This window comes from Lepisosteus oculatus, chromosome 14 (assembly GCF_040954835.1).
Source record: "Lepisosteus oculatus isolate fLepOcu1 chromosome 14, fLepOcu1.hap2, whole genome shotgun sequence".
In the NCBI taxonomy this organism is placed as follows: Eukaryota; Metazoa; Chordata; class Actinopteri; order Semionotiformes; family Lepisosteidae; genus Lepisosteus; species Lepisosteus oculatus.
This window is the reverse complement of record NC_090709.1, coordinates 58,728,202-58,835,619: the sequence shown is the minus strand read 5'-3', so window position 1 is coordinate 58,835,619 and position 107,418 is coordinate 58,728,202. Positions and strand designations below refer to the sequence as shown.

General features: G+C 47.5%; 1 protein-coding gene, 27 non-coding genes and 1 pseudogene across 28 annotated transcripts; 25 read left to right on the top strand and 4 right to left on the bottom strand.

Moving 5' to 3' along the window:
• Nucleotides 1–7,203: 7,203 nt before the first annotated feature.
• trnaf-gaa (transfer RNA phenylalanine (anticodon GAA)) lies at nucleotides 7,204–7,276 on the top strand. The gene has a single exon. It is a non-coding gene; the product is annotated as a tRNA-Phe (tRNA).
• A 109-nt stretch (nucleotides 7,277–7,385) lies between these two features.
• trnav-aac (transfer RNA valine (anticodon AAC)) lies at nucleotides 7,386–7,458 on the top strand. The gene has a single exon. It is a non-coding gene; the product is annotated as a tRNA-Val (tRNA).
• Nucleotides 7,459–10,133: 2,675 nt separating this feature from the next.
• LOC138242969 (zona pellucida sperm-binding protein 3-like) lies at nucleotides 10,134–12,625 on the bottom strand. The gene is made up of 9 exons (XM_069198444.1): nucleotides 11,974–12,625; nucleotides 11,757–11,872; nucleotides 11,578–11,684; nucleotides 11,302–11,476; nucleotides 11,107–11,224; nucleotides 10,809–10,909; nucleotides 10,655–10,728; nucleotides 10,301–10,483; nucleotides 10,134–10,225 (listed from the first exon to the last, which is right to left on the bottom strand). Exons 1-9 carry the CDS (start codon nucleotides 12,529–12,531, stop codon nucleotides 10,218–10,220), a joined length of 1,440 nt encoding a protein of 479 aa, XP_069054545.1. The 5' UTR covers nucleotides 12,532–12,625; the 3' UTR covers nucleotides 10,134–10,217.
• Nucleotides 12,626–20,096: 7,471 nt separating this feature from the next.
• On the bottom strand, nucleotides 20,097–20,154 carry LOC138243752 (U7 small nuclear RNA). Its single transcript, XR_011192370.1, has one exon. It is a non-coding gene; the product is annotated as a U7 small nuclear RNA (small nuclear RNA).
• Nucleotides 20,155–24,607: 4,453 nt separating this feature from the next.
• trnat-agu (transfer RNA threonine (anticodon AGU)) lies at nucleotides 24,608–24,681 on the top strand. The gene has a single exon. It is a non-coding gene; the product is annotated as a tRNA-Thr (tRNA).
• Nucleotides 24,682–45,204: 20,523 nt separating this feature from the next.
• On the top strand, nucleotides 45,205–45,276 carry trnap-agg (transfer RNA proline (anticodon AGG)). The gene has a single exon. It is a non-coding gene; the product is annotated as a tRNA-Pro (tRNA).
• A 758-nt stretch (nucleotides 45,277–46,034) lies between these two features.
• Nucleotides 46,035–46,107, bottom strand: trnaa-agc (transfer RNA alanine (anticodon AGC)). Its single transcript has one exon. It is a non-coding gene; the product is annotated as a tRNA-Ala (tRNA).
• A 1,286-nt stretch (nucleotides 46,108–47,393) lies between these two features.
• On the top strand, nucleotides 47,394–47,465 carry trnap-agg (transfer RNA proline (anticodon AGG)). The gene has a single exon. It is a non-coding gene; the product is annotated as a tRNA-Pro (tRNA).
• A 2,117-nt stretch (nucleotides 47,466–49,582) lies between these two features.
• On the top strand, nucleotides 49,583–49,654 carry trnap-agg (transfer RNA proline (anticodon AGG)). Its single transcript has one exon. It is a non-coding gene; the product is annotated as a tRNA-Pro (tRNA).
• Nucleotides 49,655–51,771: 2,117 nt separating this feature from the next.
• Nucleotides 51,772–51,843, top strand: trnap-agg (transfer RNA proline (anticodon AGG)). The gene has a single exon. It is a non-coding gene; the product is annotated as a tRNA-Pro (tRNA).
• A 2,109-nt stretch (nucleotides 51,844–53,952) lies between these two features.
• Nucleotides 53,953–54,024, top strand: trnap-agg (transfer RNA proline (anticodon AGG)). Its single transcript has one exon. It is a non-coding gene; the product is annotated as a tRNA-Pro (tRNA).
• Nucleotides 54,025–56,141: 2,117 nt separating this feature from the next.
• trnap-agg (transfer RNA proline (anticodon AGG)) lies at nucleotides 56,142–56,213 on the top strand. The gene has a single exon. It is a non-coding gene; the product is annotated as a tRNA-Pro (tRNA).
• A 2,117-nt stretch (nucleotides 56,214–58,330) lies between these two features.
• trnap-agg (transfer RNA proline (anticodon AGG)) lies at nucleotides 58,331–58,402 on the top strand. Its single transcript has one exon. It is a non-coding gene; the product is annotated as a tRNA-Pro (tRNA).
• A 2,109-nt stretch (nucleotides 58,403–60,511) lies between these two features.
• Nucleotides 60,512–60,583, top strand: trnap-agg (transfer RNA proline (anticodon AGG)). The gene has a single exon. It is a non-coding gene; the product is annotated as a tRNA-Pro (tRNA).
• Nucleotides 60,584–62,700: 2,117 nt separating this feature from the next.
• On the top strand, nucleotides 62,701–62,772 carry trnap-agg (transfer RNA proline (anticodon AGG)). Its single transcript has one exon. It is a non-coding gene; the product is annotated as a tRNA-Pro (tRNA).
• Nucleotides 62,773–64,889: 2,117 nt separating this feature from the next.
• On the top strand, nucleotides 64,890–64,961 carry trnap-agg (transfer RNA proline (anticodon AGG)). The gene has a single exon. It is a non-coding gene; the product is annotated as a tRNA-Pro (tRNA).
• Nucleotides 64,962–67,078: 2,117 nt separating this feature from the next.
• On the top strand, nucleotides 67,079–67,150 carry trnap-agg (transfer RNA proline (anticodon AGG)). Its single transcript has one exon. It is a non-coding gene; the product is annotated as a tRNA-Pro (tRNA).
• Nucleotides 67,151–69,267: 2,117 nt separating this feature from the next.
• On the top strand, nucleotides 69,268–69,339 carry trnap-agg (transfer RNA proline (anticodon AGG)). Its single transcript has one exon. It is a non-coding gene; the product is annotated as a tRNA-Pro (tRNA).
• Nucleotides 69,340–71,456: 2,117 nt separating this feature from the next.
• trnap-agg (transfer RNA proline (anticodon AGG)) lies at nucleotides 71,457–71,528 on the top strand. Its single transcript has one exon. It is a non-coding gene; the product is annotated as a tRNA-Pro (tRNA).
• Nucleotides 71,529–73,645: 2,117 nt separating this feature from the next.
• trnap-agg (transfer RNA proline (anticodon AGG)) lies at nucleotides 73,646–73,717 on the top strand. The gene has a single exon. It is a non-coding gene; the product is annotated as a tRNA-Pro (tRNA).
• A 2,109-nt stretch (nucleotides 73,718–75,826) lies between these two features.
• trnap-agg (transfer RNA proline (anticodon AGG)) lies at nucleotides 75,827–75,898 on the top strand. The gene has a single exon. It is a non-coding gene; the product is annotated as a tRNA-Pro (tRNA).
• Nucleotides 75,899–78,015: 2,117 nt separating this feature from the next.
• trnap-agg (transfer RNA proline (anticodon AGG)) lies at nucleotides 78,016–78,087 on the top strand. Its single transcript has one exon. It is a non-coding gene; the product is annotated as a tRNA-Pro (tRNA).
• A 2,125-nt stretch (nucleotides 78,088–80,212) lies between these two features.
• On the top strand, nucleotides 80,213–80,284 carry trnap-agg (transfer RNA proline (anticodon AGG)). The gene has a single exon. It is a non-coding gene; the product is annotated as a tRNA-Pro (tRNA).
• A 2,117-nt stretch (nucleotides 80,285–82,401) lies between these two features.
• trnap-agg (transfer RNA proline (anticodon AGG)) lies at nucleotides 82,402–82,473 on the top strand. Its single transcript has one exon. It is a non-coding gene; the product is annotated as a tRNA-Pro (tRNA).
• Nucleotides 82,474–84,590: 2,117 nt separating this feature from the next.
• trnap-agg (transfer RNA proline (anticodon AGG)) lies at nucleotides 84,591–84,662 on the top strand. Its single transcript has one exon. It is a non-coding gene; the product is annotated as a tRNA-Pro (tRNA).
• Nucleotides 84,663–86,762: 2,100 nt separating this feature from the next.
• On the top strand, nucleotides 86,763–86,834 carry trnap-agg (transfer RNA proline (anticodon AGG)). The gene has a single exon. It is a non-coding gene; the product is annotated as a tRNA-Pro (tRNA).
• A 2,117-nt stretch (nucleotides 86,835–88,951) lies between these two features.
• Nucleotides 88,952–89,023, top strand: trnap-agg (transfer RNA proline (anticodon AGG)). Its single transcript has one exon. It is a non-coding gene; the product is annotated as a tRNA-Pro (tRNA).
• A 2,117-nt stretch (nucleotides 89,024–91,140) lies between these two features.
• trnap-agg (transfer RNA proline (anticodon AGG)) lies at nucleotides 91,141–91,212 on the top strand. The gene has a single exon. It is a non-coding gene; the product is annotated as a tRNA-Pro (tRNA).
• Nucleotides 91,213–97,387: 6,175 nt separating this feature from the next.
• LOC138219091 (5S ribosomal RNA) lies at nucleotides 97,388–97,496 on the bottom strand (annotated as a pseudogene).
• Nucleotides 97,497–107,418: the final 9,922 nt, after the last annotated feature.

Below are 107,418 nucleotides of genomic sequence, written 5' to 3'. Positions count from 1 at the left end.
AAGCCCTTAGATGAAGTAGAAGTAACGGCGTGTGGTTCGGCTGACGCTGCAGTTGCCCAAGGTCACCTCTGATGGCCGACAGCTGAAGCCGAACAGGAGCCGACTGACCCTCACGTACATCCTGCTGGAGTCGCACCACACGGCCACTCCTCGGGTGCCCCCGATGGCCGGGCGAGCCGGCTGCCGCCCTCGCTGGGGAGGAAACAGGACGCTCTTGATGTAGGCGGGTAAGGGGCGGCTGCCGGCTTCGGGCTTCATCTTCTCCTTGTCGAAGTAGGGCGAGTACGCGTCTCTGGACACGGGAAGGCGGCGAAAGTCGGGAGCCAAGGACTGCGAGTCGTTCTCGCTTGCAGACAGGTCTTCGGAGGGCGCATCTGCCAGGTTCAAGTCCTCCATCTGGGCTGCGTCTTCAGGAGCCGGGAGGTCGGCCTGGAGCGCCAATTCCCGAGAGTCCCAGCCAGCCGGCCCGGCGGAGATCAGTGTGGGGAGCCCGGCCCCTGCGCACAGGCACAGCACAAAGAGAAACGAGCGCATCGCCAAATTAACGTCCCGCTCAATTGCTACAGGAGTAAAATAAGTAAACCACCAAACTGTGGTTCTTGAAGCAAGAAAGCATAAAATGTGAATGCTGTGACTAGGTTTTTATACTGGCAGGACCTGCTACCGCACACCTGGTCACACTACCGCTCAATCAACACCGGGGTAAAGTTAGCTCGAAGTTCGAAAACGATTTTGGCACGCCTGTAGCGCTTTCACGAAACCTCTTAGAGTTGCGAGAATGCTTGTTTTGTGTATAAAATACATTGTGGATGATTTCTCAGCCTTTACTTTTTCGTTTTTATGACATTTTTTTGACCAAGCACGAATATGCTTTTGTCCATATCTCCGCAATGGAAGCACAGAACGCCTTCAAACCAAAAGCATTTTAAAGACCACGACTTGCGGATATTTCCACAGCCTTTACATCAAACTATCGGTGAGCTAATTATCTTTTTTTAAACCTCCGGTTTTTCATCGATGCGTAATTACGCACGAACTGGAACCCGGGGGACCGCTGTGTGCACACGTTCACAAAGCGAGAAATACTGTTCAATACGGCTTCGTGCGAAAAACCCGTATATGACCATAGGAAGCAGAACAGCGCGGTCTCCAATTACCCAGACTGTAAGCACGGGAATAAAGCTTTGTTTGATTTCTGAAACCCTTCCTTTACGTCCTGTTTTCATTCAGGTAAGGGTCAACTATATTCACAATACTACTGACAGCAGGAAGATAAAAATATTCTTTACTCAGCAGCTTATTAAAAACAGCTCCCATGATGTTCATACCGACTTTTTACACAGAACACTGACACAGCTTTGTGTTCTGAATCTCTTTTTCTCTTGCTTTTATTTAATGTGGCACAATGCACTGGGATAGGGGTATTCTGTTCACAAACCAATAGCATTTAAACCACAGCACCCACAATGCTGCAGGTAAGTGTTTTGCACACTAAGCAGGTCATCTGACTATTCCCAGCTTTGTTTTGGGTTATGGAACCTTTATTTTTTTATGATTTTTTGAAGATAACACTACAGGTGGGATGGGTGGGTTGTCTTCATGGCTCAATAGCATTTCAAATACAGCACCCACACTGCTGAAACCAAGTGTTTTACACACCAGACAGGCCCCCGGACCTCGTACAACCTTCCTGTGGCTGTGGCTCCTTTCTTTATTTTGTAATGAGTTTCTGAAGATAACACTACAGGTAATACACTGGGACGGGTGGGTCGTCTTCATGGCTCAATAGCATTTCAAATACAGCACCCACACTGCTGAAACCAAGTGTTTTACACACCAGACAGGCCCCCGAACCTCATACAACCTTACTGTGGCTGTGGCCCCTTTCTTTAATTTTTTATGATTTTCTGAAGATTACACTACAGGTAATACACTGGGACGGGTGGGTCGTCTTCATGGCTCAATAGCATTTCAAATACAGCACCCACACTGCTGAAACCAAGTGTTTTTCACACCAGACAGGCCCCCAAACCTCATACAACCTTCCTGTGGCTGTGGCTCCTTTCTTTATTTTGTAATGAGTTTCTGAAGATAACACTACAGGTAATACACTGGGACGGGTGGGTCGTCTTCATGGCTCAATAGCATTTCAAATACAGCACCCACACTGCTGAAACCAAGTGTTTTTCACACCAGACAGGCCCCCAAACCTCATACAACCTTCCTGTGGCTGTGGCTCCTTTCTTTATTTTGTAATGAGTTTCTGAAGATAACACTACAGGTAATACACTGGGACGGGTGGGTCGTCTTCATGGCTCAATAGCATTTCAAATACAGCACCCACACTGCTGTAACCAAGTGTTTTACACACCACACAGGTCCCCTAACCTTATACAACCTTTCTGTGGTTGTGGCCCCTTTATTTATTTTTTTAATAAGAATTTTAGTTTTTCAATATGGCACCATTAGACAGGTGTTAGGAATCCCTGGTGAGAAGATACACGGATCCTGTGCAGACGCAGGCACGGGTGATAGATGAGGCAGGCTAACAAACCAGAACGAGAGGCAAGGTCGTAGTCAAAAGGCGAAAGGCAAGTCGTAATCCAGGAAGTTCACCGGTAGCAGACAGTCCGAGTCGAGAGGCGAGGTGCAAAGTCGAAAAGGCAGAAGGGGAATCCAAAAACCAGAATAAACGAGGTACGGGGAAAAACGCCAGGTAGAGCTCTCAAGGAGTAGACTCAATACCGAGCAGTGGGAAGCAGGTGAAGATGATTAAAATAGCAGTGCGCACCGCAATGAGTGTGCGCAGGTGGTTTAACTCGTGCGGCGGCGTTTGTTAATAATCACCCGCTGCTGGGTCTGATTAGCTCGCTTACGCTTTGTTCTTGACTGCCTGGTTGTCGTGACAACAGGCGGTACATGGGGATTGGGGGGTGCTATTCATGAGTCAATAGCTCTTCAAGCACAACAGCCACAGTGCTGCAACCAGGTGTTTTACACCAGACATTTCCCCTAACCTTATACAACCTCGCTTTGAGTTGTGGAACATTTCTTTATTTTTTAATGTTTTTTTTTACTGTAATCAAGTGTTGTGCTCACTAGGCAGGCCTCCTGACCTTTCACAGTCATGCTTTGTTGTGTGCAACTTTAATTATCTTTTTAGGATTTTTTGAACATGGCAACTTCCACCGAGACGGGTGGGGGGTGTGGGGGTGCTCTTCAATAGCTTTTTCATCTATACACACAAACGGATGTAACCAAGACACTCAGAACCTGTCACGCAGGGGCTGACTGCTGAGGATAGGGATCCAATGCGGTGCCCTTGGTAGGGTTGGCGCAAGACGCAGGCGTAGTCGGAGTAAACAGGCAGGGGCCCTAGTCCGGGAAGGCGTAGTACAGGCGTAGGCACAGAATCGACAGGCGAAGACGTAGACGAGGGACTGGCAGGGGTCGGAGTCCGGGAAGGCGTAGAAGTTGCGTCGGTAGGCAGAGGCGTAAATGAAGAGACAGGCTGGGGTCAGGATCCGAGAAAGCGTAAAACAGGCGAAGGTACAAAATCGAGTGGCTAAAGCAGTTGTCGGAAAAGCGGGGTCGAGGTCCAGGGGAGAAGTCTTAGTAAGGCAAAGGCGTAGTTAGTAGGTAAGCTCCGGGAGAGAATCTCAATCGTGAGCAATGACCGGGGGACAGATGAGGGTTTAAGTAGAGGACTGATTGACATGTGCACGTTTGGTATGGGGAGAGCTCGAGGGAATGCGGGAGCACTTGCCTGCGTGAGGGAGATTCATGACAGAACCAACAGAATCAACCTGAACTCATAGAAAAACAAGAATGCCCCCGAGACACCTGAATCCCCCTCCTGGACCACTCTGGTATCAACACCCCCAAACCCATCCATACCAGCTAACAAGATTCAGAATCGGTGCAACCCTCCAACCTGGACCAAGAGCAGGATGGGACAAGAACCTGCACCACACTACGTACACAGGTTTGTATTTTTGGCTGAAGATGAAAATGTCTAACATAGATTGTTTTGGTTCTAGCAAACAATAAAAATAGTTGTTAAAATCCAAACACACATAATGAGATCACTCTCTGTCAGTATGTGTAACATTCTGGGTCTGGGCTCCTCTGTATTTGGGCTAAAGAGAGTTCAACAACATTTATTAAATGCACTGACATCATAATCTGACAAGATCCATTGTTTAGGGGAGACTTGACCACCCACTGTCCCCCTGGTATCGTGAAGCTCATTGTCCTTTAGCTTTCCAAAACCAGAATCACTTGGGACTCCGGGGGGATCGGTGTATGCAAAATATGAATTCCTTATGCAAGAAATTGTATATGGTCAATATAGCGATCATATCTTATCAGCAGATGGTAATCTCCAAGGAACAAGTAATAGGTTTATTCCACGCTGAAAAATGATCAAATGATTGATGAACCCAAGTGATTTGAAAGAAATGTTAAACAACTCAAAGCGAGGTTGTATAAGGTTAGGGGAGCTGTCTGGTGTGTAAAACACCTGGTTGCAGCACTGTGGCTGTTGTGCTTGAAGAGCTATTGACTCGTGAAGAGCACGATGTACTATCCCCATGTACCGCCTGTCTAATGGTGCCATATTGAAAAACTCATAAATAAATAAAGAAAGGGGCCACAACCACAGCAAGGTTGTACGAGGTCCGGGGGCCTGTCTGGTGTGTAAAACACGTGGTTTCAGCAGTGTGGGTGCTGTATTTGAAATGCTATTGAGCCATGAAGTCGACCCGCCTATGGCACTATATTACCTGTAGTGTTATCTTCAGAAACTCATTACAAAATAAAGAAAGGAGCCACAGCCACAGCAAGGTTGTACAAGGTTCGGGGGCCTGTCTGGTGTGTAAAACACTTGGTTTCAGCAGTGTGGGTGCTGTATTTGAAATGCTATTGAGCCATGAAGAAGACCCACCTACCCCAGTGTGTTACCTGTAGTGTTATCTTCAGAAAATCATACAAAAAGAAAGGTTCCATAACCCAAAACAAAGCTGGGAATAGTCAGATGACCTGCTTAGTGTGCAAAACACTTACCTGCAGCATTGTGGGTGCTGTGGTTTAAATGCTATTGGTTTGTGAACAGAATACCCCTATCCCAGTGCATTGTGCCACATTAAATAAAAGCATGAGAAAAAGAGATTCAGAATGCAAAGCTGTGCCAGTGTTCTGTGTAAAAAATCGGTTTGAACATCATGGGAGCTGTTTTTAATAAGCTGCTGAGTAAAGAATATTTTAATCTTCCTGCTGTCAGTAGTATTTTCAATATAGTTGACCCTTACCTGAATGAAAACAGGGCGTAAAGGAAGGGTTTCAGAAATCAAACAAAGCTTTATTCCCGTGCTTACAGTCTGGGTAGTTGGAGACTGCGCTGTTCTGCTTCCTATGGTCATATACGGGTTTTTCGCATGAAGCCGTATTGAACATTATTTCTCGCGTTGTGAACGTGTGCACACAGCGGTCCCCCGGGTTCCAGTTCGTGCGTAATTACGCATCGATGAAAAACCGGAGGTTTAAAAAAAGATAATAAGCTCACTGATAGTTTGATGTAAAGGCTGTGGAAATATCCAGAAGTCGTGGTCTTTAAAATGCTTTTGGTTTGAAGGCGTTCTGTGCTTCCATTGCGGAGATATGGACAAAAGAATATTCGTGCTTGGTCAAAAAAATTCATAAAACCGAAAAAGTAAAGGCTGAGAAATCATCCATAATGTATTTTATACACAAAGCAAGTGTTTTTGTAACTCTAAGAGATTTCGTGAAAGCGCTACGGGCGTGCCAAAATCGTTTTCGAACTTCAAGCTAACTGTACTCCGGTACGACCAACTCGGAATGACTTGCCTTTGACGCTTATCAAAGCGTTCTTTGTGCATCGAACAGACCCACTCACCTCTTAGTGTGGCGGGATCTGCACAGTGCATGTCGCAGCGCTTCCTGCTTTCACTTCAATGTGCTTCCTGATGTCGAGTCGTGTGCCGTGCGGAGGCTCTGAAAGCGAGAGCAATGAAAAGGTGCACGACGCTGTGAAAGAAAACAGAGAAGTGAAAGGCAGTCCTTTCTCTAAGGAGGTAAAAGAAAAGCTACTCCCCGTCAGGGAATCGAACCCCGGTCTCCCGCGTGACAGACGGGGATACTTGCCACTATACTAACGAGGAAGACATTGCTCTCTCCGACCCCCGTCATCGTGTCCCGACCCAGCGTGCTGGAAGGCGACGCGTGCTGTGATCCCTTTACGGAGCAGAAATGAAAACCGAGGAGCCGAGAGATCATTTCAGCATTTCGCGTCTGAACGGAAAACACAAACGACCAACTCGGAATGACTTGCCTTTGACGCTTTTCAAAGCGTTCTTTGTGCACGACGACTGCGCCACCTAGCAGATACAAATGGGTTGTACAACTTTGAACTAGCAAATGGAAGAGGGCTAAGCCCCCTCTCTTTTAGCCCAGGTTCGATCTGTCTCCCAGAATCACCAGGGCGCACGCACACACACACCCGTGCCGTTGAAGTGCTCTGCTTCATTTCTAAGGGCAACTCAACATTCACTCCTACCCCGAGTGCAGAAAAGACAGCATCCACAGCAACAACAGCTCAGGTCTCTGCACAGGAGCTAAGCTGCCCTCATCTCCTCTGCTCTGCGGCTCCTGCGGAGTGGAGTCCTGCCTGGAGCCGTGTTTGCAGCCGGCGGCTCCCCGCTCCCTGGTTGTGCGTCGTGTCCAAGAGCTCCTGGGAGGAAGAGAGAGCCCTCCCACTCGGGGGCTTTTCCACGGTCTGTGTGAGGAGGGGCGGGTGTGTCCAGTAGCTTATCGAGCGGAAGCCTGGGGCGGCGGAGAGCTGTGATCGTGCAGACCTTGAGGTGTCACCTCTTTGTCTGCTTTCCCGCCCCCCCTCCGCCCAAGCTCTGCTCCAAAGTAGCCCGGCAACCCCTCACACCTGCACATGTCACAACCTAAGGTGCGGTCATGAGACACCCATGGCGTGTCGTTCTGTTCTTGCTAATTGTTTCCTGCCCGTCGCAGGCAGGAGTCCATGCGAGGAAGATGCGCTGGACAGAGCTCAGAGCGCGCAGCTGGGTGGCTTTCCTTCTGAGTGACATTCCTGCAACACTCTCCCGCTACTCTTGGTGCGCTCATGCCACAACACAGGAAGGCTGGAGCAGGTGGCTGGGGGCTTTGCGCACCGCCGAAATAGCTCAGTTGGGAGAGTGTTAGACTGAAGATCTAAAGGTCCCTGGTTCGATCCCGGGTTTCGGCATTTTGTTTCATCGCGCCCTTTGTTCCTCTCTCCAGCGCCCCTTGCCTAAAGTGACGCGTCCCTTTCTCAGCCCGAAACGCAAGCGAGACACCAGCAGCGGTCCCTGCAGGTTTCCGTAGTGTAGTGGCTATCACGTTCGCCTAACACGTGAAAGGTCCCCGGTTCGAGACCGGGTGGAAACAGCCTCGTTTTGCACGCTCCTGTACTTCACAGAGGTCTTCAGCGACCGGTCATTTGTTCCCAATGTATTTCCGGTGCTTTCGTGCACTCTTGTACCAAACGCACGTTCCTTCTGTACGCGGAGCCGATCATTTGCAATTGGGCTGTGCCGGCAAACCAGGACGAGCTCTGTCGGCTCAAAAGCAGCGCAGGACCTGCAAGAACAACAGAAAGATTAGCATCCAGCGGGGGCCTCTTAGTGAGCCCAAGAGCTCATCAAGAATCGGCTCCAGCAACAGGGCTGGGCGCATTGTTCCATTCTCCGCCCACTCTCGGTGTAAACAAGTCCCTCCTGGTCTCTGCTTGAAATGCACTTTCCTGCGTTTGCTTTGGTGTAACTGGCTTCCCCTGCATGGGCGAATGTGAAGAAGATCCTTAGTAAGTCATTGAAGAAAACCGAGAAGAGGTCGGAGTGGCCTCTGTAGTTCATGAACGATCAGTCAGGCAGTACTCCTCTGTAAAGCGCCGTTCGTTCACATCGATTGGCTTTTTTTTGCCTTCATTCGTGCGAGTAGAAAAGCAGACGCCCCTAATCTGCCGTGATCCGAATTCGAACCGGGGTTGTTGCGGCCACAACGCAAAGTACTGACCACTATACGATCACAGCGAGTTACCGAGACACACGCGGCAGGGCGGAAAGGGCTGTGCTCTCTTCGTGTGACATAATTCGGAAAAGTCCTGACGTTGCATTTCAACTGATCCCCAGTATACATCGACCCTTCGACACTCTGAGTGACAACTCTCTTGCGTGTTTTCTCATATTTATGTAGTTTGCTTGGTGGCGCAGTCGTCGTGCACAAAGAAGGCTTTGAAAAGCGTCAAAAGCAAGTCATTCCAAGTTGGTCGTTTGTGTTTTCCGTTCAGACGCGAAATGCTGAAATAATCTCTCGGCTCCTCGGTTGTCATTTCTGCTACATAGAGGAATCACAGCACGCGTGTTAAAAGAAGACTGTGATATTCGGTGCGTCTTGGATTAGACGAGATTAAAGAGTGAGTAGTTTTGTTTTTCTGTGATGTAATGGGACCAATGAAGAATGTGGCATTCAGACTAATGTGGAGTATTTGTTTCCTTAGGGAAATTGCCACTACCATATACTGGGGCATTAGGACCCATATGGACCGCAGGGTGAGCGCCCAGCGACAGAAACCAGACGGTACAGTGTGTCGGGCTCGGCCGCGAGCAGGACAATGACTTCACTGAAATGTTTAACTGATAAAACCCAAATGAACCAAACCTGTATAAATTAGTGGTGGAAAGGAGTCTTTTTATATAGCAAAAGGTCTCTGATCCTTTGGTAAGAATGATGGGTATATAACCCATTGTCCTCAATATTAGAAATGAATCCTTGAGCACTGCTGTTGTACCAACGGTCCATAAAAGCCTAACATTACCCTTTCTTGCATAAATTGTAGAACATGCCGTCACATTTCAGTTGCACCTCAGTAGCAGTTTGATCTATTATCACCCTACTCCCCACCTCAGAACCTTCGCTCTTCTTATTCTGGTCTCCTAACTATCCCCCACGCCCATCTACACTGTATGAGTGACAAGGCCTTCTCCTGTTATGCCCTCAAGCTCTGGAACTCTCTCCCCAAGGATACCAGAGTCACCTTCCCTAAACTCCTTCAAATTCAGACTCAACACCTTGTTCTGTAGAAGAGCCTTTACTGAACTGGTTCCATTCTTTACCCCTCTGCTTCTACTTTCCTTAGTACCACCATCCATGGTCTCCTCTGTCTATTGGAATTGTTTTATACTGTGTATTCTTATTGTAATTATTTCAAGTGCTTTGCGAAGCCACCTTTGGAACCATTATATAAAATAGTTTATCCTAAATCCTTGAAACTTTAATAGGGCATTGCAGTAGGGCTAAAAATTAAGTGTTAGTGGGCCAGCAGGATTTGTGCAAATTATAGGTAGTCACAACGGGAGACTAGGATTCACTTGAAATTCATGACATGGGACACCGAAACAGTGGAGAGGCTTTGTGTAGTAAGCATTCAGTCTCAATCTACACAGTCTGTGCTGCTGGTAGAGGTGGTTGTGAACACTTGTCTTCCGGATCAAGTACTGGGATCTCCAGTTTCAATCCTAATACTTCCCGCCACTGTCCAATACTGTGAAACCAACACCCATAAGACAAGACCTTCAAGAGTCTAACTGTACCTTTATTCACTGATGTTTGGGCACCAGAATTGTTCCTCTGCTAAGGAAGGGAAGGCCTACTTTACACCAAGCCCCTGTTGACAATTCCTTCCTTGTGTTTCTTTTAGTCAGTTTGTGCAGCCTAGAATAGGACATCAGATCTCACTCTTACTGGGCACTACAGTAGCAACTCACACTCCATAAGCACTACCCCTCTAGGAAACAGGAGGACTACCAGTATATTGAACACCTCTGTCTCTCCCCCAGTAAAAAAGTCACAATGACATGTCCAAGGAATAGTGCAGCTATCTTCCCCCAGTACAACGCTTTATTACTCCAGCCATTTTCAGTCCTCATTGGCAGCAATACGGGAAGCATTCTTGAAAGGGGAACCCCCACAAATACTTCCATTGATTAATGGGTCTCACTTCCCTTGAATTCCTCCACCCCATTCAAACCTATAAACCATAAAGAAACAAGGGCAGGCAGAAGGGTCTTTCACAGCTTTATTGAGATGTTGCCATTACAAGGCAAGTGGAGGCAGGAGAGTCACAAGGGCCAGGCTGGAGCCTTCATTCAGGCACCTGGGGAGGAAGGAGAACAATCCAGCTACACTGCAGGACACCACCCCTACAGGAGCTCCTCCTGCCAGACCCTACCTGTCCACTGGCCAACATCTCCAAAGTCATCTGCTCCCGCCACATCCTCACTGGTGCTCTCAGCATCTTCACTGGAGCTCCGAGGGTCTCCTTCCTCATCCTCAGTCCAGTCAGCTCCCACATCCAGAGGAGCTTCTACTGGTGCCACAGCCACCCGACTACTGGTCACCAGGCTCCTGGTACCTGTGGACAAGCAGCACCCAGGAGTGAGGGATCTGCTATACCCAGAGACCCACAGTGATGCTACTCATCTAAACAGTCCCTTTGTCCAGCACGGGATCATTCCTCAGTTGTCCAAGCATGGTTGTCTCTTGGGCAGAGATGCATCCACAAGGGATAGAGAGCCAGACCCACCTTCATTCCAACTGCCAGCACACCTGGACTCACAGCAGGCACAGACCTCATGGTCACCATACAGCTCCTCCCACCTGGAGGAGAGGAGGAGGACAGGTGAGGCCCAAACCTGGCATGTCCCAGAGCACCCTCAGCAGGCTCCTTGCAGAAGTACCTCTTAGCCTCCCTGTTGTAGGTGCAGGACTTGGTCCCTGGTGTTGCTTTAGCAGGAGCCACAGCCATGACACAGTGCATGTACAGCTCAGTCACTTCATGCTGCAAGAGGGAAGGTCACAGCATTAAGGGATCAAGGCCAATAGAGGACAGAGAAGGACCTTCTGCCATCAGTGAAGGCAAGCTGGCAGCTCTAGGCACTACAGCTGCCACAGTCTGGTTCACATCTAGATCATGGATGGAAAAGCAGACAATGGATCAGTAGAGCAAGAAGGCTGAGCAGCCTTTGAGAGCAGTACCTTCCTGGACAGCTTCTTCTGGAAGAGGAAGGCATCAATTGTGAAGCGGAGCACATCCTTCTGCTTGGAGGGGACAAACCTGGACAGGCAGCCATCTGCCTTGCTGTCCACCATGCACCTGGGGACAAGGACAAGGATGAACCCCTGCAGGCTCTCGGGGCTCCTGCCCACCTCCCCTCCCAGAAGGGGCCGTACCCCAAGTTGTCGATCACGGGGAAACGGGGCTGGGAGTGCTGGTCTGGTTTCTCCGTTACGTAACACGAGTGGATGTACAGCCTCTGCTCTGCTGTGGCAAAGTAGGCAGTGGCCTGGAAGTACATGGGCTGACCCAGGAAGTACTCATCCTTAGGAGAGAGCCGGACCCAGCGGGCTGGAAAGAAAGAAAGAGAGAGAGAGAGAGAGAGAGGCAGCATTACACCTGCACACAGCACCCCCTGCAGGCAGGAGGAGCCACTCACTCAAGGAGCTTACAGTTGGTGGTGAGCAGCACAAAGCTGTGTTTGTTCTTCAGGTCCTTGAAGAAGGTCCTTCTCCTGGCCCACGTGGGGACATAGCCAACCTTGTAGGAGTAGTGGAACCTGCAGGACAGAGGGGATGAGGGGCATCTGGACACTTTCCTAGCGGCTTCTCAGCAGCAGAGCCCTGCCTACCTGTTGTAGGAGCACTTGACCGGCACAGAGAAGGGAATGAAGCGATGCACAGGTGCACTGGAGGAGGGCGGGGCATAGCGGAGAGTGTTGGAGTACACCAGGCGGCCCTGGACAACCTGCAGGGTCACAGAGGAAGGGATATTCCCAGGAAAGGCAACCCCGACACTGGCCCTACAGCTCACGTCGATACACTGCCTGTAGATGAAGACCCCCTTACCGATCGCTCGGTGCCGCACTCGTGAAGCCCGTAGATGAAGTAGAAGTAACTGCGTGTGGTTCGGCTGACGCTGCAGTTGCCCAAGGTCACCTCCGATGGCCGACAGCTGAAGCCGAACAGGAGCCGACTGACCCTCACGTACATCCTGCTGGAGTCGCACCACACGGCCACTCCTCGGGTGCCCCCGATGGCCGGGCGAGCCGGCTGCCGCCCTCGCTGGGGAGGAAACAGGACGCTCTTGATATAGGCGGGTAAGGGGCGGCTGCCGGCTTCGGGCTTCATCTTCTCCTTGTCGAAGTAGGGCGAGTACGCGTCTCTGGACACGGGAAGGCGGCGAAAGTCGGGAGCCAAGGACTGCGAGTCGTTCTCGCTTGCAGACAGGTCTTCGGAGGGCGCATCTGCCAGGTTCAAGTCCTCCAACTGGGCTGCGTCTTCAGGAGCCGGGAGGTCGGCCTGGAGCGCCAATTCCCGAGAGTCCCAGCCAGCCGGCCCGGCGGAGACCAGTGCGGAGAGCCCGGCCCCTGCGCACAGGCACAGCACAAAAAGAAAAGAGCGCATCACCAAATTAACGTCCCGCTAAATTGCTACAGGAGTAAAATAAATAAACCACCAAACTGTGTTGAAGCAAGAGAGCATAAAGTATGAACGCGGTGACTAGGTTTTTATACTGGCAGGACCTGCTACCACACCTGGTCACACTACCGCTCAATCAACACAATCAATTACATACAGAGACCCGGATTGTTCTCAGCGTCTAATTAAAACCTGCTTCCAGTCTGAGGCGGGACTCCGTGAAGCAGCCTGCACACTTTCCCGTGTGTATCTGAGCTCAGCGGAAGAGTTCCACGTAATTTCGACAGAATTAAATCACCCACAGGTGTAAAATTTGCTCAGATTAATTTATTGTTCAATTAGTTTCTAATTTACGAGGACAGTGTGTTAAACTCGCTGTCAGACAGAGTACGGAACATGCGACAAGTCCGTCCACACTTTCTTTTATCGAGGGGGCTGATCTATCAACACGTACCGCAATGAAAATAATTTTACTATTTTTCATGTGTAATTGCATGTCATATTAAAATATGTAATACAAGCATTTCTTTGTTTTCCAGTAAAGAAATACTGATCAGCTTTTGACATGATCTGATAATAATTTGTCTGATTTTCCAGAGATTGCTTTTGCTTCGCAGCACTGAGAACCTACGGAAGCCCGTTTCCGCCAGGGAGTAAAAAAAAAACGCACTATGGTATCTCTGAATTGTAACTTAGAATCATAGAATTGCGACCTAAAAACTCAGAATTTTGAGTTTATCTCTCACATTTGCGACTTCGAAATAGCCCATATTTCATTGTCTATCCTTTTGTTATTGTAACGGATTCGGGGTCTTGCTAGCTAGAACCCGAATCCGTTACAATAACAAAAGGACAGACAATGAAATATGGGCTATTTCGAAGTTGCAAATGTGAAATATAAAGTCGGAGTTGTGAGTTACTAAGTCGGAATTCTGCGATACCATAGCGCGTTTTTTTGTAACTCCCTGGCGGAAACGGGCTTTCATACATTTCAATTAGTCTGATCAGTGTAGAACAAGTTAATGTAGAATTATTACTTTGTCTCTTGTTCGTATATAAATGAATGTCTCTGACAACTTAATGTTAGTTTTTAATTTAGTTTTACGATGTAGGTCAAACGTTGACATATGCACGAGTATAGGAAATGTCTCCCTCCTGATTCAGCTCATGCTCCATAGGAGAGAAGTGATTCCTCCTGCTTCTCGTACAACTATATCAGAACAGAAGCCCGTGTCACCCAGCTCTGATTCAAGAGCGACTCATATCTTTAGCCCCTTTTTTTATTCGTGATCCTAATTTTCTTTAGTTATGATAAATATTGAACTTTTTCTAAATAAAACGACAAAAATCAAACATGCAGGCAGACATTTTAAAAAGTATAAGGAGTTGACAGGGTGCCCCTTTGGAATAGTTGTCAGAAAATGTGAGAAAAGGAAACTTACATTACAAGCTCTCACACACAGCATTAGAGATTGGAATCTGATTGGAAAAAAAAAACTACCCGTCTCCCCAGCATTTAACGGTGCTGTTGTTTTTATTTTACATATTGTTAGCATTTTAATTAATTGTTAAAAGATTGATACACAAATCGCTAAATAAGAAAACGTAAAAACCCACCAAGGAAAAAAAAATCCTCAGTTATCGTAAATAAGAAATACCAAATTATCTCCTAATTACGAGATAGTAACTGTATCATATGTGTGTATGAACAACCTATTACATTTGCAATGGCAGTACCTACAGGCTATCGAAAGGTTTGCTGGCACTGTGGGTTTAGTGTTCCTGACAATGTGCACGCTGAGAAATGCGCACGGACTGACTTTCTTATCGCAATGAAAATGTTACTGCTTGTACCTCATGTAAACACAGTTTTAACCATTAGCACACTCATATATATCCTGAATCAAGAACGAATGTGACCTGGAATCCATTGTACCGCTTCAAACTGAAAGTCAGATATTTAGTCTCAAAACTACGTAACTCAGGATTTTTTTTTTTCCCTTGATGGCAGCATTGGCTTCTGTTATTTAGATTCAACCACTGAAGAGGTTGGTTTTGTGTTTTTAGCTATTGAACATAACTGGTAAGTTTAAGTCAATTCTTGTTACCCTTTCCGCTCGAAAGAGCTGTATTAATTCCGGCGCACCTGTCTCCACAGGAAAGTTATTGCTGCCCTCAAACCAATGTACTGCAGCTTGTGGCCACATGTTCCTGCTGTCAGCCTGTGTTACCATGTTAGACATATTACTGCTCCAGTACAGTAGTAAAAGAGGAAACGAATGCAAACACTGTTTAGGAAAAACACACACGTCTCAGGCCTTAACCATGACAAGGATGGGATTTGAACCTAGACGAGCAGAGCACAATGGATTAGCAATACAAAAAGTGACTCTTGTTTAATTTTCTTTTCGCTTGCTCGATTTGTAGTACGCTCCTCAATCCTTACAACCGATAAACAAAACGGCTTCATGTGCCCCATCGTTCTGCTGCAGGTACGGTTTGTACCGTGTATTAGGCGAACCCGAATAAAATATTTCAAATATGTGAAGAATTTCATGAAACCTGAAAAAAGAAGATCACAGCCAATGTCAGCAATTCGGAGCCTGTAGCAGCTTCAACAGAGTGTATTGTGACACTCTAACCACGTTGTTGCTATTACTGCTACTTCTGCTGCCGTTGCTTTAAACTCTACTCAGCGGGCAAGTAAAGTTGTACAAGAAATAGACTACTTTGAGCCGTCCAAATTCCATTATGTGAATTTAAGCTTTTTGTTTATTAATAACAGCATTAGTAATACAATGCGTGCTCAGAAACCTTACTTATTAGCTCATGAAGCAATAGTGTTTCGACAATTTGAGGTCTTCAAAAAGTAAACGCTGAAGTTTTTATACTTCCTTGTGAGCAGATCACCTTTGATATAGAAAAGGAAAACTTACTCCCCTGTTGCTTTTATTGCAATATCTGAATCGAGACCCAAGCGCTAAGAAAGCTGAATAACGCAAAAGTCATAAACCCGATTTTTATGTAGATACACATGTTCTAATGCACCCTTCATTACAAGACAGTCTATTTCTCGAAAGCGTGTTATGTAAAAAAGAGAAAAACGAAAATATATGGATGACAATATTTAAAAGCTGAAGATTTTACTTTTGAGAAAATGTCATTTTATGTATCTAGACGCTTTTTAACCACTGCTTTTAGAACTTTGCTGTGCTTCCTGAATCATTTTCAGTGTTATAAACTGGGCGTGGAAGTAGCGATCACTTTGTAGAGCAGTTGATAGACTGGAGCTGTTCAGACTACTCTTATTATTCCTCAAATGCTTCCATCATTTTTCTTTCAGGCTAGGACGCGAGTGTGTACATGTGTTTGGTTTTCGTTTCACTAATTCTCATTGAAGATTTGTGAATTAACAAGGAAAGAATCAGTTGCCTCGGAAAGCAGAAGGTTTGGTTCTCAACGATCTTGAAGACACGCCCATGTAGAGCAGCGTGTGATGATTCGTACTATAAAAGACCAAGTGCTCAAAGTGACGTCTGCGTTTGCCGTTGAAACTTTTAATCTCGGGCGCACTTTTAGAAAGCAAAGATAGAGCAGTTGTGTTGAATCACACTATGATCGCTGTCAGCAGAGTGGCGCAGCGGAAGCGTGCTGGGCCCATAACCCAGAGGTCGATGGATCGAAACCATCCTCTGCTATGTATTTTTTTATGCACGATTGATAAGCACACCTTCAGTTTAATGAAGTGCATTAAAACTGATTTTTCTCTCGTGTGTATGCAAGCTTCACACTTACGGTACTCTTTCATCTTTACCAATAGCAGAGACCCAAATGTATCTTTGGTTGTTCTGCGATCCTTGATAGTTTCCTCAAATCCTTCAAATGAACATCCATATCAAACCAATTGTGTTTATATATATGACAATTAAGGTACATATTAAAAATATCAACGCACATTTGTATAATGCTCATTTAATAATAATTGTCAAAGATTGTCAAGTTCTCCAACAAATGAACAAATGATCCACAAATGATGATTAATCTCTTCTTGAATATAATCTCAAAAAAGAACCATTAAGGTTTACTAAGATCAAAGCTTAATCAGTGTATTTAGTTTAGCTTGCATCATAGTAATTGAGCAATAAAGTCTGTCCTAATTAAAGAGTACCCAAAGTTTGAAAGTACAACATAGAATAAGAGTACCTTTAATTGCTCTAAAAAGATTTGTGTCTCCCAGGCACCTCTTTTGTCTTTGATCTTTCTGGTTTGTGCCAGCGAAGTTGAATTCCATCATCAGTTAATTTGTCTTAAGTCTGAAAATCAAATTATGACTGAGCTTAGACATTTCTCAAGCGAGTTTTCACTCAACGTTTATTTACTCAAATATTTAGTATCAAATGTACTACTGTAATCCTTAGATTTTAAAAGACAATTTAGCAGTTTTACACCTTGCAAATTCAGTGGTTAACAAGGTATCTTTAAGCTAAATTTTGTGGATATTTTAACTTGATCAAAGTAAAAATGTAATGTAAAAACATTTAAAAAATCTATAAGCAATACCTTAACAACACTGTGAACACACTTTCTTTGAAATCATTGTTGCCTACTCTCCAAAGTTGGTTTATCTGGAAATAATATTATATTAGAAATAATATTAGAAGCTATTTTTACTACTGGATCTTCACTAATCAACTAATCAGACATACCCATTACACATTTTCACATTTTAACTCCACTTTTCTGCAGTATTTGCTAAGTCCTAGAATACAAAGTGGCAATATTTCAAAGTTCAAAAGTTGTAGTAATTTCTTAGAACATGAAGCTTTTTATAAAACACTTTATTTTGGCATTAAAAAATTAGCAAGATTATACATTATAAACTAAAAATAAGAATGTATGCCAGAGATGGATCCTATTAATCAGATGTAAGCTGTCATATAATGACCTATCTGTAACCTATAATACTAGTAGTGAATATTTTCTACACCACAGAGAGAATATAATATCATACCAGTAGGTTTTGATTGTCCATGTTGTCAAGGACTCACTTGTGTGTACAGGACTCTTCCATTGTGCTCAGCCTCTTGATGTGGAATTGGGAGTTCACCAGTTCTGTACACTTTCCCACATGCCTCAGTTCATCTCTGATCTCTATCAGGAGACCCAATCCCCGAAACTCTGAAATCATTCACATTTTGTATCAGCATTTGTAAGGAATTAGTTCAGGATTTTTTTTACACTATTGTTATATTAGCATCACTGTAGTGTTGCTAATGTGCTACATGCAATTTATAATCCTAAAAATGTAAAATTCCCACATTTGTAGTTGATTTTGCGTGATCTTCACCTTCACACTATTTTATATGCCATTTATTGCTTATTAACGTACTATTTTTAATCAAAATAATATTAAGACCTGTATGTATTCAAATAGTATTATCATTATTTATACTTACGCATCAAAAGACGATTGCTGAGAAAAACATGACAGTATTTAACCTAAATGGCAAACAACAAATATCAGCAATGCATTGTGGTATATAACCAGAAAAGATGCTGTGTTAGATATGTTTTCAATTTCAATTATATATGCATTTATTAATGTTGTCAATATTATTACGGTTGCAATTTAACCATGGTGAGAATCCCTGCCTGTCATACAGGAGAGTGGGGTTTGATTCCTGACAGGGAGCTAAGGAGCTTTTTCTATGACCTGTTTACAATTTAAACTGTAGTGTGAGACACCTTTCTTCTACAGAAATCTATTTTTTAAAAAGGAGATGAATTAGTTATAACAACACAAAACATCAAAGTGAAGTTGCTTTTCAGCAACCCCTTGGCTACATGGGAATTTAGTTTTTTTGACAGCAGGGTCATTTGCAAAATTAAACAAGGAATTGATTCACTCCTGTGGAATACTGTATAAAATGGAAGACAGGTTTGATATGGAAACAACTACACACATTTTAGTTTTTTTTCCAATTGTACTCCCATCAAAGTGACATAAGAAAAGTCATTGTCAGAAGTGGGATATGAAAACAAGCCACCAGGGGAGACCGATGTAATAACTTCACCAGAAATATATTGAAAACAAATGGGCTGTCACTAAGGAAATTCATAGAGAAATACAGGTCCCACCATAAAACACCATAAGGAGTGCAAAATATGTTAAGTTATTTCTGTACTTCATCAGTGTCGGTAAAAGAGGGACTCAAGGACACAAAGACTCTAGTTTGGGATTCAGGCTGAGAAAGGGAAGTGTGACTTTGGACACAGGGCATTGCATAGAGGAACAAATGGCGCAACGAAACAAAATGCCAAAACCCCTTTTTGAACCAGGGACCTTTAGAGCATCAGTCTAAGGCTTTCTCAGCTGAGCTATTTCAACCTCTGTGTACGATCTAACCTCTGCTGTCTGCAGTAGCACCCCAAAGTTCGAGCATGAGTGCACGAAGAGGAGTGGTAGAGTGTTACGTCATTCAGAAGGGGAGTAATCCAGCTCAGCTCTCTGAGGTTTGGTAGATACATCTTCTTCCTGAGTAATGTAGGATCAACTTCTTCAGGCTGGAGGAAGGGCTTGCATTTCGGCAGTAGTAACTGACTGAGTAGTGACTTCTAGGACCTGGTCTTATCAGGTTGCTTTGCCACGTTTGTCAGTTCTGCTGAAAAGACCCGTCTCTAGGAAATTTAGGAAGCAGAAGAATGACTATCTGAAAGGTGACATGATCTGCTGGCTGTTTGATGTGATGTGATGAATGACACAGGAAATTCGAATTCTTGCAATAAGACAAAACAAGATCCATAAAACACTGGCAGGAGTGCAAAATGTGAGAAGATAAAAAGACACCTGTTTCTGCCCAATTTCAAACAGGGGATCTTGCGCATGTGTGATGAATGTGATAATCACAATATTACAGAAATGACAGCAGCATTGAACATAGCGAGACGTAAAAGATTGTTAATTCCCTTCAAATACTCAGTGTGTTTATTCTGCTGTATTAATTTACTGTGCTCATCCGGCAGTAACAAACCTGTTATCTACACACTGCTCCCAGAGCTGGATAGGTGACTCCACATTCTACAGCTCTCTAGCAAAAGAGGAAGTCAGACTACAGAAATGGAGTAAATCTCCTCTTCAGAATGTGGAAATATATTCCTGAGAGAAGTCCTTTCTCGAAGTTCAACACTCTCTGCAAGTCACCCATTCCCACCTTGCGCAGTGTAGTGGTTATCACATTCTCTTAACACACCAAAGGGTTTTAGTTTGAAAGCGGGCGAAAACAAGTGATCACGTTTTGCATATTTGTCACTGCTGAGGTTGCTTTATGGGTCTATTTTCTATACTGTGCTGATCAATTGGAAATCAAATGGCAAAAAAGACCCGTTCCCACACCTAAGGTCAAATATTAGGAATCAAAACTGTTCAAGTGTATGGAAGCACACAGCTTTATTAAGACTTCCAAGCGCAAGATCTTTTTATTCCTAAAAGACCCTATTTATGTTGTATGAGAAATATTAATATTAATACAGAATCTTTTTTCACAAAATAAATGGGCTTCCTGACTTCAGAAAGCCTTCTAGACAAATACTAAAAGAGCAAAAATTCCATTTGGTAAATGAAATGAAAACACAAACCCTACCAAACCTTGAGTACAGGCCATTCAGGGTGATAATACAAAACCATTTATAATTCAACAAATAAAAGCTGTCAACTGGTAATCACAGCTACTCATAAAAAAACTGAAGTGGCAATACACAGTAGGTGACTCTTGAGTGCAAGTTAAATCCATGCAAGAAGGGGGTTTAGTGTTACATTTCCAAATCAGATATGCAAATGAGAGATCTGGCCCAGCCAATCTCAAAGCTCCCTTGGTCTGGAATGGAGCTGCTCCCCTCTTCTAGTTATTCACACGGGTGTTAGGTTACATATTAGCACACTTCATCTAATTCAGTTGTTTCAGAAAAAAAAGTAAACAAATAAACTGGATTTATTTCCATTTATTTTTTAAGAACTATTTTAATTTCACAAACAAATACAAAGAATCACAAAATAGGAAACTTTAATAAATATACCCAAAACAATATATATGAAACCATCTATTTAGGTTCTAGTGCTCTAATAATGGACAGGGCCAGACTACCTGCTCCCTTGACTGGAACCTCAATGCCTTTGAACACCCCCATGTTCCTCAACCTCCTGTTTTTATTCCGTCAGCACCTCTGAACTCAGTTCCATGAAGGACTATAGAATACTGGCTTAGCCAGGTGCGAATGTCCTCCATCTTTGCAAACTCTGAGAACAAAACAACATGCACAGTTGAATATGGATCTTCCCATGGGCCTGAACTATCATTCTTTTTGACTCAAACAACTCCACACATTGTTCAAAGCGAGGGGAGGTAGCAGTAACAACTTCAAATGTTTTCTCCACATTCTACAGATCTCTAGAAATAGAGGAGGTCAGGCTGCAAAAGTGGGGGAATGGAAACAATCTCCTCTCCAGAATGTGGAAATATTTTCCTGGATTGAGTCCTTTTCTCTGCAAGTCACTCCTCCCCACCTTGTGCAGTGTAGTGATTGTCACGTTCTCTTAACACACCGAAGGGTTTCAATTCGAAAGCAGGAGGAAACAAGCTATCTCTTTTATCAAAAGTTTAGCTCTCCCGACAGTGCTTAACGGGGCTCTTTTCTACACTGAGCTGCTTATTTGGAAAACATAAGGGAAGAGAAAAGTTTCCCTTATTGGAGGTTTAACCCAGGCCACCTGGGTGAAAATCCAGAATCCTAACCACTAGACCATACAGGAGCACACAGCCTCACAAACAATGTGTAATTTCTGTCTTTATAGCGCACTTGTTACATAGCTACAGATGCAGCCATTCAAAATGGGTGAGGTATTTCGCGGCATACCGCGACACGCCCACCGGGGTATCACGCGGTTCACGTGTGTCACGTGACTAACTATCCGGCGTCGCCTTGTAAAACCGCCAGGGGGAGCTTAACCTCTCATGTACAGCATTTGAGCCTTTAATTTTGAACTGTGTATTACAGCATGTTAATCATCAGTCATTCAAATGTTGGTATATTTTATGAAAGCAAGATTGCTCAGTTGGACAAAAGTACACAACCTACCTTTATCAGAAATATTTATGCATCAAAGCCTTTGCTGAAGATATTACTAATAGTATTAATAATGGATGACTTTGGACAAGCTGTATACTCAAAGTATAATTTCTTTAGCACATTTGTACAAGCACTTGGAATCTGTCCAAGCCATACTTTGTCAGGCATTTTGTTTTACTTCAACGGGCATAACAACTTATCACACTGCATCACACAGCTGCCAGCGCACTTCACCGTGCCAGGCCACAACTGCGTCACACCACACAGCTGTCAGCGCACCTCACCGTGCCAGGCCACCACTGCATTACACAGCTGCCAGCGCACCTCACCGTGCCAGGCCACCACTGCGTCACAACACACAGCTGCCAGTGCACCTCTATATACCCGACCACCACTGCATCACACAGCTGCCAGCGCACCTAACCGTGCCAGGCCACCACTGCGTCACATAACTGCAAGCGCACCTCACCGTGCCAGGCCACCACTGCGTCACAACACACAGCTGCCAGTGCACCTCTATATACCCGACCACCACTGCATCACACAGCTGCCAGCGCACCTCACCGTGCCAGGCCACCACTGCGTCACATAACTGCAAGCGCACCTCACCGTGCCAGGCCACCACTGCATCATACAGCTGCCAGGGCACCTCACCGTGTCAGGCCACCACTGCGTAACACCGCTTAGGTGCCAGCGCACCTCACCATGCCAGGCCATCACTGAGTCAGAGATTAAATAAAACCTCACTCGCACCAAACAAATTTATATTTCTAAATATCACAACATGATTGAATTTAAGTCATTTTAATAACAATGAATAGTCACCTAGGCGTTACAATATAAACATTTATATTGATTTAAATAACATTTTGATTTAAATCGCAAATGCAGGTTTAAATATCTGTGTTTTTTTATTCACAATCAGACAAATGCAACATAAATTGATATCTTTGTCTTCTAAGTATCTTAATAAACTTTCAGCATAGCTTTCTCCCCGTTTAGATTTATTTTGGGATCAAACGTGGAAAGATTAGACTGTAATCGTTTTTATTTTTTAAATACATTTTAGAAAAGTGTAATCTATACTAAAAAGCTGTACACCACCTGCTATAAAGATACATATTGTAATACTTTCAGGTTCGGATAGGACAGACACAAGAACTCAGACTTGCGGAGTTAAAGCAAGTTAAAGCCATGATTTTATATATCACCTTTAAAAGTGGCATCTCAAAGCAAAGTAAATACCCAACACTGATTGTACCCATCTGTCATGCTAATAAAGCAGCTTGAATTGAATTGAGAGGGGGAGGGGGGGTATATTTGCTTTGTGTATAAAGTACATTGTGAATGTTTTCACAGCCTTCACTTTGTCGTTTTTATGCCATTTTTTGACCACTCACGAATATTCCTATGTCCGTATCTTCGCAAGGGAATCAGTGTGAATTTTAATACTAATTAAATGACCGCGGGCACTTTCCACCCCCTCTACATTCTCAGAGCAGAACAGACTAACCTTCTAATGAAAGGCGGTCCACCCCCCACGGACAGGAAAAGTGCCCACAGGCACTTAAACTTAATATGGTCAGTAACAGTAAACAGTAACATGGTCAGGGCGCACGTACAAACGTTTCCGAAATAACCACATGTAAGACTCTGATGCTTAAAATGTTTAGGGAGAAAGTGGAATACTGGTGTGTATTTTTTCTTTAAACCACCAATACCAGCCATATACAGTCTGTAACGTAGGGATTTCTATACGTCTTTATTTAGTGGTTACATTAGTGACAAAGGCTAAACTTTTAGCTTCAGTAACGTGTACATATCTCCCCTTTTTATAAAACGACTTGGTTGAAAACTGTTCCAGAGCCACTGTTGTTTCATCAATGAAAAGTACATCATGAAATGCCTCTCCCTGTTCAATCCACTGGAAAAAAGAAAAGGAGCATAAAGCTTCTGATGGTCATAAACGATATTCATTTAGGAGCAGCATCAGAGGTATGTTTTTAACTGCACTGCATTGGAGAGAATACCATAGTGTGTTTTTTTTTTTTTTACTCCCTGGCGGAAACTGGCTTCCAGAAGAATCAGTATGGCTCAGAGATTAAATAAAACTTCATACATGACTTTGCTAAAATTTATTTGAAAATAATACCTATGGAATTTCCCGCCAGCGTGGAGCTTGAATTCACAACCTTGAGACTCAGTGTTCAAGAGTCACAGAAGAGGTCAGCCTGGTCTTCAGTTTGCCAACGGTAAGCTCCGGCAGTGCTCCTCTGTAAAGCAGATTGTTCGGATGGGTTATGTGGGACGGCAATTCGATACTAAGATCGTTTGCAGCACACGCATGGTTTCCCCCTTCACGCAAAAAACATAGACGAAGGAAACTCTCTTGTCTTGGGCTGCTGACTCCCGGATTTAAAGCGCTCTGGGTGCCAGCTATGTCTCTAACAAGCACACTATAAAGACAGGAATTACACTTTGCTCACGTCACTCATGGAATGGCGAGGCTACTTGTTCCAATATTATGTAGTCTCACCTCATATGGTGCCGATTCCTGGTTTTCATTTAAGAAAGAGCACTGCAAACACCGTAAACAGTGCAAAACGTGTGACGAAAGAAGTCTTTTCCCCTCTTTGTCTAAAGCAGAACACACCGGAGTCATGCCGAGGGTTGTGAGATCAAGATTTCAGTGGAGCACTGTCGTCTACGTCTTTAGCTACATGAGTTGGACATCCTCTTGTACACGAAAAGCAGACTGAGATCCTCTGACATGAAAAGTGCCAGATAAAAGCCATCTCTCATCCTTTCTCTTAGTGGTGGAGCTATAGCATGTAAATTAGGCAACTTGCAAGGCGAGCAGGCTCGGTGCACACTGAACGCAGATGTATCAGAGCAGTTGAGACGTGTCCAAGTGGCTGTCAAAGGACAGCACTTTGCCGGCGCCGTGGCTTAGTTGGCTAAAGCGCCTGTCTAGTAAACAGGAGATCCTGGGTCCGATTCCCAGCGGTGCCTTTCTTCCTGTCTTACTGTACAGAATTTATCCTTATGGGCAAATCCCATGCCTTTTAATTCAAGTGAATGCAAGTGTTCGTTTCCTTTCTGGAACAACTTGTTTTGAAAGAAATCTATACAGCTTGTGAAAGATGAAACACAAATCTTGCTTATCAGTGAAGAAGAGGTACTCCCAGCAGGCCAGCTAACACCAGCAAAGTTTTTTTTTCACCATAACCCAGAGAATGGAGAAAAGCGAGGCGCCTGTGGCTCTGCAGTGTAATCAGTTCGCAAGAAGCAGGCTCCATTCCCCCATTTAAATCTGTCGTGCGAGGCATGCTTTTTGCACGCATGAAGTAAATCCCACGATCGCTTTTGAACTTGGACAAAGTACTTCCAAAGGAGCGCTATGCGCAAAGATTTAACAGGCTCAACCCCCGCCGACGATTCGGTGTGAAGAAGCAGAACATTCAAGTTTCACAGACAGAAGCAGCACGCCAGCACAGCCAACATTAAAACGGAGGGCACACTACGATTTGCATTGACACAAAAGTGATCTGGGCAGACATCGTTCCCTGCATAACGCAAAAAGTGGCAAAGCGCTTTTGGGTTGAGAAGACGCAAGAAGGTTTTTGTTTTGTGCCTTGATGTCAAGCTGAGATCAGATCACTTTTTTATCAAAGGTTCAAGCAAACCCAAATACTTTTGCAAGAGACTTTTCAGAATCCCAGTCAAATCCAGCTTAATTTTTCTTTTGATTAGCATGCAAGAAAATGTGGTCATTACCTATGGAATTTCCCGCCAGCGTGGAGCTTGAATTCACAACCTTGAGATTCAGGGTTCAAGAGTCACAGAAGAGGTCGGCCTGGTCTTCAGTTTGCCAACGATAAGCTCTGGCAGTGCTCCTCTGTAAAGCAGATTGTTCGGATTGGTTATGTGGGACGGCACTTCGATACTAAGATCATTTGCAGCACACGCATTGTTTCCCCCCTTCATGCAAAAAACATAGACGAAGGAAGCTCTCTTGTCTTGGGCTGCTGACTCCCGGATTTAAAGCGCTCTGGGTGCCAGCTAAGTCTCTAACAAGCACACTATAAAGACAGGAATTACACTTTGCTCACGTCACGCATGGAATGGCGAGGCTACTTGTATTCATCCAAAAATGCCAAGTTTCCCACTGGTGATACACACAAGGAAATGAATGTACATCCCCCCCCCCCCCCCCCAAATCAACCAATTTAAAATCAAATACCTCCCTCCTCATCTGTAGGTGGAGAGATTAATGTCAGAAGAAATACAGGTTTAAAAGTCAGGAGCATTGATCGTCCTATTTTAAAATGACACTAAAATGCTCACAATATATTAAAAAGCTCTGTAAAATGCAAAAATAATAAAAAAATATTAAAACAAGGTAAAAAGAAATAATACACAGCTATAAAGCTCAGGAATTATCAATGGGAAGTTACAATGGGTTGATGTGTTTCATATGATTTAAAAACAAAATGTTTGAAAAATATCCACTTACAATATGCTAAAAATGGCAAGAATACTTAAAACAGGTGTGTATTTTTTTTACAAAATAAATAAAACAAGTTAAAAATAAATACTAAATGCGTTTAAAATTCAGGAATGTAATTGGTCAGATGCTTACGATGAGTGATGCTGGTGTTTCGTGTGATTTAGCGAATTCAAAAAAATATTCAAGAGCAAGAGCTCGTATGAAAGTTCATAAGTATGTACGTATACATTCGAAATTTTTCATTCTCCTCACGATGGCACACCTGTGTCTGTAAAACAGAGTGAAAGCTCTATTCACATTGCGAGTATTTCACAGCCCTGGTTTTACTTAGATCTTTTTTCTTTTCTGTATAAATAAGTATAAAATAAGTTTTGCAACGCACCAAAAGTCACATGTAGTATTTGTCCATCTACCTTTACAAGTAAGGAGCGTACATACTCATATGGCGAGCGGTCGTCAATTATTTTTCTCAGCAAGTGCTTTATACTCCGCTCAGTATCATCTGTAAAAGTATAGGCACCCAGGCCACTGGCGATGTACAGAACAGCCGATAAAATTCGGGCTAAACTGAGACACTAATGCGGCAAACAACACATCTTTGTACTGTAACATGACCAGGGGATGGGTCATTCATAACAGGTATTTTCGGAATGACCTACTTAAAATACTAGATATGGACCTTACAGATACAGCCATTCAAAATGAGCGGTAAAAACCTGCGGTACAGCAACCTACCTGCAGGGCACCGCGGTAAGTGATTGGCTGGCCAAAATGACCGACAGGGGCACTCGTGGTGCATTGGTTGGTAGTGAAAAGATTTTATCATTTAATGTCTTTACTGTGCACATTTTTATCCGCTTAGTTTTGAATATTTATATGGAATTTTACCACTAAAGGGAAATTTTAGTAGCTGAGCATAAAAAGAAGAGGAGCATAACGCATCTGAAGGTCATAAACGATATTAATTTAGGAACATAAACATTACTGTATGTACATAAACTGTACTGTGTATGGCTGGTCTTGATTAAAGAAAAAACACACACCAGTCTTCCATTTCTCCCTAAACATTTTAAGCATGAAAGTTTTATGAAACGGTACCCAAATATGTGATTGCTGTATAGAATGAATTTTAATTTTTAAAAATTATTTAACACGAAAATTAAGCTGTTTACATCTTCCGCCTGAGAACAATCACCCGTTGCTACCCAACGCAGAAACACAGCCACTAACTAGCAAAGAGAGGACATTAGCTAGCCAATATGATAAAGAAATAAATGATTATTTTGTTTATTTCTTTTGCACATTTATTTGAACATTTCCATCGATTGTACAAGCACTTGGAAACTGTCCAATCCCTAGTTCATCAGGCATTTACCGGTCTGGCGCCGGTCTGTGTCTTCTAGGATATAATGCCAGCGAACTCTTGTTTTTATGTCCACTATAACTACGCTGGGCAAACGTTCCGAGGTCAAATTCTTCCAGCACGGGGGTACCTTTAAAGCGGAGACGACGGCACCGAAATTTTTTGGCGCGCCTTCTCTTTAAAGCCCTGGCCAAATATGAAGACAGTACGTACAGTTATAATTCAAACGGAATTAAAAACTACACATCCCAGTTACCATGGTGGTGCTTGTGATCATTGCGTTTAACTATGGAGGCGAGAAGACGCCCCCCACCCCCCCATCTCCGGGTGTCTGATTTGCCGCCATCTTTAACTGTTCGGTGTCTGAATCGGAGTAGCTACGCGTACGAAATAAAGTTAATCCCAGCTACAAAACATATATTTTTGTGGTAAGAGGGCGCAAAACATCAGTATTTACTGCTATTAATTACTGTACGATTTATAGTTGAAATCTGAGCCTAGATATAAAGTTAGATATAAAGTTAAAATCTCGACAAAGCAATGTAGGAAATACAGAGAAAATAAATCCTTTCTGACATCTAAAATCAGTTTCGATCAAGGTCTCTAAAACGAACAAGAAAAAGAGGATTTTCGGACGGCAATTACGCTGTGTTTATATAGAATAACTGATTTATGAGCAATCTAATTTCTTGTTCGTTTAAAATAGTGAAATGTCAGCTGCAAAAGATCGCACCAGAAACAGCACTCTCTCTGCCTGTCATAGACGTTCAGGAAAGGCTGAATGAAGTCATGTCAAGTACAATAATTCGGTGATCAATAATAACAATTGTAGGACAGTATATAAGGAGGATAAGGATTTTGAAGTTGACTCGAAATCTGATAGGTAACCAGTGCAAGGACTTGAAAACAGGTATAATGCATCCCTGATAGGATTCTTGCTGTCATATTCTGAACATGTTGAAGATTGCTCAGTGTGGATTTAATTTCCCCAGTGAACAGGATGTGCATTTATTAATTCTAGAAAAAAAGCCTTTCTTGATTTCTCTAGTTCTTAGTTTCTCTAGTTCCCTTTAAAATAAACTATTATTCCACAATGCAGAGTATTACATGGCCAGTATTTACACATGATATTTGTGATTTATTTAAATTAACACAAGCAGCTTTTGGAGATTTAAGTGTTGGCTGAGTTATTGCAGGATAAAAGACTAGAGATGTTGGCAAGAAGAAGATAATTTGGGGAAAGCTGAGGAATACACTTATAACAAGAACACTTCCTAATGGGGTTAGGCATACTTTTGATGAAGATGATGAAGTTAACAGACTATATGTTTACATAGATACTGAAATAAGGATTGTATTTTAGATGATGTGTAGTTGCTGGCATTGAACTGTGTGTTGGATGCACATGAATTGAAGGAATGGGCAAACATAGCTGATGCGGATCCACAGAGCCAGCATATTAAGATGTTTATAATCAGAGGCAATTTGTTTAAATAACTAGGTATGGATACTGATGTGCAAGAGAGGTGGAAAGGCTGTTTCCTTAAGCCAGCACTATAAGATATTTTATTCCCAGTGAGATGCTGCCATTTCATAGTGGGTTTCTAACACTGTGTATAGTTCCATCCACACAGTGCCTTTACTTCCATCCATTTCTAATCTCTTTATCCAGTACAGAGGATTTGGAGCCTATCCCAGTAAGCAACGGACACAAGGCAGAATACACCCTGGACATAGCGCCAGTCCATCACAGGACAGACAGACACAAACACACACACACCAGGGCCAGTTTTCCCATAAACCAATTAACTTACCAGTATGTTTTGGAGTGCGAGAGGGAGTCATATCACACATATGGAGAAAAACCATGTAACCCGGAGAGAACATGTAAACCCCACACACACAGGATGGCAGGAATTGAACCTAGGACCCCAGTGCTGCAAGATAGCAATGCTAACCACTTCGCCACCATTATAAATAGATGGATATCTTAGTTATCTTTCTAGTTCACAGGTTTGCATGCATAATTTAATTTTGAAAGCCACTGAGACATCAGGTACTACTGTTGTATTTATGAAAAAGAAACAAAACAAAAAACATACTAACAACTGTGCCATCCTACTCCTTAGTTAATACATTTTATTTTAACATTGTTAGAAAAATATTTTGAATTATATTTAACCCTATTTTTTCTTTAGTTTTGTATTTAACATATTATATGATAGTCAGACTTAATGTACATTTGAACAATGAAAATATATTTTTACAAGATGCGGGGGAAAGTGCATCAGCTTATTACAGTGCTAAATTTAATATTATTGATTGCTAATAGTTTATGCTAACACCTAACTTTCTTAATTAGATGTATTTAAAACAGTGAACTAAGTGTAACATACTATTCAGAAATACAATCGAAAATAGTTTTGTGGTGTTTGTATGGATGAAACGTTTCTAAAATGTATAACGTAACAAAATTAAAGACGATTAAAATCTGTAATCTTTCCACTTGTAATGTCATTAGACAGAACAACACGTTTCTGGTTTGTTTTAATTAGCTAGTATTAGTTAGTAGTTAGTAGTTTTAATTTAATTAGTATTGCAATTCGCACTGATTCCCTTGCGAAGATATGGACTTAAGAATATTCGTGCCTGGTCAAAAAATGGCATTAAGCACTTAAAATTTATATGGTTAATAATAGTAAACTGTAACATGCTGTAACAAGATCGGTTAAACTGCGAAGAAAATGCTTTCAGAGAAAATGTTTCAGGTGTGAAGAACATAGATCTCCAATGCAATTTCAACCAAACCTGTTCCCACACACCCTGCCCCCACTACCATTAGAATATACACAAAGCACTGAAATCTTTCGAGCTAATGATCAAGTGACCCGAGAGAGAGCGAGAGAAACACCAAGGGGTGCGGAACCAGGGAACTATTTACATGGAAAACGGGCGATCTCCCCAGACTCCCCAGTCCGCCCGTTTCACTGTTACCTGGATACCTCTTTATTTAGAACTCACTAACACTGATTTTTAGTTTAGAAGGATTCAAGTAGGGTTTTAGATGAAAGGCAGCGACCTTAATCAAGCCCAAATCATAATTGAACCCATTCAGAGCCTACATTACATTTTAGCGTTTCATTCTGAGCAGAAGACCCTCACACCTGAAGAAGGCTTGCGTTTTCTCTCTTCTCTTTTAAGCATGTGTACGATGTGTAATACAATTACAATGTGTAATTACAATGCTGTAATACAATTTGAATCGTATGAGGGTGGGGGGGGAGGGGGAGGTGTCTTTCGCTGGAAATCTCGCCTGCTTCTACTTTACGAGTACAACCCCCTCTCTGCCGGAGTGCTGGCTGTGACGAATTAAACCAGTTTCACAGGTTTCAATCACAGACCATGTGACATGGGAGTCAGGAAACTAACACACAGCGCCACCGGATTTGATAACGCTATAAAAACGCTATAAAATAATGTGACTAGGCACAGAACAAGTTTACAGCACAGTACAACATCACTGAAGTCAACTCCTAGGTACTGTAACTGTCGTGTGGATATTTTCACAATAATCAGACAAAGGTTTAAGCATCGCTTGTTCTAGATACAGATGCAGCCATTCAAAGTGCGCGGCACAGACACCGCAGTACAGTACCGCAGGTATGATGACACGCGATACCGCGGTACGTGATTGGTTGACCGACAGGGGCACTCGTGGTCCGTTGGTCTGTCGTAGAAAGACTTACTGTACTGTAAACGTCTTTACTGTGCCCGTTGTAGATATTGAATTTTACCACTGAAGGGAAATCTTAGTAGCTGAGCATAAAAAGAATAGGAGCATACTGTAACGCGTGTGAAGGCCATAAACGATATTAATTTTGGAACGTAAACATACAGTATATGGCTGGTCTCGGTACTTTAAAGAAAAAAATACGCACCAGTATTCCATTTCTCCCTAAACATTGTAAGCTTCGAAGTCTTTAACTAACGTGATACCGGAGTCAACAAGCATACTTTTAGAATTTGATTAAAAGGGAATATAATATGGAATCGCGTATCTAAAGAATTTAATAACGGTATGATTATATCCGTGTACTGCGGCAGGTCTGTGTAGGGCTGTTTCGCCTGCCTGATCATGCGAGCTGGACAGTTTGCGTTACAATATAAACATTTATATTGATTTAAATCGTGTTCTGATTTAAATCGCAAACGCGTGTTTAATTATGTGTTTTTTAATCATGATCAGGCTAGTGCATTTCTACATTTTCTGTATGAACCAGCTTAGAGGTTCATACAGAAAGACAGCTTGTGTTTAAATTGAGTGTAAGGTAATTTATGCTTCTAAAGTCATGGTCAGTATTGTTGTACTGTGCTGTACTGTGTCACATTATTTTATAGCGTTTTTATTGCGTTATTAAATCCGGTGGCGCTGTGTTAGTTTCCTGACTCACATTATTTAAACTGCGACACTGATCATTCATCTCTAAATAAACTTTATTTTATATAGCGTTTTAAGCCAATAGGTAATTAGATTGCTCATAAACCTAATCACTTTTTCTACATAAACACAGCGTGATTGCTCTCTGAAAATGCTTTTCCGTTATTTTTAAAGTAGGCTCAGATTTCAACTATAGATCGTATTATTATAAACTTTCTTGGAAAAATGTATTTTATGTAAACCATGTTTGCTATTAATTCATTTAGGGCTAAAATACGTTCATTGTCTTCTAATCGAGTCGAGTTGACATTGGAAGCCTGCCACACCCGGACCGTTAAACCAACGCATTAGCACGTCAAAGCCCATTGAGCCAGTATTGGCTTTAGTATCCCCCCCTTTCTCCCCTCAATTCAATTCAATTCAAGGTGTTTTATTTGCATGACAGATGGGTACAAGCAGTGTTGGGTACTGTATGTATATTGTAACGCTTACGGCAGACAGGCACTGTGTAGGAGTCGACGCACCAGAGCAGCGCCTGCAATTTTTATATTTATAACTTAGTTTTTAAAATTAGTCAAGCAATACGAAGCATCTCCTTTTACTTAGTGCCTGAGCATACTGCAACGCGTGTGAAGCCCATAAACGATATTAATTTTGGAACTTAAACATACAGTTTATGGCTGGTCTCGGTACTTTAAAGAAAACATGCACACCAGTATTCCATTTCTCCCTAAACATTTTAAGCATCGAAGTCTTTAACTAACGCGATACCGGAGTCAACAAGCATACTTTTAGAATTTGATTAAAAGGGAATATAATATGGAATCGCGTATCTCCAGAATTTAAAGACCAGACAATCGCAAACTCGTTTTCAATAAAATTATTTTATTCATTCAGCAGTTTGTGAGAGGGACATCCAGCAGGGAGAGACACACACACCGGTTTTCATTGACAACATTGTTTTTTTTTCAATTCCTCTTGTCTAACAGGAATGTTTTGTTTGTGGACAGACTGTTAGACAAGAGGAAAAGACCGCCTCCTCCTACGAAGCATTTCGTTGATCCGATCACGAATTCTTTTCCAGTCGTACGCAGCAAGGGTTGAGAATCTCCGATTCACCATCGTACTAATGGTTTCCCGGAGATTGCAAGGCAAGGCACTTTTGCCTCTGGACCCATCGAAATTTACAGACGTGGTCCACCCCCAGTAAATTTCAAAAGTCACAAGATTTCGAAACACGAGGGCGGCGTAGCGGTCGGCTCTTGCTTTCCCGTCTATGCCGATGCACTGCAAGTACAACCCCCCCTCCATCTCCTGGGTGATGGGTAGCAGTTGGACATCTGGGAGAATTATTCGTCCCACTGGCATCTGTGAATTCCGCTGTGCTTCCTGGGGGGAGATAGCCGGCGGGGACAGCATCAACAGATTCCTGCGCGGTGGTGAACTGAGAGGCCGGGATGGAGTGTCCGGAGGCGGTGTGTGCTCTGCAGGCTACGAAGAAATAATGAAAGAAAGAAAAGAAAGAAAATATAATTATCGAACGTGAGACTGTCTTTCTCCGACTTACATTCCCGAATGTCCCCCGCCCCGGTCAACAATCCTAGGAAGAACACGAAACAGCCTGTTAATAAAATTGTTACAATTTTGTTCGGTCAGTTCTTCCTCCCAGAATTTATAGATCGCATCGATCAGTTCCTGCTTTGTGACGGGCTTAGCGGTTTTCCGAATGTAGTCTTTCAACGAATGCCAAACCATTTCTATCGGATTTAGATCTGGGGATTCGGCTGGAGTTTTCACCCAGTTCACTCCTTCTGCTATAAGCCTCGCCCTTGCTGCTGTGTGTTTCGGATCGTTGTCTTGAAAGAGACGGTGCCTTGATCCAAACTGCTCCCTGATATATGGGGCAGCATGCTGTGTGACCACGACTTCCTCGAAGAATACACGGTCCATAATTCCTTCGAAAATAAGAAGTGGTCCCGGGCCTCTTCTAGATATACCCCCCCAGACGTGAACCTTCAGTGGATGCTTGGGCTTTGGCTTGTCCACATGTCTCCCCTTTTTGCAAAATGCCATTGTTGAAAACTGTTCCAGAGCCACTGTTGTTTCGTCGGTAAAAAGTACATCCTGAAATGCCTCCCCCTGTTCAATCCATTGGAGCGCTTGCTTGAGTCTTTCCTCTTTGTTTTTTAGCCTTATCATGGGGCATGTGTTGGTTTTTCTGTATCTCCATCCAAGCCTCCTGCGTACTCTTCTTATCGATGTCGGGCTTATATTCGCACCGAGGTCAGCCCATAGCCGTCTTTGGACTTGCATCGCCGGTAGCTCATCATTTTCATCGGTCAGTTTGTCGATAGCTCGCACAATAGGACTTGAAAAAAAAAGAGATCAGCAGTTAGTTTTAAAAATAATGTGCGTAGTTGTATTTACATGCAAGAAAAGTATTTTTAGAAATTTATTTACCTTTGAATCGTCCTCGGTTTAGATTCTCTTTGCCTCCTCTCCCCTTTATAATGCCGTCTCACTGTGCTTTCAGAAACGAAGATGTCCATCGAAGCCAACTGCTGTACAATGTCCCGTGTTGACTTCCCATTTCTTTTCATCCTCATTATTTGGTGTGAGAGAGTCTTCGTGATTTTGGTCATTGTCCGTCCCCTTACCAAAGCGATACAGTGGTGCAGCTTGAATTCTGTACCTATATACTGTATGGTATGGTACAGATAAAACTTACACCATACCGATGAGCTAATGCCAGGGAAAGACACTCCTATTTTATTTAAAACACAATACGCCAGGAAATGTGTCTGATGCATTAGCAAGTTAAAACAACTGGGTCGAAAACCTGGGCGTTACACCATTTCCTTTTTCTGATCACTCGCTTTCTGGATACACATCTCACCTGTCCTGTTCTTTGTTTTCCTGGTTTGCTGATTATGCCTGCTGCGGTCCACTCCTACCCTCACACCTAAAGAAAACTATTTTAAATTTCTTGGCGCAGTTCATTAACCCTTGTATGTGCTGTCCGCGCCCAAAATGCAATTTTAAGAAAGTCAAAAACCGTGCTCAAATGCAATTTTCAAAGTGCAATGAAATACAATATTGTTGTTGCTGCTGTTCTGGTTGTTTTTATCCCGTAAAGCGTTTTGAGAAGCCACCTTTAAAGGCGATATATGTTGTAGAACCGCTGATTCTTATGGAATGTGTTCCGCAGGAGATTCAAATTTTTATTTATTTTTTAATCGCGTATCTAAGGAAGTCTCAGTATAACTTTGTTCATGAACAAACAGTGGCATGTTACATTGTCATTGTTTTTTTTAACAAGGCTCGCCAGCTAATGTGAATCGAAACCTGTCTTGCTAGCTTTTAAAGTCGTGCATGTGTAAACGACAATTGAAATAGAGAAAAAAAGACCTGACTGACAAGATTTAATTAATGCAGATCAGTAAATCAAGGGACAAAACAACTATTGCGCCCGGGTCCTCAATGCGCTTTGACGTGCTAATGCGTTGGTTTAACAGTCCGGGTGTGGCAAGCCCCCAATGTCTCCCGACTTCGGCAAAAGGCACCCGCCTTTCATTGGAAGACAATGAACACACTCTAGCCGTACATGTGAATATAGCATAAAAGACACCAAGGGATTGGGTGAGCTCCCACCACAAAAAAAAAAACTGCGAACCTGCACTACAGCGACCATAGTACAGTATGGAGACCAAGACCTTTTACGGGAAGAGACGGGGTGCTTCTGCCGCCCCAGCTTCCAAAGAGCGAAGGGTAAGCAAATACAGCAGACTTAATCTGAAATACGCGATTACAAGGTATTATTGCCGTTTTGAATTTTAAATTCAATTATAATTATTTCTTCGTAGCCTGTTCTTCAAGAAAACACCGCACGGGCGAAACGATCTACCACCAGGACAGTAAAAAAGAAAGCGGTAAGACGGAAAAAAAGAAAAGTTTATTTTGACTTCTGTTCCGCGACTGATGAATACTACTGTGTGACTGTATTTCTTACATGAATTATGTTATTTTGCCACAGGCCGTGGGTCTCTGCTCTCGGCCACTGGCCAGGGTGCCAACCTGTAGAAGCAGCACCTGTATGGAGACATTTCGGCAGCAGCGGGAGCAGTACGATGCATTACTGGGGAGGATTGGGAGGCTAGAGACACTCCTGAAAATGCAGAGGAAGGAGACAGTATGTTCCAGCAGTCAAACAGTTGAGCAGCTGTCTCCCGAAAAGTGCCTCTCCCCGCCGCGCAGGTTGCAATGCCTGGCGGAAGCTCTGCCCCCCGCAGAGCACAGACCGCCTCAGGACACTCCATCCCGGCCTCTCAGTTCACCACCGCGCAGGAATCTGTTGATGCTGTCCCCGCCGGCTATCTCCCCCCAGGAAGCACAGCGGAATTCACAGATGCCAGTGGGACGAATAATTCTCCCAGATGTCCAACTGCTACCCATCACCCAGGAGATGGAGGGGGGGTTGTACTTGCAGTGCATCGGCATAGACGGGAAAGCAAGAGCCGACCGCTACGCCGCCCTCGTGTTTCGAAATCTTGTGACTTTTGAAATTTACTGGGGGTGGACCACGTCTGTAAATTTCGATGGGTCCAGAGGCAAAAGTGCCTTGCCTTGCAATCTCCGGGAAACCATTAGTACGATGGTGAATCGGAGATTCTCAACCCTTGCTGCGTACGACTGGAAAAGAATTCGTGATCGGATCAACGAAATGCTTCGTAGGAGGAGGCGGTCTTTTCCTCTTGTCTAACAGTCTGTCCACAAACAAAACATTCCTGTTAGACAAGAGGAATTGAAAAAAAAACAATGTTGTCAATGAAACCCGGTGTGTGTGTCTCTCCCTGCTGGATGTCCCTCTCACAAACTGCTGAATGAATAAAATAATTTTATTGAAAACGAGTTTGCGATTGTCTGGTCTTTAAATTCTGGAGATACGCGATTCCATATTATATTCCCTTTTAATCAAATTCTAAAAGTATGCTTGTTGACTCCGGTATCGCGTTAGTTAAAGACTTCGATGCTTAAAATGTTTAGGGAGAAATGGAATACTGGTGTGTATGTTTTCTCTAAAGTACCGAGACCAGCCATAAACTGTATGTTTAAGTTCCAAAATTAATATCGTTTATGGGCTTCACACGCGTTGCAGTATGCTCAGGCACTAAGTAAAAGGAGATGCTTCGTATTGCTTGACTAATTTTAAAAACTAAGTTATAAATATAAAAATTGCAGGCGCTGCTCTGGTGCGTCGACTCCTACACAGTGCCTGTCTGCCGTAAGCGTTACAATATACATACAGTACCCAACACTGCTTGTACCCATCTGTCATGCAAATAAAACACCTTGAATTGAATTGAATTGAGGGGAGAAGGGGGGGATACTAAAGCCAATACTGGCTCAATGGGCTTTGACGTGCTAATGCGTTGGTTTAACGGTCCGGGTGTGGCAGGCTTCCAATGTCAACTCGACTCGATTAGAAGACAATGAACGTATTTTAGCCCTAAATGAATTAATAGCAAACATGGTTTACATAAAATACATTTTTCCAAGAAAGTTTATAATAATACGATCTATAGTTGAAATCTGAGCCTACTTTAAAAATAACGGAAAAGCATTTTCAGAGAGCAATCACGCTGTGTTTATGTAGAAAAAGTGATTAGGTTTATGAGCAATCTAATTACCTATTGGCTTAAAACGCTATATAAAATAAAGTTTATTTAGAGATGAATGATCAGTGTCGCAGTTTAAATAATGTGAGTCAGGAAACTAACACAGCGCCACCGGATTTAATAACGCAATAAAAACGCTATAAAATAATGTGACACAGTACAGCACAGTACAACAATACTGACCATGACTTTAGAAGCATAAATTACCTTACACTCAATTTAAACACATGCTGTCTTTCTGTATGAACCTCTAAGCTGGTTCATACAGAAAATGTAGAAATGCATTAGCCTGATCATGATTAAAAAACACATAATTAAACACGCGTTTGCGATTTAAATCAGAACACGATTTAAATCAATATAAATGTTTATATTGTAACGCAAACTGTCCAGCTCGCATGATCAGGCAGGCGAAACAGCCCTACACAGACCTGCCGCAGTACACGGATATAATCATACCGTTATTAAATTCTTTAGATACGCGATTCCATATTATATTCCCTTTTAATCAAATTCTAAAAGTATGCTTGATGACTCCGGTATCACGTTAGTTTAAGACTTCGAAGCTTACAATGTTTAGGGAGAAATGGAATACCGGTGTGTATTTTTCCTTGTGATATTTTAAGCTCTAGTTGAATGATAGGTGTCGCATTTTAAATCATTTTCGTAGCTAGAAATTATGAAACGCCCTGTTAAAAGCAAGGAAGTTTTTATGCCCCGTTGAAGTAAAACAAAATGCCTGACAAAGTATGGCTTGGACAGATTCCAAGTGCTTGTACAAATGTGCTAAAGAAATTATACTTTGAGTATACAGCTTGTCCAAAGTCATCCATTATTAATACTATTAGTAATATCTTCAGTAAAGGCTTTGATGCATACATATTTCTGATAAAGGTAGGTTGTGTACTTCTGTCCAACTGAGCAATCTTGCTTTCATAATATATACCAACATTTTAATGACTGATGATTAACATGCTGTAATACACAGTTCAAAATTAAAGGCTAAAATGCTGTACATGAGAGGTTAAGCTCCCCCTGGCGGTTTTACAAGGCGACGCCGGATAGTTAGTCACGTGACACACGTGACACACGTGATACCGCGTGATACTGCGTGATACTGTGACACGCCCACCGGGGTATGCCGCGAAATACCTCACCCATTTTGAATGGCTGCATCTGTAAAACTGCAAAAAAAAAAAAAACAACAACCCATAATGTACTTCTTTGCGGCTCTGTTTGCCCAAATCATATATTCACAACGTGAAATTTAGAAAATAATATTACGTAACCAAAATCTGCAATATGGAAACAGAACCTGTGTAATTGTTGATAGATGATGTACTCGTAACATTTTTACAAGACGAACTACAACATTTAAAAAATGACTTGTATGTACTTGATATCTCTAATCAATCCACGGCGACATTGTTAAAGCAGAGTCCCAGTAAAACGAAACTAAAACGCCCTGGGCATACCGTTTCGCGCTTCTTATTAGTTGCTCAAACGTAATTTGACCGTATGAAATGCATAATATAAACCTAGAAACATATACGTGAGCAGTATTTACGTACTGTAGTATCGGTGTTAAGACATACCTCTCAAATACTGTAAATCAAGTTAAAAATATCTCAAGACCGATTCTGGTCATTATGAAACCATGTTTCGTGTATGTTTTCTTTAAAGTACCGAGACCAGCCATATACTGTATGTTTATGTTCCAAAATTAATATCGTTTATGGCCTTCACACGCGTTGCAGTATGCTCCTATTCTTTTTATGCTCAGCTACTAAGATTTCCCTTCAGTGGTAAAATTAGTTATGAATATTCAATACTTAAACGGGCACAGTTAAGACATTAAATATACATATACATACTGTATACAGTACAGTTTTCATACAGTAATATGTCTATGTTCCTAAATCAATCTCTTTTATGAGCATGTGAAAGGCATGGTGAATCGATTCTCAAAAATTACTGTACTTTGCATGATTGGAAACAAATGCGTGATTGCGAAATGCTGTGGTGTTACTTTTACAAAGACGGTCAATGAAAAAAAGAATGTTGACCAGGGCAATACTTTGAGTTTACACTTACAGCTTGTCCAAGGTCATTCATTATTAGTACTATTAGTAATATCTTCGTTAAAGACTTTGATGGCCACAGCTCAAACATGAGAGGTTGAGCTTTATTAGCTCCACCTTGCCGAAATTCAGGATACTATTATTTTGCTTGTCATATTATAGGAGAATTTATGGTAACTAGCGGTATTTACCGGTAACTTGCGGTAGACTGCGTACAGCGTACCGGAAAATAATGCGGTATCGCCCACGCATTTTGAATGGCTGCATCTGTATGTCCCCCAGCTCTGAGCCCATTGGGCCTGCTGGTGTGACCAGAGCTGCAGCGTCGCCATGCTGGTGGGGGTCAGTTCGGCTTTTCTGTTGGAATGAACAGGGGGGTTACATGATGGTGCTGTCTGTGGTCTGGCTGTCCTGCTGGTCTGGATGAGGGGTGCGTAGTGTGGTGCAGGTACTTGTCCCATCCTGCTCTTGGTCCAGGTTGGAGGGGTGCACTGATTCTGAGTCTTGTTAGCTGGTATGGATGGGTTTGGGGGTGTTGATACCAGAGTGGTCCAGGGGGGGTGCAGGTGTCTCGGGGGCATTCTTGTTTTTCTGTGAGTTCAGGTTGATTCTGTTGGTTTTGCCACGAATCTCCCTCACGCAGGCAAGCGCTCCCTCATTCCTACGAGCTCTCCCCGTACCAAACGTGCACGTGTCAATCAGTCCTCTGCTTAAACCCTCATCTGCCCCCCGGTCATTGCTCACGATTGAGATTCTCTCCCGGAGCTTACGTACTAACTACACCTTTGCCTTACTACGACTTCTCCCCTGGACCTCGACCCCGCTTTTCCGACTACCGCTTTAGCCACTCGATTTTGTACCTTCGCCTGTTTTACGCTTTCTCGGATCCTGACCCAAGCCTGTCTCTTCGTTTACACCTCTGTCTACCGACGCAACTTCTACGCCTTCCCGGACTCCGACCCCTGCCAGTACCTCGACTACGCCTTCGCCTGTCGATTCTGTGCCTATGCCTGTACTACGCCTTCCCGGACTCGGACCCCTGCCTGTTTACTCCGATTATGCCTGTGTCTCACGCCAACCCTACCAAGGGCACCGCATTGGATCCCTATCCTCAGCAGTCAGCCCCTGCGTGACAGGTTCTGAGTGTCTTGGTTACATCCATTTGTGTGTATAGATGAAAAAGCTATTGAAGAGCACCCCAACACCCCCCACCCATCTCGGTGGAAGTTGCCATGTTCAAAAAATCCTAAAAAGATAATTAAAGTTGCACACAACAAAGCATGACTGTGAAAGGTCAGGAGGCCTGACTAGTGAGCACAACACTTGATTACAGTAAAAAAAAATAAAGAAATGTTCTACAACTCAAAGCGAGGTTGTATAAGGTTAGGTGAAATGTCTGGTGTAAAACACCTGGTTGCAGCACTGTGGCTGTTGTGCTTGAAGAGCTATTGACTCGTGAATAGCACCCCCCTATCCCCATGTACCGCCTGTCTAATGGTTCCATATTGAAAACCTCATAAAAAAATAAAGAAAGGGGCCACAGCCACAGCAAGGTTGCATAAGGTTAGGGGGCCTGTGTGGTGTGTAAAACACTTAGTTTCAGCAGTGTGGCTGTTGTATTTGAAATTCTATTGAGCCATGAAGACGACCCACCTGTCCCAGTGTATTACCTGTAGTGTTATCTTCAAAAAATCATAAAAAAATAAAGAAAGGTGCCACAGCCACAGCAAGGTTGTATAAGGTTAGGGGGCTAGACTGGTGTGTAAAACACTTGGTTTCAGCAGTGTGGCTGTTGTATTTGAAATGCTATTGAGCCATGAAGACGACCCCCCTATCCCAGTGTCTTACCTGTACTGTTATCTTAAAAAAACCAAAACAAAGCTGGGAAAAGTCAGAGGACCTGCTTAGTGTGCAAAACACTTACTTGCAGCATTGTGGGTGCTGTGGTTTAAATGCTATTGGTTTGTTAACAAAATACCCCTATACCAGTGCATTGTGCCACATTAAATAAAAGCACGAGAAAAAGAGATTCAGAACACAAAGCTGTGTCAGTGTTCTGTGTAAAAAGTCGGTTTGAACATCATGGGAGCTGTTTTTAATAAGCTGCTGAGAAAAGAATATTTTAAACTTCCTGCTGTCAGTAGTATTGTCAATATAGTTGAACCACACCTGAATGAAAATAGAACGTAAAGGAAGGGTTTCAGAAATCAAACAAAGCTTTATTCCCGTGCTTACAGTCTGGCTAATTGGAGACTGCGCTGTTCTGCTTCCTATGGTCATATATGGGTTTTTCGCACGAAACCGTATTGAACAGTATTTCTCGCGTTGTGAACGTGTGCACACAGCAGTCCCCGAGTTCCAGTTAGTGTGTAATTACGCATCGATGAAAAACTGGAGGTTTTAAAAAAGATGATTAGCTCACTGATAGTTTGGTGTAGAGGCTGTTGAAATATCCACAAGTTGTGGTCTTTAAAATGCATTTGGTTCGAAGCCGTTCTGTGCTTCTATTGCAAAGATATGGACAAGAGAAAATGTGAGCATGGTCAAAAAAATGTCATAAAAATGACAAAGTGAAGGCTGAGAAAGCATTCACAATGTATTTTATACACAAAGCATGTGTTTTTGTAACTCTAAGAGATTTCGCGAAAGCGCTACAGGCATGCCAAAATCGTTTTCGAACTTCAAGCTAAGTTTACTCCGGTACAGGCGTACTGGTCTCTGGAGAGAGAGCACGGTCCATCAGCGCACTCCAATAAAGGCAATGGAAGCAGCTGAATCTCATTGGCGAAGCTCAGCACTGGGCCGCTGGGCACGGTTTACAACCGTTTCCGTAGTGTAGTGGTTATCACGTTCGCCTCACATGCGAATGGTCCCCAGTTCGAGACCGGGCGGCAACAGCTGCTTCTTGCAAGCTCCTGTACTTCACAGAGGTCTTGAGCGACCGGTCATTTGTTCCCAATGTATTTCCGGTGCCTTCATGCACTCTTGTACCAAATGCACGTTCCTTCTGTATGCGGAGCTGATCATTTGCAATTGGGCTGTGCCGACAGACCAGGAAGAGCTCTGTCGGCTCAAAAGCAGCGCAGGACCTGCAAGAACAACAGAAAGAATAGCATCCAGAGGGGGCCTCTTAGTGAGCCCAAAATCTCATCAAGAATCGGCTCCAGCAAAAGGGCTGGGCGCATTGTTCCATTCTCCACCCACTCTCAGTGTAAACAAGTCCCTCCTGGTCTCTGCTTGAAATGCACTTTCCTGCGTTTGCTTTGGTGTAACTGGCTTCCCCTGCATGGGCGAATGTGAAGAAGATCCTTAGTAAGTCATTGAAGAAAACCAAGAAGGGGTCGGAGTGGCCTCTGTCGCTCATCAACGATCCAGTCAGGCAGTACTCCTCTGTAAAGCGCCGTTCGTTCACATCGATTGGCTTTTTTTTGCCTTCATTCGTGCAAGTAGTAAAAGCAGACGCCCCTATTCTGCCGTGACCTGGATTCGAACCGGGGTTGTTGCGGCCACAACGCAAAGTACTGACCACTATACGATCACGGGGAGTTACCGATACACGCATGGCAGGGTGGAAAAGGCTGTGCTCTCTTCGTGTGACATAATTTGGAAAAGTCCTGACGTTGCATTTCAACTGAGCCCCAGTATACATCGACCCTTCGACACTGTGAGTGACAACTCTCTTGCGTGTTTTCTCATATTTACGTAGTTTGCTCGGATGATGCCGGGAACAGCATGGCTGTTCGCTGCCATATGGTCTAGCGGTTAGGGTTCCTGGTTTTTACCCAGGCGGCCCGGGTTCGACTCGGTTTTGCCTCCTGCTTTCCAAAAGATCAGCACCGTGTACGAAAGAGCCGCATTAAAACTACTCGAACGTGCAAAACGTGCGAGAAGAGGGGGCGCTTGTTTCCAACCGAAACTTCTCGCGTGTGAGACGAGCTGATCATCGCTGTGGGAGGGTTACTCTGGTAGACAGGGCTGACCTTCGGCAATAGGATTTATAGTCTCCAAGATGATATTTGCACTTTCTGGAGAGGCGATTTTCTCCACTTCAGTAGCCCGATTTCATCGATTGCGTGGAGAGGGCTGTAGAATGTGGCGCCGCCTTTCCTGCTCCGTCCATGACAGGCGTGCTGGTCTCTGGAGAGAGAGCACGGTCCATCAGCGCACTCCAATAAAGGCACTGGAAGCAGCTGAATCACATTGGCGAAGCTCAGTGCTGGGCCGCTGCACCACAGAGATGAACAGAGATGGGGCCTCATTTGGGAAGGCTCAGAACACTTAATTCTTTCTTATTAATAAGCCTCGCTGCTACAACACATATGCAGTTTGAGCACACATAAGACGATAACCAAGTACCACAAACTACCAGGCATATAGTATCATTATCAGTTCAGGTGGGGAGCTGCATCACCATGTGTAGGCTGCAAAGGAACAAGTAATAGGTCTATTCCATGCTTAAAAGAAAAGAAAGAAAATACAACATTTCAGCCGTGGAGCCCTCACACCTGAAGAAGCCTCCACGGCTGAAACGTTGTGTTTTCTTTTTTCTCTTTTCATCTAGTGTCATTAGCCTTTTAACAGTTCCTGTCAAAATAAAATAGAAATGGATAACATTCTAGAGAGAGTTTGAAATACCAAGGTACAATTTAAAACATATCTCTTCCACTACAACCACAATATTTTGGAGAGATCGTTGAACCTCACTGTTCTGACATGTCCGTTAGCCTCCGTCCTGCTTCAGCAATGAATGTGGCGGGGCACATTCTGAGGGAGATGAGGTCAATCAGGTGGCAGGAAAACCAAGCTAAGCTTTTTTTTGAGATCCTGAAAACGAAAGAAGGGCCATGTATATGTGTGCAGCTGGATATGTAATTGCAGGTGGCGTAGCAAATTCTGCTGAAGCCCCACTGCCTGGTGTGGACGGTAGCTGTGCATGTTGCAGCACGTGAGATCAAGGGGGCATGTCATGTGTTTCAGCACTTCACTCCATTCAGTAGCACATGATTCCCTGAGTTCTTTGGATGACCTGTGGACCGATCTTTCACGATGAAGAATTCCTTAAGAAGAATAGATCTCGGCCCACCATCCCAATGCCTCCGTCTCAAAACAGCAACCGCCCACTGCCCTTGGTCTGCAAGGCAGTCCTTTCAAGTGCTAAAGGACGCCTTTCGGCACATCAAGCTCTAAGCACACACCTGGAGGATGCGGGAATTGATCCTGCTATCTCCCACATGCAAAGCAAGCGCTGTACCATACAAGCCAACCCCCCTCGCTGGGACTTATGCCTCGGCGTCACCTAGTGCCGCTTGTTCCCCTCTTACCGGGCACAGTTCACTGCCCTTCGTCTGCAAGGCAGTCGTGTAATTGCAGCTTTCTTGACTTATTGATGAAGGTCTGACTGGACGAGCGAATGGCGCCTCTCCCCATCCTCAAGCTTGCTGACAGATTGAAATGGAAAGTGCTGCTGTGGCTCGTTGGTCTAGTGGTATGATTCTCGCTTAGGGTGCGAGAGGTCCCGGGTTCAACTCCCGGACGAGCCCTCGTGTGCTCTTTTCCTCCTCTTCCACAAGACTGGGAACTGATATCCACATCACTTCGCAGCGTCTGCTTATGGCAAACGATGGAATGTGACTAATGACTGAACGAGCCTGGTGAATTCTCATCACGTGGCACAATGAGAGCGTGCAGTCAGCTGTCCAAGGCGGCAACCTCATTGCTCGTTCAAAAGAACACGTACTGAAAACTCATCACCACTGTGTCGTAGATGAGCACCGCGATCGCTTGTTGTCATGCGTCCTTACTTGGGAAATGCAGAAGCAAAAACTGCCCTCTCTCAGCCACCGAAACGTGTGCGGCTCGCCTTGCGCTCTCTGCGCCTCACATATTTGTCGAGCTGTCTGCTCTTCTTTCTGTTGAAGTAATCAAGTTACGGGGCGTCCTGCAGCCTATGATGTTCTCACTGAGAGCTTTCAAGATTTGAAGGAAAACTACGAGCTTGATGGCTCAAGTCGAACGAATGTGATTGTTAAGCAATCGATGATCAAAAGCACGTCTTCTAACAATTCGTGAGAGTATTATCAGCACGGTTTTCACTCGGATATACTTTTCACTTGCTAAGCTGACAAATTGGACGAGAAAATGCCGGAGACGCACTCAGTGCAGACTGAGGTTGGGAAGGAGGTGTGGCCCTTCAACGCTTGACAACTGAAGGACATTCTCTCCGCAACGGAGGAGCACCTGTCAGAAGTCGCAGAAGCTAAACAAGAGCACCGGGCTTCCGGAGATCCAAACTCAGACCTGGAGGATGCGGGCATCGATCCCGCTACCTCTTGCATGCTAAGCAAGCGCTCTACCATTTGAGCTAATCCCCCTCGCTTCATGCGTCTCGGCATCATGTCTTACCGCCTCTGCCCCTCTTACCGGGCACCGCCCACTGCCCTTGGTCTGCAAGGCAGTCCTTTCAAGTGCGATGACGACGCTGAGACCTTCGTTGCCTATTGTACGAGCTGAACTTTTGTGCTCATCAATTCAACGCTCTTTCCATCAACTGATCTTGTCTTTTGACGCTTCGTGTTTTGCGCTCCTTTGACTATCGGCATATCGGGTGACTGCAAACACTGAAGTTCTTGCTTACGGAGTGTGGAACATTGTTTTCAAGTGATCGCTGTTCTGTCATGTTGACGCCGAGTGAATCTTTCTTTGGCAACATGGGCAGGCTGACAGCAGTGCGAGCGAAAGTAATGGCAAATTTCTTGACTTATTTCTGAATGTGAATGTTCTTTAGAAAAGGGATGCGGCGTTGCTTCTCGCCCGTGTAAAGGTCACGCATTCCAGACGTGGTTATGAGCGAACAGTTGCCGCAAGTGTTTGAAAAGAGCAAGAGAGGAAGCAGCCCTGCCCCGTGTGAGGATCAAACTCAGGCCCTTCAGATGACGAGACTGACACACTACCAATTACGCCAACAAGCCCAGCTGCAGTACACACACCGGAAAGTTTGCCTCACATGGATTTCAGTCGCCCGTTCCCTAATCTTTAGACGCCCTCTGCTGAATGTTGCATTTGCCTTTTGATCTCACCGATACATTTTTGGTCTGTTTCTGTTGCGAGTCCGTCTTTCAGATCTCACCTAGCACAAGTCTCTGTGGCTGAAGTGGCCTCTCTGCTTCAGCATCGTGCCCTCACTCAGCCATTAAAAATGTCACTCGGACTTCTGACATGCTGACATGAAATGTCAAGAGAGAGGGGCGGAGTGACGCTTAAGCCAGAGAGAAGATGAAAAGGGGGCGTGGCTGCGAAACGCTTGACAGCTGCACGATGCTCTCCATGTAAGGCGGGACCACAGGCTAAAGGACGCCTTTCAGCACATCAAGCTCTAAGCACACACCTGGAGGATGCGGGAATTGATCCTGCTATCTCCCACATGCAAAGCAAGCGCTGTACCATACAAGCCAACCCCCCTCGCTGGGACTTATGCCTCGGCGTCACCTAGTGCCGCTTGTTCCCCTCTTACCGGGCACAGTTCACTGCCCTTCGTCTGCAAGGCAGTCGTGTAATTGCAGCTTTCTTGACTTATTGATGAAGGTCTGACTGGACGAGCGAATGGCGCCTCTCCCCATCCTCAAGCTCGCTGACAGATTGAAATGGAAAGTGCTGCTGTGGCTCGTTGGTCTAGTGGTATGATTCTCGCTTAGGGTGCGAGAGGTCCCGGGTTCAACTCCCGGACGAGCCCTCGTGTGCTCTTTTCCTCCTCTTCCACAAGACTGGGAACTGATATCCACATCACTTCGCAGCGTCTGCTTATAGCAAACGATGGAATGTGACTAATGACTGAACGAGCCTGGTGAATTCTCATCACGTGGCACAATGAGAGCGTGCAGTCAGCTGTCCAAGGCGGCAACCTCATTGCTCGTTCAAAAGAACACGTACTGAAAACTCATCACCACTGTGTCGTAGATGAGCACCGCGATCGCTTGTTGTCATGCGTCCTTACTTGGGAAATGCAGAAGCAAAAACTGCCCTCTCTCAGCCACCGAAACGTGTGCGGCTCGCCTTGCGCTCTCTGCGCCTCACATATTTGTCGAGCTGTCTGCTCTTCTTTCTGTTGAAGTAATCAAGTTACGGGGCGTCCTGCAGCCTATGATGTTCTCACTGAGAGCTTTCAAGATTTGAAGGAAAACTACGAGCTTGATGGCTCAAGTCGAACGAATGTGATTGTTAAGCAATCGATGATCAAAAGCACGTCTTCTAACAATTCGTGAGAGTATTATCAGCACTGTTTTCACTCGGATATACTTTTCACTTGCTAAGCTGACAAATTGGACGAGAAAATGCCGGAGACGCACTCAGTGCAGACTGAGGTTGGGAAGGAGGTGTGGCCCTTCAACGCTTGACAACTGAAGGACATTCTCTCCGCAACGGAGGAGCACCTGTCAGAAGTCGCAGAAGCTAAACAAGAGCACCGGGCTTCCGGAGATCCAAACTCAGACCTGGAGGATGCGGGCATCGATCCCGCTACCTCTTGCATGCGAAGCGAGCGCTCTACCATTTGAGCTAATCCCCCTCGCTTCATGCGTCTCGGCATCATGTCTTACCGCCTCTGCCCCTCTTACCGGGCACCGCCCACTGCCCTTGGTCTGCAAGGCAGTCCTTTCAAGTGCGATGACGACGCTGAGACCTTCGTTGCCTATTGTACGAGCTGAACTTTTGTGCTCATCAATTCAACGCTCTTTCCATCAACTCATCTTGTCTTTTGACGCTTCGTGTTTTGCGCTCCTTTGACTATCGGCATATCGGGTGACTGCAAACACTGAAGTTCTTGCTTACGGAGTGTGGAACATTGTTTTCAAGTGATCGCTGTTCTGTCATGTTGACGCCGAGTGAATCTTTCTTTGGCAACATGGGCAGGCTGACAGCAGTGCGAGCGAAAGTAATGACAAATTTCTTGACTTATTTCTGAATGTGAATGTTCTTTAGAAAAGGGATGCGGCGTTGCTTCTCGCCCGTGTAAAGGTCACGCATTCCAGACGTGGTTATGAGCGAACAGTTGCCGCAAGTGTTTGAAAAGAGCAAGAGAGGAAGCAGCCCTGCCCCGTGTGAGGATCAAACTCAGGCCCTTCAGATGACGAGACTGACGCACTACCAATTACGCCAACAAGCCCAGCTGCAGTACACACACCGGAAAGTTTGCCTCACATGGATTTCAGTCGCCCGTTCCCTAATCTTTAGACGCCCTCTGCTGAATGTTGCATTTGCCTTTTGATCTCACCGATACATTTTTGGTCTGTTTCTGTTGCGAGTCCGTCTTTCAAATCTCACCTAGCACAAGTCTCTGTGGCTGAAGTGGCCTCTCTGCTTCAGCATCGTGCCCTCACTCAGCCATTAAAAATGTCACTCGGACTTCTGACATGCTGACATGAAATGTCAAGAGAGAGGGGCGGAGTGACGCTTAAGCCAGAGAGAAGATGAAAAGGGGGCGTGGCTGCGAAACGCTTGACAGCTGCACGATGCTCTCCATGTAAGGCGGGACCACAGGCTAAAGGACGCCTTTCGGCACATCAAGCTCTAAGCACACACCTGGAGGATGCGGGAATTGATCCTGCTATCTCCCACATGCAAAGCAAGCGCTGTACCATACAAGCCAACCCCCCTCGCTAGGCCTTATGCCTCGGCGTCACCTAGTGCAGCTTGTTCCCCTCTTACCGGGCACAGTTCACTGCCCTTCGTCTGCAAGGCAGTCGTGTAATTGCAGCTTTCTTGACTTATTGATGAAGGTCTGACTGGACAAGCGAATGGCGCCTCTCCCCATCCTCAAGCTCGCTGACAGATTGAAATGGAAAGTGCTGCTGTGGCTCGTTGGTCTAGTGGTATGATTCTCGCTTAGGGTGCGAGAGGTCCCGGGTTCAACTCCCGGACGAGCCCTCGTGTGCTCTTTTCCTCCTCTTCCACAAGACTGGGAACTGATATCCACATCACTTCGCAGCGTCTGCTTATGGCAAACGATGGAATGTGACTAATGACTGAACGAGCCTGGTGAATTCTCATCACGTGGCACAATGAGAGCGTGCAGTCAGCTGTCCAAGGCGGCAACCTCATTGCTCGTTCAAAAGAACACGTACTGAAAACTCATCACCACTGTGTCGTAGATGAGCACCGCGATCGCTTGTTGTCATGCGTCCTTACTTGGGAAATGCAGAAGCAAAAACTGCCCTCTCTCAGCCACCGAAACGTGTGCGGCTCGCCTTGCGCTCTCTGCGCCTCACATATTTGTCGAGCTGTCTGCTCTTCTTTCTGTTGAAGTAATCAAGTTACGGGGCGTCCTGCAGCCTATGATGTTCTCACTGAGAGCTTTCAAGATTTGAAGGAAAACTACGAGCTTGATGGCTCAAGTCGAACGAATGTGATTGTTAAGCAATCGATGATCAAAAGCACGTCTTCTAACAATTCGTGAGAGTATTATCAGCACTGTTTTCACTCGGATATACTTTTCACTTGCTAAGCTGACAAATTGGACGAGAAAATGCCGGAGACGCACTCAGTGCAGACTGAGGTTGGGAAGGAGGTGTGGCCCTTCAACGCTTGACAACTGAAGGACATTCTCTCCGCAACGGAGGAGCACCTGTCAGAAGTCGCAGAAGCTAAACAAGAGCACCGGGCTTCCGGAGATCCAAACTCAGACCTGGAGGATGCGGGCATCGATCCCGCTACCTCTTGCATGCGAAGCGAGCGCTCTACCATTTGAGCTAATCCCCCTCGCTTCATGCGTCTCGGCATCATGTCTTACCGCCTCTGCCCCTCTTACCGGGCACCGCCCACTGCCCTTGGTCTGCAAGGCAGTCCTTTCAAGTGCGATGACGACGCTGAGACCTTCGTTGCCTATTGTACGAGCTGAACTTTTGTGCTCATCAATTCAACGCTCTTTCCATCAACTCATCTTGTCTTTTGACGCTTCGTGTTTTGCGCTCCTTTGACTATCGGCATATCGGGTGACTGCAAACACTGAAGTTCTTGCTTACGGAGTGTGGAACATTGTTTTCAAGTGATCGCTGTTCTGTCATGTTGACGCCGAGTGAATCTTTCTTTGGCAACATGGGCAGGCTGACAGCAGTGCGAGCGAAAGTAATGGCAAATTTCTTGACTTATTTCTGAATGTGAATGTTCTTTAGAAAAGGGATGCGGCGTTGCTTCTCGCCCGTGTAAAGGTCACGCATTCCAGACGTGGTTATGAGCGAACAGTTGCCGCAAGTGTTTGAAAAGAGCAAGAGAGGAAGCAGCCCTGCCCCGTGTGAGGATCAAACTCAGGCCCTTCAGATGACGAGACTGACGCACTACCAATTACGCCAACAAGCCCAGCTGCAGTACACACACCGGAAAGTTTGCCTCACATGGATTTCAGTCGCCCGTTCCCTAATCTTTAGACGCCCTCTGCTGAATGTTGCATTTGCCTTTTGATCTCACCGATACATTTTTGGTCTGTTTCTGTTGCGAGTCCGTCTTTCAGATCTCACCTAGCACAAGTCTCTGTGGCTGAAGTGGCCTCTCTGCTTCAGCATCGTGCCCTCACTCAGCCATTAAAAATGTCACTCGGACTTCTGACATGCTGACATGAAATGTCAAGAGAGAGGGGCGGAGTGACGCTTAAGCCAGAGAGAAGATGAAAAGGGGGCGTGGCTGCGAAACGCTTGACAGCTGCACGATGCTCTCCATGTAAGGCGGGACCACAGGCTAAAGGACGCCTTTCGGCACATCAAGCTCTAAGCACACACCTGGAGGATGCGGGAATTGATCCTGCTATCTCCCACATGCAAAGCAAGCGCTGTACCATACAAGCCAACCCCCCTCGCTGGGACTTATGCCTCGGCGTCACCTAGTGCCGCTTGTTCCCCTCTTACCGGGCACAGTTCACTGCCCTTCGTCTGCAAGGCAGTCGTGTAATTGCAGCTTTCTTGACTTATTGATGAAGGTCTGACTGGACGAGCGAATGGCGCCTCTCCCCATCCTCAAGCTCACTGACAGATTGAAATGGAAAGTGCTGCTGTGGCTCGTTGGTCTAGTGGTATGATTCTCGCTTAGGGTGCGAGAGGTCCCGGGTTCAACTCCTGGACGAGCCCTCGTGTGCTCTTTTCCTCCTCTTCCACAAGACTGGGAACTGATATCCACATCATTTCGCAGCGTCTGCTTATGGCAAACGATGGAATGTGACTAATGACTGAACGAGCCTGGTGAATTCTCATCACGTGGCACAATGAGAGCGTGCAGTCAGCTGTCCAAGGCGGCAACCTCATTGCTCGTTCAAAAGAACACATACTGAAAACTCATCACCACTGTGTCGTAGATGAGCACCGCGATCGCTTGTTGTCATGCGTCCTTACTTGGGAAATGCAGAAGCAAAAACTGCCCTCTCTCAGCCACCGAAACGTGTGCGGCTCGCCTTGCGCTCTCTGCGCCTCACATATTTGTCGAGCTGTCTGCTCTTCTTTCTGTTGAAGTAATCAAGTTACGGGGCGTCCTGCAGCCTATGATGTTCTCACTGAGAGCTTTCAAGATTTGAAGGAAAACTTCGAGCTTGATGGCTCAAGTCGAACGAATTTGATTGTTAAGCAATCGATGATCAAAAGCACGTCTTCTAACAATTCGTGAGAGTATTATCAGCACTGTTTTCACTCGGATATACTTTTCACTTGCTAAGCTGACAAATTGGACGAGAAAATGCCGGAGACGCACTCAGTGCAGACTGAGGTTGGGAAGGAGGTGTGGCCCTTCAACGCTTGACAACTGAAGGACATTCTCTCCGCAACGGAGGAGCACCTGTCAGAAGTCGCAGAAGCTAAACAAGAGCACCGGGCTTCCGGAGATCCGGACTCAGACCTGGAGGATGCGGGCATCGATCCCGCTACCTCTTGCATGCTAAGCGAGCGCTCTACCATTTGAGCTAATCCCCCTCGCTTCATGCGTCTCGGCATCATGTCTTACCGCCTCTGCCCCTCTTACCGGGCACCGCCCACTGCCCTTGGTCTGCAAGGCAGTCCTTTCAAGTGCGATGACGACGCTGAGACCTTCGTTGCCTATTGTACGAGCTGAACTTTTGTGCTCATCAATTCAACGCTCTTTCCATCAACTCATCTTGTCTTTTGACGCTTCGTGTTTTGCGCTCCTTTGACTATCGGCATATCGGGTGACTGCAAACACTGAAGTTCTTGCTTACGGAGTGTGGAACATTGTTTTCAAGTGATCGCTGTTCTGTCATGTTGACGCCGAGTGAATCTTTCTTTGGCAACATGGGCAGGCTGACAGCAGTGCGAGCGAAAGTAATGGCAAATTTCTTGACTTATTTCTGAATGTGAATGTTCTTTAGACAAGGGATGCGGCGTTGCTTCTCGCCCGTGTAAAGGTCACGCATTCCAGACGTGGTTATGAGCGAACAGTTGCCGCAAGTGTTTGAAAAGAGCAAGCAGCCCTGCCCCGTGTGAGGATCAAACTCAGGCCCTTCAGATGACGAGACTGACGCACTACCAATTACGCCAACAAGCCCAGCTGCAGTACACACACCGGAAAGTTTGCCTCACATGGATTTCAGTCGCCCGTTCCCTAATCTTTAGACGCCCTCTGCTGAATGTTGCATTTGCCTTTTGATCTCACCGATACATTTTTGGTCTGTTTCTGTTGCGAGTCCGTCTTTCAGATCTCACCTAGCACAAGTCTCTGTGGCTGAAGTGGCCTCTCTGCTTCAGCATCGTGCCCTCACTCAGCCATTAAAAATGTCACTCGGACTTCTGACATGCTGACATGAAATGTCAAGAGAGAGGGGCGGAGTGACGCTTAAGCCAGAGAGAAGATGAAAAGGGGGCGTGGCTGCGAAACGCTTGACAGCTGCACGATGCTCTCCATGTAAGGCGGGACCACAGGCTAAAGGACGCCTTTCGGCACATCAAGCTCTAAGCACACACCTGGAGGATGCGGGAATTGATCCTGCTATCTCCCACATGCAAAGCAAGCGCTGTACCATACAAGCCAACCCCCCTCGCTGGGACTTATGCCTCGGCGTCACCTAGTGCCGCTTGTTCCCCTCTTACCGGGCACAGTTCACTGCCCTTCGTCTGCAAGGCAGTCGTGTAATTGCAGCTTTCTTGACTTATTGATGAAGGTCTGACTGGACGAGCGAATGGCGCCTCTCCCCATCCTCAAGCTCGCTGACAGATTGAAATGGAAAGTGCTGCTGTGGCTCGTTGGTCTAGTGGTATGATTCTCGCTTAGGGTGCGAGAGGTCCCGGGTTCAACTCCCGGACGAGCCCTCGTGTGCTCTTTTCCTCCTCTTCCACAAGACTGGGAACTGATATCCACATCACTTCGCAGCTTCTGCTTATGGCAAACGATGGAATGTGACTAATGACTGAACGAGCCTGGTGAATTCTCATCACGTGGCACAATGAGAGCGTGCAGTCAGCTGTCCAAGGCGGCAACCTCATTGCTCGTTCAAAAGAACACGTACTGAAAACTCATCACCACTGTGTCGTAGATGAGCACTGCGATCGCTTGTTGTCATGCGTCCTTACTTGGGAAATGCAGAAGCAAAAACTGCCCTCTCTCAGCCACCGAAACGTGTGCGGCTCGCCTTGCGCTCTCTGCGCCTCACATATTTGTCGAGCTGTCTGCTCTTCTTTCTGTTGAAGTAATCAAGTTACGGGGCGTCCTGCAGCCTATGATGTTCTCACTGAGAGCTTTCAAGATTTGAAGGAAAACTTCGAGCTTGATGGCTCAAGTCGAACGAATTTGATTGTTAAGCAATCGATGATCAAAAGCACGTCTTCTAACAATTCGTGAGAGTATTATCAGCACTGTTTTCACTCGGATATACTTTTCACTTGCTAAGCTGACAAATTGGACGAGAAAATGCCGGAGACGCACTCAGTGCAGACTGAGGTTGGGAAGGAGGTGTGGCCCTTCAACGCTTGACAACTGAAGGACATTCTCTCCGCAACGGAGGAGCACCTGTCAGAAGTCGCAGAAGCTAAACAAGAGCACCGGGCTTCCGGAGATCCGGACTCAGACCTGGAGGATGCGGGCATCGATCCCGCTACCTCTTGCATGCTAAGCGAGCGCTCTACCATTTGAGCTAATCCCCCTCGCTTCATGCGTCTCGGCATCATGTCTTACCGCCTCTGCCCCTCTTACCGGGCACCGCCCACTGCCCTTGGTCTGCAAGGCAGTCCTTTCAAGTGCGATGACGACGCTGAGACCTTCGTTGCCTATTGTACGAGCTGAACTTTTGTGCTCATCAATTCAACGCTCTTTCCATCAACTCATCTTGTCTTTTGACGCTTCGTGTTTTGCGCTCCTTTGACTATCGGCATATCGGGTGACTGCAAACACTGAAGTTCTTGCTTACGGAGTGTGGAACATTGTTTTCAAGTGATCGCTGTTCTGTCATGTTGACGCCGAGTGAATCTTTCTTTGGCAACATGGGCAGGCTGACAGCAGTGCGAGCGAAAGTAATGGCAAATTTCTTGACTTATTTCTGAATGTGAATGTTCTTTAGAAAAGGGATGTGGCGTTGCTTCTCGCCCGTGTAAAGGTCACGCATTCCAGACGTGGTTATGAGCGAACAGTTGCCGCAAGTGTTTGAAAAGAGCAAGAGAGGAAGCAGCCCTGCCCCGTGTGAGGATCAAACTCAGGCCCTTCAGATGACGAGACTGACGCACTACCAATTACGCCAACAAGCCCAGCTGCAGTACACACACCGGAAAGTTTGCCTCACATGGATTTCAGTCGCCCGTTCCCTAATCTTTAGACGCCCTCTGCTGAATGTTGCATTTGCCTTTTGATCTCACCGATACATTTTTGGTCTGTTTCTGTTGCGAGTCCGTCTTTCAGATCTCACCTAGCACAAGTCTCTGTGGCTGAAGTGGCCTCTCTGCTTCAGCATCGTGCCCTCACTCAGCCATTAAAAATGTCACTCGGACTTCTGACATGCTGACATGAAATGTCAAGAGAGAGGGGCGGAGTGACGCTTAAGCCAGAGAGAAGATGAAAAGGGGGCGTGGCTGCGAAACGCTTGACAGCTGCACGATGCTCTCCATGTAAGGCGGGACCACAGGCTAAAGGACGCCTTTCGGCACATCAAGCTCTAAGCACACACCTGGAGGATGCGGGAATTGATCCTGCTATCTCCCACATGCAAAGCAAGCGCTGTACCATACAAGCCAACCCCCCTCGCTGGGACTTATGCCTCGGCGTCACCTAGTGCCGCTTGTTCCCCTCTTACCGGGCACAGTTCACTGCCCTTCGTCTGCAAGGCAGTCGTGTAATTGCAGCTTTCTTGACTTATTGATGAAGGTCTGACTGGACGAGCGAATGGCGCCTCTCCCCATCCTCAAGCTCGCTGACAGATTGAAATGGAAAGTGCTGCTGTGGCTCGTTGGTCTAGTGGTATGATTCTCGCTTAGGGTGCGAGAGGTCCCGGGTTCAACTCCCGGACGAGCCCTCGTGTGCTCTTTTCCTCCTCTTCCACAAGACTGGGAACTGATATCCACATCACTTCGCAGCTTCTGCTTATGGCAAACGATGGAATGTGACTAATGACTGAACGAGCCTGGTGAATTCTCATCACGTGGCACAATGAGAGCGTGCAGTCAGCTGTCCAAGGCGGCAACCTCATTGCTCGTTCAAAAGAACACGTACTGAAAACTCATCACCACTGTGTCGTAGATGAGCACTGCGATCGCTTGTTGTCATGCGTCCTTACTTGGGAAATGCAGAAGCAAAAACTGCCCTCTCTCAGCCACCGAAACGTGTGCGGCTCGCCTTGCGCTCTCTGCGCCTCACATATTTGTCGAGCTGTCTGCTCTTCTTTCTGTTGAAGTAATCAAGTTACGGGGCGTCCTGCAGCCTATGATGTTCTCACTGAGAGCTTTCAAGATTTGAAGGAAAACTACGAGCTTGATGGCTCAAGTCGAACGAATGTGATTGTTAAGCAATCGATGATCAAAAGCACGTCTTCTAACAATTCGTGAGAGTATTATCAGCACTGTTTTCACTCGGATATACTTTTCACTTGCTAAGCTGACAAATTGGACGAGAAAATGCCGGAGACGCACTCATTGCAGACTGAGGTTGGGAAGGAGGTGTGGCCCTTCAACGCTTGACAACTGAAGGACATTCTCTCCGCAACGGAGGAGCACCTGTCAGAAGTCGCAGAAGCTAAACAAGAGCACCGGGCTTCCGGAGATCCAAACTCAGACCTGGAGGATGCGGGCATCGATCCCGCTACCTCTTGCATGCTAAGCGAGCGCTCTACCATTTGAGCTAATCCCCCTCGCTTCATGTGTCTCGGCATCATGTCTTACCGCCTCTGCCCCTCTTACCGGGCACCGCCCACTGCCCTTGGTCTGCAAGGCAGTCCTTTCAAGTGCGATGACGACGCTGAGACCTTCGTTGCCTATTGTACGAGCTGAACTTTTGTGCTCATCAATTCAACGCTCTTTCCATCAACTCATCTTGTCTTTTGACGCTTCGTGTTTTGCGCTCCTTTGACTATCGGCATATCGGGTGACTGCAAACACTGAAGTTCTTGCTTACGGAGTGTGGAACATTGTTTTCAAGTGATCGCTGTTCTGTCATGTTGACGCCGAGTGAATCTTTCTTTGGCAACATGGGCAGGCTGACAGCAGTGCGAGCGAAAGTAATGGCAAATTTCTTGACTTATTTCTGAATGTGAATGTTCTTTAGAAAAGGGATGCGGCGTTGCTTCTCGCCCGTGTAAAGGTCACGCATTCCAGACGTGGTTATGAGCGAACAGTTGCCGCAAGTGTTTGAAAAGAGCAAGAGAGGAAGCAGCCCTGCCCCGTGTGAGGATCAAACTCAGGCCCTTCAGATGACGAGACTGACGCACTACCAATTACGCCAACAAGCCCAGCTGCAGTACACACACCGGAAAGTTTGCCTCACATGGATTTCAGTCACCCGTTCCCTAATCTTTAGACGCCCTCTGCTGAATGTTGCATTTGCCTTTTGATCTCACCGATACATTTTTGGTCTGTTTCTGTTGCGAGTCCGTCTTTCAGATCTCACCTAGCACAAGTCTCTGTGGCTGAAGTGGCCTCTCTGCTTCAGCATCGTGCCCTCACTCAGCCATTAAAAATGTCACTCGGACTTCTGACATGCTGACATGAAATGTCAAGAGAGAGGGGCGGAGTGACGCTTAAGCCAGAGAGAAGATGAAAAGGGGGCGTGGCTGCGAAACGCTTGACAGCTGCACGATGCTCTCCATGTAAGGCGGGACCACAGGCTAAAGGACGCCTTTCGGCACATCAAGCTCTAAGCACACACCTGGAGGATGCGGGAATTGATCCTGCTATCTCCCACATGCAAAGCAAGCGCTGTACCATACAAGCCAACCCCCCTCGCTGGGACTTATGCCTCGGCGTCACCTAGTGCCGCTTGTTCCCCTCTTACCGGGCACAGTTCACTGCCCTTCGTCTGCAAGGCAGTCGTGTAATTGCAGCTTTCTTGACTTATTGATGAAGGTCTGACTGGACGAGCGAATGGCGCCTCTCCCCATCCTCAAGCTCACTGACAGATTGAAATGGAAAGTGCTGCTGTGGCTCGTTGGTCTAGTGGTATGATTCTCGCTTAGGGTGCGAGAGGTCCCGGGTTCAACTCCTGGACGAGCCCTCGTGTGCTCTTTTCCTCCTCTTCCACAAGACTGGGAACTGATATCCACATCATTTCGCAGCGTCTGCTTATGGCAAACGATGGAATGTGACTAATGACTGAACGAGCCTGGTGAATTCTCATCACGTGGCACAATGAGAGCGTGCAGTCAGCTGTCCAAGGCGGCAACCTCATTGCTCGTTCAAAAGAACACATACTGAAAACTCATCACCACTGTGTCGTAGATGAGCACCGCGATCGCTTGTTGTCATGCGTCCTTACTTGGGAAATGCAGAAGCAAAAACTGCCCTCTCTCAGCCACCGAAACGTGTGCGGCTCGCCTTGCGCTCTCTGCGCCTCACATATTTGTCGAGCTGTCTGCTCTTCTTTCTGTTGAAGTAATCAAGTTACGGGGCGTCCTGCAGCCTATGATGTTCTCACTGAGAGCTTTCAAGATTTGAAGGAAAACTTCGAGCTTGATGGCTCAAGTCGAACGAATTTGATTGTTAAGCAATCGATGATCAAAAGCACGTCTTCTAACAATTCGTGAGAGTATTATCAGCACTGTTTTCACTCGGATATACTTTTCACTTGCTAAGCTGACAAATTGGACGAGAAAATGCCGGAGACGCACTCAGTGCAGACTGAGGTTGGGAAGGAGGTGTGGCCCTTCAACGCTTGACAACTGAAGGACATTCTCTCCGCAACGGAGGAGCACCTGTCAGAAGTCGCAGAAGCTAAACAAGAGCACCGGGCTTCCGGAGATCCGGACTCAGACCTGGAGGATGCGGGCATCGATCCCGCTACCTCTTGCATGCTAAGCGAGCGCTCTACCATTTGAGCTAATCCCCCTCGCTTCATGCGTCTCGGCATCATGTCTTACCGCCTCTGCCCCTCTTACCGGGCACCGCCCACTGCCCTTGGTCTGCAAGGCAGTCCTTTCAAGTGCGATGACGACGCTGAGACCTTCGTTGCCTATTGTACGAGCTGAACTTTTGTGCTCATCAATTCAACGCTCTTTCCATCAACTCATCTTGTCTTTTGACGCTTCGTGTTTTGCGCTCCTTTGACTATCGGCATATCGGGTGACTGCAAACACTGAAGTTCTTGCTTACGGAGTGTGGAACATTGTTTTCAAGTGATCGCTGTTCTGTCATGTTGACGCCGAGTGAATCTTTCTTTGGCAACATGGGCAGGCTGACAGCAGTGCGAGCGAAAGTAATGGCAAATTTCTTGACTTATTTCTGAATGTGAATGTTCTTTAGAAAAGGGATGCGGCGTTGCTTCTCGCCCGTGTAAAGGTCACGCATTCCAGACGTGGTTATGAGCGAACAGTTGCCGCAAGTGTTTGAAAAGAGCAAGCAGCCCTGCCCCGTGTGAGGATCAAACTCAGGCCCTTCAGATGACGAGACTGACGCACTACCAATTACGCCAACAAGCCCAGCTGCAGTACACACACCGGAAAGTTTGCCTCACATGGATTTCAGTCGCCCGTTCCCTAATCTTTAGACGCCCTCTGCTGAATGTTGCATTTGCCTTTTGATCTCACCGATACATTTTTGGTCTGTTTCTGTTGCGAGTCCGTCTTTCAGATCTCACCTAGCACAAGTCTCTGTGGCTGAAGTGGCCTCTCTGCTTCAGCATCGTGCCCTCACTCAGCCATTAAAAATGTCACTCGGACTTCTGACATGCTGACATGAAATGTCAAGAGAGAGGGGCGGAGTGACGCTTAAGCCAGAGAGAAGATGAAAAGGGGGCGTGGCTGCGAAACGCTTGACAGCTGCACGATGCTCTCCATGTAAGGCGGGACCACAGGCTAAAGGACGCCTTTCGGCACATCAAGCTCTAAGCACAGACCTGGAGGATGCGGGAATTGATCCTGCTATCTCCCACATGCAAAGCAAGCGCTGTACCATACAAGCCAACCCCCCTCGCTGGGGCTTATGCCTCGGCGTCACCTAGTGCCGCTTGTTCCCCTCTTACCGGGCACAGTTCACTGCCCTTCGTCTGCAAGGCAGTCGTGTAATTGCAGCTTTCTTGACTTATTGATGAAGGTCTGACTGGACGAGCGAATGGCGCCTCTCCCCATCCTCAAGCTCGCTGACAGATTGAAATGGAAAGTGCTGCTGTGGCTCGTTGGTCTAGTGGTATGATTCTCGCTTAGGGTGCGAGAGGTCCCGGGTTCAACTCCCGGACGAGCCCTCGTGTGCTCTTTTCCTCCTCTTCCACAAGACTGGGAACTGATATCCACATCACTTCGCAGCTTCTGCTTATGGCAAACGATGGAATGTGACTAATGACTGAACGAGCCTGGTGAATTCTCATCACGTGGCACAATGAGAGCGTGCAGTCAGCTGTCCAAGGCGGCAACCTCATTGCTCGTTCAAAAGAACACGTACTGAAAACTCATCACCACTGTGTCGTAGATGAGCACTGCGATCGCTTGTTGTCATGCGTCCTTACTTGGGAAATGCAGAAGCAAAAACTGCCCTCTCTCAGCCACCGAAACGTGTGCGGCTCGCCTTGCGCTCTCTGCGCCTCACATATTTGTCGAGCTGTCTGCTCTTCTTTCTGTTGAAGTAATCAAGTTACGGGGCGTCCTGCAGCCTATGATGTTCTCACTGAGAGCTTTCAAGATTTGAAGGAAAACTTCGAGCTTGATGGCTCAAGTCGAACGAATTTGATTGTTAAGCAATCGATGATCAAAAGCACGTCTTCTAACAATTCGTGAGAGTATTATCAGCACTGTTTTCACTCGGATATACTTTTCACTTGCTAAGCTGACAAATTGGACGAGAAAATGCCGGAGACGCACTCAGTGCAGACTGAGGTTGGGAAGGAGGTGTGGCCCTTCAACGCTTGACAACTGAAGGACATTCTCTCCGCAACGGAGGAGCACCTGTCAGAAGTCGCAGAAGCTAAACAAGAGCACCGGGCTTCCGGAGATCCGGACTCAGACCTGGAGGATGCGGGCATCGATCCCGCTACCTCTTGCATGCTAAGCGAGCGCTCTACCATTTGAGCTAATCCCCCTCGCTTCATGCGTCTCGGCATCATGTCTTACCGCCTCTGCCCCTCTTACCGGGCACCGCCCACTGCCCTTGGTCTGCAAGGCAGTCCTTTCAAGTGCGATGACGACGCTGAGACCTTCGTTGCCTATTGTACGAGCTGAACTTTTGTGCTCATCAATTCAACGCTCTTTCCATCAACTCATCTTGTCTTTTGACGCTTCGTGTTTTGCGCTCCTTTGACTATCGGCATATCGGGTGACTGCAAACACTGAAGTTCTTGCTTACGGAGTGTGGAACATTGTTTTCAAGTGATCGCTGTTCTGTCATGTTGACGCCGAGTGAATCTTTCTTTGGCAACATGGGCAGGCTGACAGCAGTGCGAGCGAAAGTAATGGCAAATTTCTTGACTTATTTCTGAATGTGAATGTTCTTTAGAAAAGGGATGTGGCGTTGCTTCTCGCCCGTGTAAAGGTCACGCATTCCAGACGTGGTTATGAGCGAACAGTTGCCGCAAGTGTTTGAAAAGAGCAAGAGAGGAAGCAGCCCTGCCCCGTGTGAGGATCAAACTCAGGCCCTTCAGATGACGAGACTGACGCACTACCAATTACGCCAACAAGCCCAGCTGCAGTACACACACCGGAAAGTTTGCCTCACATGGATTTCAGTCGCCCGTTCCCTAATCTTTAGACGCCCTCTGCTGAATGTTGCATTTGCCTTTTGATCTCACCGATACATTTTTGGTCTGTTTCTGTTGCGAGTCCGTCTTTCAGATCTCACCTAGCACAAGTCTCTGTGGCTGAAGTGGCCTCTCTGCTTCAGCATCGTGCCCTCACTCAGCCATTAAAAATGTCACTCGGACTTCTGACATGCTGACATGAAATGTCAAGAGAGAGGGGCGGAGTGACGCTTAAGCCAGAGAGAAGATGAAAAGGGGGCGTGGCTGCGAAACGCTTGACAGCTGCACGATGCTCTCCATGTAAGGCGGGACCACAGGCTAAAGGACGCCTTTCGGCACATCAAGCTCTAAGCACAGACCTGGAGGATGCGGGAATTGATCCTGCTATCTCCCACATGCAAAGCAAGCGCTGTACCATACAAGCCAACCCCCCTCGCTGGGGCTTATGCCTCGGCGTCACCTAGTGCCGCTTGTTCCCCTCTTACCGGGCACAGTTCACTGCCCTTCGTCTGCAAGGCAGTCGTGTAATTGCAGCTTTCTTGACTTATTGATGAAGGTCTGACTGGACGAGCGAATGGCGCCTCTCCCCATCCTCAAGCTCGCTGACAGATTGAAATGGAAAGTGCTGCTGTGGCTCGTTGGTCTAGTGGTATGATTCTCGCTTAGGGTGCGAGAGGTCCCGGGTTCAACTCCCGGACGAGCCCTCGTGTGCTCTTTTCCTCCTCTTCCACAAGACTGGGAACTGATATCCACATCACTTCGCAGCTTCTGCTTATGGCAAACGATGGAATGTGACTAATGACTGAACGAGCCTGGTGAATTCTCATCACGTGGCACAATGAGAGCGTGCAGTCAGCTGTCCAAGGCGGCAACCTCATTGCTCGTTCAAAAGAACACGTACTGAAAACTCATCACCACTGTGTCGTAGATGAGCACTGCGATCGCTTGTTGTCATGCGTCCTTACTTGGGAAATGCAGAAGCAAAAACTGCCCTCTCTCAGCCACCGAAACGTGTGCGGCTCGCCTTGCGCTCTCTGCGCCTCACATATTTGTCGAGCTGTCTGCTCTTCTTTCTGTTGAAGTAATCAAGTTACGGGGCGTCCTGCAGCCTATGATGTTCTCACTGAGAGCTTTCAAGATTTGAAGGAAAACTTCGAGCTTGATGGCTCAAGTCGAACGAATTTGATTGTTAAGCAATCGATGATCAAAAGCACGTCTTCTAACAATTCGTGAGAGTATTATCAGCACTGTTTTCACTCGGATATACTTTTCACTTGCTAAGCTGACAAATTGGACGAGAAAATGCCGGAGACGCACTCAGTGCAGACTGAGGTTGGGAAGGAGGTGTGGCCCTTCAACGCTTGACAACTGAAGGACATTCTCTCCGCAACGGAGGAGCACCTGTCAGAAGTCGCAGAAGCTAAACAAGAGCACCGGGCTTCCGGAGATCCGGACTCAGACCTGGAGGATGCGGGCATCGATCCCGCTACCTCTTGCATGCTAAGCGAGCGCTCTACCATTTGAGCTAATCCCCCTCGCTTCATGCGTCTCGGCATCATGTCTTACCGCCTCTGCCCCTCTTACCGGGCACCGCCCACTGCCCTTGGTCTGCAAGGCAGTCCTTTCAAGTGCGATGACGACGCTGAGACCTTCGTTGCCTATTGTACGAGCTGAACTTTTGTGCTCATCAATTCAACGCTCTTTCCATCAACTCATCTTGTCTTTTGACGCTTCGTGTTTTGCGCTCCTTTGACTATCGGCATATCGGGTGACTGCAAACACTGAAGTTCTTGCTTACGGAGTGTGGAACATTGTTTTCAAGTGATCGCTGTTCTGTCATGTTGACGCCGAGTGAATCTTTCTTTGGCAACATGGGCAGGCTGACAGCAGTGCGAGCGAAAGTAATGGCAAATTTCTTGACTTATTTCTGAATGTGAATGTTCTTTAGAAAAGGGATGTGGCGTTGCTTCTCGCCCGTGTAAAGGTCACGCATTCCAGACGTGGTTATGAGCGAACAGTTGCCGCAAGTGTTTGAAAAGAGCAAGAGAGGAAGCAGCCCTGCCCCGTGTGAGGATCAAACTCAGGCCCTTCAGATGACGAGACTGACGCACTACCAATTACGCCAACAAGCCCAGCTGCAGTACACACACCGGAAAGTTTGCCTCACATGGATTTCAGTCGCCCGTTCCCTAATCTTTAGACGCCCTCTGCTGAATGTTGCATTTGCCTTTTGATCTCACCGATACATTTTTGGTCTGTTTCTGTTGCGAGTCCGTCTTTCAGATCTCACCTAGCACAAGTCTCTGTGGCTGAAGTGGCCTCTCTGCTTCAGCATCGTGCCCTCACTCAGCCATTAAAAATGTCACTCGGACTTCTGACATGCTGACATGAAATGTCAAGAGAGAGGGGCGGAGTGACGCTTAAGCCAGAGAGAAGATGAAAAGGGGGCGTGGCTGCGAAACGCTTGACAGCTGCACGATGCTCTCCATGTAAGGCGGGACCACAGGCTAAAGGACGCCTTTCGGCACATCAAGCTCTAAGCACAGACCTGGAGGATGCGGGAATTGATCCTGCTATCTCCCACATGCAAAGCAAGCGCTGTACCATACAAGCCAACCCCCCTCGCTGGGACTTATGCCTCGGCGTCACCTAGTGCCGCTTGTTCCCCTCTTACCGGGCACAGTTCACTGCCCTTCGTCTGCAAGGCAGTCGTGTAATTGCAGCTTTCTTGACTTATTGATGAAGGTCTGACTGGACGAGCGAATGGCGCCTCTCCCCATCCTCAAGCTCGCTGACAGATTGAAATGGAAAGTGCTGCTGTGGCTCGTTGGTCTAGTGGTATGATTCTCGCTTAGGGTGCGAGAGGTCCCGGGTTCAACTCCTGGACGAGCCCTCGTGTGCTCTTTTCCTCCTCTTCCACAAGACTGGGAACTGATATCCACATCACTTCGCAGCTTCTGCTTATGGCAAACGATGGAATGTGACTAATGACTGAACGAGCCTGGTGAATTCTCATCACGTGGCACAATGAGAGCGTGCAGTCAGCTGTCCAAGGCGGCAACCTCATTGCTCGTTCAAAAGAACACGTACTGAAAACTCATCACCACTGTGTCGTAGATGAGCACCGCGATCGCTTGTTGTCATGCGTCCTTACTTGGGAAATGCAGAAGCAAAAACTGCCCTCTCTCAGCCACCGAAACGTGTGCGGCTCGCCTTGCGCTCTCTGCGCCTCACATATTTGTCGAGCTGTCTGCTCTTCTTTCTGTTGAAGTAATCAAGTTACGGGGCGTCCTGCAGCCTATGATGTTCTCACTGAGAGCTTTCAAGATTTGAAGGAAAACTTCGAGCTTGATGGCTCAAGTCGAACGAATTTGATTGTTAAGCAATCGATGATCAAAAGCACGTCTTCTAACAATTCGTGAGAGTATTATCAGCACTGTTTTCACTCGGATATACTTTTCACTTGCTAAGCTGACAAATTGGACGAGAAAATGCCGGAGACGCACTCAGTGCAGACTGAGGTTGGGAAGGAGGTGTGGCCCTTCAACGCTTGACAACTGAAGGACATTCTCTCCGCAACGGAGGAGCACCTGTCAGAAGTCGCAGAAGCTAAACAAGAGCACCGGGCTTCCGGAGATCCGGACTCAGACCTGGAGGATGCGGGCATCGATCCCGCTACCTCTTGCATGCTAAGCGAGCGCTCTACCATTTGAGCTAATCCCCCTCGCTTCATGCGTCTCGGCATCATGTCTTACCGCCTCTGCCCCTCTTACCGGGCACCGCCCACTGCCCTTGGTCTGCAAGGCAGTCCTTTCAAGTGCGATGACGACGCTGAGACCTTCGTTGCCTATTGTACGAGCTGAACTTTTGTGCTCATCAATTCAACGCTCTTTCCATCAACTCATCTTGTCTTTTGACGCTTCGTGTTTTGCGCTCCTTTGACTATCGGCATATCGGGTGACTGCAAACACTGAAGTTCTTGCTTACGGAGTGTGGAACATTGTTTTCAAGTGATCGCTGTTCTGTCATGTTGACGCCGAGTGAATCTTTCTTTGGCAACATGGGCAGGCTGACAGCAGTGCGAGCGAAAGTAATGGCAAATTTCTTGACTTATTTCTGAATGTGAATGTTCTTTAGAAAAGGGATGCGGCGTTGCTTCTCGCCCGTGTAAAGGTCACGCATTCCAGACGTGGTTATGAGCGAACAGTTGCCGCAAGTGTTTGAAAAGAGCAAGAGAGGAAGCAGCCCTGCCCCGTGTGAGGATCAAACTCAGGCCCTTCAGATGACGAGACTGACGCACTACCAATTACGCCAACAAGCCCAGCTGCAGTACACACACCGGAAAGTTTGCCTCACATGGATTTCAGTCGCCCGTTCCCTAATCTTTAGACGCCCTCTGCTGAATGTTGCATTTGCCTTTTGATCTCACCGATACATTTTTGGTCTGTTTCTGTTGCGAGTCCGTCTTTCAGATCTCACCTAGCACAAGTCTCTGTGGCTGAAGTGGCCTCTCTGCTTCAGCATCGTGCCCTCACTCAGCCATTAAAAATGTCACTCGGACTTCTGACATGCTGACATGAAATGTCAAGAGAGAGGGGCGGAGTGACGCTTAAGCCAGAGAGAAGATGAAAAGGGGGCGTGGCTGCGAAACGCTTGACAGCTGCACGATGCTCTCCATGTAAGGCGGGACCACAGGCTAAAGGACGCCTTTCGGCACATCAAGCTCTAAGCACACACCTGGAGGATGCGGGAATTGATCCTGCTATCTCCCACATGCAAAGCAAGCGCTGTACCATACAAGCCAACCCCCCTCGCTGGGACTTATGCCTCGGCGTCACCTAGTGCCGCTTGTTCCCCTCTTACCGGGCACAGTTCACTGCCCTTCGTCTGCAAGGCAGTCGTGTAATTGCAGCTTTCTTGACTTATTGATGAAGGTCTGACTGGACGAGCGAATGGCGCCTCTCCCCATCCTCAAGCTCACTGACAGATTGAAATGGAAAGTGCTGCTGTGGCTCGTTGGTCTAGTGGTATGATTCTCGCTTAGGGTGCGAGAGGTCCCGGGTTCAACTCCTGGACGAGCCCTCGTGTGCTCTTTTCCTCCTCTTCCACAAGACTGGGAACTGATATCCACATCATTTCGCAGCGTCTGCTTATGGCAAACGATGGAATGTGACTAATGACTGAACGAGCCTGGTGAATTCTCATCACGTGGCACAATGAGAGCGTGCAGTCAGCTGTCCAAGGCGGCAACCTCATTGCTCGTTCAAAAGAACACATACTGAAAACTCATCACCACTGTGTCGTAGATGAGCACCGCGATCCCTTGTTGTCATGCGTCCTTACTTGGGAAATGCAGAAGCAAAAACTGCCCTCTCTCAGCCACCGAAACGTGTGCGGCTCGCCTTGCGCTCTCTGCGCCTCACATATTTGTCGAGCTGTCTGCTCTTCTTTCTGTTGAAGTAATCAAGTTACGGGGCGTCCTGCAGCCTATGATGTTCTCACTGAGAGCTTTCAAGATTTGAAGGAAAACTTCGAGCTTGATGGCTCAAGTCGAACGAATTTGATTGTTAAGCAATCGATGATCAAAAGCACGTCTTCTAACAATTCGTGAGAGTATTATCAGCACTGTTTTCACTCGGATATACTTTTCACTTGCTAAGCTGACAAATTGGACGAGAAAATGCCGGAGACGCACTCAGTGCAGACTGAGGTTGGGAAGGAGGTGTGGCCCTTCAACGCTTGACAACTGAAGGACATTCTCTCCGCAACGGAGGAGCACCTGTCAGAAGTCGCAGAAGCTAAACAAGAGCACCGGGCTTCCGGAGATCCGGACTCAGACCTGGAGGATGCGGGCATCGATCCCGCTACCTCTTGCATGCTAAGCGAGCGCTCTACCATTTGAGCTAATCCCCCTCGCTTCATGCGTCTCGGCATCATGTCTTACCGCCTCTGCCCCTCTTACCGGGCACCGCCCACTGCCCTTGGTCTGCAAGGCAGTCCTTTCAAGTGCGATGACGACGCTGAGACCTTCGTTGCCTATTGTACGAGCTGAACTTTTGTGCTCATCAATTCAACGCTCTTTCCATCAACTCATCTTGTCTTTTGACGCTTCGTGTTTTGCGCTCCTTTGACTATCGGCATATCGGGTGACTGCAAACACTGAAGTTCTTGCTTACGGAGTGTGGAACATTGTTTTCAAGTGATCGCTGTTCTGTCATGTTGACGCCGAGTGAATCTTTCTTTGGCAACATGGGCAGGCTGACAGCAGTGCGAGCGAAAGTAATGGCAAATTTCTTGACTTATTTCTGAATGTGAATGTTCTTTAGAAAAGGGATGCGGCGTTGCTTCTCGCCCGTGTAAAGGTCACGCATTCCAGACGTGGTTATGAGCGAACAGTTGCCGCAAGTGTTTGAAAAGAGCAAGAGAGGAAGCAGCCCTGCCCCGTGTGAGGATCAAACTCAGGCCCTTCAGATGACGAGACTGACGCACTACCAATTACGCCAACAAGCCCAGCTGCAGTACACACACCGGAAATTTTGCCTCACATGGATTTCAGTCGCCCGTTCCCTAATCTTTAGACGCCCTCTGCTGAATGTTGCATTTGCCTTTTGATCTCACCGATACATTTTTGGTCTGTTTCTGTTGCGAGTCCGTCTTTCAGATCTCACCTAGCACAAGTCTCTGTGGCTGAAGTGGCCTCTCTGCTTCAGCATCGTGCCCTCACTCAGCCATTAAAAATGTCACTCGGACTTCTGACATGCTGACATGAAATGTCAAGAGAGAGGGGCGGAGTGACGCTTAAGCCAGAGAGAAGATGAAAAGGGGGCGTGGCTGCGAAACGCTTGACAGCTGCACGATGCTCTCCATGTAAGGCGGGACCACAGGCTAAAGGACGCCTTTCGGCACATCAAGCTCTAAGCACACACCTGGAGGATGCGGGAATTGATCCTGCTATCTCCCACATGCAAAGCAAGCGCTGTACCATACAAACCAACCCCCCTCGCTGGGACTTATGCCTCGGCGTCACCTAGTGCCGCTTGTTCCCCTCTTACCGGGCACAGTTCACTGCCCTTCGTCTGCAAGGCAGTCGTGTAATTGCAGCTTTCTTGACTTATTGATGAAGGTCTGACTGGACGAGCGAATGGCGCCTCTCCCCATCCTCAAGCTCACTGACAGATTGAAATGGAAAGTGCTGCTGTGGCTCGTTGGTCTAGTGGTATGATTCTCGCTTAGGGTGCGAGAGGTCCCGGGTTCAACTCCTGGACGAGCCCTCGTGTGCTCTTTTCCTCCTCTTCCACAAGACTGGGAACTGATATCCACATCATTTCGCAGCGTCTGCTTATGGCAAACGATGGAATGTGACTAATGACTGAACGAGCCTGGTGAATTCTCATCACGTGGCACAATGAGAGCGTGCAGTCAGCTGTCCAAGGCGGCAACCTCATTGCTCGTTCAAAAGAACACATACTGAAAACTCATCACCACTGTGTCGTAGATGAGCACCGCGATCGCTTGTTGTCATGCGTCCTTACTTGGGAAATGCAGAAGCAAAAACTGCCCTCTCTCAGCCACCGAAACGTGTGCGGCTCGCCTTGCGCTCTCTGCGCCTCACATATTTGTCGAGCTGTCTGCTCTTCTTTCTGTTGAAGTAATCAAGTTACGGGGCGTCCTGCAGCCTATGATGTTCTCACTGAGAGCTTTCAAGATTTGAAGGAAAACTTCGAGCTTGATGGCTCAAGTCGAACGAATTTGATTGTTAAGCAATCGATGATCAAAAGCACGTCTTCTAACAATTCGTGAGAGTATTATCAGCACTGTTTTCACTCGGATATACTTTTCACTTGCTAAGCTGACAAATTGGACGAGAAAATGCCGGAGACGCACTCAGTGCAGACTGAGGTTGGGAAGGAGGTGTGGCCCTTCAACGCTTGACAACTGAAGGACATTCTCTCCGCAACGGAGGAGCACCTGTCAGAAGTCGCAGAAGCTAAACAAGAGCACCGGGCTTCCGGAGATCCGGACTCAGACCTGGAGGATGCGGGCATCGATCCCGCTACCTCTTGCATGCTAAGCGAGCGCTCTACCATTTGAGCTAATCCCCCTCGCTTCATGCGTCTCGGCATCATGTCTTACCGCCTCTGCCCCTCTTACCGGGCACCGCCCACTGCCCTTGGTCTGCAAGGCAGTCCTTTCAAGTGCGATGACGACGCTGAGACCTTCGTTGCCTATTGTACGAGCTGAACTTTTGTGCTCATCAATTCAACGCTCTTTCCATCAACTCATCTTGTCTTTTGACGCTTCGTGTTTTGCGCTCCTTTGACTATCGGCATATCGGGTGACTGCAAACACTGAAGTTCTTGCTTACGGAGTGTGGAACATTGTTTTCAAGTGATCGCTGTTCTGTCATGTTGACGCCGAGTGAATCTTTCTTTGGCAACATGGGCAGGCTGACAGCAGTGCGAGCGAAAGTAATGGCAAATTTCTTGACTTATTTCTGAATGTGAATGTTCTTTAGAAAAGGGATGCGGCGTTGCTTCTCGCCCGTGTAAAGGTCACGCATTCCAGACGTGGTTATGAGCGAACAGTTGCCGCAAGTGTTTGAAAAGAGCAAGAGAGGAAGCAGCCCTGCCCCGTGTGAGGATCAAACTCAGGCCCTTCAGATGACGAGACTGACGCACTACCAATTACGCCAACAAGCCCAGCTGCAGTACACACACCGGAAATTTTGCCTCACATGGATTTCAGTCGCCCGTTCCCTAATCTTTAGACGCCCTCTGCTGAATGTTGCATTTGCCTTTTGATCTCACCGATACATTTTTGGTCTGTTTCTGTTGCGAGTCCGTCTTTCAGATCTCACCTAGCACAAGTCTCTGTGGCTGAAGTGGCCTCTCTGCTTCAGCATCGTGCCCTCACTCAGCCATTAAAAATGTCACTCGGACTTCTGACATGCTGACATGAAATGTCAAGAGAGAGGGGCGGAGTGACGCTTAAGCCAGAGAGAAGATGAAAAGGGGGCGTGGCTGCGAAACGCTTGACAGCTGCACGATGCTCTCCATGTAAGGCGGGACCACAGGCTAAAGGACGCCTTTCGGCACATCAAGCTCTAAGCACACACCTGGAGGATGCGGGAATTGATCCTGCTATCTCCCACATGCAAAGCAAGCGCTGTACCATACAAGCCAACCCCCCTCGCTGGGACTTATGCCTCGGCGTCACCTAGTGCCGCTTGTTCCCCTCTTACCGGGCACAGTTCACTGCCCTTCGTCTGCAAGGCAGTCGTGTAATTGCAGCTTTCTTGACTTATTGATGAAGGTCTGACTGGACGAGCGAATGGCGCCTCTCCCCATCCTCAAGCTCACTGACAGATTGAAATGGAAAGTGCTGCTGTGGCTCGTTGGTCTAGTGGTATGATTCTCGCTTAGGGTGCGAGAGGTCCCGGGTTCAACTCCTGGACGAGCCCTCGTGTGCTCTTTTCCTCCTCTTCCACAAGACTGGGAACTGATATCCACATCATTTCGCAGCGTCTGCTTATGGCAAACGATGGAATGTGACTAATGACTGAACGAGCCTGGTGAATTCTCATCACGTGGCACAATGAGAGCGTGCAGTCAGCTGTCCAAGGCGGCAACCTCATTGCTCGTTCAAAAGAACACATACTGAAAACTCATCACCACTGTGTCGTAGATGAGCACCGCGATCGCTTGTTGTCATGCGTCCTTACTTGGGAAATGCAGAAGCAAAAACTGCCCTCTCTCAGCCACCGAAACGTGTGCGGCTCGCCTTGCGCTCTCTGCGCCTCACATATTTGTCGAGCTGTCTGCTCTTCTTTCTGTTGAAGTAATCAAGTTACGGGGCGTCCTGCAGCCTATGATGTTCTCACTGAGAGCTTTCAAGATTTGAAGGAAAACTTCGAGCTTGATGGCTCAAGTCGAACGAATTTGATTGTTAAGCAATCGATGATCAAAAGCACGTCTTCTAACAATTCGTGAGAGTATTATCAGCACTGTTTTCACTCGGATATACTTTTCACTTGCTAAGCTGACAAATTGGACGAGAAAATGCCGGAGACGCACTCAGTGCAGACTGAGGTTGGGAAGGAGGTGTGGCCCTTCAACGCTTGACAACTGAAGGACATTCTCTCCGCAACGGAGGAGCACCTGTCAGAAGTCGCAGAAGCTAAACAAGAGCACCGGGCTTCCGGAGATCCGGACTCAGACCTGGAGGATGCGGGCATCGATCCCGCTACCTCTTGCATGCTAAGCGAGCGCTCTACCATTTGAGCTAATCCCCCTCGCTTCATGCGTCTCGGCATCATGTCTTACCGCCTCTGCCCCTCTTACCGGGCACCGCCCACTGCCCTTGGTCTGCAAGGCAGTCCTTTCAAGTGCGATGACGACGCTGAGACCTTCGTTGCCTATTGTACGAGCTGAACTTTTGTGCTCATCAATTCAACGCTCTTTCCATCAACTCATCTTGTCTTTTGACGCTTCGTGTTTTGCGCTCCTTTGACTATCGGCATATCGGGTGACTGCAAACACTGAAGTTCTTGCTTACGGAGTGTGGAACATTGTTTTCAAGTGATCGCTGTTCTGTCATGTTGACGCCGAGTGAATCTTTCTTTGGCAACATGGGCAGGCTGACAGCAGTGCGAGCGAAAGTAATGGCAAATTTCTTGACTTATTTCTGAATGTGAATGTTCTTTAGAAAAGGGATGCGGCGTTGCTTCTCGCCCGTGTAAAGGTCACGCATTCCAGACGTGGTTATGAGCGAACAGTTGCCGCAAGTGTTTGAAAAGAGCAAGAGAGGAAGCAGCCCTGCCCCGTGTGAGGATCAAACTCAGGCCCTTCAGATGACGAGACTGACGCACTACCAATTACGCCAACAAGCCCAGCTGCAGTACACACACCGGAAAGTTTGCCTCACATGGATTTCAGTCGCCCGTTCCCTAATCTTTAGACGCCCTCTGCTGTATGTTGCATTTGCCTTTTGATCTCACCGATACATTTTTGGTCTGTTTCTGTTGCGAGTCCGTCTTTCAGATCTCACCTAGCACAAGTCTCTGTGGCTGAAGTGGCCTCTCTGCTTCAGCATCGTGCCCTCACTCAGCCATTAAAAATGTCACTCGGACTTCTGACATGCTGACATGAAATGTCAAGAGAGAGGGGCGGAGTGACGCTTAAGCCAGAGAGAAGATGAAAAGGGGGCGTGGCTGCGAAACGCTTGACAGCTGCACGATGCTCTCCATGTAAGGCGGGACCACAGGCTAAAGGACGCCTTTCGGCACATCAAGCTCTAAGCACAGACCTGGAGGATGCGGGAATTGATCCTGCTATCTCCCACATGCAAAGCAAGCGCTGTACCATACAAGCCAACCCCCCTCGCTGGGACTTATGCCTCGGCGTCACCTAGTGCCGCTTGTTCCCCTCTTACCGGGCACAGTTCACTGCCCTTCGTCTGCAAGGCAGTCGTGTAATTGCAGCTTTCTTGACTTATTGATGAAGGTCTGACTGGACGAGCGAATGGCGCCTCTCCCCATCCTCAAGCTCGCTGACAGATTGAAATGGAAAGTGCTCCTGTGGCTCGTTGGTCTAGTGGTATGATTCTCGCTTAGGGTGCGAGAGGTCCCGGGTTCAACTCCCGGACGAGCCCTCGTGTGCTCTTTTCCTCCTCTTCCACAAGACTGGGAACTGATATCCACATCACTTCGCAGCGTCTGCTTATGGCAAACGATGGAATGTGACTAATGACTGAACGAGCCTGGTGAATTCTCATCACGTGGCACAATGAGAGCGTGCAGTCAGCTGTCCAAGGCGGCAACCTCATTGCTCGTTCAAAAGAACACGTACTGAAAACTCATCACCACTGTGTCGTAGATGAGCACCGCGATCGCTTGTTGTCATGCGTCCTTACTTGGGAAATGCAGAAGCAAAAACTGCCCTCTCTCAGCCACCGAAACGTGTGCGGCTCGCCTTGCGCTCTCTGCGCCTCACATATTTGTCGAGCTATCTGCTCTTCTTTCTGTTGAAGTAATCAAGTTACGGGGCGTCCTGCAGCCTATGATGTTCTCACTGAGAGCTTTCAAGATTTGAAGGAAAACTACGAGCTTGATGGCTCAAGTCGAACGAATGTGATTGTTAAGCAATCGATGATCAAAAGCACGTCTTCTAACAATTCGTGAGAGTATTATCAGCACTGTTTTCACTCGGATATACTTTTCACTTGCTAAGCTGACAAATTGGACGAGAAAATGCCGGAGACGCACTCAGTGCAGACTGAGGTTGGGAAGGAGGTGTGGCCCTTCAACGCTTGACAACTGAAGGACATTCTCTCCGCAACGGAGGAGCACCTGTCAGAAGTCGCAGAAGCTAAACAAGAGCACCGGGCTTCCGGAGATCCAAACTCAGACCTGGAGGATGCGGGCATCGATCCCACTACCTCTTGCATGCTAAGCGAGCGCTCTACCATTTGAGCTAATCCCCCTCGCTTCATGCGTCTCGGCATCATGTCTTACCGCCTCTGCCCCTCTTACCGGGCTACGCCCACTGCCCTTGGTCTGCAAGGCAGTCCTTTCAAGTACGATGACGACGCTGAGACCTTCGTTGCCTATTGTACGAGCTGAACTTTTGTGCTCATCAATTCAACGCTCTTTCCATCAACTCATCTTGTCTTTTGACGCTTCGTGTTTTGCGCTCCTTTGACTATCGGCATATCGGGTGACTGCAAACACTGAAGTTCTTGCTTACGGAGTGTGGAACATTGTTTTCAAGTGATCGCTGTTCTGTCATGTTGACGCCGAGTGAATCTTTCTTTGGCAACATGGGCAGGCTGACAGCAGTGCGAGCGAAAGTAATGGCAAATTTCTTGACTTATTTCTGAATGTGAATGTTCTTTAGAAAAGGGATGCGGCGTTGCTTCTCGCCCGTGTAAAGGTCACGCATTCCAGACGTGGTTATGAGCGAACAGTTGCCGCAAGTGTTTGAAAAGAGCAAGCAGCCCTGCCCCGTGTGAGGATCAAACTCAGGCCCTTCAGATGACGAGACTGACGCACTACCAATTACGCCAACAAGCCCAGCTGCAGTACACACACCGGAAAGTTTGCCTCACATGGATTTCAGTCGCCCGTTCCCTAATCTTTAGACGCCCTCTGCTGAATGTTGCATTTGCCTTTTGATCTCACCGATACATTTTTGGTCTGTTTCTGTTGCGAGTCCGTCTTTCAGATCTCACCTAGCACAAGTCTCTGTGGCTGAAGTGGCCTCTCTGCTTCAGCATCGTGCCCTCACTCAGCCATTAAAAATGTCACTCGGACTTCTGACATGCTGACATGAAATGTCAAGAGAGAGGGGCGGAGTGACGCTTAAGCCAGAGAGAAGATGAAAAGGGGGCGTGGCTGCGAAACGCTTGACAGCTGCACGATGCTCTCCATGTAAGGCGGGACCACAGGCTAAAGGACGCCTTTCGGCACATCAAGCTCTAAGCACACACCTGGAGGATGCGGGAATTGATCCTGCTATCTCCCACATGCAAAGCAAGCGCTGTACCATACAAGCCAACCCCCCTCGCTGGGACTTATGCCTCGGCGTCACCTAGTGCCGCTTGTTCCCCTCTTACCGGGCACAGTTCACTGCCCTTCGTCTGCAAGGCAGTCGTGTAATTGCAGCTTTCTTGACTTATTGATGAAGGTCTGACTGGACGAGCGAATGGCGCCTCTCCCCATCCTCAAGCTCGCTGACAGATTGAAATGGAAAGTGCTGCTGTGGCTCGTTGGTCTAGTGGTATGATTCTCGCTTAGGGTGCGAGAGGTCCCGGGTTCAACTCCCGGACGAGCCCTCGTGTGCTCTTTTCCTCCTCTTCCACAAGACTGGGAACTGATATCCACATCACTTCGCAGCGTCTGCTTATGGCAAACGATGGAATGTGACTAATGACTGAACGAGCCTGGTGAATTCTCATCACGTGGCACAATGAGAGCGTGCAGTCAGCTGTCCAAGGCGGCAACCTCATTGCTCGTTCAAAAGAACACGTACTGAAAACTCATCACCACTGTGTCGTAGATGAGCACCGCGATCGCTTGTTGTCATGCGTCCTTACTTGGGAAATGCAGAAGCAAAAACTGCCCTCTCTCAGCCACCGAAACGTGTGCGGCTCGCCTTGCGCTCTCTGCGCCTCACATATTTGTCGAGCTATCTGCTCTTCTTTCTGTTGAAGTAATCAAGTTACGGGGCGTCCTGCAGCCTATGATGTTCTCACTGAGAGCTTTCAAGATTTGAAGGAAAACTACGAGCTTGATGGCTCAAGTCGAACGAATGTGATTGTTAAGCAATCGATGATCAAAAGCACGTCTTCTAACAATTCGTGAGAGTATTATCAGCACTGTTTTCACTCGGATATACTTTTCACTTGCTAAGCTGACAAATTGGACGAGAAAATGCCGGAGACGCACTCAGTGCAGACTGAGGTTGGGAAGGAGGTGTGGCCCTTCAACGCTTGACAACTGAAGGACATTCTCTCCGCAACGGAGGAGCACCTGTCAGAAGTCGCAGAAGCTAAACAAGAGCACCGGGCTTCCGGAGATCCAAACTCAGACCTGGAGGATGCGGGCATCGATCCCACTACCTCTTGCATGCTAAGCGAGCGCTCTACCATTTGAGCTAATCCCCCTCGCTTCATGCGTCTCGGCATCATGTCTTACCGCCTCTGCCCCTCTTACCGGGCTACGCCCACTGCCCTTGGTCTGCAAGGCAGTCCTTTCAAGTACGATGACGACGCTGAGACCTTCGTTGCCTATTGTACGAGCTGAACTTTTGTGCTCATCAATTCAACGCTCTTTCCATCAACTCATCTTGTCTTTTGACGCTTCGTGTTTTGCGCTCCTTTGACTATCGGCATATCGGGTGACTGCAAACACTGAAGTTCTTGCTTACGGAGTGTGGAACATTGTTTTCAAGTGATCGCTGTTCTGTCATGTTGACGCCGAGTGAATCTTTCTTTGGCAACATGGGCAGGCTGACAGCAGTGCGAGCGAAAGTAATGGCAAATTTCTTGACTTATTTCTGAATGTGAATGTTCTTTAGAAAAGGGATGCGGCGTTGCTTCTCGCCCGTGTAAAGGTCACGCATTCCAGACGTGGTTATGAGCGAACAGTTGCCGCAAGTGTTTGAAAAGAGCAAGAGAGGAAGCAGCCCTGCCCCGTGTGAGGATCAAACTCAGGCCCTTCAGATGACGAGACTGACGCACTACCAATTACGCCAACAAGCCCAGCTGCAGTACACACACCGGAAAGTTTGCCTCACATGGATTTCAGTCGCCCGTTCCCTAATCTTTAGACGCCCTCTGCTGAATGTTGCATTTGCCTTTTGATCTCACCGATACATTTTTGGTCTGTTTCTGTTGCGAGTCCGTCTTTCAGATCTCACCTAGCACAAGTCTCTGTGGCTGAAGTGGCCTCTCTGCTTCAGCATCGTGCCCTCACTAAGCCATTAAAAATGTCACTCGGACTTCTGACATGCTGACATGAAATGTCAAGAGATAGGGGCGGAGTGACGCTTAAGCCAGAGAGAAGATGAAAAGGGGGCGTGGCTGCGAAACGCTTGACAGCTGCACGATGCTCTCCATGTAAGGCGGGACCACAGGCTAAAGGACGCCTTTCGGCACATCAAGCTCTAAGCACACACCTGGAGGATGCGGGAATTGATCCTGCTATCTCCCACATGCAAAGCAAGCGCTGTACCATACAAGCCAACCCCCCTCGCTGGGACTTATGCCTCGGCGTCACCTAGTGCCGCTTGTTCCCCTCTTACCGGGCACAGTTCACTGCCCTTCGTCTGCAAGGCAGTCGTGTAATTGCAGCTTTCTTGACTTATTGATGAAGGTCTGACTGGACGAGCGAATGGCGCCTCTCCCCATCCTCAAGCTCGCTGACAGATTGAAATGGAAAGTGCTGCTGTGGCTCGTTGGTCTAGTGGTATGATTCTCGCTTAGGGTGCGAGAGGTCCCGGGTTCAACTCCCGGACGAGCCCTCGTGTGCTCTTTTCCTCCTCTTCCACAAGACTGGGAACTGATATCCACATCACTTCGCAGCGTCTGCTTATGGCAAACGATGGAATGTGACTAATGACTGAACGAGCCTGGTGAATTCTCATCACGTGGCACAATGAGAGCGTGCAGTCAGCTGTCCAAGGCGGCAACCTCATTGCTCGTTCAAAAGAACACGTACTGAAAACTCATCACCACTGTGTCGTAGATGAGCACCGCGATCGCTTGTTGTCATGCGTCCTTACTTGGGAAATGCAGAAGCAAAAACTGCCCTCTCTCAGCCACCGAAACGTGTGCGGCTCGCCTTGCGCTCTCTGCGCCTCACATATTTGTCGAGCTGTCTGCTCTTCTTTCTGTTGAAGTAATCAAGTTACGGGGCGTCCTGCAGCCTATGATGTTCTCACTGAGAGCTTTCAAGATTTGAAGGAAAACTACGAAGGAAAACTACTGATGGCTCAAGTCGAACGAATGTGATTGTTAAGCAATCGATGATCAAAAGCACGTCTTCTAACAATTCGTGAGAGTATTATCAGCACTGTTTTCACTCGGATATACTTTTCACTTGCTAAGCTGACAAATTGGACGAGAAAATGCCGGAGACGCACTCAGTGCAGACTGAGGTTGGGAAGGAGGTGTGGCCCTTCAACGCTTGACAACTGAAGGACATTCTCTCCGCAACGGAGGAGCACCTGTCAGAAGTCGCAGAAGCTAAACAAGAGCACCAGGCTTCCGGAGATCCAAACTCAGACCTGGAGGATGCGGGCATCGATCCCGCTACCTCTTGCATGCTAATCGAGCGCTCTACCATTTGAGCTAATCCCCCTCGCTTCATGCTTCTCGGCATCATGTCTTACCGCCTCTGCCCTTCTTACCGGGCACCGCCCACTGCCCTTGGTCTGCAAGGCAGTCCTTTCAAGTGCGATGACGACGCTGAGACCTTCGTTGCCTATTGTACGAGCTGAACTTTTGTGCTCATCAATTCAACGCTCTTTCCATCAACTCATCTTGTCTTTTGACGCTTCGTGTTTTGCGCTCCTTTGACTATCGGCATATCGGGTGACTGCAAACACTGAAGTTCTTGCTTACGGAGTGTGGAACATTGTTTTCAAGTGATCGCTGTTCTGTCATGTTGACGCCGAGTGAATCTTTCTTTGGCAACATGGGCAGGCTGACAGCAGTGCGAGCGAAAGTAATGGCAAATTTCTTGACTTATTTCTGAATGTGAATGTTCTTTAGAAAAGGGATGCGGCGTTGCTTCTCGCCCGTGTAAAGGTCACGCATTCCAGACGTGGTTATGAGCGAACAGTTGCCGCAAGTGTTTGAAAAGAGCAAGAGAGGAAGCAGCCCTGCCCCGTGTGAGGATCAAACTCAGGCCCTTCAGATGACGAGACTGACGCACTACCAATTACGCCAACAAGCCCAGCTGCAGTACACACACCGGAAAGTTTGCCTCACATGGATTTCAGTCGCCCGTTCCCTAATCTTTAGACGCCCTCTGCTGAATGTTGCATTTGCCTTTTGATCTCACCGATACATTTTTGGTCTGTTTCTGTTGCGAGTCCGTCTTTCAGATCTCACCTAGCACAAGTCTCTGTGGCTGAAGTGGCCTCTCTGCTTCAGCATCGTGCCCTCACTCAGCCATTAAAAATGTCACTCGGACTTCTGACATGCTGACATGAAATGTCAAGAGAGAGGGGCGGAGTGACGCTTAAGCCAGAGAGAAGATGAAAAGGGGGCGTGGCTGCGAAACGCTTGACAGCTGCACGATGCTCTCCATGTAAGGCGGGACCACAGGCTAAAGGACGCCTTTCGGCACATCAAGCTCTAAGCACACACCTGGAGGATGCGGGAATTGATCCTGCTATCTCCCACATGCAAAGCAAGCGCTGTACCATACAAGCCAACCCCCCTCGCTGGGACTTATGCCTCGGCGTCACCTAGTGCCGCTTGTTCCCCTCTTACCGGGCACAGTTCACTGCCCTTCGTCTGCAAGGCAGTCGTGTAATTGCAGCTTTCTTGACTTATTGATGAAGGTCTGACTGGACGAGCGAATGGCGCCTCTCCCCATCCTCAAGCTCGCTGACAGATTGAAATGGAAAGTGCTGCTGTGGCTCGTTGGTCTAGTGGTATGATTCTCGCTTAGGGTGCGAGAGGTCCAGGGTTCAACTCCCGGACGAGCCCTCGTGTGCTCTTTTCCTCCTCTTCCACAAGACTGGGAACTGATATCCACATCACTTCGCAGCGTCTGCTTATGGCAAACGATGGAATGTGACTAATGACTGAACGAGCCTGGTGAATTCTCATCACGTGGCACAATGAGAGCGTGCAGTCAGCTGTCCAAGGCGGCAACCTCATTGCTCGTTCAAAAGAACACGTACTGAAAACTCATCACCACTGTGTCGTAGATGAGCACCGCGATCGCTTGTTGTCATGCGTCCTTACTTGGGAAATGCAGAAGCAAAAACTGCCCTCTCTCAGCCACCGAAACGTGTGCGGCTCGCATTGCGCTCTCTGCGCCTCACATATTTGTCGAGCTGTCTGCTCTTCTTTCTGTTGAAGTAATCAAGTTACGGGGCGTCCTGCAGCCTATGATGTTCTCACTGAGAGCTTTCAAGATTTGAAGGAAAACTACGAGCTTGATGGCTCAAGTCGAACGAATGTGATTGTTAAGCAATCGATGATCAAAAGCACGTCTTCTAACAATTCGTGAGAGTATTATCAGCACTGTTTTCACTCGGATATACTTTTCACTTGCTAAGCTGACAAATTGGACGAGAAAATGCCGGAGACGCACTCAGTGCAGACTGAGGTTGGGAAGGAGGTGTGGCCCTTCAACGCTTGACAACTGAAGGACATTCTCTCCGCAACGGAGGAGCACCTGTCAGAAGTCGCAGAAGCTAAACAAGAGCACCGGGCTTCCGGAGATCCAAAGTCAGACCTGGAGGATGCGGGCATCGATCCCGCTACCGCTTGCATGCTAAGCGAGCGCTCTACCATTTGAGCTAATCCCCCTCGCTTCATGCTTCTCGGCATCATGTCTTACCGCCTCTGCCCCTCTTACCGGGCACCGCCCACTGCCCTTGGTCTGCAAGGCAGTCCTTTCAAGTGCGATGGCGACGCTGAGACCTTCGTTGCCTATTATACGAGCTGAACTTTTGTGCTCATCAATTCAACGCTCTTTCCATCAACTCATCTTGTCTTTTGACGCTTCGTGTTTTGCGCTCCTTTGACTATCGGCATATCGGGTGACTGCAAACACTGAAGTTCTTGCTTACGGAGTGTGGAACATTGTTTTCAAGTGATCGCTGTTCTGTCATGTTGACGCCGAGTGAATCTTTCTTTGGCAACATGGGCAGGCTGACAGCAGTGCGAGCGAAAGTAATGGCAAATTTCTTGACTTATTTCTGAATGTGAATGTTCTTTAGAAAAGGGATGCGGCGTTGCTTCTCGCCCGTGTAAAGGTCACGCATTCCAGACGTGGTTATGAGTGAACAGTTGCCGCAAGTGTTTGAAAAGAGCAAGAGAGGAAGCAGCCCTGCCCCGTGTGAGGATCAAACTCAGGCCCTTCAGATGACGAGACTGACGCACTACCAATTACGCCAACAAGCCCAGCTGCAGTACACACACCGGAAAGTTTGCCTCACATGGATTTCAGTCGCCCGTTCCCTAATCTTTAGACGCCCTCTGCTGAATGTTGCATTTGCCTTTTGATCTCACCGATACATTTTTGGTCTGTTTCTGTTGCGAGTCCGTCTTTCAGATCTCACCTAGCACAAGTCTCTGTGGCTGAAGTGGCCTCTCTGCTTCAGCATCGTGCCCTCACTCAGCCATTAAAAATGTCACTCGGACTTCTGACATGCTGACATGAAATGTCAAGAGAGAGGGGCGGAGTGACGCTTAAGCCAGAGAGAAGATGAAAAGGGGGCGTGGCTGCGAAACGCTTGACAGCTGCACGATGCTCTCCATGTAAGGCGGGACCACAGGCTAAAGGACGCCTTTCGGCACATCAAGCTCTAAGCACACACCTGGAGGATGCGGGAATTGATCCTGCTATCTCCCACATGCAAAGCAAGCGCTGTACCATACAAGCCAACCCCCCTCGCTGGGACTTATGCCTCGGCGTCACCTAGTGCCGCTTGTTCCCCTCTTACCGGGCACAGTTCACTGCCCTTCGTCTGCAAGGCAGTCGTGTAATTGCAGCTTTCTTGACTTATTGATGAAGGTCTGACTGGACGAGCGAATGGCGCCTCTCCCCATCCTCAAGCTCGCTGACAGATTGAAATGGAAAGTGCTGCTGTGGCTCGTTGGTCTAGTGGTATGATTCTCGCTTAGGGTGCGAGAGGTCCCGGGTTCAACTCCCGGACGAGCCCTCGTGTGCTCTTTTCCTCCTCTTCCACAAGACTGGGAACTGATATCCACATCACTTCGCAGCGTCTGCTTATGGCAAACGATGGAATGTGACTAATGACTGAACGAGCCTGGTGAATTCTCATCACGTGGCACAATGAGAGCGTGCAGTCAGCTGTCCAAGGCGGCAACCTCATTGCTCGTTCAAAAGAACACGTACTGAAAACTCATCACCACTGTGTCGTAGATGAGCACCGCGATCGCTTGTTGTCATGCGTCCTTACTTGGGAAATGCAGAAGCAAAAACTGCCCTCTCTCAGCCACCGAAACGTGTGCGGCTCGCCTTGCGCTCTCTGCGCCTCACATATTTGTCGAGCTGTCTGCTCTTCTTTCTGTTGAAGTAATCAAGTTACGGGGCGTCCTGCAGCCTATGATGTTCTCACTGAGAGCTTTCAAGATTTGAAGGAAAACTACGAGCTTGATGGCTCAAGTCGAACGAATGTGATTGTTAAGCAATCGATGATCAAAAGCACGTCTTCTAACAATTCGTGAGAGTATTATCAGCACTGTTTTCACTCGGATATACTTTTCACTTGCTAAGCTGACAAATTGGACGAGAAAATGCCGGAGACGCACTCAGTGCAGACTGAGGTTGGGAAGGAGGTGTGGCCCTTCAACGCTTGACAACTGAAGGACATTCTCTCCGCAACGGAGGAGCACCTGTCAGAAGTCGCAGAAGCTAAACAAGAGCACCGGGCTTCCGGAGATCCAAACTCAGACCTGGAGGATGCGGGCATCAATCCCGCTACCTCTTGCATGCTAAGCGAGCGCTCTACCATTTGAGCTAATCCCCCTCGCTTCATGCTTCTCGGCATCATGTCTTACCGCCTCTGCCCCTCTTACCGGGCACCGCCCACTGCCCTTGGTCTGCAAGGCAGTCCTTTCAAGTGCGATGACGACGCTGAGACCTTCGTTGCCTATTGTACGAGCTGAACTTTTGTGCTCATCAATTCAACGCTCTTTCCATCAACTCATCTTGTCTTTTGACGCTTCGTGTTTTGCGCTCCTTTGACTATCGGCATATCGGGTGACTGCAAACACTGAAGTTCTTGCTTACGGAGTGTGGAACATTGTTTTCAAGTGATCGCTGTTCTGTCATGTTGACGCCGAGTGAATCTTTCTTTGGCAACATGGGCAGGCTGACAGCAGTGCGAGCGAAAGTAATGGCAAATTTCTTGACTTATTTCTAAATGTGAATGTTCTTTAGAAAAGGGATGCGGCGTTGCTTCTCGCCCGTGTAAAGGTCACGCATTCCAGACGTGGTTATGAGCGAACAGTTGCCGCAAGTGTTTGAAAAGAGCAAGAGAGGAAGCAGCCCTGCCCCGTGTGAGGATCAAACTCAGGCCCTTCAGATGACGAGACTGACGCACTACCAATTACGCCAACAAGCCCAGCTGCAGTACACACACCGGAAAGTTTGCCTCACATGGATTTCAGTCGCCCGTTCCCTAATCTTTAGACGCCCTCTGCTGAATGTTGCATTTGCCTTTTGATCTCACCGATACATTTTTGGTCTGTTTCTGTTGCGAGTCCGTCTTTCAGATCTCACCTAGCACAAGTCTCTGTGGCTGAAGTGGCCTCTCTGCTTCAGCATCGTGCCCTCACTCAGCCATTAAAAATGTCACTCGGACTTCTGACATGCTGACATGAAATGTCAAGAGAGAGGGGCGGAGTGACGCTTAAGCCAGAGAGAAGATGAAAAGGGGGCGTGGCTGCGAAACGCTTGACAGCTGCACAATGCTCTCCATGTAAGGCGGGACCACAGGCTAAAGGACGCCTTTCGGCACATCAAGCTCTAAGCACACACCTGGAGGATGCGGGAATTGATCCTGCTATCTCCCACATGCAAAGCAAGCGCTGTACCATACAAGCCAACCCCCCTCGCTGGGACTTATGCCTCGGCGTCACCTAGTGCCGCTTGTTCCCCTCTTACCGGGCACAGTTCACTGCCCTTCGTCTGCAAGGCAGTCGTGTAATTGCAGCTTTCTTGACTTATTGATGAAGGTCTGACTGGACGAGCGAATGGCGCCTCTCCCCATCCTCAAGCTCGCTGACAGATTGAAATGGAAAGTGCTGCTGTGGCTCGTCGGTCTAGTGGTATGATTCTCGCTTAGGGTGCGAGAGGTCCCGGGTTCAACTCCCGGACGAGCCCTCGTGTGCTCTTTTCCTCCTCTTCCACAAGACTGGGAACTGATATCCACATCACTTCGCAGCGTCTGCTTATGGCAAACGATGGAATGTGACTAATGACTGAACGAGCCTGGTGAATTCTCATCACGTGGCACAATGAGAGCGTGCAGTCAGCTGTCCAAGGCGGCAACCTCATTGCTCGTTCAAAAGAACACGTACTGAAAACTCATCACCACTGTGTCGTAGATGAGCACCGCGATCGCTTGTTGTCATGCGTCCTTACTTGGGAAATGCAGAAGCAAAAACTGCCCTCTCTCAGCCACCGAAACGTGTGCGGCTCGCCTTCCGCTCTCTGCACCTCACATATTTGTCGAGCTGTCTGCTCTTCTTTCTGTTGAAGTAATCAAGTTACGGGGCGTCCTGCAGCCTATGATGTTCTCACTGAGAGCTTTCAAGATTTGAAGGAAAACTACGAGCTTGATGGCTCAAGTCGAACGAATGTGATTGTTAAGCAATCGATGATCAAAAGCACGTCTTCTAACAATTCGTGAGAGTATTATCAGCACTGTTTTCACTCGCTAAGCTGACAAATTGGACGAGAAAATGCCGGAGACGCACTCAGTGCAGACTGAGGTTGGGAAGGAGGTGTGGCCCTTCAACGCTTGACAACTGAAGGACATTCTCTCCGCAACGGAGGAGCACCTGTCAGAAGTCGCAGAAGCTAAACAAGAGCACCGGGCTTCCGGAGATCCAAACTCAGACCTGGAGGATGCGGGCATCGATCCCGCTACCTCTTGCATGCTAATCGAGCGCTCTACCATTTGAGCTAATCCCCCTCGCTTCATGCTTCTCGGCATCATGTCTTACCGCCTCTGCCCCCATTACCGGGCACCGCCCACTGCCCTTGGTCTGCAAGGCAGTCCTTTCAAGTGCGATGGCGACGCTGAGACCTTCGTTGCCTATTGTACGAGCTGAACTTTTGTGCTCATCAATTCAACGCTCTTTCCATCAACTCATCTTGTCTTTTGACGCTTCGTGTTTTGCGCTCCTTTGACTATCGGCATATCGGGTGACTGCAAACACTGAAGTTCTTGCTTACGGAGTGTGGAACATTGTTTTCAAGTGATCGCTGTTCTGTCATGTTGACGCCGAGTGAATCTTTCTTTGGCAACATGGGCAGGCTGACAGCAGTGCGAGCGAAAGTAATGGCAAATTTCTTGACTTATTTCTGAATGTGAATGTTCTTTAGAAAAGGGATGCGGCGTTGCTTCTCGCCCGTGTAAAGGTCACGCATTCCAGACGTGGTTATGAGCGAACAGTTGCCGCAAGTGTTTAAAAAGAGCAAGAGAGGAAGCAGCCCTGCCCCGTGTGAGGATCAAACTCAGGCCCTTCAGATGACGAGACTGACGCACTACCAATTACGCCAACAAGCCCAGCTGCAGTACACACACCGGAAAGTTTGCCTCACATGGATTTCAGTCGCCCGTTCCCTAATCTTTAGACGCCCTCTGCTGAATGTTGCATTTGCCTTTTGATCTCACCGATACATTTTTGGTCTGTTTCTGTTGCGAGTCCGTCTTTCAGATCTCACCTAGCACAAGTCTCTGTGGCTGAAGTGGCCTCTCTGCTTCAGCATCGTGCCCTCACTCAGCCATTAAAAATGTCACTCGGACTTCTGACATGCTGACATGAAATGTCAAGAGAGAGGGGCGGAGTGACACTTAAGCCAGAGAGAAGATGAAAAGGGGGCGTGGCTGCGAAACGCTTGACAGCTGCACGATGCTCTCCATGTAAGGCGGGACCACAGGCTAAAGGACACCTTTCGGCACATCAAGCTCTAAGCACACACCTGGAGGATGCGGGAATTGATCCTGCTATCTCCCACATGCAAAGCAAGCGCTGTACCATACAAGCCAACCCCCCTCGCTGGGACTTATGCCTCGGCGTCACCTAGTGCCGCTTGTTCCCCTCTTACCGGGCACAGTTCACTGCCCTTCGTCTGCAAGGCAGTCGTGTAATTGCAGCTTTCTTGACTTATTGATGAAGGTCTGACTGGACGAGCGAATGGCGCCTCTCTCCATCCTCAAGCTCACTGACAGATTGAAATGGAAAGTGCTGCTGTGGCTCGTTGGTCTAGTGGTATGATTCTTGCTTAGGGTGCGAGAGGTCCCGGGTTCAACTCCCGTACGAGCTCTCGTGTGCTCTTTTCCTCCTCTTCCACAAGACTGGGAACTGATATCCACATCACTTCGCAGCGTCTGCTTATGGCAAACGATGGAATGTGACTAATGACTGAACGAGCCTGGTGAATTCTCATCACGTGGCACAATGAGAGCGTGCAGTCAGCTGTCCAAGGCGGTAACCTCATTGCTCGTTCAAAAGAACACGTACTGAAAACTCATCACCACTGTGTCGTAGATGAGCACCGCGATCGCTTGTTGTCATGCGTCCTTACTTGGGAAATGCAGAAGCAAAAACTGCCCTCTCTCAGCCACCGAAACGTGTGCGGCTCGCCTTGCGCTCTCTGCGCCTCACATATTTGTCGAGCTGTCTGCTCTTCTTTCTGTTGAAGTAATCAAGTTACGGGGCGTCCTGCAGCCTATGATGTTCTCACTGAGAGCTTTCAAGATTTGAAGGAAAACTACGAGCTTGATGGCTCAAGTCGAACGAATGTGATTGTTAAGCAATCGATGATCAAAAGCACGTCTTCTAACAATAAATGAGAGTATTATCAGCACTGTTTTCACTCTGATATACTTTTCACTTGCTAAGCTGACAAATTGGACGAGAAAATGCCGGAGACGCACTCAGTGCAGACTGAGGTTGGGAAGGAGGTGTGGCCCTTCAACGCTTGACAACTGAAGGACATTCTCTCCGCAACGGAGGAGCACCTGTCAGAAGTCGCAGAAGCTAAACAAGAGCACCGGGCTTCCGGAGATCCAAACGCAGACCTGGAGGATGCGGGCATCGATCCCGCTACCTCTTGCATGCTAAGCGAGCGCTCTACCATTTGAGCTAATCCCCCTCGCTTCATGCTTCTCGGCATCATGTCTTACCGCCTCTGCCCCTCTTACCGGGCACTGCCCACTGCCCTTGGTCTGCAAGGCAGTCCTTTCAAGTGCGATGACGACGCTGAGACCTTCGTTGCCTATTGTACGAGCTGAACTTTTGTGCTCATCGATTCAACGCTCTTTCCATCAACTCATCTTGTCTTTTGACGCTTCGTGTTTTGCGCTCCTTTGACTATCGGCATATCGGGTGACTGCAAACACTGAAGTTCTTGCTTACGGAGTGTGGAACATTGTTTTCAAGTGATTGCTGTTCTGTCATGTTGACGCCGAGTGAATCTTTCTTTGGCAACATGGGCAGGCTGACAGCAGTGCGAGCGAAAGTAATGGCAAATTTCTTGACTTATTTCTGAATGTGAATGTTCTTTAGAAAAGGGATGCGGCGTTGCTTCTCGCCCGTGTAAAGGTCACGCATTCCAGACGTGGTTATGAGCGAACAGTTGCCGCAAGTGTTTGAAAAGAGCAAGAGAGGAAGCAGCCCTGCCCCGTGTGAGGATCAAACTCAGGCCCTTCAGATGACGAGACTGACGCACTACCAATTACGCCAACAAGCCCAGCTGCAGTACACACACCGGAAAGTTTGCCTCACATGGATTTCAGTCGCCCGTTCCCTAATCTTTAGACGCCCTCTGCTGAATGTTGCATTTGCCTTTTGATCTCACCGATACATTTTTGGTCTGTTTCTGTTGCGAGTCCGTCTTTCAGATCTCACCTAGCACAAGTCTCTGTGGCTGAAGTGGCCTCTCTGCTTCAGCATCGTGCCCTCACTCAGCCATTAAAAATGTCACTCGGACTTCTGACATGCTGACATGAAATGTCAAGAGAGAGGGGCGGAGTGACACTTAAGCCAGAGAGAAGATGAAAAGGGGGCGTGGCTGCGAAACGCTTGACAGCTGCACGATGCTCTCCATGTAAGGCGGGACCACAGGCTAAAGGACACCTTTCGGCACATCAAGCTCTAAGCACACACCTGGAGGATGCGGGAATTGATCCTGCTATCTCCCACATGCAAAGCAAGCGCTGTACCATACAAGCCAACCCCCCTCGCTGGGACTTATGCCTCGGCGTCACCTAGTGCCGCTTGTTCCCCTCTTACCGGGCACAGTTCACTGCCCTTCGTCTGCAAGGCAGTCGTGTAATTGCAGCTTTCTTGACTTATTGATGAAGGTCTGACTGGACGAGCGAATGGCGCCTCTCCCCATCCTCAAGCTCACTGACAGATTGAAATGGAAAGTGCTGCTGTGGCTCGTTGGTCTAGTGGTATGATTCTTGCTTAGGGTGCGAGAGGTCCCGGGTTCAACTCCCGGACGAGCTCTCGTGTGCTCTTTTCCTCCTCTTCCACAAGACTGGGAACTGATATCCACATCACTTCGCAGCGTCTGCTTATGGCAAACGATGGAATGTGACTAATGACTGAACGAGCCTGGTGAATTCTCATCACGTGGCACAATGAGAGCGTGCAGTCAGCTGTCCAAGGCGGTAACCTCATTGCTCGTTCAAAAGAACACGTACTGAAAACTCATCACCACTGTGTCGTAGATGAGCACCGCGATCGCTTGTTGTCATGCGTCCTTACTTGGGAAATGCAGAAGCAAAAACTGCCCTCTCTCAGCCACCGAAACGTGTGCGGCTCGCCTTGCGCTCTCTGCGCCTCACATATTTGTCGAGCTGTCTGCTCTTCTTTCTGTTGAAGTAATCAAGTTACGGGGCGTCCTGCAGCCTATGATGTTCTCACTGAGAGCTTTCAAGATTTGAAGGAAAACTACGAGCTTGATGGCTCAAGTCGAACGAATGTGATTGTTAAGCAATCGATGATCAAAAGCACGTCTTCTAACAATTCGTGAGAGTATTATCAGCACTGTTTTCACTCGGATATACTTTTCACTTACTAAGCTGACAAATTGGACGAGAAAATGCCGGAGACGCACTCAGTGCAGACTGAGGTTGGGAAGGAGGTGTGGCCCTTCAACGCTTGACAACTGAAGGACATTCTCTCCGCAACGGAGGAGCACCTGTCAGAAGTCGCAGAAGCTAAACAAGAGCACCGGGCTTCCGGAGATCCAAACGCAGACCTGGAGGATGCGGGCATCGATCCCGCTACCTCTTGCATGCTAAGCGAGCGCTCTACCATTTGAGCTAATCCCACTCGCTTCATGCGTCTCGGCATCATGTCTTACCGCCTCTGCCCCTCTTACCGGGCACCGCCCACTGCCCTTGGTCTGCAAGGCAGTCCTTTCAAGTGCGATGACGACGCTGAGACCTTCGTTGCCTATTGTACGAGCTGAACTTTTGTGCTCATCAATTCAACGCTCTTTCCATCAACTCATCTTGTCTTTTGACGCTTCGTGTTTTGCGCTCCTTTGACTATCGGCATATCGGGTGACTGCAAACACTGAAGTTCTTGCTTACGGAGTGTGGAACATTGTTTTCAAGTGATCGCTGTTCTGTCATGTTGACGCCGAGTGAATCTTTCTTTGGCAACATGGGCAGGCTGACAGCAGTGCGAGCGAAAGTAATGGCAAATTTCTTGACTTATTTCTGAATGTGAATGTTCTTTAGAAAAGGGATGCGGCGTTGCTTCTCGCCCGTGTAAAGGTCACGCATTCCAGACGTGGTTATGAGCGAACAGTTGCCGCAAGTGTTTGAAAAGAGCAAGAGAGGAAGCAGCCCTGCCCCGTGTGAGGATCAAATTCAGGCCCTTCAGATGACGAGACTGACGCACTACCAATTACGCCAACAAGCCCAGCTGCAGTACACACACCGGAAAGTTTGCCTCACATGGATTTCAGTCGCCCGTTCCCTAATCTTTAGACGCCCTCTGCTGAATGTTGCATTTGCCTTTTGATCTCACCGATACATTTTTGGTCTGTTTCTGTTGCGAGTCCGTCTTTCAGATCTCACCTAGCACAAGTCTCTGTGGCTGAAGTGGCCTCTCTGCTTCAGCATCGTGCCCTCACTAAGCCATTAAAAATGTCACTCGGACTTCTGACATGCTGACATGAAATGTCAAGAGAGAGGGGCGGAGTGACGCTTAAGCCAGAGAGAAGATGAAAAGGGGGCGTGGCTGCGAAACGCTTGACAGCTGCACGATGCTCTCCATGTAAGGCGGGACCACAGGCTAAAGGACACCTTTCGGCACATCAAGCTCTAAGCACACACCTGGAGGATGCGGGAATTGATCCTGCTATCTCCCACATGCAAAGCAAGCACTGTACCATACAAGCCAACCCCCCTCGCTGGGACTTATGCCTCGGCGTCACCTAGTGCCGCTTGTTCCCCTCTTACCGGGCACAGTTCACTGCCCTTCGTCTGCAAGGCAGTCGTGTAATTGCAGCTTTCTTGACTTATTGATGAAGGTCTGACTGGACGAGCGAATGGCGCCTCTCCCCATCCTCAAGCTCGCTGACAGATTGAAATGGAAAGTGCTGCTGTGGCTCGTTGGTCTAGTGGTATGATTCTCGCTTAGGGTGCGAGAGGTCCCGGGTTCAACTCCCGGACGAGCCCTCGTGTGCTCTTTTCCTCCTCTTCCACAAGACTGGGAACTGATATCCACATCACTTCGCAGCGTCTGCTTATGGCAAACGATGGAATGTAACTAATGACTGAACGAGCCTGGTGAATTCTCATCACGTGGCACAATGAGAGCGTGCAGTCAGCTGTCCAAGGCGGCAACCTCATTGCTCGTTCAAAAGAACACGTACTGAAAACTCATCACCACTGTGTCGTAGATGAGCACCGCGATCGCTTGTTGTCATGCGTCCTTACTTGGGAAATGCAGAAGCAAAAACTGCCCTCTCTCAGCCACCGAAACGTGTGCAGCTCGCCTTGCGCTCTCTGCGCCTCACATATTTGTCGAGCTGTCTGCTCTTCTTTCTGTTGAAGTAATCAAGTTACTGGGCGTCCTGCAGCCTATGATGTTCTCACTGAGAGCTTTCAAGATTTGAAGGAAAACTACGAGCTTGATAAAAGAATCAATTTAAATGTTTCTTGAAAAACGGATCCTTCTAAATATCGGAAGTCCAACGTCTCATGGAAACTGTCTGTGTAACGGTCTAACGTGATAACGTGATAACCACTACACTCTGGAAACGGTGGGAAATTGTGCCCAGTGGCCCAGTGCTGAGCTACGCCAATGCTATTCAGGGGCCAATGCTATTCGATGTGAATTGAATGCTATTCAACTTGCCAATGCTATTCAGGGGTGGAAAAGGGTGGAGCCGTGTGTGTCTTTTGTTCAAAGACACCCCCATCTCAGAGCCGGAAGTACAGGCCTTCCTCCCGCAGGTCCACAAAGATGTTATTTTTTAAGAAGATTCTGCGAAAGTCGGCCATCCGCCTCTCAGCCCTGCAGTAGGCCAGGCTGAGAGAGAAGCAGTCCTTCACCCTGGCAATGCACAGCCTGACAAGGTCTGGCTTCAGGCCATTGTACATCATGAGGTTCCTCCTCTCCCAGACAGCTGTCCTCGTTAGGCTGAGGAGGAGGTTCACTAAAATGGCGTTAACCCCCCTCTCAGACCCGCGGTACCCAAAGAGGAACAGCTCTTTCCAGGGCACCCCGTCAAGAACAGCTCCTCGAACAGAGCGAAACAGGCCATCCAGCAGATCCGTCAAGTATGCCCTGGCTCGAGCTGGGGGAAGATCTTACCCCAGAACACCTCTGAGACCGGCACTCTGAAGCGTTTCGCCACCATCAGCCTGTAGAACATGCTGGTCGTGAACCCCAGGAGGTCCACCCCACGGTCCCCCCACTTCACCCTCAGCTCCGGCCAGGCTGGGCCTGCTGCCCCGTCTTGTAGATGGAGCTTCTCCAGCCAACTGTCCGGGAGACCGAGTTTGAGCTGCTCGTAATCCTGACGGATCTTACTGACAGGCAGCTCGTCGTCGACCTCTCGCACAGCGTCGACAATAGCCTGGATGGGCAGAAATCCGTCCTTTACTTCATAAAGAAGATCCTTGACCTTGGATATGCCAGCCTCGTAGAGCTGCCTGTTCCATCGAGACACCAGCAGGGGGTCGAGGAACAGAGGCTGTTCCAGAATCTGGGCCCGGGTCTCCGGCGTGTAGGAGACATGCTGGGACATGAACTACCCCCTCGCCAGCAGGACCTCCCTGTAAAAGGAGGGCAGATGTTTTATCAACCCCGGAGTCAGCCTCACCAGGAGAGTCTCCTGCCCCAAGCCCCCGCAAGTCTCGAGGTAGCTTCCCATACCAATCTTCCAAATGCTGACATTATCCAGGTCAAGGAACTTCTTCACTACTTTCAGCCTAAAGCTTTTCAGCTTCAGGCCTACATCACACAGCTTCAGCCCACCCCTGGAGATTTTCCCAATGAGGGTGTCATGAGTGACCCGCGGAGGCTTCCCCTCCCACACAAATCCCACCACCAGTTGCCTAATCTCATTCTCTACCCGTTCAGGAAGAGGCATCACAGACAGTGGGTACCACAAGAGGGACAGGCACAGTGTGTTAACGAGCAGGACCCTTCCCTTTAGGGTCAGGGACCTGTGTCTCCACCGATTTAATTTGCCCTCATCTTAATGAGCTTCTCCTTCCACAGGAGAAGCCCAGTGGCCTGCTCATCAGCGTTAATGTAGATGCCAAGGACCTTCAGGTGACCCGTCTCAACCCTGAAAGGGAAACCGAAGAGCGGGGCAAGGTCTGCCCTCCCCACCGGCATGACCTCAGACTTCTCCAAGTTTACCTTGGCGCCCGAGGCAGCGCAGTAGGCCTGCACCACCTCTAAAATGGCCGAGATCTCCGCCACCTCTGCCAACGTCAGTCTGGTGTCGTCAGCATATTGGTAGATCAACGAGGTGGCGGTGCCCCCAGGCAAGGTCACTGGAAAGAAGCTCGTGAGGGAACCATTCACCTTGACACAGCTCACGATCCCCTTGTACACGAGCCTCACCCAGGAGATGAAGGCCTCGCCGAAGCCAAAGCTCTTCAAGACCTCAAACAGGAAGGAATGCTCCACCCTGTCGAAGGCCTTCTCCTGGTCCAGTTTCAGGACGTATCCACCCCTCGGCTGCTCCCGCATAAGGTCCACAATATCTCTGATGGAGCACACCGTGTCCGCGATGTCTCTCCACTTGACGCAGTAGGTCTGCGAAGGCGACAGGATCCTGGGCAGAACCTTCCCGAGCCTGAGGGAGAGAACACGAGTTAGTATCTTATAGTCTGTGTTCAACAGACTGATCGGGCGAAAGTTTTTCAAAAGGGAGAGATCCCCCTGCTTTTTGTAGACAAGAGAGATCACCCCCCTTCTCATAGATGGGGTCAGAGCGCCGGTCCTGGCAATCTCCTGGAACACCTCCAGAAGGAGGGGCCCCAGGGACTGCTGAAAGTGTCTGTAGAGCTTGGAGGAGAGCCCGTCCCACCCAGGGCTCTTGTTAGGAGACGAGCCCCGAAGTGCTTCAAGCACTTCCTCCAAGCTCAGCGCACTGTCACAGAGCTCACGATCGCTCTGTGACAGGCGGGTACTCACCCAAGCCAGCATGGCCCGGGTCTGCTGCTCATCCACCACTTCGGCCAGAACAAGGCGCTATAAAAAGAAAACACCTCATTCCTAACGGCCTCGGGGGCAGAGAGCCGCACACCGTCCTCTCCCACCAGCTCCTCGATGAAGGAGCTGCGCTGCCTCTCCTGCTCCAGGCCGAAAAAGAACCTCGTGCTCTTCTCGCCCTTGGCAAGATACTGGGCTCTGCTGCGCACCCTGGCTCCTCTCCACTTCTCCTCCTCCAGGGCTTGCAGCTCACCCCTCAGCTCCAGCAAGAGCTCGCAGCCCCCGCCGTGATCTGCCAGGAGCCCGAGCTCTGAGGTGATCCGAGCCCGAAGCTGTCTCTCCCGCCTGGCCTTCTCCCGCCCCCGGGACAGGCCATACTAGATACTGAACTCTTTGATGGCGTACTTGAGATTATCCCACCAGACCAGCTTTTCTGACCTATACAGGGGACACTGCAGCTGCTGCCGGATAAGGTCTTCTATGCCCTGACAGAATGAAGCCTCCCCAGGAGCGCCTTATTAAAGCACCAGAGGCCGGGGCACCGGTCCTCCTGTGCCCCTGCTAGAGAAAAGTGAAGCACAGCATGGTCGCTCAGGGTCATGAACACATAGCGCATCTGGCTCAGGCACGGGAAGAGACTCATGTGCCCCTGCAACAGGTCGATCCGGCTCTGTCTCAAGACACCTTCGACGACCTGCCGCCGAGAAAAGTCCCTCCGCGCACACTAAGCCTGACGCCACGCATCCACGAACCAGTGAGCTTCCGCACTGCGCTCCAGGAAGCTGCAAGCAGCACTGCTCTTAAAGGTCATCCCAACCGCGACATCGAGCGCACTCAGTGCACAGTTAAAATCTCCGACGACCAGCCCTGGCTGCTGAAAGCAGCTCGCCTCCAGCTGCTTGAAGAAGGCGAGCCGCTCAGCTTCCCCATTGGGGGCGTAGATGTTGCTCAGCAGCACGGACTGTCCAGGAAACCCAAGACAGACCTGCAGGAGCTGGCCCTACGTGTCGCGGTGCAGGAGCCTTACGCTCTCGTACACTCCCCTCCTCACCAGCACAGCCACCCCCCTCCTGCACAGGCTGGAGGTGTTGCTGTAAAACAGCTCCCCGTCCCACTGTGCTCGCACCTTCCGGACACACTCCTCGTCCCAGAAGGTCTCCTGGAGGCAGACAACATCCGTCCGCCCCAGCAGAGCTAACACTGCCCCCAGCTTTGCTCAGTCCCTCAGCCCGTTGGCGTTTAAAGAGGCGAAAGTTGCCATCACGCATATGGCCATAAGAGTGAAATTAATTCTCCGGCCCGCGCGACAGTTCCCCCGCCCTTTCTGCCACATTCTCATTGCCAACACTTGCCGCTTCCTCCCCACCTCCTGTCTCCGCCACCGCAGAGACATCAGGGATGGGTCTGCGGACAACTCTTGAACTGGGCTTCAGGTTGGGCTGAGGCCTGACGTGGTGCCACTGGATTCCAGCCTTCGAGGGCCCAGGCGGTTGTACCCTGGCTTGCCCACAGCTGGGGAACCGCTGACGGTGATGGTGGTGGTGGTGCTGGTGCCGTCGCCTCCTCCCTCTGCCTCTCTCCCTGCACAGGCTTGGGTGTCAAAAGCCCACTGGTACGCTGAGGGGCAGCCTCTGGTGGTGGTGGTGCCCGTAGGATCTCAGCTGCACCACGCTGCACCGCCGCATGTTGTGGAGCAACCTCCCTCTGCTTCTCTTGCGGCACAGAGTGGGATGCAGCAGGATTGTTAGGGCAACGGGGCGCCTCTGCTGGTGGAGATGCTGGCTGGTCCCCGGCTCCTTTCTGCTGCGCTGTACCCAGGATTGGAGGGGCCTCCTCTGCCTCTCTCCCATCACCGGCTGGGGCGTTGCTGGCTCACTGGGGTCCTGGGGCGCCGCTGCTAGCAACTCTCCATGCTCAGCTGCAGTGGCCACTCGTAGTCCATCTTCAACCCCCTCAGCGTTGCGGGCAGCTGCTCCTGCGGCGGCTGGATCTTCCGGCTCTGGCTTGCAGTTGCAGCTCATGAGCGCATGGAGGCAGTCCGGGCACTTGGCAGCGGTGCATTTCCTGGCGCGATGGCCGGGCTGTCTGCACTCATAGAAGAGGAACTCAGGGCAGTCCTTGGCGATGTGCCCCAAGTCCAGGCAGACATGACACACCCTTTGTTGCTGGTCGTGGAGGACCCTGAAGTACTGCCCCCCCTCTGCCGTGGCGAAGCAGGTGCTGTATGGCAACGAGGCTACATGATCGGGAAAGCGAATCCGAACAAACCTCGTGCCATCAGCAATGGTGGTCCCGGGGTAGTGGCGCATCCTGATGTCCGAAATGACTCTCACCCCCCAGCTACTCAGCTTCTCCTTGATAGTCTAATCTGAGATATATGCCGGGAGGTGGAGGAAGGACACCACTACCTCCTTCCGCTCCAGCCAGCGGCAGTAGCAGGGTGTGCCCTGCACATCCAGCCCCACAGCCACCGCGTCCGCATGTTCTTTTGAGTCCAGAGTCAGTTCAAACTCTTTTGGCGTCTGGGGGCGGCAGGCAAAAAGAGAGCCCTCCCCACAGACGCCGTAAACAGCTGCGATAATAGCACCCGCAGACGGTTTCTCCACGCCGCTCACATCCACCACAACAGTATGCGCCCTTGCAAAACCCGCCAGGGGGGTCGGTCCAAATTCCTCATCTTTCTCTTACCTACACTACAATAACATTCTCTGCCTCCATGTTTTTTCCTTCCATTAAAACACAAACAGGACTCAGAAAGCAACAAAAAAGCAACAAAAAAACCCCAAAAGTCTCTCCCCTCCCCAAACAGAGCTTGGCTGAAGGGGAGGGCTTCAAAAATCAACCAAAAACACCAAAAAAACACAAAAAAACAAAGTCTAACTTAAGACAAACAAATCCTCTGTTCCTCTTCTTCTTCTCCTTCTTATAGAGAGAACAGCTCCGTCACCTCTTTTACGACGCTGCTTTTTTGAGAGCTGCTGCTGTGCTTTGACATCTGAGCTCTGTGGAAAACGATCTCAATACAATTCTGAAAAACGCGACTCCCCGAACGCCAGCCGAACAAGTCTCCACAGCGGAAGCGCTGTGTCTCTTTTCAGCTGGCGATAAACCTTTCCTCGATCCTTTGCGGACTTGTAAAACTGTTCATGATCAGTTTTACAAGCTCCTGCGCTTAAAAGCTTACAGCACCTGGTATTCCCAGGCGGTCTCCCATCCAAGTACTAACCAGGCCCATCTCTGTTTATCTTCCGAGATCAGGCGTGCTCAAGGGGGTGTGGCCGTAAGCAAGAGCAAGGATCGCTGGCACCCTTCTTATAGAGAGGACAGCTCCATCACCTCTTTTACAACGCTGCTTTTTTCCCTTGCGTTTTTCTCTTCTTCCCACGTTCTCTCTCTTCACTGCCTCCGTCCCCGCTCTATTTCACTTCAGCCTTTCACTCTTGCTTCCTTCCAATGAGGACGGAGCTGCGGGAGAAAGGGCGCTATAGAGGATCGCTGTGGAGAGCTGCTGCGCTGCTTTGACATCTGAGCTCTGTGGAAAACGATCTCAATACAATTCTGAAAAACGCGACTCCCCGAACGCCAGCCGAGCAAGTCTCCACAGCCGAAGCGCTGTGTCTCTTTTCAGCTGGCGATAAACCTTTCCTCGATCCTTTGCGGACTTGTAAAACTGTTCATGATCAGAATAAAAAAAACGCTCACGCTAATACACAAGCACCAGTATCTCGCCATAGCTGACAAATAAACAGACGGACAAGCCGCACTGCACTTGTGAACAGGGGAATGAGCGAGCGAGCGGGGATAGGGCACCTCCTGCGCTTAAAAGCACCTGGTATTCCCAGGCTGTCTCCCATCCAAGTACTAACCAGGCCCATCCCTGTTCAGCTTTCAAGATCAGGCATGCTCAAGGGGGTGTGGCCGTAAGCTAGAGCAAAGCTCGCTGGCACCCCACTTATAGAGAGGACAGCTCTGTCACCACTTTTACGACGCTGCTTTTTTTCCCCTGCGTTTTTCTCTTCTTCCCACGTTCTCTCTCTTCACTGCCTTCGTCCCTGCTCAATTTCACTTCAGCCTTTCACTCTTGCTTCCTTCCAATGAGGACGGAGCTGCGGGAGAAAGGGCGCTATAGAGGATCGCTGTGGAGAGCTGCTGCTGTGCTTTGACATCTGAGCTCTGTGGGAAACGATTTCAATACAATTCTGATAAACGCGACTCCCAGAACGCCAGCCGAACAAGTCTTGAAGTGGAAATCTAATAAGTAAATTGATTCTTAAAATGTAGAGAGCTTTGCAAGAAATATATTGGTGCTTTAAGATATAGCGGTGAGGCTTAAATAATAAGGCAGAATTAAGTGTTTCTGAGCTTCCCAAATGAGGCCCCATTTCTCTGTTCATCTCTGTGGTGCAGCCACAGAGAAACTATTCATGCAAGATGTTTTCTTTTGATAAGGACAGCTCCCACAGGGGGATGCACTTAGCTAAGCCTGGCTATCATGATCAATGGTCATCCATTGGCGCCTATCTGTTTAGGGAGTGCCAGTTGGACATCTGGACTGCATTACTAAGTGTCAGGACTAATTGACTCATATCTCACCTTGATCAACCAATCAGGGACTGGTAGGGCCGAGTAACCCACGTGGGACTCTGATGCCCATGGAACTTTCAGCCAATCAATGAGCTGAAGTTCCTCCAGGTAAAACAGGCAACACAGAGAGCCTGGGAGATTGAGATTCAGATTCAGATTCAGACAAGATTCAGATTCAGATTCAACAATTCAACAAGGGAATTCAAAGGAGAATCCCAAGGGCAGGACATTCTCGCAGCGCGCCTCCTGACCATCCTGAGACTCAGCCCGGACAACCACGGAACGGCCAGTGTGTCCGAGTGCCAGAACTTTCCTTTGTTCTAAGAGTCTAGAGTGGAGGTTGCCAGAGAGTAACCAGCAGCAGGCCTCGTGAACAGGTCGGAACTGTGGACAGCTGAATCACTATTCAGAACTAGCTCTTCATCAGGAACGAACCAGTCCTCTTCCTGACTTGCTGGGACCCACAGTCATCTTTTCTCCTGTGCACAAACTTTGCTAGTTAAAGCCAACAGTGAGCATCAGCAGCGCACCGTCGCAAGCCGCACAGCACAGCCTGGCACGGAGCCAGAGAGCGCGGATTGGACAGCAACAGCCTGCAACTGTTTCTTTGTGCCCGCAGGAGATCTGAATCCCCAAAGATTGGATGAGTATTCAACTTCAATGCATTACAGCTCGAGAATTCAATTGTTATCCAAACCAGTTGATATCAATTTAATTCCTAAGAGTTATGTACTTGTTTGAGTATCTAATGTAGAAGTTGTAACCAAGTTCACTTTACGAAACGGTCTTAATGAATGATATACTGAATGTATGTCCTCTTGATATGTGTAACACTTTGTAACTGATTGAATATATACCTTTTGTATTCTGATAACCCTCTCAATAAGATCTGTTAGGTTTACATGCATATTCTATGTATTAATAAATGTATCCTCGTGTGTTAGTACCTGTGTGTGTGCGTTGATTGAGTTATGTCGCATGGTTGGATTCTAAAGCCATCAAAAGAATCAACTTTGTGATTTACTGCTACAATTAATAATTGTCTCAGTAAATGCCCAAACCCTACAGAACTGGTGCCTTCAGAGAGCCACTATGATTACATATTTGGCGTCCCTGGACCGGTTTTCCCTACATTATTTGGCGTCCCTGGGTCAGCTTAATCTACAAAGATAATATATTTCAAGGATGTAAATGCTGTGCTACAGTACGTGCAGAATTTTAGAAAACAGTGTATCAACAAAGTACACTGTTTAGGTTACTTTAGAAGACAATGTACCAAAACAATATATGCTTTCTGGGTCGTTAGAATTAGCTGAAAGTAACTGATTAGCTTTGAATAACAAATCTAGTGCTTCTTCTCTCGCTTTTTGATGTAATCTGTTTTCTCTTAGGGAAAGGGGAACTTTTAGAAAGGACAAAGCGCTGAGCTTTTTTACAGCGCAACATCTTTTAAAAACCCTGTACTGCTTGTAACAAATTGAGTCTCTGGTTGCACTTTGCGAAGTGGCAGCAGGGCTTGCAATATTGAAATAAAGACCTTACTCAGGTGAGAACTCTCTCTTGTGGCTTCCTTGATAGTTCCATGACAATTTGGGGGCTCGTCCGGGATCAGAAACCTGAACGCGAACGGCTGCTGAAACTCCATCTGGACCCTGACAATTTTAGCAAAATTGGACGAACCTCAGAGGATAAATTGTTTATCCTTCCAGAGACGCGTCTGGAGAATTGGCAGCTGTCTGACGCCAGTAAGTGATCCTTAAAAATTAATAGTTTGAGAAGCGAGCCACAGGGGTGTTCTCACGTGGGTTTGATGAGTCTGGGACTCATATAAAGAACTTATCTTAACACAGACGTGTGGTTTTTGCTCTGCGGAGTAGTTGATGTGATAAGGTTCTAAGTAAGGCACCGATTGGTAAAAATGGGAAATTAAAATTCAAAGATGAAAATGGGACCGAGCAGTCCAGCAAAAGTACATGTACGACAAATTCAGAGAAACAATTATAGCCTGGGTTAGAGTAAAAAAAATGTTTTATGTTCATGAACTGTAAAGCTAGGGTAATAGGTGTAAGGGAACTTGCACATAATTTATATATGATAATTAGGGGCCCATAACTATGAAGGATCTTTGTAAGTGAATCAGAATGGACAGAGGAAAGTTGAATTAGGAAAAATAAGTTTTCTGAAGAAGGGGAAACTAAGAAGAGAAGGAGAAGAATGGAAAGAAAGCGAATTGGAAAGCTTATGTAATGGAAAGAGAAATCACAGAAATAATGGGAAGCTTCAAAAAAGACTAGTCTTGAAACTAAAGAACAGCAAGCTGCAGCTAAAGTCATGACCATGCCTTCTAAAAAGAAAAAGTCTCCACCAAAACTAGAAAGCGGTCCGGAGCCAAAGCCTTTTCACTTCTTCGTGAAATGCCAATGTGCACTTTAACAGGTCCAGAAGGAACTCCAGCATATGTACATTGACATTGGTCTCCTAGTGAATTATTTGCATTAGTTAAGTCTTTTCCTAAATTGACTGATGACCGTAAAGAATTTCGAAGAAAGGCAAGCCTTGTTCTTGATTGTCTTAAGCCTAATTACAGTGACATAACCTTGTTGCTAGATTATATTGTTCCTAAAGGTTTACAACGTCCTCTAAAAAGGAGGAGGCAGATTGGCGGATATGTAACCCAAATGATGAAGAAGTATCCATCTAAATTAAACCACACGGACATGGAGAGGAAAAGTTAGGCGGCCGCCTCTAAAAAGAGGTAAGGACTCCTCTTTTCTAAAAAGTCCCTTGTCCTCTCCATGTTGCTGTGGTGCTGAAGCAAGTACAACAGAAAAATGAGTTAATGGTGTATGTGTTTTTAGATGCCTGTTTTGTGAAGGTGGGGTAGAAAAAAAGGGATTGCTGAAGGAAAAGCGTCTCGCCCTGCCCGTGCGAAACAATCCAGGTGTTGCATCCTGGTACACAACTGCAGTATGGCTGAAGGTAGTAACTAGAACTGTACTCGCAGAAGAGCCGAAAATGGTAACTCGATTCAACTGTGTGTTTAAAGCCAGGATTTGGAACCTGGTCCGTGTTCCTGAATTGTGATAGTTCGTCAGTTTGTCTCGACTGAGGGGTTCCGCGGGGCGCGTGGGAGAAGTGAAAATGGTTTGGTGTGAAGAAAAAAAAAAGTTTGATTAATCCAAAGTGAAACAAAGAAATATGTCGGACGGAATTTAGGCTGAACAGGAATGTAGAAAAGTGTATGAACATTTGGATAAAAATAAACAATATTTAGAGGAATATTTGAGAATTCAACAGAATATCATAGATGAGACACAAAAATCTCTGATGGAAAAGCTAAAAGCAATGGCTGAACGAAACGAAGTTATATATGCAGAAAAAGAAACAGCAAAAGAAGAAATAGAACGCCTTAAGAGAGAATCTAGGAGAAGGGTGGGAATTAGTGTGGAGATTTTTGAAAGAGCATTACCCACCGAAAACTGATTAGACAGCATGTCAGCAGAAGGAAGTGAGGATGTTTCAGATTTTACAGAAAGGTTTATAGCTTTATGGATATTATACTCGGGGTTAGCCGATGAGAAGGAAGTGAATGAAGATACTTCCACAGTAATAAAACAAATTTACTTGAGTGGGTTGATGTTGCTGATGATAAAACCTGATGTTGCCAAGAATGTACAACTATGCTTTCCTGATATTACGGACAGCGGAGACAGATTTGATTTAATAACTCGTGAAGCATGCATGCAGAAGTGCGAGCGCTGCAAATGGGAGGTAAAAAGACTCCCAAGGAGGAGAAAAGGGAGCCGCCAGTTTGTTGAAATTATTGTGCGACTTTAATGTTATACCGAGATATAAAACCCCAAAGACAAAACTACTAATAAGCTGGTGTACAGTTACTAAAAAAAAGGTGTTTTTTGGAGAAATTGTAAGAAAGAGGCTTGATTTCACAATTAAAGAACATGTCAGAAGCTGAAACGAGAGCCGTGCGTGAACTAACAGTTTTAATCTAGTAAACCCCTCTGTAGCCTTCCTAAATTTATCTCAGGATTTAAATAAAAGTGAAATAATCTTACAGTGTGCAGTAACTGGGGGACACAGGAGCACAGCTGTCCTGTTTTTAGACTAAAACAGCATAAAGATGTGATATAAAGTTTTCTAACGGGTAACAGGAGGCTACAGGAGAAGGGGTGCAAGGGTTGTGTTTAAAGCAAATATAAGCTGTCACAGTCTGCTTGGGAAAAGATGTACAGTTTCAACTACTGATGTGGGTGGGGGACACCCCAGACCTATTTTAGGCCCAGACCGCAGCATTTTATAAGGAATTACTGCATGAAATAGCATTTATGTAAACTAACTCAATAGAGTTATGTGATATTGTGATTGTTTTACCTAATTACGGAATCCATAAGGCCGGGCTACTCCAAGTATTGGATCTAAAGAGGAAAAAAAGGAGTATAAAACCAACTACATGATAAAGCCAGGGTGAATGCCTTCTCAGAACGAGCTTGTCCAGTGACGTATTGGTTAAAGGGGGGTAGTGCAGTCTAAAGACAAAATTGCCTTGACCCCTGCAGCACAAACTGTTTTTGATGTTTTGAAACAAGCTTTCTTGCAGACACTGGCCCTGGACTGTATTCCCTCAGACTGATCATCTGCATGTAATCTGTCTGTAAGTGAAAGAAATGGGTTGTGAGCCGTTGTGCTGGTGCAGGAGCATGGAGATAGGCATCGTCTGGTGGGTTATTATTATTCAGGACCCCTTGATGCGGTGGCCAAGGGGCCGTGTTTATGTGTTGTGCAGGCTACCTGCCTGGCTGTATAAACTGTGAATAATCTGGTGTAGAACTAGCAGACCGAATGAAAATATTTAATTGAAACTTGTAAATATGCTAAATGGAAAATTGTAGCAATTTATATAGACTGTATATATACATTTGGTGTATGCCACAATTTTGGATGGCAGTGAAGGAATAGGGATTTCCCCAACATGGAAGGGACTCCAATCAAGAATGCTGGGTTTGTCTCTGAACTGTTAGAAGCTTTGCAGCTACTGACTGAAGTAGCTGTGGTAAAGTATAAATCACATAATAAAGAAATGTTTCCAGTACCTCGAGGGAACAACTTTGCAGATGTAGCTGTCAGGTGCACAGTCCTGGTAGAACAGGAGTCTGAGACCCCTGTGAGACCTCTGTTGGTGAAAAGGGGACAGCTACAGGATATTCAGGCTGAGGCCTCTAAAGCAGAGAAAAGGACATGGTTAGAAAAGAGTGTGGTGCTGCCAGCACACTGGACGCTCTGCATGCCCTCACAGCCTAATGCCCTTTGTAGCTCGACTAATGCACTGTGTCGGACACCTGGGTGTGAGTCAAATGGTGTGCTGGTTACCCAAACCTGGGTGGGGACCGTGTTTGAAGCAGTAGCCACTTATGTGGCATCTCAATGTGATGCTTATCAAAGGAACTCAACTACAGTTCAGGTGCAGGTGCTACAGCTCAAAAGGCCTGCTCCTGAGAAACCTTTCATGCAGTACCAAATGTTTACAACCTTGGCTCTTATAATCTGTTTTCCCAGTGGGTTGCTGTCACTGCCTCTGTGTCTACCAAACACTTGATGATGGAGATAAGCCCTTGGTGGGCACTGCCCTACCGCATGTATTATGATCAAGGGACAGGCTGTGGCTGGATTATTCGGGGTGAGATGGACTGAGATCACCCATAGTCTGCTAGAACAGTGGAATGAAGGAACAGAAAAGATTGACTAGACATCAGACTGAAGGAACACCATGGGATGCGGGCTGGATCAAACAGAACTGTGTAATAGAGCCTGTTTGATATCATCACAGGCCAATCAACGAAACTTCCTAGAGGGATGAATTTGGCTAATGGATTGTTGAATTTGCTAATTCTCTATTGTAGTATTGTAGGTTGTTAATTGAAGTGGTGCACGGGGCTGGTGAACAGGTGCTGGACACTAGGAGACCTCCAGTAGAGGGAAGACACGACCTGATACCTGGCGAGTGGGTGTGGGTGAGGAAGATATACCCTGCCAGATGTTGCAACCCTGCTGGGAAGGACCATATCAAGTGCAACTGACTACCGACTCTGCCATCTGAGTGACAGGATGAGATCGCTGGATCTACGCATTGCGCTGACACCGAACCACTGCACCAGAGACTGAGTGAACATTATTATATTGTCACTGTTTCTGTGTTTGTTGAGCTTCCTGAGGGGGGGTGACAGTGTACATGTTAAGTGTAAGGAGTTTTACTTTAATAAATGGGGATATGGAATCAATACTTTATCAGTCAGCCACAAATAATAATCAGAGCTCCTGTTGGGATTGTATTGCTATAAAAGATGCTCATGGGAGTAATCCCCTTTGGTAGAGGTGATTATTTAGGTTTATTGGCATGGGTAAATAGCCCTGCTTTTAGTCTGAGTGTAACTCAGATGTATTAGAATGGAAATAACTGTATGCTCCTCGCTATAATCACAGTTTTAGGCCATTCTCTATTAGGGTGATAGACAGCTGTTTAGGTGAGCAAAGACTAAACAGTACTTGTATTCTAGACAATTATTAGCAAATTAATGACTTAGCAAAGCACATCTATGATGAAGAAAAATATATATCATAATTATAATCCAGATGATTGGGGCATTGGTGCATGGCTACAGTCTGTGCTAGGAACCTGGAGAGGGTCTCTGGTTCAATACATATTTGTGTGTCTGGTATTATTCGTTATAATCATACTGTTAATATCCTGCTTGAAAAACATGTGGACTAAAGCTGCTGCTTCTGTGCTAATTGTACGCCCTGAAGGGATCATGAAGGTCAAAAAATGATTTCATGGGAAAGGTTCTCTTATCTAGTGGCAGAACCTGATGGGTAGAACAATATAGTTTTAAGGGGGGGTTACCCTTGGGAGTGATTCCCCTAGATACACATTATTATTATGATTTGTTTGTTCATAATAAGCTGTTTTGCAGGAACGGGCCAAAGAGAAATTTTACAACTTCAGCTAGAATTGTTCTGCAAAACGGCACAGCTGAGGCAGTGGAACAATGTGTAGATTTTTCTAAGAGTTATTACTCTTCTGGTGAAAGACTTCAGGAAAAAGAAGTGGTGTTCACTCAGGTGGAGGGGGCCGTACCAAGGCTGCTGACCACTGCGACTGCTGTGAAAGTCACTGAAAGGGTGCCCTGAATTCATGCTTCCCACTGTAAAAAGGTCACAAACGAACTGAGCAAAGCGGAGGAGTGATGTCTCCACAGGGATAGATGGGGATCACATGCTTGGGACTGATGTGCCCAGCCTTTTTCCTTTTTATGTGGAAGCCTGTCACCACCCAGAAAGAGGAAGAATCTAAATGCGAAGCCTCTTTGTATACAAACTGGCTGAATGAAACTGATAATGAGGGGGATATGAGTAATTTGTGGTATAAACTTATAAATCATACTGTAAAGTTAAAGAAATGTAATGCATCTTGTTATGTATGTGCTTTAATGCCTCATTCTACAGCCTCACCCATTTCTCTCCTGGTTAGAATCACTGTTTGGGCCAGGGGGAATGTTTTTCTTTAAGTTACTAACACCGATTATAGTAGCTGTGATACTTGTCTTCCTGTTTTTGTGTTGCTGTACGACATATATTATTCCAATGCTTTGAAATATGGTAATGAATATGTTTGCGCATCAGTATGTTCTGATAAGAACGCAAGAATCCGAAGTATGGGAGCCTCCTGGGAGTCCATATTGTAACGCCCTCGCCTGGTGGTGAGGAGGAAGCGCCCCTAGGCGCTTGTAGTACCGCTGGGCATGCTGGGAGTGGTAGCCGGGGAGAGGCTGAGGGTCAGCACGATGACTAGCGGCTGACCCTACCTGTGTAAATAATGTCCTAGTAATTCTAGTGCCCTGTGTAGTCCTGTAAAAGTATAGTGTGTTGTTAGGTAATTACCACCCTAAATATGTGTACGTGTTCCGTCAGTCTCCTCATGTGTGTGTAGATCCTGTGTTTGGTTTTGTGTGGTTGTAAACGAATAAAGCTAATGCTTGTTTGTTAATCACGTCTCCACTCGTCCTTGTTCTGAAAAGAACCTGCAAACGCTACATTGGTGTCAGAAGTGGGCAGAATGGACAACTCGTGGCAGATGCTACCCGATTCTGTTAAGTGCCGGCTGACACTGGAAGAAACAGAACCCATCGGCAGCGCACATAGGGAGCCTCCTGGGTGCGACAGGTGGCCACAGCCCTTACCAGGGCTATTCAATAGTGGTTCTGCCGGTAGAATTTGGGCGACTGACCGCTACTCCTGGTCAGCGGGCACCCCAGATAGAGGATACTCTCCCTGCCTTGGCCCTTGCTACACGGGCTGAGGCGGTGTTCGGGGTGACTGGAAGTGCCAGCAGACGCAGTGCGCCCTGCCGGCTGACCGAGACGGCGACGGAGGAATCCAGCGAGGGGGAAGAGGAGCCAGCCCAGGCAGCGACCGCCGCGGAACAGCCCCGCACGCTGATTTGCAACCGCTGCGGGAAGAGAGGACACCGAGCCCGGTTCTGCCGGGCACCCGAACCTAGCACTCCTCGATCGGCGTAGGGAAACGGGAATGGGGCGACTCAGCGTGGGGAA

Excerpts from the sequence above, each read along its gene's own strand:
- LOC138242969 (XM_069198444.1), bottom strand. The coding sequence starts at position 12,531 with ATGCGCTCTTTTCTTTTTGTGCTGTGCCTGTGCGCAGGGGCCGGGCTC. Across the intron at positions 11,685-11,756 it reads GTCAAGTGCTCCTACAACAG|GTTCCACTACTCCTACAAGG; the intron begins GTAGGCAGGGCT and ends TCTGTCCTGCAG. Across the intron at positions 10,910-11,106 it reads AGAAGAAGCTGTCCAGGAAG|CATGAAGTGACTGAGCTGTA; the intron begins GTACTGCTCTCA and ends TCCCTCTTGCAG.